Genomic DNA, 144179 nt, shown 5'->3' on the forward strand with positions numbered 1-144179 from the left:
CATGGGAACAGAGAACATGGTCACCAAGTTAAATTGCTCAACTGACAAAGAACTTTCTAACAGCATTTCAACATTCAGTGTTTGAGATTACATGAATTATTTCAGTGCTTCCATGGATACTAAGACAGAAAGTAAAATTGTGTTCACAGACACCAGAATTGACAGCGATAGATGTCCCAGAAAATGTCCAATACTCATATCCTGTTATTGATTAATTTTGAAGAGAATTTTCCTGATATCCAATTGCAATCCTGACTGCACTTTCGTTAGGACAACATTTGAGTATATTTGAAGCATTGTTTGCATCATTAGCAGACGATGAACACAAAGGAACTGCAGAGACCGATACAGCTTGGCACCAGAAGTGTCACAGGAGTTGCCAGACCGCGTTGAATGCAACCTAAGTGCCTTAGGGGCTCCAGCTGTAGTAGAAGTGGTAGAGGCAGGTTCGGTATTCTCATTTAAAGCAAAATTGGATAGGTATATGGACAGGAAAGGTATGGAGGGTTATGGGCTGAGTGCGGGTCAGTGGGACTAGGTGAGAGTAAGCGTTCGGCATGGACTAGAAGGGCCGAGATGGCCTGTTTCCGTGCTGTAATTGTTATATGGTTATACTTTTCCCATTGGGTTTACTCCCAAAGTAACAGCGTGAGATCACTGTTTTCCTTCTTCTGGATGAGCTGCCAGTCACGAACGATGAGCCCCAACTGCCCGAAGCGACTGGTTGTCAGGTGGCAGTAACCCGTATTTGCCCTTTCTCCTATCAGAAAAAATGCCTCTGCCAAGCTTAGTAGCTGAGTCACATGTGAAGGCCAGGAGTTGGACCTGATTGTCAGAGGCTGTTTGAGTCGCACGCCACTGGGAGCATTTGATAGGTCGTGGGAGTGTTTCCCCACTACCACCCCTGCGTATAACAATCTTAAACAACCAAGCAGCTCTGTGATATTGACAACAATAACTTGGCAATGTGGGTTATTATAGTCACATGTACCAAGGTACAATGAAAACTCTTATGCTCGCGATCCAAATAGGTCATTACATCACATTGGTGCAATGAGGTTCCGACAAGGAAAAACGGAACAGAATAGTGCAGGGAAACAGTGTTTCAGTTGCTGAGAAAATACAGTGCAGGCAGACTATAAGGTATAAGGCCAAAGGATCATTGGCAGGTCAGATTTTTTTTTAGTTTTTGAAATATTCTCCTAAACTGTAGAATTCACACTTAAAAGAAATGGTGCAGTACTGCACAAAATTCTGAGGCAGATATATATAACCAGGGAGACCAAGACTTCTGCAAGTACTGTGTAAGGGATGTAGACTCCGTTAGTCACTTTTAAGCACCAGCATAAAACTTTTTTTTTAAGAATTTGAACCTTGCTTGTAATTGAAATTATTTTGTCTTTTATTTTCTAGTTTGAACTTGATCCCATTGTAATGCAGTTTGACCGACATCGTCCCGATGAAAAGTGCTTTATAAATAACTTATTTTTTTTATTTTTTCTAACTTAAACTGGCAAATCCTGAGGTACGGGCAAATCAAAGCACACTCATTTTAAATTGATAGGTAATTTCAGATTACTCTCGTGGCATATACTATTGTGGCTTTCGGAAGATTTACATGAACATTGCTGTGTGGATCTAATTCTTTATTACTATCGTGTAGTGCTTTTTGGATGATACCAGTTGTTGATATTATTTTTATTATCGGGACAATGTGTATCGTGTTCATCTTCCACAATCTTTCAATTTCCTCTTTTAATTCAGCATATTTCTAAAGTTTTTTATTAATTGATATCTGTAATTTATGTGTGTTTGGAATGGCAATATTTATTTAAAAAGTTGTTTTTGCTAGTTTGTCCGGTACAATTATAGCCGGACAGTTATTATGAATTTTCCTATCTGTAATAATGAATCGGTTACGGTCGATTTGTCAGACTCTAACTCTAAATGTGGAGCAGACTTGTATTTATAGTGAGGGATGGTGTTTTTTTGTCAGTTGTAGTTTAAGCAAGATGTTGGTGAAAGTTGTCTACCACTTGATAGTGCAGTGCTCAGATTGAGTAAAACTACTGCAGGATCCTGTAATGTGTTCAATTGTTTCTGGCTTCTCTTGTAATTTTCAGCATTTATCATCTTGAACCTGTTGGCCTTTATTCCTCATTATTGATAACTAGATGTGTTAACCACCTGGTCCTGTATGCTCCCTTCTGTTTCTGGGAAGAGGTCTCCAACTCTGAGCCAGGGGCTCGACGCTTCCTTGTCGACATCTAGTGCGCTCAGATCGTGGGGATGTATTCCATGGGGAGTCACACTCTTCCACTCTTCCAAGGTTAACGTTCTCCTATTATGATTGTTTCTTCATTTTTATGGGTTATGCTTTCATTTACGTTCAGTGATGTGTACCCCTTATCAGAATTGCATATGCTTGGATGGAGTGCTGAATCCTGCTTGCGTTGATAAAAATATATCGTTAGAGATAATTGTGGATTTCAGAAAGGGTAAGATGAGGGAACACAACATACCAATCCTCACAGAGGGATCTGAAGTGGAGAGTGTGGACAATTTCAAATTCTTGGCAGTCAATATCTCCGAGTATCTGACCTGGACCCAATATATGGATGCAGCCACAAAGAAACTACAACAGTGGCTATATTTCATCAGGAGTTTCCAACATCACTGGAATATTTCTACAGGTGTAACTTGGAGAGTATTGTAACTGGCTGCATCACCGTCTGGTTCATGGGGACTACTGTACAGGATCGGAGTAAAGCGCACACTCAACAGTTCAGAAACTTCTCCTCTGTCATCTAGTTTCTGAATGGACAAATAACCCATCGATAGTGACTCACTAATCTCTTTTATATTTCTATTTCTGCACACTTATTTACGGAATCACACAGACATGCATAGCTATACTGTATATGTTTTCTTTGGAAATTAGTTCCATTATTTGAATTAATTGTTTTAACTCCACTGATGCAAGAGCAAATAATTTCCAATTATCCCTGCATAGTTGTCAAGGTATAATTCGTTTGTTTTTTTTCTGATTTGATGCCTAATTTTTGTCTGTTTCAGGAAATTCAAGAGTGGGTTTAACGCCAGATGAAACCATAGTGGGCTTAGTGTGTCACTCTGGAAAATGTCTCCATTTATTGTGGTATCAGTAGTTGTTCCGTTGTTCTTGTTAATAGGGCATTTATTGTACTTCATTAGATGTTGTAGAAATTTCACAAGTATTGGATGCATCTTATATAATATTGAAACCTCTTAACCATGTGAGAGACAGAATCAAATCGTTTTTGATAGACAATATAACACTGAGAGATTTCTACACTCAAGGGATATGGGGACAAGGCAGGAACCGGGTATTGATAGTAGATGATCAGCCATGATCTCAGAATGGCGGTGCAGACTCGAAGGGCCGAATGGTCTACTTCTGCACCTATTGTCTATTGTTATTTGTTTTACATAAGACTGATGTCTAATACCAGAGGGCATTTGGTTAAGGTGAGATGGTGTAAATTTACAGCAATTGTGGTAAGTTTCTTCACAGAGTTGTGGGTGCATGGAAGTTACTGTCCGGGTCATGTCGGTGGCAAATATGTTATAGATGCTGCTAGATATACATGAATGTGCAGGAAGTGCAAGGATATGGTCAATAATATAAGAAAGGATTTCAAAGTATCTAAAGTATTTTTTTTTCTTTCCCAGATGACCGCTGGAAAATGATGTTGTAGTTGCAGTAACGGGCGAAAAGGAAATGCCAGACAAACTCTGTGGAAGTCACTAGCGGAATTACAAAAGGTAAAGAATATCAGCAAACGGAAGTGTGTGTAGTGCTATTACAAAGGAAAAGGGGCTTGGAATATGAAAGGTCTGAAGATAGAAAAGTCACCTGGACTGGGTCATACAGTGTATCAGGAGCCTGTCTGGGGTGTGTGGGAATTCCCAGAGTGTGAGGACCTGGAGTGAAGACTTCAGCAGTACCAACAGCTGGATTAGGACAAAAATACAATGTAGAATATTCAGGCTGCAAAGAGAGATTCTCTGAATTGTAACCTGAATCCAGAGATCGGCGAATGATTAATGGCAAATTTTGATTCTGAGGTTTTGCCAAGTCAGAGATTAACATTTGAGATGAGATTTGAACTGTACATTTCATCACTCACCTATCAGTTGAGTGGGTAACTCAGATAACCCTTGCCTGATGTTCATGTATTCCTGTGGATCAGGACCTGTTTAAATATAAAACAAAATCCATGGAAACAGAGCTAAAATACTCAATGTAACTAAAATGTTTATTTCAATGTTCCTTTGTGTTCCGTGTGTGGTTTTAACATACCGAGTTCCTGTATTTCCCTCAGTATTCTGTCCAACTTCGGTAACTCAGTCCTCCACATCAGAAAGGATTCCCACATCGCCCTCCTGGCCCGGGAGCCTTTGCCCATCACCAAACTGAGGAAGAGTCTGGAACTCTCTGGCCGGTTTCCCTTCTCTGTCAGTTCAGTGACTTTCTATAAAAGGAAAACAATGAATTTATTGTGGAGCAGACAGACAGACATGGAGAATATGCAGGAAAATATCTGTTCATGTTCCCAGTAGCTTCAGAATGGATGCAGTCACTGGGCTGCTGCCTCATCCTCTCTGGGTTCAGTCATTAACAGAGAAACAGTAACTGAAGGAAATTCTAAATCAATAGTGTGTAAGAATAAGGATTTACTGATACCCTAGATTATATTCAATGTGATTAACTTACTTACTTGTCCATCAACCAGCTTTGGAAAATCAGGTCAGTGCTGAATCCCAAGTGAGGGAATTTATAGAATAAACGCCTCATCTGGAAGGACTGTCTGGGGCCCTGAATGGTGGTGAGGGAGGAAGTGTAAGGGTAGGTGTAGCACTTGTTCCGCTTACAAGGATAAGTGCCAGGAGGGTGATCGGTGGGAAAGGATGGGGGGGGGGGGGGACAAGTGGACAAGGGAGTCGCGTAGCGAGTGATCTCTGTGAAAAGCAGAAGGGGGTGGGAAGGAAGGATGTGCTTGGTAGTGGGATCCCATTGGAGGTGGCAGAGGTTACGGAGAATTATACGTTGGACCCGTTGGTGGTGGCGGAAGTTACTTTCCCGCCCCCCCTTGCAAAAACCTACACCCTGTCAGTGGCCACACATTTCAATTCCATGTCCCATTCCCATTCTGATATGTGCATATAACCATATAACATTATAACAACTACAGCACGGAAACAGGCCATTTCGGCCCTTCTAGTCCGTGCCGAACGCTTACTCTTACCTAGTCCCACTGGCCCGCACTCAGTCCGTAACCCTCCATTCCTTTCCTGTCCATATACTGATCCAATTTTACTTTAAATGACAATACCGAACCTGACTCTACCACTTCTACTGGAAGCTCGTTCCACACAGCTACCACTCTCTGAATAAAGAAATTCCCCCTTGTGTTACCCTTAAACTGTTGCCCCCTAACTCTCAACTCATGTCCTCTTGTTTGAATCTCCCCTACTCTCAATGAAAAAAGCCTATCAACTTCAACTCTATCTATCCCCCTCATGATTTTAAATACCTCTATCAAGTCCCCCCTCAACCTTCTACGCTCCAAAGAATAAAGACTTAACTTGTTCAACCTTTCCCTGTAACTTAGGTGCTGAAACCCAGGTAACATTCTAGTAAATCTTCTCGGTACTCTCTCTATTTTGTTGACATCTTTCCTATAATTTGGTGACCAGAACTGTACACAATACTCCAAATTTGGCCTTACCAATGCCTTGTATAATTTTAACATTACATCCCAACACCTATACTCAGTGCTCTGATATATAAAGGCCAGCATACCAAAAGCTTTCTTTACCACCCTATCCATATGAGATCCCACCTTCAGGGAAATATGCACCACTATTCCTAGATCACTCCCTTATACTGCATTCTTCAATGCCCTACCATTTACCATGTATGTCCTATTTGGATTATTCCTACCAAAATGTAGCACCTCACACATCAGCATTAAACTCCATCTGCCATCGTTCAGCCCACTGTTCTAACTGGCCTAAATCTCTCTGCAAGCTTTGAAAACCTACTTCATTATCCACAACGCCACCTACCTTAGTATCATTTGCATACCTATTAATCCAACTTACCAACCCATCATCCAGATCATTAATGTATATGACAAACAACACTGAACCCCGTACAGACCCCTGAGGCACACCACTAGTCACCGGCCTCCAACCTGACAAACAGTTATCCACCACATACAAACAAGCTGGATGAACTCGGCAGGTCGGACAGCATCCGCTGCAATGAACAGTCAACGGTCCGGACCGAAACTGTTGATTTGACCACAGCATCTGCAGCATACTTTGTGTTTAGTTACCCACCACTACTCTCTGGCATCTCCCATCCAGCCACTGTTGAATCCATTTTACTACTTCAATATTAATACCTAACGATTGAACCTTCCTAATTAACCTTCCGTGCGGAACCTTGTCAAAGGCCGTACTGAGGTCCATATAGACAACATCCACTGCTTTACCCTTGTCAACTTTACTCATAACCTCTTCAAGAAATGCAGTAAGATTTGTCAAGCATGATTTTCCATGCACAAATCCATGCTGACTGTTCCTAATCAGACTCTGTCTATCCAGGTAATTATATATACCATCTCTAAGAATACTTTCCATTAATTTACCCACCATTGACGTCAAACTAACAGGCCGATAATTTCTAGGTTTATTCTTAAAACCCTTTTTAAATAATGGAACCACATGAGCAATACGCCAATCCTCCAGCACCATCCCCGTTTCTAATGACATTTGAAATATTTCTGTCATAGCCCCTGCTATTTTTACACTAAGATCCCTCAAGGTCCTAGGGAATATCCTGTCTGGATCTGGAGATTTATCCACTTTTATATTCTTTAAAAGATCCAGTATTTCTTCCTTTTTAATAGTCATAGTTTCCATAACTTCCCTGCTTGATTCCCTTACTTACACAATTCAATATCCTTCTCCTTAGTGAATACCGAAGAAAAGAAGTTGTTCAAAATCTCCCCCAACTCTTCCGGCTTCACACATAGCTGTCCACTCAGATTCTCTAAGGGACCAATTTTATCCCTCACTATCCTTTTGCTATTAATATAACTGTAGAAACCCTTCGGATTTATGTTCACCTTACTTGCCAAAGCAACCTTGTATCTTCTTTTAGCTAATCTAGTTTCTTTCTTAAGATTCTTCTTACATTCTTTATATTCCTCGAGCACCTCACTTACTCCATGCTGCCTATATTTATTGTAGATATCTCTCTTTTTTCTAACCAAGTTTCCAATATCCCTTAAAAACCATGGCTCTCTCAAAGTTTTAACCTTTCCTTGCAACCTAACAGGAACATAAACATTCTGTACCCTCAGAATTTTACCTTTAAATGACTTCCATTTCTCTATGATATCCTTCCCATGAAACAAATTGTCCCAAATCCACTCCTTCTAAATCCTTTTGCATCTCCTCAAATTAGCCTTTCTCCAATCAAAAATCTCTACCCTGGGTCCAGTCCTATCCTTCCCCAAATTATATTGAAGCTAATGGCATTTTGATCACTGAGCCCGAAGTGCTCCCCAACACATACCTCCATCACTTGACCTATTTCGTTCCCTACCGAAACACCTTCACTCAGAGGGTGGTGAGAGTGTAGAACGAGCTAGCAGCACAAGTGGTACAAGCGGTTAAGAGAAGTCTGGATAGATACATGAATGATAAGTGTATAGAGCGCCATGGCCCGGTGCAGGTCAATGGGAATAGGCAGTTTCAGTAGCCCAGCATGGAATAGATGGACCAAAAGGCCTGTTTCTGTGCTGTACTTTGCTATGACTATGACAAGTCAGCCACTTATTGTTTGGGAGCTCAGGTGGAGATCAGACCAGCTGTGGTTAGCAGGTTTCCCTCCCTCAAGTACAGCAGTGAACCCAGATGGCCCAATTTACAATCTCACAGTTTAATATTCATCCTGAATTAACGACCTGAGAGGAATTGACCGACAGCCCTGATAAGATGAAAAAATTAGTTTTGGACTGAATGCCTGTACAACAGTCCAGATATGCAGTCACTGCTCTTATATCGCATTGCTAAATACAGCAGGTGTGAGAGGAAAAGGTGACGCTGAACCTGTAGTTAACAGTGCTCCCCACCTTAACAGCTGAAACCAGATCTGCTGGAGTCAAGTCAGAGATCAAAGTCTCCATTGCCATGTCGAACTCCTAGAACGTGCCGGGATTAATATTGATCACTATTCCCTCTCATAGCACCAGTTCAGTGACAATACACTAGATACACACACTGTGATGGTCCGGTCCTAAATCCACATTCCGGTCCACGGACTCCGGACTCCGGGTCCTCTGACTGTCCCTCGTTTCGGATTGGACTCAAGCATTTGCACCTGATGCTCATCTTGTTGGCTGGGAATAAAAGTGGCTCTGGGATTGAGGGTAGTTGGGGGGTTGTCCTGTCAGTCTCTGCTTGGTGTAACCCACTGGTGGAAGGCGAGTTCTTTCAGTGAGTTATGGATTTGACTGTTCTGTAGCCCGCTGAGTTTACCGGCCACCTCGAGTCTTGAAACCACCTCAGACCAAGCTTCCTTCCTTTCCCTTGCATCCGTCAGGTAAGTCAGGAGTCCCGTGGCCCGCACAGGAGGCTAGCTCCAAGAACACAAGTCTCTGGCCCGTTCTGTACCTTCATGTTCCTTGTCTCCGTCGGGTTGTGTCCCGCGTCCTGCTCAGGAGTCCCGTGGCCCGCACAGGAGGCTAGCTCCAAGAAGCCAAGACTCTGGCCCGTTCTGTACCTTCCTGTTCCTTGTCTCCGTCGGGTTGTGTCCCGTGTCCTGCTCAGGAGTCCCGCGGCCTGCCCAGGAGGCTAGCTCCAAGAACCCAGGACTCTAGCGTTGAGCAACCCAAGCCGCCAAGCACCCCGTCCTCCAGGAAACCCAAGTCTCCAAGAACTCCAGGAGCCCAAGTACGGAAGCCTCCAAGCACTCCAAGTCTCCAGAGAACCCAAGGCTCTAGCCTGGAGCTACCCAAGACTCCAAACACTCCAATTCCTCCAGGACCACAATTTCCATCGGGATCAATAAAGTATGTCTGTCTGTCTGTCTGTCTCCATGAACTCCAGGAACCCAAGTACCCAAGGTCTCCAAGTCTCCATGGACATCAGAAACCCAAGTCTCCAAGATTCCCAAGTACCCAGGACTGTAGCCTCGTTCTACCCAAGCCTCCAAGAACCCCAAGCCTCCGGATCTCCACGAACTCGAAGATCACCACGATGGCAAGCAACCCCACGAGCTCCAGGAACGCCATGTCCAGTCCCTTAGCTTTGTCCCACCCTGTTCCTAGTACTTCAGTGTCAACATTTGGGTCCCGTCTCAACGCCCCCCTTATGACACTCACCTCATTTTCTTCTCTACTGAAATGACCCTCCTTTGTCAACATCCAACCGAGTCTTTCAACCTTTTCTTCAATCGCTTGTTTGAGTCTGTCCTTGTAGAACTTTGTCAGTTGGTACAGTTGATACTCGCCCCCCTCTGCCAGGAGGTCAGAGATTGTAAACTCTGGCTCTGCGAATATAAAAAGAGTATGTAGTCACAGACTCAAATATCGCTTGTCTCCATCGCTCTCACCCAACTCAACAAACCAGTCATGTCTTGAACCTCAGTGTTCACCTGCTTTCAGCTGGAAACACATATTTTGCCCTAATCTCCAACATTGTCCTTAAAACAGACCCATCAATGCGCTGGGCCAGTCATTACCAGAAGAACCACATTCACTAGAAACCTATCTCTCCCACCGTCCCACCCACTCACCAATTTCAGTTTAAGATGAGCAATAAATGTTGGGACTGTCAATGATAGTCACTTCCCAGAGATACTCTCTGCATCTTGGCGAATACATTTCCCATAACTCATATCCTGGAAATACTCTCTTATCTGGATAGCTGCATTTCCTGCGATACACATCCTGGACATCATCAGAGCAGGGAAAACATTTCCTGTAGTGGGGTAACGGGTGCCCACTACAGCACATGCACCACACCCACACATTTCCCCTCTCTGACCAACCCTCCAAGAAAGAAACACATTTACCCGCCTTCCTACCTCATTCTGTGAACACATCACCCTCACATTTCACTCACCTGCTCCTTGTGGGGGAGTTGATAATTCCATGTTCAATGAGCTTCCAAGCTGACAGGCAGTCGCCTCACTTGTGCTGGTTCCAAGGTCCTGATCGGTGTCTCTGACGTCACTGTCTCTGGGCTGACAGGCAGCCGCCTCACTTGTGCTGGTTCCAGGGTCCTGATCGGTGTCTCTGACGTCACTGCCTCTGGGCTGAATTTGCTTCACTTCCGCTGCGGCCGGACCACATTCCATTGGGACATTGCTCTCAATCTGACCCTGCTTTGGCACCCTGCTCCCCGTGTCCCGATCATCTTCCCTTAGTGATTTGCCTGGTAAAAACCGCTTGAGTACTTTCCGTGCCCGATTTAATTTCCCACCTGAAGTAAATGATGAATAGCAGGTTTAGAGTGATTTATACTCGAACAAAGATTCACAATGGGTGTCTGCAATGGAGCTGAGACTCCGGCTGACCAGATTTGGAGTGGGACTGTGCTGCTGAATGTGAACCACACTTCCTGCTAGGAGATCATCCCAATAAGCCACTCTCAGAAAAGAACTGGATAGACACAGTAATACTGATAACCGACTACGCATTAGTTGAACACACTGATAACCAGCGGTTATTAATGGAATGGCATCAGGTGAGAGCGGGAATTATCAATGGGGTTATCTCTCCACAGACATAAATCTCCCTGGATCACAAACTGTCCAGTCACCTGTGTCACTCACAGACAGGCCACCGGATTACTGATGGTCCGATCCTCTAGATCACACGTTCTTTGTTTGCTTTGTCACACACTGTCTTGTCCCCTGGGTCACAGACTGTCCATTGCCTTGATACGAACAATGTCCAGTCCCCTGGGTTACAGACTGACCATAACCTTGAAGCCCATGATGCCTGGTCCCAGGGTCCCATCCCATCTCTTGGATGATGATTGTCAGGTAACAACTGTACAAGTCATTGGCAAGGGGAGAGTCTTGCGTGCATTTCTAGCAGCTAAACTTAAAGTCTCGCTTTTGCAGTTGCTAATCTATAGGATGGATGTGATTCAGATGGAAAAAGTGTCGGGGAGATTGACAAGTACGTTACTGGATGGGGCTGTTTGGTTTTTGTGTTAAATGGTTTCGCAGGGACAGTTTGCCCTGGATCATGGGAGCTTGAATGGTAACCTTACACATTTAATGAACAAATATAAAAATGCATGATTTAAAATGAATGGCAGTGATGTAAATAAATGATACTCGGAACTGAATTTTTGTTAAAAGATTATGACATTTTTGATGTGATGATTGACGCCAAATATGTTTTCTGTATAAGTAAGAGGGGAAGGCATAATAAGCTGTAGCTTCAGCTGACACCCTTTTGGTCAGTTTTAAAGAATATCTACATGTTCTTGTTTTTTTATTATTATTTAATTTTGTCTTATCAAATCATCGTTGAAAATGATGTTTTCTGTTATGTTTGTACTGACCGAAATAAAATTTCATTCATTCTTTCATGCAGTCATTCGTACAAAAGGGACTGAAGAAGCATTTTTTTTCCCCACGGAGCGGGTGATGAGTATAAATTACGTGCAACCAGAGGAGGCTGTAACACAAATAAAATTACAAAGTTGAGAAGATGTGGGCAGGAAAAAGAATAGAAGAAGTCTGCAAGGGAAATTTGGGATAAGCTGCTGGGAAATCGGGCAAGCTCAGAGACAATTAGAACAGTATGAATTAGTTGGGCCGAAAGACCCGTTTCCAGGCTGTAATCTCTCTTTCATTCCACCTGGAATCACAGGGTTGAGCACAATCACAGTGCCTACAGGAGACAGAGACAGTTGGTCATTGGTTATACCGGGTCTCCCATCAGAGATACTGGGTATTTAAATTTCAGGTAGCAGATCATCTCAAGAGGGAAATATTGAGAAATCACGTTCACCATTTGGCCACAGACTGAACATGGATTGGGGGATGAAAAACAGAAACAGGTTTATTATCACCGGCATGTGACGTGAAATTTGTTAACTTAGCAGCAGTTCAATGCAACACATAATCTAGCAGGTAACAAATAATAATGGATAAAATAAAATATAATAAACAAATAAGTAAACTAATTACGTATATTGAATAGATTTTAAAAAAACATGCAAAATCATAAAGAATGTATATTAAAAATAAAGTAAGGTAGTGTCCAAAGATTGGATGTCCATTTAGGAATTGGATGGCAGAGGGGAAGGAGCTGCTCCTGAATCGCTGAGTTGTGTACCTTCAGGCTTTTGTACCTGCTTTCTGGTGATAACAGTCAGAAAAGGGCATGCCCTGGGTGCTGGAGGTCCTTAATAATGGACGCTAACTTTCTGAGACCCCGTTTCCTAAAGATGTCATGGGAAATTTGTAGGCGAGTACCCAAGATGGACCTGACTAGATTTACAACATTCTGCAACTTCTTTCGGTCCTGTGCAGTAGCCCCTCCATACCAGACAGTGATGCACCGAAGCAGACCACAAGTCTATCTAAAATGAAGTGTCTCCTGATCCTCAGCCATTTCCAAGGCTGGCAATGTTCTCGGCTCGGCTACAGAAAACAGAGTTCGGAAAATTCCCCTCATCTACTCTGCGCAGCGAGGGGGGAGTTGATAGCTGCCCTGCCAAAACGTGAAATGTTGTATTATCACACAATTCCTGAAATCCCGGAAATGCTCCAATCACCTGCGTCTGAATTTTATAAATGAAAGTTGGAGATGTCTTTCACCTCTAAACCAGCCCTGATGTGCAACAAACCCTGAACCTGGACTTTTACATAACAAACAACACCGCTGTCACATTCCTGTTAATGTTTCACTCTCAACCTGCTGATTCAGGGTCTCCGGCTCCTTTCACTCAGGTGAAGCTTTGCCTGGTGAGCGGAGTCATTCGACCATTACCGGTGTCAGGTCCCTGAACTAGAACTGTTGGATTGACCGATTACACAAAGCCGCTTTACCAGTGGGATCAGTGACACTGCTTGATGAAACTTTTCTCTGCCCTGTTAGTGCCTGTGTAAATTTCTTAATCAACAGGGCTTAAGTTTAATTATAAAGATCCCAGTGATCATACCTGTAGCCATTCTGATTCTGACTGACGATTGTTGATTGTCGTTGTCTTGTTTACACTTTGGTCGTGATGCAGGACAGCCCCACCTGATGGTGATGCTCTGAATTACACAAAACAAGCAGATAGTGAGTCAGAGAGAATTGGTTTACTTTGCAAATGTGACAGTACTGTCAGCCTCTGTATCAGAGCAGCAGTGTGCTTAGGGAACAAACATCAACTCCCACACCATGTCTGCATGTCGGTCCGGTGATACCTGACGCATCCTACTGATAGAGTCACAGAGCAACAGAGCACAGATACAGACCCTTCAGCCCATCAAGACTATGCTGACCACAGTGTACACTTAGATGGTGCTAATTTCCTGTGTTGAGCCCATTTCCCTCCTGGCCTCTTCATTCCATATTCACATCCCAACTGCTTCTGGAATTATACAATCGTGCCTGCCTCACCCACTTCCTCTGGCTGCTCCCTCCACATCATCACCAAACTCTGCATGAAACCGTTGCTGCTCGTGTTGGTTTTGCAATCTATATACCACTCCTCTGCCCATTTAGATCCGCTATAAGCTACGATAGTCTTCACCGTGAGTACCATCTACTAATTTTGCGTCGCCCATGAACTGACCAGTCAAGCCTTGTGCACCTGCATTCACTTCATTGCTATCAACTAACAAATATCAAATGTTACTTGTAGCTTTGTGGTACACCACTAGTTACCCGCCTTCGCTCTCAGGAGAAACCTTCAACCATCACTCTTTGCTTGCTACCTTTAAGGCAATTTTTGAATTCATCTAACTTTCTCTCTCTGTACCGCATGGCACCGTATCTTCCAGACCAAGCTGTCATGAGGCACCTTGCCAAAGGCTTTACTGGAGTTCAATGTACAACATCCACTCCCCCACCCTCATTGATAATCATCTTGAAAAACCTTAAAAAGTATTGTTGAACACAACTTTCCATGCACCATGCCGTAGTGATTCCTAATCAGTCTCTGTCGATACAAATGTTAGTAGATATTCTGTGTGTGACTGGTCCATACTGTGGAAAATTATGTCCCGCACCTGCCCTTCCATTTTCTCCACTCACCATCAAAAAGCCAAAATGGCAACCCGTAGTAAGATTATGCTTCTCCAGATGCTCAAATTTCTTATCCCTCAGTAACCACTCCAAGGGTTTGCCCACCCCTGATGTAACACTCACTGGTCTATCATCCCCAGGATTTAAACCCATTGGGTTTATTGAATTACATAACAACATTTGACAGCCTCCAATCATGTGTTACTATCCCTGTGGCCAGAGAGGATGCAATGTTCATTGTGAATGCCCTGTAATCACCCCTCACTTTCTGTAGTAACATGGTGTTTATTGGTAGATTGAACAACATCACTTTCTTAGCAGAATGGCAATATTATGCTATCATCACAATCACTGTCCATCTCATTGGTAACTCTGAATCAAAGCATTCATTAAGCAGCTCACCTATCACTGCATCGTCCAGGCATGTTTCCATCTTTGCTCCTGAGTATCATACCCTCAAGCTATTCCTCCTCCACTTCTTCACCCACATGAAGAACGCCTTGGGCTTTCCTTTATCCTACTTCCCAAGAACTTCTCAAGTTCCCTTTGACTTCTAAGTCGCTTCTTAAGTTCCTTCCAGGATACCATATAATTCTCTAGAGCCTCGCTTGAATGTTGCTTACTGTACCTAAATAATGCTTCCTTTTCCCTCTTGCTTAAATGTGCTCATCCCTTGTGAACCACGGTTCGTTTATATAAACATTCTTTCACTGTGTGTGGAACAAATCTACCCTGAACCACATTCAAGTGTTCCTGAAACAAACTTCTCAGTTCCATCTTGCATTTCCCTTTGAGAATGTTTTCCCAATTTACACCCCCAAGATGCTTCGAATACCATTGTAACTATCTATCCACTGATTAAATACTGCCTCGTATCGTCTGCTACTATCCTTGTCCATGACATTGATAAAAGTTGGGGTGTTATGGTCTCTATCTCAAAAAGATCACCCATCGTGACATCTGTCACCTGACCAGCATCATTGCCTCATACTAGATACAGTATGGCAAATCCTCCAGTTAGCCCATCCACATACTACGTCAGAATCCTTCCTGGAAGCACAATGCATTCTGCCCCATTGACACATTTTGGAACAAGGAGGTGGGATCAACATCAGGAAAGTTGAGATTAATAATGATAATAACCTTGTTGTTTTTGCACCTTTCCCAAAACTGCCAAGTTATCTGCTCTCATTATCCTAGTGGCTTTGGGGGAGGCCTATAGAATACTTCCAGAATGATAGCCCCCTTCCCTTTTCTGATTTCCACCCACATTGATGTCCTCTGTTTATGTAACTATCATATGATTCCTAATTAGTAAAGACAATTCTCCGCCTTTCACCCCCCCCCCCCCATATGTATTATGAAACAACTAAAACTTGGAGCATCAAACACTAATCCTGCCCTTGTAACAGTCTGGTCTGTGTAATGGTGATAACATGTACCATCCATGTTCTAAGTTACTCGTATTCTTAATACATATTGTATTGAATTAAAGACATTTCCGACTGACTACATGATATCCTGTCCACAACCGATCCTTCCACAGTCTCTGTAAACTTCGCATCTACCTTTATATCAACTCTTCTATTATCTGACCAAACATTCTGGTTCCCATCCCGCAACGACTGAGTTTAAACTAACCCTGGCAGCTCCAGCAGTCCTGGCTGCAGGGACATCTATTCATCTCAAGTACAGATATAACCCATGCCTTTGGTACAGGGCCAAATGGGAACATAACTTCATTATAAAACCTAAATATGCTTAATCACAGATTCGTAGGTTCTGACAATTTATTAGTAGAAAAGTACTTGATGGCGACAGGGTATACAAATGTAAATTATTGGTTGGCATTTGCTAGTTAAGACTGAAATGTGGTGCTGGGACATTTGGCTTCAAGAGGGTTTGCGGAGACTTGTGCGACAGCATACTCGAGGGCAAGTATATTGTTGCAGATTGCAATAGACAGAGGAGTCAATGATACGTTGCTGTAGTTCACGGTAATTCCACATTTCTGCAATCACTAGAGCAGGAAAAAACTGCGCCCACTTATAAAGGGAGGAAATTCTCAATGCATTTTGAGATTATTGTGACGTAACACAGCCAAGCAAGGAAACAGCAGAACTGATAAGAGTTTGAAATGAGTAAACAATATGAGGGAATGTGCGTGGCTTCCCAGAGTAATTAGCAAATCTGCAGTGAGTGCAAATGGGTCTGACAGACGCATACTGGTATTCCGAGGCTTATTCAGTCCCAGTCCAGCTATTTCCTACCTTCCTTGATACAGAAATGTAATGTCTAAAGGACCAGTGTTTGGGTAAATAAGACTCACCAAACATTCTCCTGACTGAATCAATGGAGATGCCAAGTCAGATGGGTTATCTCGATTTGCTGCTCTCCGTCTTCGGGCTGGTTCATTGTTGCTGTTCACTCATCTTCAGTTGTGATTTTCTTCCTGTCGTGGGCTTTTCTTCCAATAAATCTCACAGGTCAGGTCTTCCTTTAACCAGAGAGATAATGAAGCATGTTACTCATACAAAGCAGAACAAAGAATTAAACGTATTGGAACTTGAACTCATATATAATGATGCGAGTGAAGAAATATGTAACTGCCCCTCACACTTTCCAAAGCCTGACATGGGATACAAAGAAACACACACAAAATCGCTGGAGGAACTCATCAGGCCAGGCCGCATCTGTATGTCGACTCTACTCTCTTCCATAGATGCTGCCTGGCCTGCTGAATTCCTCCAGCATTTTGTGTGTGTTGCTTGGCAGCATCTGAAGACTTTCTCTTGTTTGTGATGTGACACAAAGAAGTCATCACTCAGTCATGGTATAAGATACAAATCATAATGCATTGGAGTAGAATTAGGTGATTCGGTCATTCTAGTCTGTTCCAAAATCAATCATGGAGGATTTTTTTTTCCAACACCGTATTCTTGCTTCCCTGCTATAGCACGCAACCTATTTAGCAATCCAGAACATGAATATACCCAACGACAGCCTCCACCAAATTCCACAGATCAACCAACATTTGGCTAAAGTAATTGCTCTCGTCTCAGTTTTAAAGTGAAACTTCATTATTCTGAGGCAGCACTCTCAGATCCCAGACTCTCCATCTAATCAAGACACCCTCTCCATTTCCACTGCAACCAAACTTCTTGTCATTCAGTCGGTGTAAATAATCACCCCCGTCCTAACCCGCCAACCATTTGAACTCCACTGAACACAGGCCCAGGGCCATCAAATGCTCCGCATGCATAATGCTTATCATTCCTCGGACTATTCTCTGAACCTTGTTATCAACAACTGTACTGAATGCATTTCCGGGGGGAAAAAACAGGACAATTGGTACCAGGATAATGTACTGGAGAAAATTCTCAATGCATTTTGAGATGATCGCAACCTAACACAGCCAAGCAACGAAACAGCAGAAGCGATAAGAGTTTGAAATGAGCAAGTTATGTAAGGGAATGTGTGTGGCTTCACAGAGCTGGGATGCTGACAGCAATTAGCAAATCTGGAGTGATTGCAACTGACGTAACTGGGACTTCTACATTTATTCAGTCCCGCTCCAGCTATTTCCTACCTTCCTTGTTACAGATATGTAATGTCTGAAGGACCAGTGTTAGAGTAAATGAGACTCACCAAACTTTCTCCTGACTGAATCAATGGAAACTCTGAGTCAGAATGGTTCACTTGTTGCTGTTCCCTTGTCCTCAGTCATGGTTTGCTTCCATTTGTGGCCTTTTCTTCCAGTAAATCTCTCACTGTAGGTCTATCTTTAACCAGAGAGATGATGAAGCACGTTAACAACACAAAGGAGAACTAAGCATTAAACTGAAATTTAAATCTTGAACGCATAAATAATGATCCGAGTGAAGAAATCTGGAACTGTCCCTCACACTTTACAAAACCTGACATGGGATACAAAGGAACACACACAAAATGCTGGAGGAACTCATCAGAACAGGCAGCATCTGTATGTCGACTCAACTCTCTTCCATAGATGCTGCCTGGCCTGCTGAATTCCTCCAGCATTTTGTCTGTGTTGTTTCGCAGCATCTGAAGATTCTCTCTTGTTTGTGATGGGATACACATACACATACACATGGGATGCTCAGTCATGGTATAAGATACAAGTCATAATACATAGGAGTAGAATTAGGTGATTCGGTCATTCTAGTCTGCTCCATAATCAATTGTGGAGGATTTTATTTCCAACACCGTATTCTTGCTTCCCTGCTATAACACTCAACCTCACAATCCAGAACATGAATGTACCCAACAATAGCCTCCACCACCATCTGTGGCATCGAATTCCACATATCAACCAACATTTGGCTAAAGTAATTTCTCTCGTCTCTGTTTTAAAGTGAAGCTTCTTTATTCTGAGGCTGCACTCTCAGATCCCAGACACTCCGTCTAATTAAGACACCCTCTCCATTCCCACGTATCCAGGCTTGTTGTAAATAATCACTCCCACCCCCCACCCCCACAACCACCATCCCTTTGAACTCTACCGAACTCAGGCTGAGGGCTATCACATGCTCCACATGCATACTCATCATTCCCCGACTTACTTTGTGAACCTTGTTATCAACAATTGTACTGAACACATGTCCAAGATTAAAAGGACAGACAACTGGTACCAGGATAATTTACAGGGAAAAGCTCTGATTTCTTTACTGTTCTACAATCACAAAACGAGTGTAGCTGCACTGCTCCATTCGCAGAAAATTTAACATGTTCCAGAGTGAATGTAATAAAGAGAAACTGGAATCACTAGAAATGCTCAGCAGGTAAGGAATTTCCGTGGGGAGAGGACCAAGTTAACAATTCGGTTTCCTAACCTTTCGTCAGAATGGATTAAAATATTACCCAATTTTTACTGGAAATCTTGGGTTGTTCTTCTTGGAGCGGTGGAGACTGAGGAGAAATCTGTTAGAGGTTTGTAAGATTATGAAAGACATTGATAGAGTAGACAGGGAGTATCTCTTCGCTGGTTAGTCATGTCCAATACCAGAGGACATGCATTGAAGGTGTGAGGGAATAGATGCAAAGGAAATGTGAGGGTAAATTGTTTTACTCAGGGAGGGAGTGGTGAATGCATGGAATGAGCTGCCTGTTATGGTGGTGGAAGACAATACATCGGAGTCTTTGAAGACACGTTTAGATAGGCACATGGGTGTGAGGAAGATCGAGAGGATATGGATATTGTGTAAGTCGGACGGATTAGTTTTTTTTGGGGGGGACTTGATATTTTTTTTAGCTGGTTTAGCACACCATTGTGGCCGAAGGACTGGTTCCTGTGATGTACTGTTCCATGTTCTGTTCTATCTCCAGCATCTTGAGTTTCACTTTGACTCCCGCTGGCAGATAGACAGGTGAGAGTGAGGGGGAATTTCCAAATGTGAATTGAATTCTGAAACCCTGGTCTATTTCTACTGGTGCAATCACAAAACAACATGTTTAATCACAGGCTCACCCTATGAGGGACAGAATGGAAATTCAATTCCCTGCTTTTCTTCCAAAGGAACTATAGAATCAAATATCTGAGCACAGAACAGAAATACTAACAGATCATTTCATAAACCCGGGAAACTTGATCCCCGAATTAAATTTATCTGGTTAAAAAAATAGTGGCATCTATCCCGGGACCCAACCTCACTGGGTCACAGCCCACACCGAGAGTTTAGCACATCTTTCCCATTTTCCACATTGGGTGGCATCAACACAGATTCAACCTGATAGTTTTCAACCAAATTTCCCAGTTCCACTCAACTGCGCTTCCCAAGAGACTTAACCCCTTCCAAAGCAATGTACTAAAAAGCTAGAAACGAAATGAACATTCAACAGATAAAGATCATCTGTGGAAAAATGATTTTTCAGGTCCAACACCCTGTATCGAAATGGCTTTTAACATTTTTTTGATTTGATTTCAGGTCTCCAGCATCCAGTGTTTTTTTTTTAAATAAACAGCTGCTCACAGACAGGCGATGGTGAGTGTGAATTTCCAAACACGGTGAGGATACTGAACCCGTGGTAGATAACCAACGATGCAAACACTGAACAGCTCACTCCACGTACTCACTGCCTCTGTGTATTTTGTTATGAACCCCGTCACTGGGTGTCTTACCAGCAAAGATAGAAGTGTCCGTTGGTGTCTGGTGGTACTATTTTCAACAGTGTTTAATAGTAAAAATATACAAAACAATATCAATGCAAATATACAGATAATATATGTTAGCAATACTAAACCTAAAAGTGTGGATATAATAGTAATCAATACTAAAACAAGCTCTATCGTTGTCTAGGGGATAATGAATTGTCAGATGGAAATATAAAGTTCAGTTCTGTTCATGCAGACTGCGGTAGTTGTTGGTCGATGTGTTGCACTTGGAGAGAGAGAGAGAGACGAGAGAAAGAGAGCGCTCAAACAGTAACAGCTATGGTCATTGCCAACCTTCCTTTATGATTTCGATCTGTCGATGTGTCATTGTTTTGGCCATTCAAATGTGACCCCTCCGTCCTTTAGCTAGACCGTTCTTCCGTGGTGGACTCGTCACCCAGGCAAGGGTGGACACACACACAAGCCCCCACCGGCCTCGCTGTAAAACACTGTGAGTTAAAATTTACCGACCCTTCGTTCGGTCTTCGATGTCCCACCCTGTCTCGTGGGTTTCTGATGCTCACTAGCGTTTCTCCCGGTGCGTCTGAGGGGTGTTACCCCAGACCTCACTTTTATCCCCACTCACGGGGTCTCAGGTGTCAATCAGGTTTGAATGACGTAACCCATCAAACCAGCCCACTCTGGCTGTTCCCTGAGGAATTTCAATGAATAGAACAGTACCAAGTAAACAATCCTTCTCCAAAAGACAATAGCATTAAATCTCCTCTTTTGTCAGTAGGAGACGTTCCGCCTTAGCTGTGTCTCTTAGCTGTCTCTCTCTCTCTCTCTCTCATTCTCTTTCATGAGCTGTTATCAATAACAACTGCCCTGGCAGATTTCCTTTTGTCTCTCTTACTTCCTTGGTAGCAGCATCGAAATAGTAGTGATTTGCGATTCTCAAAAGGGGGGGGGGGGACAGGGGCCACTCTGCACCCTTCTGCCCATCAGAGTTGTTCATCCTTCGTAACAATTGAGATTAACTCGCAGGTCTATTCGATCTCTCTGCTCTATTGTATCTGTGCCCTTCGGTTCGGACTCACTAAACCTGGGAAACGAACACTGGTGTATGTGGCTGGGCATCAAGGGTTTATAGACTACGTAAGGCTTGACTGTACCAATGATGCCCCCCTCCCTGGCATTCCAAACGCAAGCCAGCCAGGAAAGCCACTACCCTCAGAGATGAACATCCAATGTCGGTAACAGCAAAGGTAATGAGGACTCTGGCCAGAAAGCATCCAGGCTGAGCTCACAGAAAGAGTGTACATATGCACATTGATGTCTTCACAGCTATCGTCAACACTTCACTCATCCAGGCTGCTGTTCCCACGTGCTTTAAATCAACCACCATTATCCCTGTACCAAGGAACCCTACATATTCAGAACAAAGTGACCTACTGCCCAGTGGAGTTGTCGCCAATCAGCATTAAGTGCTTTGAACGGCTGATAGTGGCATATATCAAAAACTCCAATCCTTGTTCACTGGTCACTCACCAGTATGCTTACCGACTGAATCGCTAAGTGGTAGATGGCATTGCATCTCTCATTCTCCTTGGCCTGACATGCCTAAAAAAAGACAATTAGGTCAAAATGTTGTTTCTGGATTTCATTTCGGCATTCAACGCTGTTGTCCCACAAACCTTGGTGAACAAATTCCCACGCCTCCGTCCAAAGACACCACTGTGCAACTGGGTGGTGGACTTTCTAACCAACAGACGACAGACAGTCAGGGTGCACAGCTGGTTCTGTCTTCCCATCGTCGTCAACCTCTGTGACCCTCAGCCTTGTGCTGAGACCATTGCTGTCCACTCTGCTCACACGATTGCAAATCCAAACTCCCAAGCAAGTCCGACCTGCCATCAAGCACATATTCACAGAAAGATGGTGGAAAAGTACCATAATATCATTAAAGGTCCCACACACCCTGGTCAGGGACTGTTTGTCCCACTCACATCAGTCCATCAGGGAAGAGGCTACATAACATCCACGCCAGTACAATCATCCTCGAAACAGTTATTTTTCCCTTTTTGAATAGTAAAGAAAACTATTGAGGCTTGGTCGACCTCATTAAATTGGTTTAGAGTCAGTCTGTAGTCAGAACATTTCTTGTAAACATAGCAGGAGTAAATTGGCCACTACCCCACCGAGCCTTCTTGACCCAAGCAGTGAACTCATGGCTTTCGTTCCGCAATGCCGCCGGCTGCTTTCTGTAACTGGTCACACTCCCCCCCCCCCCCCCCCCACCAACTGTTTGCTGTGTATCGAGCCTTTGAGCAGAATCAGAGTCTTTGCTTCTACAGGACTTTCAGGAGATCAGCTCGAAACACCCACAATAAACACACTCTCAAAGAGAAGACAACCAACATTTATCGGAAACGGCAAGTTCTGATAAAAGGGAACTCATGTTGCCTGAACAGCTCTTCGCGCGCTAGCTTTGCAGTTGTAACACCCGGTTAGAGAACTGTTCCTAATCTCAAACATCTCTTGCAGACTCTCTGGTGTTCACTCCTTTCGTAGCATCATTTCCCTGCTGACATTGATTTACAATCACACCCACTTTGCATCAAATTTATATCAAAATTGAAAACGCTCGGAACCCTCACTTAATGTCGACGTCGCATCTTTGCTTTTGAGCTGCTGTTCCTTCACAGCATTCGTGTGATCTGTAACAATGAGCACCCAGACCCGGGCATCTTACAGCCGTATCTCCCCAATCGCAAACAGGCCCAACTCAAATATGATGATTTAGAAATAGTAAAAAAATTCCATCGAGGCCTCCATATCGATACTCAGAAGATCTCGGATACAGTTTTGCAAAACATACAGCTGACACTAAGAAGAACAAAATAAAAAGTAGGGTTTTTGATTTTGAGAAACACGGAGAGGACGCTAATTGGGAATTGCAGAAAACTGTGTGAATGGAGGGAGGGCGGGGAAAACAGAGCCAGATCATGATAATTCTCCTGGCGAAAGGGGTGCAGTAGTAGGGTGAATACTGTAAACACACTGTAAGGCAGAGGGGTGGGGTCTGAGTGCAACTGTGAGCGAATAATCAAAAATGGTTGTTCATAAATTATCAGACTGGAACAACGTGACACTTCCTGCTCCGGGGAAAAGGAAGAGGTAATTCACCGAATGAAAAATAATTTGAATAATTTTTAAAAAAAACAGGGCATTCGGCAGATTCCCACATCAAAATCTTTGCTGCTACAGGATGTCAGCGTGATCATTTCGAAACAGCCACAACAAACACAGTCTCAAACATCTGAAATGACAAGTATTGGAAATGGAAATCGTGTTGTCCGAATAGGTTTTTCACATGCTTACTTTGAAAACGTAAACCCTGGTTAGAGATCTGTTTTAATCTTGACATAAACTGTGGAAAATCTCAACGACGCTGACAGGAAACTGCAGGATCGCAATACAATCGCCGACAGAAGGGGGTTAAAATGGAGCGAATGAACTATTGATCACTAATCCAAAACACAGAATGATTTGAAATAAAGATCGAAATAAATATCGGAAGCTGAATTATTCTCACCTTAATTCACCAAGAATGTTCAGTCTCCGTGTGGATATATTTTCAAGACGTTTTCTTCCAATTTCATATCAGACAATCAGACGAACTTCAGTTAGTAGCTGCGGGGGGAGGGGCTGGTGTTGCTGTTCTGTGAGACTCACAGCGCGATTTTCTGTGTCAAGCTGCTGCCTGTCCGCAGGGCGGATTCCGACACGCAGACATTCCTCAGAGCGGGAGCGGCTTCACAGCTGAAAACAAGCAAACCAGTTGGACATTCCGCCCTCACATAACAACTGTGAACAAAGCTAATTTATAACAATATTTAAATATTTCTGTTGCAGAAGAAAAAACTATAGAAGCAGGATGATATAGAAAAAAAATTTCCCCCAGTGTCTGCAGTCTGAAGGTTAATTGTTACAATTGCCATTCCGTTCCGCTGAATTCAAATCCAAAGCGGTTCGACAGAACACTGTCATTCAACCGTGAAGAAAGTTTAAACCCTTTCTGCTACAGGGAAGAGCGATAGAACAGAATATGCGATGTAAAATACATTAGCTAGGGTCTCTAAGGTCGACTGTACTCTTTTCATAGACGCTGCCTGGCCTGTAGAGTTCCTCCAGCATTTTGTGTGTCTTGCTCGGATTTCCAGCATTTGCTGATTTATCTTGTTTGAGAGAGATCGGTGACGGGTCACTGCCCCGTGGAATATTTCACATCTCACTACCGGGGTGAAAGATGCTTTCTGCTCGCACTCAGTCGGGGCTGGTGTTATTCTGTGAGACTCACAGCGCGATTTTCCGTGTACAAGCTGCTGCCTGGCCGCAGGGCGGATTCTCTGCTGAAACCAAACAGACCAGTTCGACACTCCACTTAATCTGCACCAAGCTGGCTTAATATTGTACTTAGTTAAGTTACAGAAAATAAAGCAACAAACACCAGATGGTAGAGAAAAAAAGAAGTCCCACAGTGTCTGCAATCTGAATGACTACTTGTTACAATTGCTACCAGACGTTGCGAGATTCCAGCATTTAATTTTTACCCCAAACTCACATCATTTGTAATTTTAATTTCATATTTTGCGAGTTAATTAAATAAATTGCTCTGTGGCATTCTCCACTGCGACGTCCCGGACAGTAAAACAGTAAAATTTCACGGTTCGCTCTGTTATTCTGAGTAGTTAGTTGTGGTGTGTGTGTGTGTGTGTGTGTGTGTGTGTGTGTGTGTGTGTGTGTGTGTGTGTGTGTGTGTGTGTGTGTGTGTGTGTGTGTGTGAGGGGGGGGGGGGGGTGAGCAGAGAGTGAAAGAAATCGGAGAAGGGACCCGGCCCTGCCCTGTGGGACATTTTGCATGTCATTATCCGTGAGTAAGGTTCATCCGCACTGACTCAGTACAACCGCCCTAGAAAATGTGTATGACTGAAGGTGACGACGTCGTTTCTTTTCATGCATTTGGTCAATAACTAGTTCATTGAACTTGTCAGAACTCCCTTGTTTTCCCTCACAGTCCCGACAGTAGCCGAGCCCCGCTGTAAACGCTCACTGATCTGCAAAATCGGAGACAACATTTACCTCTGATGTTGATACCGGACGGAGTTCAGCGCGGTCCTGGATAGCCGATCATGCACCGAGAATTCAGTCGGTGCTGCTGCTCCCGGGGTGATTCGGTTAGAATGCGTTAGTCGCTCGTTACAGATAGGCAGGTCGGATGATCCGGGGTAAATGAAGCCGTCCGCAGTTCTGATCCCTCACCTCCTCACCAGCCTAGTACAGGTCGGTCTGCGGGAGGAGAGGGGACTAGGACAAATGCAGCAAAAACAGACAGAATTACAGACGCTGTGTGAACGTTCCCTCACGGTCGCAAGAAGTTTCTGTCTGGATTTCCGTGTCGATCGCACTTTTCCAACTCGCTGGGCGGAGCTTCTCCGGTTTAGCCAGCCAATCCCAGGCTGTGATTTGATCCAGCCAGGTTCAGGCTCCACCCTCTTTGTCAATGCGGCTGTCGCTGCAGGGCGAATTTCAGGTCAAACACTCCACACCCAGGACAGTTATTTCGAGATCAAATTATTTAAGGCGTTTCAGAGGGGGGAGGATTAATGAAGGAGGGGTGGCGTTACCAGTCAGAGAAAATGTCACGGCAGTGCTCCGTCAGGACAAATTGTCGAACCCGACTAATGAGGCATTCCGTGTGGAAATGAGAAATAAGTAAGCTATGGCCACGGTAATGGGGCAAAATTAAAGACAACCCGACAGTCCTGGGAATTTAGAGGAACACATTTGTGAGATCGTATATTGTTGCAAGAAACTTAAGGTTGATACACTTGGTGATTTTAACTTTCCACATAATGACTGGGAATCTCATACTGTAAATGGACCAGGTGGGATAGAGTTTGTCAAGTGTGTCGAACAACTTTTCCTTCATCAGTACGCAGAAGTCCCAACAGTAAGCGTGCAATACTGAATCTGCTATGGAATGAGGCAGGGCAGAGGACAGAAATTTGTGCAAAGCAACACTTTGCATCCGGTGACCACGATGCCAGTAATATGCACCTAAATATACAAAAGGTTCGGCCTGACCCGTGGGTTGGGATTCTGAATTGGAGAAAGCACAATTTTGATGGTGTCAGAATGGATCTGGCAAGTGTGGATTGAGACAGGCTGCTGCTTTGTGGCGAAAGTGTACTTGGAAGGTGTGATGCCTTCAAAACGAAATTTTGCGACTACCAGCTTGCAAGTGCCTGGCAGAATGAAAGGTAAGGATAACAAGCGTAGGAACCTTGATATGCAAGAATTATTGAGGCGCCGGTTAAAAGAAGAAAGGAGGTGCATGGCAGAGAATGGCAAGTTGGATCAAATGAGATTCTTATGGAGTATAGTAAGTGTAAGAGAAAGAAATCCGGGCGGCTAAAAGAAGGCATGAAGTTCCTCTGATAGACAAGGTGAAGAGAGTTATTGAGAATTCCACAAACATGATCCGAGCAAAAGGATTGCAAGGGATAAAGCTGGATCACTGGAAGATCAGAATGATAATCTGACGTAGTCTGATGTAACGTATTTCAACGGAGTAAGGGATATTTCAGTGTTATGAGAAAGGAGCTGTCCAATGTAAATTTGAAAGAGCTGCTGGCAGGGATGTCAGCAGAGTAGCAATGGTGTGAGTTTCTGGAAGAAACGACGAAGCTGCAGGACACGTGTATTCCAAAAATGAAGAAATACACATATGGCAAAATAGTACAACCCGGGCTGACAAGGGAAGTCAAAGCTATTGTAAAAGCAAAAGAAAGGGCATACAACAAAGCAAAAAATACCAGCAAGATAGAGGATTGTGTGGTTTTTAAAATCTTACAGAGAGCAACGAATAAAATCTGTAGAAGTGAAAAAATATGACAGGAAAGTTACTGACACAGTTAGAGCATTGACTGATTGGTAGGAGGCAGAGAGTGGGAATAAAAGGGTCCTTTTCTGGTTGGCTGCCAGTTACCAGTGGTGTTCCGCAGGCGTTGGTGTTGGGAGCACTTCTTTCTCTGCTGTGCATGAATGATTTAGATGGTAGAATAAATGATTTGTCGCCAAGTTTGCAGATGATACGAAGACTGGTGGAGAGGCAGGTAGATTTCAGTAAACAGGTTAGATGCAGAAGGACTTAGGCAGATTAGGAGAATGGGCAAGAAAGTGACAAATGTTCGAAAATGCATGGTCATTCACTTTAGTAGCAGAAATAAAAGTGCATACTATTTTTGTATAATGAGGAGAAAATCCAGGAATCTGAAATGCGGGTGGACTTGGGAGTCCTTGTGCAGATCACCTGGAAGGTTAACTTGCAGGTTGAGTCGTTGGTGATGAAGACAAATGCCATATTTGCATTCATTTCAAGAGGTCTAGAATACAAGAGCAACGATGTGATGCTGAAGCTTGACAAAGCACTGATGAGGCCTCACCTTGAGAATGGTGAACAGTTGGGTCCCTCAGCTTAAAAAAGATGTGTTGGTATTGGAGTGGAGCCAGAGGAAGTTCACATGGACTATTCCAGGAATGAAAGGGTTATCACACGAGGAAGGTTTGCTGACTCTGGGTCAGCACTCGCTGGAATTCAGAAGGATGTGGTGGGGGGGGGGGGTCTCATTGAATCCTTTCGAATGTTGAAAGGCCTAGACGGAGTAGATGTGGAAAGATGGGAAAGTCCAGGACAAGAGGATGCTCCCTTAGGATAGAGGGTCAGCCTTTCAACACAGATACGCGGAGACATTTCTTTTGCCAAACGTGGTGAATATGTAGCTGCTACATGCAGCTGTGGAGGTCAATTCGTTGGGTGTATTTAAGCCAGAGACTGATAGGTTCTTGATTGGACATGGCATCAAATGTTACCGGGTGACGGCCGTGAAATGGGGTTGAGTAGGAAAAATAAAAGGATAGTCAGTAGGCCTTCTTATAGACTTTTTTGAGGAAGTTACCAGGAAAGTGGATGACGGTGATATACTGGATGTTGCCTACAAGGCCCCACATGGGAGACTGGTCAAGAAGGTTCAGTTGCTCGGCATTTGGGATGCATTCAGGATTCGGCTTTAGAGTGGCATGCCACAGGGATTGGTGTTTTGGCGTTTATTGTTTGTCATCTATATCGACGATTTGGAGGCTAATGTGGTTTACTGATGAGCAGGTTCGCGGATAGCGCCAAGTTTGATGCTGTAGTGGACAGTGAGGACGGCATCATGGCTTGCAGAGGATCTGCATCAATTGTAAAGATGGGCTGAAAATGGCCGATGGAAATCAATGCAGAAAAGTGCAAGGTTTTGTACTTCTGTCAGACCAACCGGGATATATCTTACAAAGTCAATGGTAGGGCACTGAGGACTGTGATTAAACAAAGAGACCTGGGGACACAGGTCCATAATCCCTTAAAAGTTGTGCGACAGGTAGATAGGGTCGTAAAGAAAGCTTCTGCCACGTCGCCATTCATACATCCACGTACTGAGCACAGGAGATGGGATGCTGAAGTTGTATAATACACTGTTGAAGTCTAATTTGAGAACTGTGTGCAGTTCTACCTACAAGAAAGGTGTAAACAAGGTTGTAGGAGTACAGAAAAATACAAGGATGTTGCTGGGTCTGGGGGACCTCAGCTCTAAGGAAAGATTGAGCAGGGTAAAACTGGATTCCTTAGAAAGTGGAAGATTGAAAGGGGATTTGATAGAGGTATACACAATTACAAGGGGCATAGATGGGGTAAATGCAAGCAGGCTTTTTCTATTTAGGTTGGGTAGGGCTACAATCAGGGTGAAATGTGAGAAGTTTATGCGGAACATGGAGGGAAATATAGAAACATAGATAACCTACAGCACAATACAGGCCCTTCAGCCCACAATGCTCTGCTGAACATGTACTTAGTTTAGAAATTACTTAAGTTTACTTCTAGCTAATTGGACTTCACTCAGAGGGCTGTGACAGTATGGAATGAGCCTGCAGCACAAGTGGTGTGGGCAAGCTGGATTACAACGTTCAGTCGAAGTTTGTATCGATACATGGATAGTAGGGATACGGAGGGTTATGATCCCGGTGTAGGCCAGTGGGGTTAGGCAGTTCAACTGCTTTCGGTATTGACTAGACGGGCTGAAGGGCCTGTTTCTGTGCTGTCGTTTTATATGACTCTATGATCCGGGGCACGCAATTTAATCCTTTCTTCTGGGAACAAACAAAAACCGGTTCACCCATGCTGCAGGGATGTTTATGACTATTCATTTATTGACTCCAGTGTTAACTGTTTATTGTATATCCATCCGGGCAATTCTTGCCACAAGAAACACCTTCGGCCTCGGTTAACCAGCGGGTTGTTGAGTCTCACTGCGCCTGGAAGATTTGTGAAGTTTATCTTTCTTAACAGACGCCCATTCTAAATGGCCAGAAATTGTGCCCAGGCAGGGCGTGAGTGGTTGCTTGGAAATGGGTGCTATTGAGCGAGTGACACACAAATTTGAGATGGGCGTCCTCGCTGTTTTTAGAATGGCCGTCGATCAGGGAGAGACGGAGAAGCTGACTATCTTCACCGCAGTTAACCCAGCGGTCAGGGAGGGGATGTCGTATTGATTGAAAATTAGAACCAGCAAATGAGTTATGTGGTGGGGAAAATGGGAGCCAGGAAGGGAATGATTTCCAATTTTAAAATATTTAAAGGAGTGCAGAACAAAGCGCTGATGACATTTCCAAACTGACAGGCTATGGACTACGGCAGAGAGAGTGAGTGGAGAAGACAGAGACGGTGGTGAATGGACAGAGTGGGGGGAGGGAGAGAGAAAGGGAGGAGAGAGAAAGAGAGAGAGGAGAGAGATTTGGAAAGGAGAGAGGAAACAGAGAAATAGGTAGTGAGATTGGTGAGTGGAAGACGGTGAGGTTGGCGGGAAGGAGGAGATAGACGGTGAGAGAGTGAGAGGGAAAGAGCTGAAGGGGAAAAGGGTGAGTGAAAGTGAGAGAGGGTGTTTACAGGTGGAGGCAGAGAGGAAGAGAGATAGGAGGAGAGAGAGAGTGAGGCAGATGGAGACAGTGGAAAAGAGGGGAAAGAGTGAAAGAGAGAGAGTAAAAGAGGAATGGTAGAGAGAGAGAGAGAGAGAGAGAGAGAGAGAGAGAGAGAGAGAGAGAGAGAGAGAGAGAGAGAGAGAGAGAGAGAGAGACTGAGATATAGATATATAGATGGAGAGTGAGAAACACCCGGAATAGGTGACAGAAAGTGAGAGATGAAGTAGGTGAAATAGAAAGGGAGAGGGCGAGAGGACGGGAACTCGAGGGAGAGAGAGCGAGAGATTGCATACAGTTAGCTTCAAGGAAAGAGTTCGCAGCATGGGATACGGAGACCTGTACAGGGCATCGGAAACCCCCGTTGTGGTGCAGGGAACAGTGCAGAGGGACATACAGTTCTGAGGGGTATAGATAGGGTTAATGCAAGCAGGCTTTTTCCACTTAGATTGGGTGTGACTGGACCTAGAGGTCATGGGTTAAGTGTGATGTAGAAGGTGAAATATTTAATATGAGCATAATGGGAAACTCCTTCGCTCAGAGGGCGGACAGAGTGGGAACTAATGGAAGTTGGATGTGGGTTTGATTTCCAATAACAAGACACAGATTCACAGAGTCATAGAAAAGTACAACACAGAAACAGTCTGTTCGGTCCAACTATTCTGTGAAAAAAACTGCCTATTCGCATCGAGTTGCCCCGGACCACAGCTGTCCATGCACCTGCCATCCAGGTACCTATCCAACCTTCTCTGAAACGTTGAAAACGGGCTCGCATGCAACAACTGCGGTAGCAGCTCGTTCCACACTCTCACCATCCAGTGAGTGAAGAAGTTTCCCCTCACTTTCCTCTTCAGCTTTTCAACTTCCATCCGTCACCCATGACCACTGACTGTAGTCTCGCCCAACCTCAGTGGAAAAAGAAACACGAGAAAATCTGCAGATGCTGGAAGTCAAAGCAACACGCACACAATGCCGCTGGGACTCAACAGGCCAGGCCGCATCTATCGAAATGAGTAAACATTTCAGGCTCAGTTCTGATGAAGGGTCTCGGGCTGAAATGTTGACAGTTTACACTTGTGTATAGATGCTGCCTGGCCTGCGGAGTTCCTCCGGCATTGTATGTGTGTGTGTTGTTCAGTGGAAAACTCCTGCTTGCATTTACACTATATATACCCCTTACTATTTATTAAGCCTCTGTCAAATACCCCACTATCTTCTACGCTCCAAGAATTAATGTGCGAACCTATCCAGTAGTTCCTTAAAACTCAGGTCCTCCAGATCCGACAAGATCCTTCAAACTCATTTATAGCTTTCCTGTTAGTAGATGACCAAACCTGCACACAATGCTCCCAGTCAGGCCTCAATGGCGTCTTATATAACTTCAACATTACATCCTGTCTCCTGTAATCAGCGCTTTAATTTATGAAAGCGAGCGCGACAAAGGCTTTCATTTCGACCCCTATATACCTCTGCCGCCACTTAAGTGAATTAAGGACCGGTATTGCCAGATCCCTTTGTTCCACCGCACACCCCAGTGTACCGTTCACTGTGGAAATCATACCCTGGGTGATCCGACTGAAATGAAGCATCTCGCACTTGTCTGCATTAAAATCCATCCATCAGTTGTACACCTGGTCCAAATCCCACTGGAATCCAACAGTCTACCTTGTTGTCCACTGCACCCCTAATATTGGAATCATCCACAAATGTGCGGATCCAGTTAGCCACATTATCATCCAGATGTCAAACAGCAGCAGAGCCGGCACCGATCCCTTTGGCACTCCGCTAGTCATAGGTCTCCAGTCAGAGGCAATCACTCTCTCGCTTCTTTCAAAAAGCTAATATTTAATACAATTTACTACCTCTCGTTGAATGCCAAGACACTGAATTTTATTTACCAGCATCCCATGCGGGACCTTGTCAAATACTCTGATAAAGTCCATGCAGAAAACATCCACATCCTTGCCTTCATCAACGTTCCTAGTAATTTTCCATTAAAAACTATCATATTCATTAGACAAGACCGACAGGACACAAAACTGTGCTGGCTATCCCTAATCAGCCCCTGTCCATCCAAATACTCATAAATATGACCCCTTAGAATACTATCCAATATGTTTCCCACAACTGATGTCAAGCTCACATCAGGAAAGAGCCCTTCTTAAACAGCGGAACAACATTATACATTACCCATCGACGCGATGGGGCAAGTGACCTAATTCTGAACATTTATAGTATCGTCGTGTTCTTGAGTCAGAGAGGGTAATTAGATCAGCCAGGATGAAATGGCGGTGCTGACTCTATGGGCCAAATTCCCCAAATCTGCCCTTATATCTTATCGCCTTATTCGCTATTCTCCAATTTCCCGTTGTCTCACCGGTCGCGAATGGTGATTTAAACATTTCTGCTGGAGCCCGAGCAGTTTCTGCAGTTGCCTCCACAGGTTCGGAAGGAACGCCTTGGCAGGACCTGGGAGTTTGTCAAACGAATTTCCCTCAAGACAGCAACATGTCCGCCTCTGTAATAAGTATATGGTCAATGAGCTGCTGCGCCTCTCTTCTATATATTCTGTGCAGATTCTGCCTCCGTCTCCCGAGTAAAACTGAAAGCACCCGCAGCCCCTATAACTATTGGCAACAACCAACCCACAGCCCCTATAACTATCGGCTCCATGCACTGATGACCATTCTGGATTCTAATTCTGTCCCTTGCAATTCTTCTGCTCTTTCCTTTTCTGTAGAATCCTCTTCGGATTCCAGTTCACATTGTCTCCTTCGGCAACCTCCTGTCTTCTTTAACCTTCCTGTGCTCTCTTGCATCCCCATACCCCAGAAGTACCTCACTTGTCCCCACCTGCCGATACCTGCTAAGCAGCTCCATTTATTTCTTCAATGTCTGCCTCAATATCTCCTGAAAACCAAAGTTCACTAAACCTGTTATATTTACCTTTTATTCTGACAGGCACGTACAAGCTTGCTACTCTCAAAATGTCACATTTGAGGGCCTCCCGTTTGCCAAGTCACCATTGCCTGATGACAGCATGTCCCAAAGCACAATTCTCAAAGCCTTCTTAGATACCATCAAGTTTGGCATTTCTCCAATTTATGATCTCAACCCGCAGGCCGGACCGTTCCTTATCTATATTTACTTTTAAAATAATGGCATTGTGATCGCTAGATGTAAATATTTCACCTACACAGTCTTCTGTCACTAGCCGTGTCTCAGTATCTAATCAGAAATCAAATCTCGCACACTCTCTCGTTGGGACTTTTCTGAACACATTTTAAAAACACGATCCAATTCAGGCATTTTGAGTATGGGATTCCCAGTCAATGTGTGGAAAGTTAAAATCACCTACTTTCAGAAACTTATGTTTGTTGAAACAATCTGGGATCTCTCTACAAATGTGTTCCTCGAAATGCCTCGGACTGCTGGGTGGTCTGTGATATAGCCCCAGTAACGTGGTCCTATCTTTTCTTATTATTCAGGTTCACCCATAACTCCTCACTAGAGGAAATCTCCAGTCTGTTCTGATGGAGTACTGTCACGATATTTTCCCTGACTGGTAATGCGACCACTTCTCCTTTAACCCCTGTTGCTCCGTGGCATCTAAAACAACGGAACCCCGGAATATAGATTTGTCATTCCTGCCCCTGTCATAGCCAAGTCCTACTAATGACTACAATATTGTAAATCATGTCGATTCATGTCCTGATCTCATATGCCTTTTCTTCAATACTTCTTGCATTGAAATATATGCAGAGCAGGACATTAGTCTCAACATGCTTTACCTTTTGATTCCTGACTTTGCCTGAGGGCTTAGCATCTGTTTAAGAAACTTGAATAAGTACGTGGATGGGAGGGCTATGGAGAGCAGGTCAGTGGGAATCAGCAGAATAATAATTTGGCACGGAGACAGGGTGGAATACGGAGACTGAGAATCGTGTGAGGTAAAACTCCCCACTGTTAGATATGGCGACCAGAACCGTACGCGGTAAAACTCCTGGCGTGGAACCGCAATCCCACGGTGGATTTGTTCGATGACTTGTGAACATACATGATTATTCTAACAATTCTAATCATACACACCATCTCCTCACATTTCTCCCTCACCCCTGGCTACTTACCCCGTATCCCTCAACAATCCCTCCTCACAGTCCATCTTCATTATCCGGCCCTCTAGCCCAGCCTTCCCTTCTTGCTCCCTGTCTCCCTCGCCGTCTTGCCTCTCCCTCACCACTTCCTTATCATCGCCCCTCTCAGTCATCCTTGCTTACTCACCACCTCTCTTCCTCCCCTTCCCTCTTCTCTATCCCTCTCAGTTACACTGCTACGATCAGTCTCCCACTCTCTTGCACCCCCTTTCCTCATGCTGTCCTTCTTTTTCACCACCCTCTCTACTCCTCGATTAACAAATCATACTCTTGCCTCTTGTGTCTCTTCATCTCCTCATTTTCTCATCCCTCTCTTCATTTCTCTCACACCCTCTCCCCTCTATACATCTGTTTCTCTTACTCTTCCATTCTCTCTCCTATCCCACAATCCCTGTCCCTACCCCTATCACCCATCTCACTCTCAATCTCAGTCACCGTCTGCCATCCCCTCTCCACCTCCTTCTCTCTCGCACACCCTCTCTTCTCCCTCTAACTCTTGACTCTCACTCAGTCACCCCTGTCTCTCTGTAACCTCCTCCATCTCCAGCTCTCTTTCTCTCTATCTCTCTCCCTATGTCCCACCATCTCGCCCTCGCTGTCCCAAAAACTCTCCCCACTGGCTCCTGTATCCCACACTGACTTCCCCACTCTCTCTCACCCTCTAAATGCACCGCTCACCCCACCCGTTCTCCCTCCTTCTTTTCTCTAATACTCTCTCAACCCCTCTCCCTCTCTCAATCTACCTCGCTCACTCGCTCTCCCTTCTCTCTCATTCACTCTCTCTATCTGTCTCCTCTATCTCTCTCCCTCCCTCCCTGTTGTCACACCCTTCGCTCTTCACCTCAACCCTTACATACATCAACAATATTTAAATGCCGTGGAATTTATAACAAGGATATTTGTAGGTCCCAGATCCTCAGTAATGGTCTTTATATATGAAGATCAGAGGGATCTTGGGGTCCGAGTCCATTGGACACTCAAAGCTGCTACACAGGTTGACTCTGTGGTTAAGTTAAGAAGGCGTACCGTGCAATGGACTTGGACAATGTACAATGAAAGGGTGCAGAGGAGATTTACAAGGATGTTGCCTGGATTGGGGAGCATGCCTTATGAGAATAGGTTGAGTGAACTCTTGGAACGGCAGAGGATGAGAGGTGGCCTGATAAAGCTGTACAAGATAATGAGAGGCATTGATCATGTGGTTAGTCAGAGGCTTTTCCCCAGGGTTGAAACGTCAAGCAGGAGAGGGCATCGTTTTAAGGAGTTTGGAAGTAGGTACAGAGGAGATGTCAGGAGTAAGTATTTTTATATGCAGAGAATGGTGAGCGTGGAGTGGGCTGCCGGCAGCGGTGGTGGAGGTGAAAACCATAAGGTCTTTAAGGGACTCCTGTATCGCTACATGGAGCTCAGAAAAATAGAGCGCTATGGGTAAAGCCATGTTCGGGACAGCTCTGTGGGCCGAAGAGCCTGTATCGTGCTGTGGGTTTTCTATGTTTTTATATTAAGGAACACCGCAGTTGGGAATAACGTTGACTTATTTATTTAAATGAATCGCGAAAAATATTTTTAAACAACTGTAGAAAACTGTAATCTGAGTTATAAATGAAAAAGAAGGTTCAGATAGATGTAGATTCTATCGCTCTTCCCTGCTGCGGAAAGGGTTAAATACAATATTAAAGCGACACCCTAATGAGGGTGATTTGCAGAACCGGTTCGATCTGATTTTAGCCCAAAGGCGTCTCCCTGTTCTCAGGAATGTGACCGGACAGGCAGCTGTTTACACACAGACCCTGGCCTCAGAGTTTCACAGAACAACAAACACGTACCTTCCAAATCAATGATCAGGCCTCTTCACCTTCCATTCCAGTCCTGCTGAAGGGTCCTGGATCGAAGCGTCGAACCATTATTCCCATCTATAGATGCTGCCTGGCCTGCAGCGTTTCTCCGGTATTTTGAGTGTTGCCCTGGTTACGAATGATCCGCGAAAGGGAGCGTGTGGGGGCAATGGGCGGGGCTAGCTGAAAGGAACAACTTCAAAACACCCATTCTCTCAGAATATTCCTGGTGAATTAAGATGAGAATAATTCATTTTCTGATCATGTATTTTGTATCTTCATTTACAAACAACCCATTGTCTGTGTTTGGATCAATAATCAATATGTCATCACCTCTCTTCTAAATCTCGCCCGGTGGTGATTGTGTTTGCGTTCCTGTTGTCTCCTGTTTGCACGGTTGAGATTTTCCAGAGCGTATGTCAAGATTAATATCAGTTCTAAAACGTGGGGTAACGGTTTAAAAGCAAGAGCTGTATTAACAACAGCTGATCAGTTTTGAAACTGTTGTACTACAGATAAATACATTTTTAATTTCTTTTTTTTTTGTTTTTTTTGGGTGATGTTTGAAAATCCTCTCAATGGCCTAAATAACCAAAGTTGTTGATTGTAATCAAGACCCAGACGCTTAATATAAAGTTTGGGGCAGTATGAGTGTGCGGGCGGAAATGCGGAATGAAAGTTCAGGTGTGTTCAGATATGTTTTAAGATCATAAGACAGAGGAGCAGAATTAAGCCATTTGGCCCATCAAGTCTCTTCCAACATTTTCTCATGATTCATCGATTTGGCTTCTCAGTCCCAATCGCTTAACTTCTCCTTGACCAATCAAGAATCTATAAGCCTCTACCTTAAAAAATGCATACAGACTTGGACCGCACAGTTACCACTCACTGGCTAAAGAAATTCCTCCAGGTCTTCGTTCTTAAAAAACGACCCTCTATTCTGAGGCTGTGTCATCTGGTCTTTGACTCTCCCACCGTCGGAAACATCCTCCACACATCCACTCTATCAAGACATTTCACCATGCGATAGGTTTCTATTAGGTCACCCATTACTCTTCTGAATTCCAGTGAACACAGGCCCAGGGCCAGAAAACGCGCTTCAAATGACGCCTTTCAAACCTAGAATAATTTTTGTGAATCTCCTTTGAACCCTCTCCAGTTTCAGCTCATCCTTTCTATGATAAGGGAGATGAAACTGCTCACAGTGCTCCCTGTGAGGCCTCGCTATCACCTGCCAACTCAATCCATCACGTCGGATAGGCAGCAATCTAGAGATTACTACCCCGGACATTGCCTTTCTCAGCTTTTTCACCAGCTCCCTAAAATCTCTCTTCAGGATCTCACCAGCTTGTCCACCGATGTCATTGGTGCCAAGACCGGGCTGCTCACCATCGCCCTTGAGAACAACATGGACCCGATCCGAGACACCTCTGGTCCTGGCACCAGGGAGACAACATACCAGGTGGGTCTTTCTATCGCTCCCACAGGACATCGCTTCTATTCCTCCGACTAAGGAATCTCCTCTCAAAACTGCAATTCTCTTCATCTCTCTGCTCTTCTGAGCCGCAGCACCAGACTCGGTGCCAGAAAGCCCCCCGGGCACGTCGTCACCCTCAATAGTATCTAGAGTTGTGTACTGTTAATGAGGGGAATGGCCACAGTGGCTGGACGTGTCCCTTCCTTCTCCTGACAGACACCCAGTTATATGTCTCCTGCAACCTCAGGGGTCACTGCCCCCCTTTAGCTCCTGGATATCACCGCCTAGTTATCCCGGGTGAGTTGAAGGCCATCGAGCCGCAGCTCCAGTTCCTTAACACCTTCTCTCGGGAGGCGCTACTCAATGTACCTGGCGCAGATGTGTTTATCTGGGGGACTGGAGGTTTCCCAGACTTCCCACAACCCACACAGAGTACAGAACACTGTCCAGTCGCCATTCGCTCTAATCTGCTCTGTCATAACAAATGAGGAATGAACCAGTGAGGGCAGACAGCGAGTAACTTACAAGACAATGTACCTCACCCAAACCAGGGGTTTATCCCAACCATGCAAACAGGAAACAAGAGGAACACAAAAACAGCCACCAGCGGGCGAGATTTAGAAGAGGTGATGACATATTGATCACTGATCCAAACACAGACAGTGTTGTTTGCAAATGAAGATGCAAAATACATTAACAGAAAATGAACTATTCTCATCTTAACTCCCCAGGAATATTCTGAGAAGATGGGTGTTTTGAAGTTGTTTCTTTCAGCTGGCCCTGCCGACTGTCCCCGCACTCTCCCTTTCGAACATCATTTGTAACCAGGGCAACAGCAAAAATGCTGGAGAAACGCTGCAGGCCAGGCAGCATCTATGGATGGAAATAATAGAGCGATGGTTCGATCCAAGACCCTTCAGCAGGCCTGGAATGGAAGGAGAAGAAGCCTGATCATTGATTGATTTGGAAGGTACGTGTTGTTGTTCTGTGAAACTCTGAGGCCAGGGTCTGCGTGTAAGCAGCTGCCTGTCCGGTCACATTCCTGAGAACAGGGAGCCGCCTTTGGGCTGAAATCAGATCGAACCGGTTCCGCAAATCATCCTCATTAGGGTGTGTGCAAAATCGCTTTAATATTGTATTTAACCCTTTTTGCAGCAGGGAAGAACGATAGGATCTGTATTTGTATCAATCTGAACCATCAATCTCCCTCTCTCCCCCTTTCCCCTTTCCCCTTCTCTTTTCCACCCTTTCCATCTGCCTCACTCTCTCTTTCTCCTATCTCTCTGCCCTCTGCCTTGAGAAACTTCACAAATGTTTCAGGTGCAGTGAGACTCAACAACCCGCTGGTTAACCAATGGCAAAGTTATTTCTTGTGGCAAGAATTGCCCGGATAATCAGTTAATGCCATTAGGCTTTACAATTCTACCGCCAGGACTTAAGAACTTTTTAAAAGCTATTATTAATCCTTTTTGAGATAGTGATTTAGATGCATATCATATTTTTTTTACTGAGTTAAGTATTGTATGTAATTAGTTTTGCTACAACAAGTGTATGGGACATTGGAAAAAAGTTGAATTTCCCCATGGGGATGAATAAAGTATCTATCTATCTATCTATCTATCTAATGGTGGCGTCAATAAATGAATAGTCATAAACATCCCTGAATCGTACATGGGCGAACCGGTTTTTGTTTCTTTCCAGAAGAAAGGATGAAATTGCGTGTCCCAGAACATAGAGTCATGTAAAACGACAGCACAGAAACAGGCCCTTCAGCCCATCTAGTCAATACCAAAAACGGTTGAACTGCCTACCCCCACCGACCTACACCGGGATCATAACCTTCCATACCCCTACTACCCATGTATCGGTACAAACTTGGACTGAACATTGAAATCAAGCTCGCCCGCACCACTTGTACCGCAGCCTCATTCCATAGAGTCACGGCCTTCTGACTGAAGATGAATTACATGGAGGTAACCCTAGGTAATTTCTAAAGTAAGTACATGCTCGGCACAGTATTGTGGGCTGAAGTGCATGTATTGTGCTGTAGGTTATCTATGTTTCCCCTCACATTCCCCAGAAAGTTTTTACTTTTCACCCGATTATAGCCTAATCCAAACTTAATAGAAAAAGCCTGCTTGCATTTACCACATCTATGTCCTTTGTAGTTGTGTATACCTCTATCAAATCCCCTCTCAATCTTTCACTTTCTAAGGAATCCAGTTTTACCCTGCTCAATCTTTCCTTATTACTGAGGTCCCCCTGACCCTGCAACATGCTGGTATTTTTCTGTACTCCTTCAACCTTGTTTACACCTTTCCTGTAGGTCAGTGACCAAAACTGCACACAATTCTCCAAGTTAGACTTCGCCACCGTATTATACAACTTCAACATAACATCCCATCTCCTGTGCACAGTACATCGATGTATGAATGGCAACGTGGCAAAAGCTTGCCTTACGACCTTATCTACCTGTGGCACAACTTTTACTGGATTATGTACCTGTGCCTCCTGATCTCCTTGTTTAATCACAGCCCTCGCTGTGCAAGAATTAGCCTGGTTGGTCTGAGAGAGGTGTGAACCCTTGCACTTTTCTGCATTGATTTCCATCAGCCATTTTCAGCCCATCTTTACAATTGATGCAGATCCTCTGTAAGCCATGATACTGTCCTCACTGTCCACTACAGCCCCAAACTTGGTGCTATCCGCGAACCTGCTCATCAGTAAACCACATTAGCCTCCAGATCATCGATATAGATGACAAACAACGAATGCCAAAGCACCGATCCCTGTGGCACGCCACTATAAAGCCGAATCCTGAATGCATCCCAAATGCCGAGCGACTGAACCTTCTTGACCAGTCTCCCATGCGGGGCCTTGCAGGCAACATCCAGTATATCACCGTCATCCACTTTCCTGGTAACTTCCTCGAAAAAGTCTATAAGAAGGCCTACTGACTATCCTTTTCTTTTTCCTACTCAACCCCATTTCAGAGCCATCACCCCGTAACTTTTGATGCCATGTCCAATCAAGAACCTATCAGTCTCTGGCTTAAATACACCCAACGAATTGACATCCACAGCTGCATGTAGCAGCTACATACTCACCACGTTTAGCTAAAGAAATGTCTCCGCATATCTGTGTTGAAAGACTGACCCTGTATCCTGAGCGAGCATCCACTTGTCCTGGACTTTCCCACCTTTCCACATCTACTCCGTCTAGGCCTTTCAACATCTGAAAGGATTCAATAAGAACCCCCCCCCCCCACCACACCCTTCTGAATTCCAGCGATTGCTGACCCAGAATCGTCAAACATTCCTCGTGTGACAACCGTTTCATTCCTGGAATCATCCATGTGAACTTCCTCTGGCTCCACTCCAATACCAACACATCCTTTCTAAGCTGAATGACCCAACTGTTCACAATTCTCAAGGTGAGGCCTCATCAGTGCTTTTTCAAGCCTCAGCATCACATCGTTGTTCTTGTATTCTAGACCTCTTGATATGAATGTGAATATGGCATTTGTCTTTTTCACCACAGACTGAACCTGCAAGTTAAACTTCCGGGTGATCTGCATAAGGACTCCTAAGTCTACTTGCATTTAAGATTCCTGGAATTTCTCCCCGTTATACAAAAATAGTACGCACTTGTATTTCTACTACTAAAGTGCATGACCATGCATTTTCGTATATTTCAGAATCAGAATCAGAATCAGAATCAGACTTTAATCGCCAAGTACATATGCACATACAAGGAATTTACTTCTGGCAGATGTTGTCTCTCTGCTCATAACAATAATAATGATAAATAAAAATGAAAATATAGATTATACATACAGGTAGTGCAATACAAGTAATAGTTAGCCGACAGTTAACCGGCAATTAACTGTTCAGCAAAGTGACCGCAGTAGGGAAAAAACTTCTCCAGTGCCTATTAGTCTTAGTCTGGAGGGATCTGAAGCGACTACCAGACGGAAGCAGATCAAACAGTCCGTGCGCCGGATGGGAGGAGTCCTTTATGATGTTCCCCACCCTCTTCTTCAATCTGGAAGAAGGTGGAAGGCGACTTTCTTGCCCATTCTCCTAATCTGCTTAAGTCCTTCTGCATCTGACCTGTTTCCTGAACTCTACCTTCCTCTCCACCAATCTTCGTATCATCTGCAAACTTGGTGACAAATCATCTATTCTACCATCTAAATCATTAATGCACAGCAGAGAAAGAAGTGCTCCCAACACCAACGCCTGCGGAACACCACTAGTCACTGACAGCCAAACAGAAAAGTACCCTTTTATTCCCACTCTCTGCCTCCTATCAATCAGTCAATGCTCTAACTATGTCAGTAACGTCCCTGTCATATTTTTTCACTTCTACAGATTTTATTCGTTGCTCTCTGTAAGATTTTAAAACTTCCCAATCCTCTATCTTCCTGCGAATTTTTGCTTTGTTGTATGCCCTTTCTTTTGTTTTTACAATAGCTTTGACTTCCCTTCTCAGCCCCGGTTGTACTATTTTGCCATAGGTGCATTTCTTCATTTTTGGAATACACGTGTCCTGCAGCTTCCTGGTTTCTCCCAGAAACTCACACCATTGCTACTCTGCTGACATCCCTGCCAGCAGCTCTTTCAAATTTACATTGGCCAGCTCCTTTCTCATAACACTGAAATATCCCTTACTCCGCTGAAATACTGGTACATCAGACTACATCAGATTATCATTCCGATCTTCCAGTGATACAGTTTTATCCCTTGCAATCCTTTTGCTCGGATCATGTTTGTGGAATTCTCAATAACTCTCTTCACCTTGTCTATCAGACGAACTTCATGCCTTCTTTTAGCCGCCCGGATTTCTTTCTCTTACACTTACTATACTCCACAAGTGCCTCATTTGATCCAACTTGCCATTCTCTGCCATGCACCTCCTTTCTTCTTTTAACCGGCGCCTCGATAATTCTTGCATATCAAGGTTCCTACGCTTGTTATCCTTACCTTTCATTCTGCCAGGCACTTGCATGCTGGTAGTCTCAAAATTCCGTTTTTGAAGGCATCACACCTTCCAAGTACACTTTCGCCACAAAGCAGCAGCCTGTCTCAATCCACACTTGCCAGATCCATTCTGACACCATCAAAATTGTGCATTCTCCAATTCAGAATCCCAACCCACGGGTCAGGCCGAACCTTCTGTATATTTAGGTGCATATTACTGGCATCGTGGTCACAAGATGCAAAGTGTTGCTATGCACAAATGTCTGTCCCCTGCCCTGCCTCATTCCTTCATAGCAGATTCAGTATTGCACGCTTACTGTTGGGACTTCTGCGTACTGATGAAGGAAAAGTTCTTCGACACGCTTGACAAACTCTATCCCACCTGGTCCATTTACAGTATGAGATTCCCAGTCATTATGTGGAAAGTTAAAATCACCAAGTGTAACAACCTTAAGTTTCTTGCAGCAATATACGATCTTACAAATGTGTTCCTCTAAATCCCCGGGACTGTCGTGTTGTCTTTAATATCGCCCCATTACCGTGGCCATAACGTACTTCTTTCTCATTTCCACACAGAATGCCTCATTAGTCGGGTTCTGACGGAGCACTGCCGTGACATTTTCTCTGACTGGTAACGCCACCCCTCCTTCATTAATCCTCCCCGCTCTGAAACGCCTTAAATAATTTGATCTCGAAATAGCTGTGCTGGGTGTGGAGTGTTTGAGCTGAAATTCGCCCTGCAGCGGACAGCCGCGTTGACAAAGAGGGTGGAGCCTGAACCTGGCTGAATCAAATTCACAGCCTGGGATTGGCTGAATAAACCGGAGAAGCTCCGTCCAGCGAATTGGAAAAGTGCGATCGACACGGAAATCCAGACAGAAACTTCTTGCGACCGTGAGGGAAGGTTCACACAACCTCTGTAATTCTGTCTGTTTTTGCTGCATTTGTCCTAGTCCCCTCTCCTCCCGCTGACCGACCTGTACTAGGCTGGTGAGGAGGTGTGGGATCAGAACTGTGGACGGCTTCATTTACCCCGGATCATCCGGACCTGCCTATCTGTAACGAGCGACTAACGCATTCTAACCGAATCGCCCCGGGAGCAGCAGCACCGACTGAATTCTCGGTGCATGATCGGCTGTCCAGGACCGCGCTGAACTCCGTCCGGTATCAACATCAAAGGTAAATGTTGTCTCCGATTCTGCAGATCAGTGAGCGTTTACAGCGGGGCTCGGCTATTGTTCGGACTGTGAGGGAAATCAAGGGGAGAAGGGAGTTCTGACAAGTTCAATGAACTAGTTATTGACCAAATGCATTAAAAGAAACGACGTCGTCACCTTCAGTCATACACATTTTCTATTGTACTGAGTCAGTGCAGATGAACCTTGCTCACGGATAATAATATCCAAAATGTCCCACAGGGCAGGGCCGGGTCCATTCTCCGATTTCTTTCTCTCTCTCTCCTCCCCCCCCACCCTCCTCACACACACACACACACACACAAACAACTAACTACTCAGAATAACAGAGCGACCGTGAAATTTTACTGTTTTACTGTCCGGGACGTCGCAGTGGAGAATGCCACAGAGCAATTTATTTAATTAACTCACAAAATATGATATTAAAATTACAAATGATGGGAGTTTGGGGTAAAATTAAATGCTGGAATCTCGCAACGTCTGGTAGCAAATGCAACAAGTAGCCATTCAGATTGCAGACACTGTGGGACTTCTTTTTTTCTCTACCATCTGGAGTTTGTTGCTTTATTTTCTGTAACAGAATTAAATACAATATTAAGGCAACTTGGTGCAGATTAAGTGGAGTGTCGAACTGGTCTGTGTGGTTTCAGCAGAGAATCCGCCCTGCGGACAGGCAGCAGCTTGCACACAGAAACCCGCGCTGTGAGTCTCACAGAACAGCAACCCGGCCCCTCCCCCGCACCTAGTAACTGAAGTCCGTCTGATTGTCTGATATGAAATTGGAAGAAAACGACTTGAAAATATATCCACACGGAGACCGAACATTATTGGTGAATTAGGTGAGAATAATTCAGCTTCCGATATTTATTTCGATCTTTATTTCAAATCATTGTGTTTTGGATTAGTGATCAATAGCTCATTCGCTCCATTTTAACCCCCTTCTGTCAGTGATTGTATTTGTGATCCTGCAGTTTCCTGTCAGCGTCATTGAGATTTTCCACAGTTTATGTCAAGATTAAAAACAGATCTCTAACCAGGGTTTACGTTTTCAATGTAAGCGTTTGAAAAACCTGTTCGGACAACACGATTTCCATTTCCAATACTTGTCATTTCAGATGTTTGAGACTGTGTTTGTTGTGGCTGTTTCGAAATGATCACGCTGACATCCTGTAGCAGCAAAGATTTTGATTCCTTTCAAGGCCACGGCAGACAGTAAACAGCGGGTGCGGGCCGGTGGTGGGAAAAGGTCGTGTGACCGGTTACAGAAAGAGGCAGGCGGCAGGCGGGATTGCGGAGCGAAAACCATGATTTTATTGCACGGGGCAGAAGGCTGGATGGGATGAGTGGCCGATTTATGCGTGCTATATTTACAGTAAAGGTCTGACTCCAGAGTTTATTGTAAAACAATTTAAAAAGTACGGAGTATCATTCATGCAAATTACCTGTCTCTGAACCAAAAACAAACATTGCAGTAATTAAATCAACCAGAGTGCTAACAGAGCTTATAAGCAACAATGGACCCAGCACCGATCCCCGAGGAACCCCACTAGTCACTGGTCTCCAGTCAGAGGACCAAAACATTTTCTACCGCTTACTGGCTTCTCCCAGGAAGCCGATGCCGAAGCTATGTTACCATCGCTTCCTTAACGTTAAGCCACTGAACCTTCTTGACTAATGTTACGTACCCTTGTCACGTGACTGGGGTTGAAGTTATACTGGACTTGAGGTAATGGTCTTGTGATGGTGGAGTGACGTCATTTTCCCGCCAGTAGAGGTCATGTGACAGGTTTTTTTTACAGGTTATAAAAGGAAGACCCACCCTGTGGGGAGGGGCAGTTCGTGGCTGGATTTGCCAAGCTGACTTCATGCCACTGCGTGATTTAATGTGATGACGCAGTTTAGTTGGAAAATGAAGTTTTATCTAATGCCTAAAGTTTAAAAGGTCATTGCCAGCAGTTTCTTTACAATACTGCTGTGGAGAGTGAAGATAAAAGTTTGGGAATTAAAGATCAAGGAGAATCGAATTTCGACGGTGGAAAGTTCGACCTTTATTTGATCCTTATTCGAAGGATATCGTTGACTACTCTCATGTTAATCCCTGGGAAATACCAGAAAGGATTGAGAATAGTGTGGAAGAAAAGGTCAGTGCCTTTAAGCCGTTACGTTTCATAAAATTCTTCGTGGGAAAAGTTCGACACCGGGGATGGAAGAAAAGCGACGTGAAAGAGAATTTAAATTGTCTTAAAAAGTCTCTCCTTTTAAATGGACTAAGCATTTTGAACTTTTGGCAATACCGCTTTAAGAACTGTTTTTGCTGCATCGCTTTAAGAACTGTGAAGCTGCCGCACAGCAGCTGTTTTCCGGTTACCTTAGTGTTTGTTTACTTTTGGGGGGTTTGTTTTCAGTGTTTAATAAACGTGTTATTTGTTATAAAAACCCTTGCCTAACTCACATATATTTATTGTTGCCTGAATACGTAACACTAACCTCCGATGTGGGAATCTGCCGAATCACCTGGTATTTTTTTCTAAATTATACTAATTATTTTTCATTCGGTGAATTACCTCTTCCTTTTCCCTGGAGCAGGAAGTGTCACGTTGTTCCATTCTGATAATTTATGAACAACATTTTTGATTATTCGCTCACAGTTGCACTCAGACCCCATTCTCTGGCTTACAGTGTGTTTGCAGAATTCACGTTTATATACCCTACTACTGCAGCCCTTTCGCCACGAGAATTTTGATATAAAGGTAGAAATGATGCAAAGTGAGTGTGATTGTAAATCAATGTTAGCAGGGAAATGATGCTACGAAAGGAGTGAACACCAGAGAGTCTGCAAGAGATGTTTGAGATTAGGAACAGTTCTCTAACCGGGTGTTACAACTGCAAAGCTAGCGTGCGAAGAGCTGTTCAGGCAACATGAGTTCCCTTTTATCAGAACTTGCCGTTTCCGATAAATATTCGTTGTTCTCTCTTTGAGAGTGTGTTTATTCTGGGTGTTTCAGAGCTGATCTCCTGAAAGTCCTGTAGAAGCAAAGACTTTGTTTCTGTTCAAAGGCTCGATACACAGCAAACAGTGGGGGGGGGGGGGGGGGGAGTGTGACCACTTACAGAAAGCAGCCGGCGGCATTGCGGAACGAAAGCCATGAGTTCACTGCTTGGGGCAGAAGGCTCGGTGGGGTAGTGGCCAATTTACTCCTGCTATGTTTACAAGAAATGTTATGACTACAGACTGATTGTAAACCAATTTAATGAGGTCGACCAAGCCTCAATAATTTTCTTTACTATTCAAAAAGGGAAAAATAACTGTTTCGAGGATGATTGTACTGGCGTGGATGTTATGTAGCCTCTTCCCTGATGGACTGATGTGAGTGGGACAAACAGTCCCTGACCAGGGTGTGTGGGACGTTTAATGATATTATGGTACTTTTCCACCATCTTTCTGTGAATATGTGCTTGATGGCAGGTCGGTCTTGCTCGGGAGTCTGGATTTGCAATCGTGTGAGCAGAGTGGACAGCAATGGTCTCAGCACAAGGCTGAGGGTCACAGAGGTTGACGATGATGGGAAGGGAGGACCATTTGTGCACTGTGACTGTCTGTCGTCTGTTGGTTAGGCAGTCCACCGCCCAGTTGCACAGTGGCGTCTTTAGACGGAGGCGTGAGAATTTGTTCACCAAGGTTTGTGGGACAAAAGCGTTGAATGCTGAAATGAAATCCAGAAACAACATTTTGACCTAATTGTCTTTTTTTAAGGCATATCAGGCCAAGGAGAATGAGAGATGCAATGCCATCTGCCACTTAGCGATTCAGTCGGTAAGCATACTGGTGAGTGACCAGTGAACAAGGATTGGAGTTTTTGATGTGTGCCATTATCAGCCGATCAAAGCACTTAATGCTGATTGGCGACAGCTTCACTGGGCAGTAGGTCACTTTGTTCCGAATATGTCGGGTTCCTTGGTACAGGGATAATGGTGGTTGATTTGAAGCACGTGGGAACAGCAGCCTGGATAAGTGAAATGTTGACGATAGCTGTGAAGACATCAATGTGCATATGTACACTCTTTCTGCGAGCTCAGCCTGGATGCTTTCTGGCCAGAGTCCTCATTATCTTTGCTGTTACAGACAATGGATGTTCAGCTCTGAGGAAAGTAGCTTTCCTGGCTGGCTAGCGTTCGAAGCATTGCTTGGAGCGGCAGGGAGTGGGGGGAGGCCTCATTGGTACAGTCAAGCCTTACGTAGTCTATAAACCCGTGATGCCCAGCCACATACACCACTGTTCGTTTCTCAGGGTTAGCGAGTCCGAACCGAAGGGCACAGATACAATAGAGCAGACAGATCGAATAGACCTGCGAGATAATCTCAATACACAGAGGCAGTGAGTACCTGGAGTGAGCTGTTCAGTGTTTGCATCGTTGGTTATCTACCGCGGGTTCAGTATCCTCACCGTGTTTGGAAATTAACACTCACTGTCTCCTGTCTGTGAGCAGCTGTATATTAAAAAAAAACACACTCAAGATGCTGGAGACCTGAAATCAAATCAAAAAATGTTCAAAGCCATTTCGATACAGGGTGTTGGACCTGAAAAATCATCTTTCCACATCTTTATCTGTTGAATGTTCATTTCGTTTTCAGGTTTTTAGTAAATTGCTTTGGATGGGGTTAAGTCTCTTGGGAAGCACAGTTGTGTGGAACTGGGAAATTTGGTTGAAAACTATCAGGTCGAATCTGTGTTGATGCCACCCAATATGGAAAATGGGAAAGATGTCCTAAACTCTCGGTGTGGGCTGTGACCCAGTGAGGTTGGGTCCCAGGATAGATGCCACTAATTTTTTAACCAGATAAAATTAATTCGGGGATCAAGTTTCCCGGGTTTATGAAATGATCAGTTAGTATTTCTGTTCTGTGCTCAGATATTTGATTCTATAGTTCCTTTGGAAGAAAAACAGGGAATTGAATTTCCAATTCTGTCCCTCACAGGGTGAGCCTGTGATTAAACATGTTGTTTTGTGTTTGCACTATTAGAAATAGACCTGGGTTCCATAATTCAATTCACATTTGGAAATTCCCCCTCACTCTCACCTGTCTATCTGCCAGTGTGATTCAAAGAGAAATGGAAGATGCTGGAGATAGAACAGAACATGGAACAGTACATCACAGGAACAGGCACTTCAGCCATAATGGTGTGCTAAACCAGCTAAAAAACAAAATCAAGCCCCCCCCAAAAAAAACTAATCCGTCCGATTTACACAATATCCATATCCTCTTCACACCCACGTGCCTATCTAAACGTGTCTTCAAAGACTCCGATGTATTGTCTTCCACCACCACTACAGGCAGCTCATTCCATGTATTCACTACTCCCTGAGTAAAACACCCTCACATTTCCTTTGCATCTACGCCCTCACACCTTCATTACGTGTCCTCTGCTATTAGGCATTTCTAACCAGCGAAGAGATACTCCCTGACTACTCTGTCAATGTATTTCATAATCTTATAAACCTCTAAGAGATTTCTCCTCAGTCTCCGCCGCTCCAAGGAGAACAACACAAGATTTCCAGTAAAAACTGGGTAATATTTGAATCCATTCTGATGAAAGGTTAGGAAACCGAATTATTAACTTGGTCCTCTCCCCACGGCAGTTCCTTACTTGCTGAGCATTTGTAGTGATTCCAGTTTCTCTTTATTACATTCACTCCGGAACATGTTAAATTTCCTGCGAATGGAGCAGTGAAGCTGCACTCATTTTATGATTGTAGAACAGTAAAGAAATCGGAGCTTTTCCCTGTGAATTATCCTGGTACCAGTTGTCCTTTTAATCCTGGACATGTGTTCAGTACAATTGTTGATAACAAAGTTCACAAAATAAGCTGAGGAATGATGAGCTTTATGCATGTGGAGCATGTGATAGCCCTGGGCCTGAGTTCAGTGGAGTTCAGAGGGATGGTGGTTGTGGGGGAGGGGGGGGGGAGTGGGAGTGATTATTTACACCAGCTAAATAACAACAAGCCTGGATACAGTGGGAATGGAGAGGGTGTATTGATTAGACGGAGAGTCTGGGATCTGAGAGTGCTGCCTCAGAATAAAGAAGCTTCAATTTAGATCTGAGATGAGAGCAATTACTTTAGCCAAATGTCAGTTGATCTGTGGAATTTTATGCCACAGAGGGTGCTGGAGGCGATCGTTGGGTACATTCATGTTCTGAATTGCTAAATAGGTTGAGTATTATAGCAGGGAAGCAAGAATACGGGGTTGGAAAAATAATCCTACATGACTGATTATGGAACAGACTAGAATGACTGAATGACTAGAATGACTCTAATTCTACTCCTATGTATTATGACTTGTATCTTATACCTTGACTGAGTCCCGGTATGTGTATCCCATCACAAACAAGAGAAAATCTTCAGATGCTGCGAAGCAACACACACAAAATGCTGGAGGAACTCAGCAGGCCAGGCAGCATCTGTATATGGAAGAGAGTCGAGTCGACGTACAGTTGCTGCCTGGTCTGATGAGTTCCTCCAGCATTTTGTGTGTGTTCCTTTGTATCCCATGTCAGGTTTTGTAAAGTGTGAGGGACAGTTACAGATTTCTTCACTCGGATCATTACTTATGCGTTCAAGATTTAAATTTCAGTTTAATGCTTGGTTCTCCTTTGTCTTGTTAACGTGCTTCATCGTCTCTCTGGTTAAAGTTAGATCTGCAGTGAGAGATTTACTGGAAGAAAAGCCCACAACTGGAAGCAAACCACAACTGAAGATGAGGGAACATCAACAAGTGAACCAGCCCGAGTGCTGAGAGCATCAACTTGAGAGAACCCTTAGTTTCCATTGATTCAGTCAGGAGAAAGTTTGGTGAGTCTCATTTACTCTAACACTGGTCCTTCAGACATTACATTTCTGTACCAAGGAAGGTAGGAAATAGCTGGAGTGGGACTGAATAAATGTAGAAGTGCCAGTTATGTCAGTTGCAATCACTCCAGATTTGCTATTTGCTGTCAGCATCCCAGCTATGTGAAGTCACACACATTCCCTCACATTGCTTGCTCATTTCAAACTCTTATCGGTTCTGCTGTTTCCTTGCTTGGCTGTGTTAGGTGGTAATCATCTCAAAATGCGTTGAGAATTTTCTCCCTTTATGAGACACCACAGCGCTTCCTCCTGTAGTGATTGCAGAAATGTGGAATCACCATGAACTACAGCAACATGTCATTGACTCCTCTGTCTATTGCAAGCTGCAATGATATACTTGCCCTCGAGTATATCGTCATGCAAGCCTCTGCTAAGAGCAAACCCTCTTGAAGCCAAATGTCCCGGCACCACATTTCATTCAGTCCGAACTAGAAAATGCCAAACAATAATTTACATTTCCATACCTGGCGTCATCAAGTAGTCTTCTTCCAATAACTTGTCAGAACCCATGAACCTGTGATTAAACAGAACTAGGTTTTGCAATGTTCCCATTTGACCCGGTACCAAAGTCATGGGTAATACCTGTACTCGACATGAATGAATGCCCTTGCAGCCGGAATCGGTTTAAACTCAGTCATTTTTGGATGGGAAGCAGCGTGTTGGGTCAGATGATGAAGGAGATGATATTAAGGTAGATGCAATGTTCAGAAAGACTGTGGAAGGATTAGCTGTGGAAAGGGCACCGTGCAGTGAAAAGCAGCAACAGTTTCCCCTCTCCACTCCCTCTCTCACCCTCCCATTTTTTTTTTGCTGGAGTTAATCGGGGGAGTTCGGAACTCGTTCTACTCACTGACCAGTGAAAGTAAAGCCTTTCTTGCCATTCAAAGCCCAGTTTCTTCATAAAGAGTGGGTTTGAAGTGTTATCGAGATGAACATGGGGCAATGCGTAACGAAAGTTTAAATCAGATCAGCAGCAGTTTCGAAGGACCGAGTGGTCCACTTATGCATTTTGTGTGTTGATTAGAAAAGTTCTGACAGTTTAATTAGTGTAACACAATATAACATCAGCAAATTAATTATATTGTGGAACTGACAAACATTACATTGATTAAGTATATACATGGGGATTGGTGTATTAATGTTGTACCCCAGCGGGTTGCGGATCGACCATGACTCATTCGGTGATCTGGCCAGCGCAGTACGGGACCGAGGGACGCGCTCCCCGTTCCCTGTTACTGACTCTACAGTTTCCCCATCTACTGCGTGCACCAGCTCACTGTACATGCGTCTCGCGGAGCGCCGTCACGCTTGCGCTCCCGGGCTGACATTTAGACGATTTAAGCATGCTGCGCGTGCCCGGTATCTCGCGTGAAGTGATGTGAGATTTACTTATCCCTCACTGGTGACAGCAAATGCCAATTTAGCATACCAACCAACGGGAATATGGGTTTCGGCATTAAGGAGTTTCCTCCCTAGACCCCACCACGTGTTTCCTAACCTGACTCCCGGGAAAGATCCAACAAGCTCGTTTTTTTAATGCTGCTCTTCCTCTCCAAGGAGTTGGCGGAGCTGCAATGGCGACAGTGGGAGTACAGGGGGTTTATCTCCTCTGAAGTGGCGAGGATGAAGAAGGCTTCAGTATATTTGTAGCGGACACCGGTAAAGTGTTAACCTGCAAGTGCGGTGTTGAGAGATTTTGAGAACAAGTCACGATCTTACTATCTGACACGGTGGGCTGGAGGGACCCAGCGGCTGCCTTTTGTTTGAGGTGTCTGGGTTTAAACAACGGAGTAAACAGACCCACCTTGGGCCAGCAGGCTGTCCCACTGGGTGTTGTGGGGGCAGAGGCTTGGAGCATGGTTGCTCCCTGTCTGCATTAGCGATTTATCTGAGGGACAAAATGCAACACTTACAAGTCTGTTATTGACTGAAAACATTTATATTTATTGTTGCATTTTGTTTATGATACAATCATTGTCCAATTTATGTTCAAACTCAATAGTCAGTCATCCATACATGAAAGCCGATGAATACAGTGAAATAAAAGAGCGTTACTGCACAACAAGGTGCCTTTTTGCAAACTGCCTATCCAAGATTCCACAAGGTCAGGTTCATTGTCTGAGTAGTATTATCTAGCCATCGTCATCTCTGTTGTCCTCTCCTTCCTTAACCTTCTGTTTTACCGAACATGGAATACTGTCTTCTCTTTATGTGGCCAATTCATCTGAGTTTCTCATAAGGCACAGCAGATGTCCAGGTATCCCCATTTCCTTAAGGATTTGCTGTAGTTTATTATGGTCCACACTGTTGAAGGCTTTAGAGTAGTCAATAAAACACAGATAAATACTTTTCTGGAAGTCTCTCGATTTCTCCATTATCCAGCATGGGTTAGCAATTTGCTCACTGGTGCCTCTGCCTCGTCTAAAACCAGCTTGTACATCTGACAGTTCGGGTTCCATATATTGCTGGAGTATTGCTTGCACGATCTTTAGAATTACCTTTCTAGCTTGTGAAAATGTTCGGTAATTTGAACAATCCTTTACATTTCCCTTCTTGGGTATGGGGATAAAAACGGATCTTAATCCAGTTTAAAGGTCATTGTTGTTTCTATTTTTTCCCCAGATCTGCTGGAAAATTGCATGCAACACGTTGACAGCATCACCTTTTAGAGTTTTAAACAATTCAGCTGGACTCCTGTCACATCCTGCAGCCTTATTATTGGCTTCACTTTCCAGAATGTCTGGCTCTGTATCGATGAGGGAGTCATTGCAGGTGTCTTCGCTGTTGGATCTTTCTGCAATTCCTCTGTGTGTTCCTGGCAACTCCCTTTGATGTCCTTTGCTTCTGTAAGGTCCTTCCCTTCTTTGTCTTTTCCTACGCTCATTTTACATGAAATGTTCCTTTGATTTCCCTAACATTCAGCAAAAGATCTCTTGTGTTTCTTTTTCCAATTCTGTTGGCTTCTTCAGCTTCAGTGCATCGCTCCTTTAAGAAAGTTTCCTTATATTTCCTTGCTATCTTCTTGAACTTTGTGTTCAGTTGGAGGTCTTTGTTCCAATCTCCATTTACTCCCTGGAATGTAGGAGAGTGAGCAGTGACCTTACAAACATGGTTTAAATTATGAAGGGCAGAGTAACTGACTCACTCCTTTATTTGTGTAATTCAGGTCATTGCCAGCAGGTGGTGCTTTCTGCCATCCAGACGGCAGACAAGAAGACGACAATCAACCAACCTCAGTCAGACTCAGAATGGACACAGGTATGTTCACTGAGCTCTTTCTCATTAAAACTCTGTCCTTATGGTGCACGTGTAGTCAAATTATCAATAGTTCAGAGGGACAAACATGGGCGATAACGGGGCAGAGAGAAAGTACCATCAAACGGGGTCATTGTTCCAACTGGTAAAGTGAATTTGAGCACTGGAACAATTCACCAGCTCCAGTGCAGGGACCTAACAACGGGAATGGTCGAATCACTCCGCTCACCAGGCAAATCTTCACCTGAGTGAAAAGAGAAGCAGCTTCTGAATAAGGTGGGTGTGGGTGAAACTCAGAGGAATAAAACAGCAGGCAATGTAACAGTCCAGGGAACAGATAGAATTTCTGTGCACAATGAATGCTGGGACCGTTAATAAGACTGATGTACAGATGGGTTTTGCGATGGATGTGCATAGCTCCCTGAAAGTGGCAACACAATTGGTAGTGTGCTAACGGCGAGTTGAGGTGTGAGTATGTATTTTTTTTAAGTTGTGCTGTAACTGGATGAACGGTGCTTAAGAGACAATTTTAGTATTGTGCACAGATCTGGTAACCACATCACGAGAATGATGTGGAGGGTCTGGAGAGGGTGCAGACGAGTTTCAACACAAATACCAGAGGGAATAGGTTTAAGGTCAGAGGGTAAAGTTTTTAAAGGGGATTTAGGATGCATGTTTTCCACAGAGAGTGATTGGTGTCTGGAATGTGCTGCCGAGGGAGGGACTGGAAACAGATACTCAGCAGCGTCTGAGAGGCGTTTGAACTCATGAGTCAGCCGGGAATGGAGGGATATTCACCAGGTTCCTGAAGATGGGATTAGTTTAAATTGGCATCCTGTCCGCATACGCATGGTACACTCTACTATTTTATGTTCAATGACCAACTACAGATCTGAACTCCGCAATCGCCGCCTTCCTGGCAAAATGTGAGGATCACCAGCTGTTCCAGTTGACGAGATTCTACATGGAGCGACTGGAGCAGGCGATTGAGGAGGGTGTGGAGGGAGTCAGCTTCATGTTAATGGGCGAGGATCACTTCACCGGGCGAGAGTATCACGTAAGTGGAAGGGACATACACTGAGTGTAGATTCTACAGAATCAATCACAGACCGACAGAACCGGTGTAACGGCACCTCTGGGCTGTGAAAATCCTGCAATGCTTGCGGTCAACATCAAGAAAAGAGATTTCACCTGAGGAAACCCTGAACCTTCATTCACTAATACCAGCCTCTCTCCAGTTTTCTGACCACGTTCATTTTTAGACAGGTTAGGATACAGACAATGACTGAGAGGTGAATTTAGTGATATGACACTTGACGGACATTGCAAGTGGACAGGGAACCTCTTTACACCACTCCGTTTGATAACACATCATGTTCCCAATGCTCGACCTTAATTGCTATTCACCAGTCTGTGTTCTTCTGATGACCCATGGGATTCCCACAAATCAAATATATAGTGACATATTTCTCAGCTCATTTCTCGAGTCTACCTTCAACCCCACCGTCAGTTGAACAGGCAGTACTGAATATTGTCTCTCTTTTCAATTGCTGGCCCTCTTGCAATTGATCAATATCCCAGCATGCCTCAGGGTTCTGTTACCATCTGTTCCTTGTGACTGTTCCATTTGGAGTTTGTAATTACCACAACATATACTGTTAACACTGGGAAATGCAACATTTGTATAACTGAAAATATTCCAAGAATCTACAGCTAACAGAGAATTACAAATAAACTGCTTTCCAATGGTCCTTGTGCTCCGGGAGTGCATTCACCTAACGCCACCTAGATTGAATTTTAATGAAGAGCCAGACACTATACCGAACACTACATTCCACATGAGGGAGCTGACAATTTCAGTCCAAACTTCTTACTCAACATTCCCACCAGCTGCTTTTGGTCTGTCACACATGCACAATAGTCCTGAATTTGCTGTCTGCTACTCACTGCCAGTTTCCAACTGTCGGCTGACACTGGACCCCACATGAAGCCTGGCAGTGAAGTGTGAACCTGTTGTGGTTTACCAGGGATTACCCCAGGGAAAATCAACAGTAACCCTGTCATAGCTTGATCTACCCATAGTCATCAAACTCTACAGTACAGCAACAAACTCTTCTGCCCATCTAGTCCACACCGACCTATTATCTGCTTAGTCCCATTGATCTGCACCCGGACTGGAGACGTCCATAACTCCCCCATTGAATGAACTTATCCAAATTGATCTTGAATGTTCAAAACGAATGTACATTGACTGATTCCGATGGCAGCATGTTCCACGCTCTCAGCAACCTCTGCGTGAACAAGTTCACCCTCATATTGCCTTTCACCTGTCATCGTTACCCCAAGATCTCTAATTCCAGTCCCACCCAACCTCAGTAGTAAATGCCTTTTCACACTTACTCTATCTATACCTTTCATAAGCCTGTATACCTCTGTCACATCTCTATTGGTCCTCCTACACTCTATTGAAATAACATCCTAGCCTATTCACACTCTCTCTATATCTCAGGTTCTCAAGTCCTGGCAACAATCTGTATTTTTTTGTGCACTCATTCAATCTTATTGATATCCTTCCGAGAGGTAGGTGCACACATTGCTTCAAATTAGTCTCTGCCACATCAGTTTCGACATAATATTCCAACTTCTGTATTCAATATTTTGATTTATGAAGGCCCATGTCCGAAAAGCTTTACAACGCCATCTACCTTTGACAACACTTTCAAGAAATTTTGGATCTGTATCACTTTGCAGGATCTCATCACACTTCCTGCTCTTGTCATTGGTACCAGCATGGACGACGACCTCTGACAGCTCATCCTATCCTTAAGAAAGTTTCAGAGTCGATACGAGATATAAATGACGTTGGCAAGACACCATCCAAAATTCCTGTTCTTGTAAATAGAATCTCCAGTCTGTTCTCCTAACCATTGAATTCCCCATCAGTGCAGCTCAGCACTTCTCATCCCTTCTGAGTCACAAAGCCAAACTCAGAGCCAGAGGCATAATCACCGTGGCTTTCCTCTGCTAGGCCATACCCCAAAACAGAAATCCGTACACCTGTTACAGAGGAGTTTCCCGCAGTGGCTGCCTGTTCCCTTCCTTCTCCTGACAGTCACCCAGTTCCCTGTGTCCTGCCCCTTGTGTATAGCTCCCTCCCTGTATAGCCTGTCAGTCAATCTCTCAGCCTAAAAAATGATCCTGAGTTCACCCAGCTCCAGCTCCAATTCCTTAGCACAGTCTGTATTAAGCTGCAGCTGGATGAAATTCCTGAAGGTGTAGTTATCTGAATTTCTCCTGTCTTGCCGCATCCTGTAGGAACAGCATCCCACTATCCTGCCTGGCTTTCCCACTGCTCTAACAGTGAAAAAGAGAAGGGAAATGTTACCCAAGATCTACCTAAAGCCTCCGCCTCTCCTCACTGAACCCTCTCTGACACAAAGCATCAATAACCTACTCTATCTCTGGCTCACTCACACTACGTCTGCTCTGTTTAAACCTTGCCAAGTGGATAAGTACCCCACAATCTGTGGCGTTCAGAAAGTCATCACTGGCCACGCTAACTTCTTTTAAATTCTTTTTCCTGCTACGAACAATTGCTGTCAGTGATCTGTGACGAGCAGAATGTGCTGGGTCAGTCCATGTTCAGGGTAGATTTGAACCCATCCCTCCACTCCTCAATATATTTCCCATTGTTCATTACAGAGCATGACTGACCTCGCGGAGAAGGGAAAGCGAGCGGGCGCTTCCAAACTCCTCTTGGATCTGGTGATGGAGAAGGGCTCCGGGGCCCGGAGGGTGATGTGGGAATCCTTTGTGAAACTACATCACCATTTACCGAAGTTGAGCAGAATATTGGAGGAAATACGGGAACGTGGTACGGTGAACAATACACTGTGCATTACAGATGTAAATGCTGATGAATTTACAGTATTACACAGAACAGACTTCATGCAGGTTAATTTTTTTGAACAGGTGACGGCCAGTTCGCCTACATGGACACTGAGCGGGGATTATCTGAAGTGCCCGCGCATCTGAAAGGTAAGTGATGGAATGGAAATCTCAAAGTCTGTATTTCACACTGAGAGTCTGAATACGTCTCTTTAGAGGCCTGTTTAGAGACTGTCAGAGTCTGGGAGACAGGTTTTTGTTGTTATTTCACACTGAGAGTCTGAATACCTGTCTTTAGAGGCCTGTGTAGAGACTGTCAGAGTCTGGGAGACAAGTTTTGTTGCTGTTGCTGGAGGACAGGAAGCAATCTGCATTTGTCACAACACCTTTTCTGTAGGGCCGAATATCTGGAGATTTGACAAAACTGAAGCCAAACTATTCCAATTGGAACATCCAACTCCAGCAAGGGAAATCTCACACCTCCGATCCAAAGTGGAGCCGAGATTTGTTGTTATTCCTCCATAAGAACATGACATGGAAGCAGAATTAGGCCATTCAGCCCATCAGTCTGCTCCGCCATTCCATCATGGCTGATTCCCCGATTCCACTCAACACCTTTTCGCCATATCCTTTGATGCCCTGACCGATCAGGAACTTCTGCCTTCATTACACCCATGGACTCGGCCTCCACTGTAGTCTGAGGCAGAGCCTTACAGACAGTCATTACTCTCTGGCTCAAAGAATCCTCCTTACCTGTTGTAAAGGATCGCCCCTCAATTTTGAGGCTCTGGCCCCTAGTTCTGGATGCACCTACCAGAGGAAACATCCTTTCCACATCCACCCTATCTGGTCCTTTCAACATTCTGCAGGTTTAAAAGAGATTCCCTTGCATTCCTTAAAATTCCAGTGAGTACAGGCCCAAAGTTGACAAATCACACCTCATATGTTACCCCCTTCATTCCCGGAATCATCATCTGGAATCTCCTTGGGACTCTCTCTAATGACCACACATCTTTTCAGAGGCAAAGCTGTTGACAACACTCCTGTAGTGCAGCCTGACTACAGTCTTGTAAAGGCTCAGCATTTATATTCGATTCTCTTTTTTGCTGCCTTTACCACAGACTCGACCTTTAAATTAATCTTCTGTGAGTTTTGCTCGAGGCTCCAAGGTCCCTCTGAAGTCGCTCTGCAGCTCTGATTCTTGGACCTTCTGCCCATTTAGATAATAGTCGGCTCCTTTCACCAAAATGCATTATCATACATTTCCAACACTGTATCCAATCTGCCACCTTTTTGCCCATTTTTCCAATTTGTCTCAGTCCTGTTGCAATCGCACTACCGACCCCTCCACCTATCTTCGTATCATCCGCAAACTTTGCCACAGATACATTCCTTCCATCATCTAAATCACTGACAAGAAATCTGAAAGTCAGCGGTCCCAATACTGATCCCTGCGGAACACCACCAGTCACTGGCAGCCAACCAGAAAAGGCTCTTTTTATTCCCACTCGCTGCCAGTATCTTTCCTGTGACACCATAGATTTCTATCTGGTTAATCAGGTTCGTGTGCGGCAGCTTATCAAATGCCTTCTGAAAATCCAAGTAAATGGCATCCAATGACTCTCCTTTGTCCACCCTGCTTCTTACTTCCACCGTGAAATCTAACAGAACCATTGCTAACTTATATTGTCATTAGTCTCCAAGTACCTCGAAACCTCAACCTTAATAAGAGACTCCAACTCTATCCCAGTCGCTGAGGTTTGGCTAACTGGCCTATAATTTTCCTTCTTTTGCCTTCCTCCCTTCTTAAAGACTAGAGTGACAATTGCAATCTTCCAGTCCTCCGGGACCATGCCAGAATAAAGTGATTCTTCAAAGATCATGATCAATCCATCCGTCATCCCTTCAGCAACCTCTCTCAGATCTCTGGGATGCAGTCCATCTCGCCCAGGTGACTTTGCACCTTAAGAGCTTTCAGTATGCCAAGATGTTTTTCTTTTGTAATAGCAATGGCACTCACTCCTACTGCCTGTCACTCGCAGACTGCTAGTGTCTGGAACAGTGAAGATATATGCAGAGTGCACATTATCCAGTGTTCCAGCATGGACTCTCACCTCCCTTTTAATCTTTATATAACTGAAAGAAAAGTGTTTATTATCCTGCTTTATATTATTGGCTTTTCTGCCCTCATATTTCATCTTTTCCCTTCTTATCGCTTTTTTAGTTGACTATTGTTGTATGCCCTTTCCTCAGCTTTTATGCAATCCTTAACTTCCTTTGCCAACCATGGTTGCCTACACGTGTCACTTGAGAACTTCTTCCTCCGTGGGCCGTATCCATCCTGCAACTTGAGACCTATTCCCAGAAGCTTCAGCCATCTCCGCTAGTATCCTTCTCCAATCTACCTGGGAAAGCTTCTCTCTCGTGCCTCTGTAATTCGCTTTATTCCATTGCGATACTGATACTGTAAATTATGCTTCTCCTTCTCAAACTGTATTATAAATTCACTCATATTATGATCACTACCTCTTTATCGCTCTTTTACATTAAGCTCCCTCGTAAGATCAGGGCTATTACACAACACCCATTCAAAGATAGCCTTTCACTGAGTCCTCTCAAGCACAAGCTGCTCTAAAACGCTATCTCGTGGGAATTCAATAAATTCCCTCTCTTGCGATCTGATTCCAGACATTTGTTTGATTTTCTTATTCCCCGTGCACATTGAAGTCCTTTATTACAACTGTGTCATTGGCTTTAACACACGCCTTTTCCAACTCCCTTTGCAATCTCAACCCCACACATTCGCTATTTTCAGGCCAATATAGGATTCCTATGAAGTTTTTTTTTTAACTCTTACAGTTTCCTATCTCCACCCACAAAGCTTCAACATTCTCTAACCCTATGTCATCTCTTTATACAGATGTGATTCCACCTCGAACCAGCACAGCCACATCACCAATGCCTATGCCTTCCTGCCTGTCCTTTCCATAAGACGTAAATCTTTTAACGTTAAGCTCCCAGCTATGGTCTTCGTTCAGCCACGACTCAGCGATGCCGACAACATCATACTGACCAATCTCTAATTGCGCCAAAAGTTCGTCCACCTTATTCTGAATGTTGCGTGCATTTAAATACAATGCGTTTAGTCCTGCATCTGCCCCCTTTTGAATGTTGTGGATGTGGTACAATTGAACAGTTTGCTCTGTCTGTATTTGAACCCAGTCATTGGCTTGTCCTTCCTTACATTCATGTTAAACCCATCATCTACTTGTAAAACTGCTGGTTCATCCACAGCTCTATCGTCCTAGTTCCAGTCCCCCGGCCAAAACACTCCCAACAGCTCCAGTAAATCTGCCCGCAAGAATATTGGTCCTCATCGTCCTAGTTCCAGTCCCCCGGCCAAAACACTCCCAACAGCTCCACTAAATCTGCCCGCAAGAATATTGGTCCTCATCGTCCTAGTTCCAGTCCCCCGGCCAAAACACTCCCAACAGCTCCAGTAAATCTGCCCGCAAGAATATTGGTCCTCATCGTCCTAGTTCCAGTCCCCCGGCCAAAACACTCCCACCAGCTCCAGTAAATCTGCCCGCAAGAATATTGGTCCTCATCGTCCTAGTTCCAGTCCCCCGGCCAAAACACTCCCAACAGCTCCAGTAAATCTGCCCGGAAGAATATTGGTCCTCATCGTCCTAGTTCCAGTCCCCCGGCCAAAACACTCCCAACAGCTCCAGTAAATCTGCCCGGAAGAATATTGGTCCTCATCGTCCTAGTTCCAGTCCCCCGGCCAAAACACTCCCAACAGCTCCAGTAAATCTGCCCGCAAGAATATTGGTCCTCATCGTCCTAGTTCCAGTCCCCCGGCCAAAACACTCCCAACAGCTCCAGTAAATCTGCCCGCAAGAATATTGGTCCTCATCGTCCTAGTTCCAGTCCCCCGGCCAAAACACTCCCAACAGCTCCAGTAAATCTGCCCGCAAGAATATTGGTCCTCATCGTCCTAGTTCCAGTCCCCCGGCCAAAACACTCCCAACAGCTCCAGTAAATCTGCCCGCAAGAATATTGGTCCTCATCGTCCTAGTTCCAGTCCCCCGGCCAAAACACTCCCAACAGCTCCAGTAAATCTGCCCGCAAGAATATTGGTCCTCATCGTCCTAGTTCCAGTCCCCCGGCCAAAACACTCCCAACAGCTCCAGTAAATCTGCCCGGAAGAATATTGGTCCTCATCGTCCTAGTTCCAGTCCCCCGGCCAAAACACTCCCAACAGCTCCAGTAAATCTGCCCGCAAGAATATTGGTCCTCATCGTCCTAGTTCCAGTCCCCCGGCCAAAACACTCCCAACAGCTCCAGTAAATCTGCCCGTAAGAATATTGGTCCTCATCGTCCTAGTTCCAGTCCCCCGGCCAAAACACTCCCAACAGCTCCAGTAAATCTGCCCGGAAGAATATTGGTCCTCATCGTCCTAGTTCCAGTCCCCCGGTCAAAACACTCCCAACAGCTCCAGTAAATCTGCCCGGAAGAATATTGGTCCTCATCGGATTCACGTGCAACCCGTGCCTTTTGTACAGCTCCTACCTGCCCCGGAAGTGGTCCCAATTATCCAGAAATCTGAATCACTGCCCCCTGCTCCAAATGCTCTGCCACACATTTCTCTGCCACCTCATTCTATTCCTATTGCCACTGTCGGGTGGCACAGGCAGCAATCCTGAGATCACTACTTTTGAGCTCCTGTTCCTCAGCTTTTTTCCTAATCCCTGTGTTCGGTTTTCCAGACCTCCTCCCTTTGCTTTTCCTATGTCGTTGTTACCAATGTTTGTCACGACTTCTGGCTGCTCAACCGCCCTTCTCAGGATATTGTGAACGCGTCCAGAAACATTTCGGACAATGGCACCTGAGAGGCAAAGTACCATCGGTGTGCACAGAATCGCCTACCTGCCCTCCTGACTTTAGAGTTCCCTATTACCACTGCCATTCTCTTCAGCTTCCTGCTCTTCCGCACATCATCGGGGAATTGCCTGAGTTCATGGACCAGCTCCTCGGAGAAAAAGAGACTGTAGACCAGGGTGTGTTACATCGTGACTGGCTCAGCCTGGAAAAGGAGACTGAAATTATGTTCCTTTTCTGCGGCTCAGTACTGACAGCTTCATCGTAAAGGAGTGTCAAGAACATGGGGTCCATTGTGAGAGAAGTAAAAGTCAGTAGAGCAAGTAAATGCCCCCCTCACCCTCCACTGTTACCCTCTGCAGGGTTGCACACTTCAGCAGAAGCTGAGCAGTGAAAGCAGTGAAACCACCCGCTCCACACAACACTCTCCTCTCCAGAATCACGTGTGCACTTGGTGCTCGCTGGAACACCGGGGAATCTGCAAACTACCAACAGAGGGGAGAGTGGAGCCTTTAACAGCGGATCTGAATCAGATCAGAAATGTTTCTGGGCCGTCTTTCACTTTCAGACACTCTAATCTCCGATCACCCGATTTCACACAAACAGTGTCTTTCACAGGTATTTTTTTATTAAAGAAAATATGTTGTGAGCTCCATGTTCATCAGATCAGGCATTGACAACCTATTTCTGTCCGTCATAAGATGTTCGAAGGAAACACATGGAGACTCTGCGGGCACAAACTGAAAAACTGAGAGTGAACACGATCCTGATGAGCGAGAAGGTGAAGGTTTTCCAGCTGGTTGATCGATACGCTGAGCTCACGGTCATTTCTACTGTTCGAGATCGGAGACTGGTGGAACATGAGCTGCTGGCAAGAGGCAGAGACCACGAGGAGTGGAGAGAAAAAGATCTCCGTGGTAACCTGGAAAAAATCCGGACTGATCAGTTATTCAAGAAGAGCTTTGTTCAAAAATTGAAAAGATCTGTCTTTAGAAACAAATCCGGGATGTCTGCAGCAGTGGCCGGAGTCCCAGGGATTGGGAAAACAACAATGGTACAAAAGATTGTTTATGACTGGGCCACGGGGAAGATATACCAACAATTCCAGTTTGTCTTCAGTTTCAAATTCCGGGATTTAAACTCCATTAACTGCAGAATAAACCTGAAAGAACTGATTCTGCATCAGTATCCTTACTTTGGGAATATTCTGGGAAAAGTCTGGAAACACACAGAGGGACTGCTGTTCATATTTGACGGATTGGATGAATTCAAGGACAAAATTAACTTTGTTGATGGTCGGAGAGACACAGAATCACAGTACACAGATCCTGAATTCAAGTGCAACGTGTCTGACATTGTGTACAGTTTAATCCAGGGCAAGCTGCTCCCAGGGTGTTCAGTGCTGGTGACAACCCGTCCCACTGCGTTACATTTATTGGAAAAGGCAGACATCAGTGTCTGGGCTGAAATCCTGGGATTTGTTGGTGAAGAACGGAAGGAATATTTCATCAGGTATTTTGAAGATCGGACGGTGGCAGAAGCTGTTTTCAAACACGTGAAGGAGAACGAGATCCTGTACACCATGAGCTACAACCCCTCCTACTGCTGGATCCTCGCACTGGCACTGGGCCCCTTTTTCACACAAAGAGTCAGGGACCCACAGCGAGTTCCCAAAACCATCACCCAACTGTACTCCTACTATATTTACAACATCCTGAAAAATCACGGCCGTGAGATTGAGAGCCCCCGTGATGTGTTACTCAGGGTTGGTCAGATGGCCTACAGAGGAGTGTCTGAGAAGAAGATTGTGTTTACACATGGAGATTTGATCAACTACAATCTGCAACCTTCCCAGTTCCTGTCCGGATTCCTGATGGAGCTTTTGGAGAGAGAGGATTCTGCCCAGAGTGTGGTGTACACATTCCCACACCTCACCATCCAAGAGTTTGTAGCTGCAGTCGCACAATTCCTGAATCCACATCCCGGGGATATCCTGAAGTTCCTCACTAAAGCCCACAACACGACAGATGGGCGATTTGAGGTATTTCTCCGTTTTGTTGCTGGTCTCTCCTCCCCAATGACAGCTCGGGGCCTGGAGGAGTTTCTGGGTCCATTTCCTCATCAAACAACCTGCCGGGTGATTGACTGGGTGAAGGAGGAGGTTAAACGCCAGAGTGGAAACACGAGGAATGAAGCTGGTAAAAGGAGCCTGCTGAACACATTGCACTACCTGTTTGAGTCTCAGAATCGTGGCCTGGCTCAGGCCACACTGGGATCTGTGGAAACACTTTCATTCAGTGGAATGACACTGACCCCGATTGACTGCGCGGTCCTGTCTCATGTCATCGGACTCTGTGATACAATAAAACACCTCGACCTGCAGGGCTGTCACATTCAGTGTGAAGGAATCCAACGGCTGGGACCCGGGCTGCACAAGTGCCAGGAGTTGAGGTAACTTGATTTATCTCTCACTCTGAACTGTGAAACTGTTCCATTGTGTTGTTTCAATGGAAAGGAATTTCGGTAAATTTGTAGTAAATCAGATTGTGAAGAATTATGACAAATGCCCAGGGGAATGGTCAGTAATTCCCCAAGGACAGGAGGGTTCTTTGGTTCCTTGTGAAGGGATGTTGGAGACTTCATCAGATCAGTGAACAATGACCATTGGTTTAATGGTAGTAAATCACAGGAATGGCCGTGTTTCTCGCTGCCTGTGACCCGTCCATTGACAATGTTCCTTCTCACTGTTACTGACACCCAGACCGACACTGACTGCAGCAGGTGGGTCAGAGATTCACACCCTCCTCCCGGTGAGGGACAAGAGACCGTCAGCAGACTGTCCCAGTGAGAAGGAAAGAAATACCATTGTGAGATTGTCCTCCCCTGCCCTTCCCCGTGTGTGACTTTGCTCACTTCCAGATACGCAAAGAGCGAGGGCGCATCTCCTCTGGGCCTCTGTTCAGACCCAACACACACATACAAAAAATTTCTGCATCCTCTTGTCTTGTAGGATTATAGTTTACCTTTGGAATCCTCCCGTGGGACCTCTCATCCCAATCCCCCTTCCATTCTTTGGAATCTTGCACACACCCCCATTCCTCCTGTAGGCTCTCTATTACTCTTTCCTCATCCTCCTGTGGGATGTCTTTTCCACACAACCCACACACCCCCCCGCCTTCCTGTAAGATCTCTTCTCCCCATCCCCCTTTCATCCTGTGGAATCTCTCTTCCCCATTCCCCTTCCCCGTGTGGGATCTCTCTTCCCCATCCCCTTCCTCCTGTGTGATCCCTTCCTCCTTTGGATTCTCTCTTCCCCATCCCTCTTCCTCCTGTGGGATCTCACTTCCCCATCCCCTTCCTCCTTTGTGATCTCTCTTTCCCATCCCCATTTCACCTGTGGGAACTCTCCTCCCCATAGAATCATAAAATCATAGACCACTACAGCACAGAAAACAAGCCATTCAGTCCTTCTAGTCTGTACCAAAACCTTATTCCGCTAGTCCCATTGACCTGCACCCAGTCCATAACCCTCCAGTCCTCTCCCATCCATGTATCTATCCAATGTATTCTTAAAGCTTAAGAGTGAGTCCATATTTTCCAAATCAGATGGCAGCTCGTTCCACACTCTCACCACCCTCTGAGTGAAGAAGTTCCTCCTAATGCTCCCCCTAAACCTTTCCCCTTTCACACTGAAGCCATGTCTTCTCATTTGTATCTCTCCTAATCTATGCCTATTCGCATTTACCCTGTCTATACCCTCATAATTTTGTAAACCTCTATCAAATCTCCCCTCATTCTTCTACGCTCCAAGGAATAAAGTCCTAACCTGTTCAATCTTTCCTTGTAACTCAACTCCTGCACACCCAGCAACATCCTAGTAAGTCTTCTCTGCACTTTTTCAAACTTACTGATATCCTTCCTACAGTTCGGTGATCAGAGCTGCACACAATACTCCAAATTTGGCCTCACCAATGCCTTATACAACCACACCATAATATTCCAACTCCTATACTCAGTACTTTGATTTATGAATGCCAGGATGCCAAAAGCCTTTTTTACAACCCTGTCCACCTGTGACGCCACTTTCAGGGGCTTATGTATCTGAACCCCCAGATCCCTCTGTTCCTCCGCACTCTTCAGTGCCCTACCGTTATTGTGTATGTCGTACCTTGATTTGTCCTTCCAAAATGGAACACCTCACACTTGTCTGCATTAAATTCCATCTGCCATTTTCTGGCCAATTTTTCCAGTTGGTCCAGATCCCTCTGCAAGCTTTGAAAGCCTTCCTCGCTGTCCACAATGCATCCATCTTAGTGTCATCCACAAACCTGCTGATCCAATTTATCAAATTATCATCTACATCATTGATATAGACAACAAACAACAATGGTCCCAGCACAGATCCCTGAGGCATACCACTAGTCACAGGTCTCCAGTCTGAGAAGCAATCATCCACTACCACTCTCTGTCTTCTCCCACACAGCCAATTCGAATCCAGTTTACAACCTCTCCATGGATACCTAGTGTCTGAACTTTCTGAACTAACCTCTTACGTGGGACCTTGTCAAAGGCCTTACTAAAGTTCATGCAGACAACATCCACAGCCTTTCCTTCATATGCATTCTTGGTAACCTCCTCGAAAAACACTACAAGATTCATTAAACATGATCTACCACACACAAAGCCATGTTGACTATCTTTAATCAGCCCTTGGTTGTCCAAATCCTTGTATATCCGATCTCTCAGAACACCTTCTGATAATTTACCTACTACTGATGTCAGGCTCACTGGCCTGTAATTACATGGTGTACTTTTGGAGCCTTTTTCAAACAACGGAACTACATGAACTACCCTCCAATCCTCCGGCACCGCACCCGTGGCTGAGGACATTTTAAATATTTCTGCCAGGGCCCCTGCAATTTCTACACTAGTCTCTCTCAAGGTCCGAGAAAAAATCATGTCAGGCCCGGGGGATTTATCTACCTGTATTCACTGTAAGGCAGCAAGCAACACCTCCTCTTTAATCTCTATATGTTCCATGACACTACTGTTTGTTTGCCTTAATTCCATATCCGCTATGCCAGTTTCCTGAGTAAACACTGATGCAAAAAACCTGTTTAAGATCTCCCCCATCTCGTGAGGCTCCACACATAGACGACCACTCTGATCTTCTAGGGAACCAATTTTGTCCTTTACTATCCTTTTACTCTCAATATACTTGTAGAAACCCTTTCGGTTTACCTTCACATTATCTGCCAAAGCAACCTCATGTCTCCTTTTTGCCTTCCTGATTTCCTTCTTTAGTATTCGCTTACATTTTCTATACTCTTCAAGTGCCTCATTTCTTCCTTGTTGCCTATACCTGCTAAACACCTACTTAACCAGATCACCAATATCACTTGTAAACCAACGTTCCCTATGCCTGTTAACTTTGCCTTTAATCCTGGCAGGAACATGCAAACTCTGCACTCTCAAAATTTCACCCTTGAAGGCGTTCCACTTACTAAACACATCCTTGCCAGAAAACAACTTAACCCAATCCATACTTCCCATATCCTCCCTCTTTTCCACAAAATTGGTCCTTCTCCAATTCAGAACCTTAACTGGTGGATGAGTCCTATCCTTATCCATAATTATCTTGAAACTAATGACATTATGGTCACTGGACCCAAAATGTTTGCTTACATATACTTCTGTCACCTGACCTGTCTGGTTCCCTAATAGGGGATCAGGTACTGCACCCTCTCTCGTTGGTACCTCAATATATTGATTTAGAAAACTTTCCTGAACACATTTGACAAACTCCACGCCATCTAACCCTTTCTTAGAGTGGGTGTCCCCGTCAATATGTGGAAAGTTAATATCCCCTACGATTACAACTTTCTGTTTCTTACATTGGTCTGCTAACTCTCTACAGATTTGCTCCTCCGATTCTCTGTGACTATTGGGCGGTCTATAATACAACCCTATTCGTGTGGTCACACCTTTCCCGTTCCTCAGCTCCACCCATACGGCCTCTGTAGACGAGTCCTCCGGGCTGTCCCATCCACGCACAGCTGTGATATTCTCCCTGACTGGTAATGCCACTTCTCCCCCTTTCATCCCTCCGCCCTATCACCTCTGAAACAACGGAAACCCGGAACATGAAGCTGCCAGCCCTGCCCCTCCTGCAAACCAAGTCTTACTAATAGCAATAATGTCGATATCATTATCGTGCCAATCCACGCACTAAACTCATCTGCCTTACCTACAATACTCCTTGCATCAAAATAGATGTACCTGAGAACATTTCTATCACGTACAAACCTTTGATATCTGTCTAGACAAGCAGTCCTCACATGACCCTTATCCTCCTCCACCTCATTATCTGCTCTAACACTCTGCCCCCTCCCCCTGCAAACTAGTTTAAAACCCCCGGAGCAGAACTTGCTAACCTACTGGCTAGGATGTTAGTCCCCTCCAGTTCAGGTGCAAACTGCCCAATTCAAACTGGTCCCACCTCCCCTGGAAGAAAGCCCAATTGTCCAGAAACATGAACCCCACCCTCATGCACCATCCCCTCAGCCACGTATTTAGCTGCATTATCTTCCTATTTCTAGCCTCACTAGCACGTGGCACGGGTAGCAATCCACCTGTGGGATCTCACTTTTCCATCCCCCTTTCATCCTCTGGGCTCTCTGTTCCCACTCCACCTTCCTGCTGTTGGATCTCTCCTCAGCATCCCCCTTCCTCGTGTGGGATCTCTCTCCCCCATCCCCCTTCCTTCTGTTGGATCTCTATTCCCCATCCCCCTTCTTCCTGTTGGATCTCTCTTCCCCATACCGCTTCCTTCTGTGGGATCTCTCATCCCCATCCCCCTTCCTGCCGTGGGATCCCTCTTCCCCATCCCCCTTCCTTCTGTGGGATCTCCCTTCCCCATTCCGTCCTGCTGTGGGATCTCTCATCCCCATCCCCCTTCCTGCTGTGGGATGTCTCTTCTCCATACACCTTCCCCCTGTGGGATCTCTCTCCCCCATCGACTTCTTCCTGTCAGATCTCTCTTTGGCATGCCCCATTGTCCTGTGGAATTTCACTTCCCCAACCCCCTTCCTCCTGTGAGATTTCTCTTCCCAATCCCACATCCTCCTGTGGGAACTCTCTTCCACATCCCTCCTCCTCCTAGCCAATCTCTCAACCCCTTCCCACGTCATCCTGTTTAATCTCTCTCTATATCCCCTTTCTCCTGTGGGATCTCTCTTCCCCATCCCCCTTCCTCCTGTGGGATCTGTCTTCCCCATCCCCCTTCCTCCTGTGGGATCTCTCTTCCCCATGCCTCATCCTGCTTGTGGGATCTCTCTTCCACACTCCCATGCCGCCTGTGGGATCTCCCTTCCCCATCCCTCTTCCTGCTGTGAGATCTCCCTACCCATCTCCCTTCCTCCTGTGGGCTCTCTGTTCCCTATACACCTTCCTCCTGTGGGATCTCTCATCACCAGCTCCCTTCCTCCTGATGAATCTCTCTTCCCCATCCCCATTCCTACAGTGGAATCTCTCTTCTCCACCCCTCATGCTCCTGTGGGATCTCTCTTCCGCATCCCCTTTCACCCTCTGGGGCCTCTGTTCCCATCCCACTTCCATCTGTTGGATCTGTCTTCCCCAACTCCCTTCCTCCTGTGGGATTTAAACTCCCCACCCCTTTCTTCCTGTGGGATCTCTCTTCAATATCCCATTTCATACAGTGGGATCTCTCTTCCCCATACACCTGACCCCCGTGGGGGCTCTGTTTCCATCCCTCCACTTCTTACGGGATCTTGCTTCGCCATTTCCCTTCCTCCTATACATCTCTCTTCCCCATTCCCCATCCTCTTGTGGGATCTCTCTTCCCCATCCCCCTTCCTCCTCTGGGATCTCTCTTCTCCATCCCCCTTCCTCCTGTGGGATCTCTCTTCGCCATCCCCTTCCTCCTGTGTGATCTCTCTTCCCCATCCCTCTTCCTCCTGTGGGATCTCTCTTCCCCATCCCCCTTCCTCCTGTGGTTTCCCTAATCCCCATCCCCCTTCATCCTGTGGGATCTCTCTTTCACACCACCCTCCTCCTGCGGGACATCTCTTCCACATCCCTCCTCCTGGCCGATCTCTCAACCCCTTCCCCCTTCATCCTGTTTAATCCCTCTCTCTTCTCTCCCCTTCCTCCCATGGGACCTCCCTTCACCATCCCCTTCTTCCTGTGGGATCTCTCTTCCCCATCCCCCTTCCTCCTGTGGGATCTCTCTTCCCCTTCCCACATCCTCCTGTGGGACATCCCTTCCCCATCTCCCTCCTGTGAGATCTCTCTTCCCCATCCCCCTTACTCCTGTGGGGACTCTCTTCCCCATCCCCTTCCTCCTGTGTGATGCCTTCCTCCTTTGGGTTCTCTCTTCCCCATCCCTCTTCCTCCTGTGGGATCTCACTTCCCCATCCCCTTCCTCCTTTGTGATCTCTCTTTCCCATCCCCATTTCGCCTGTGGGAACTCTCCTCCCCATAGAATCATAAAATCATAGACCACTACAGCACAGAAAACAAGCCATTCAGTCCTTCTAGTCTGTACCAAAACCTTATTCCGCTAGTCCCATTGACCTGCACCCAGTCCATAACCCTCCAGTCCTCTCCCATCCATGTATCTATCCAATTTATTCTTAAAGCTTAAGAGTGAGTCCATATTTTCCAAATCAGATGGCAGCTCGTTCCACACTCTCACCACCCTCTGAGTGAAGAAGTTCCTCCTAATGCTCCCCCTAAACCTTTCCCCTTTCACACTGAAGCCATGTCTTCTCATTTGTATCTCTCCTAATCTATGCCTATTCGCATTTACCCTGTCTATACCCTCATAATTTTGTAAACCTCTATCAAATCTCCCCTCATTCTTCTACGCTCCAAGGAATAAAGTCCTAACCTGTTCAATCTTTCCTTGTAACTCAACTCCTGCACACCCAGCAACATCCTAGTAAGTCTTCTCTGCACTTTTTCAAACTTACTGATATCCTTCCTACAGTTCGGTGATCAGAGCTGCACACAATACTCCAAATTTGGCCTCACCAATGCCTTATACAACCACACCATAATATTCCAACTCCTATACTCAGTACTTTGATTTATGAATGCCAGGATGCCAAAAGCCTTTTTTACAACCCTGTCCACCTGTGACGCCACTTTCAGGGGCTTATGTATCTGAACCCCCAGATCCCTCTGTTCCTCCGCACTCTTCAGTGCCCTACCGTTATTGTGTATGTCGTACCTTGATTTGTCCTTCCAAAATGGAACACCTCACACTTGTCTGCATTAAATTCCATCGCCATTTTCTGGCCCATTTTTCCAGTTGGTCCAGATCCCTCTGCAAGCTTTGAAAGCCTTCCTCGCTGTCCACAACGCATCCATCTTAGTGTCATCCACAAACCTGCTGATCCAATTTATCAAATTATCATCTACATCATTGATATAGACAACAAACAACAATGGTGCCAGCACAGATCCCTGAGGCATACCACTAGTCACAGGTCTCCAGTCTGAGAAGCAATCATCCACTACCACTCTCTGTCTTCTCCCACACAGCCAATTCGAATCCAGTTTACAACCTCTCCATGGATACCTAGTGTCTGAACTTTCTGAACTAACCTCTTACGTGGGACCTTGTCAAAGGCCTTACTAAAGTTCATGCAGACAACATCCACAGCCTTTCCTTCATATGCATTCTTGGTAACCTCCTCGAAAAACACTACAAGATTCATTAAACATGATCTACCAGATACAAAGCCATGTTGACTATCTTTAATCAGCCCTTGGTTGTCCAAATCCTTGTATATCCGATCTCTCAGAACACCTTCTGATAATTTACCTACTACTGATGTCAGGCTCACTGGCCTGTAATTACATGGTGTACTTTTGGAGCCTTTTTCAAACAACGGAACTACATGAACTACCCTCCAATCCTCCGGCACCGCACCCGTGGCTGAGGACATTTTAAATATTTCTGCCAGGGCCCCTGCAATTTCTACACTAGTCTCTCTCAAGGTCCGAGAAAAAATCATGTCAGGCCCGGGGGATTTATCTACCTGTATTCACTGTAAGGCAGCAAGCAACACCTCCTCTTTAATCTCTATATGTTCCATGACACTACTGTTTGTTTGCCTTAATTCCATATCCGCTATGCCAGTTTCCTGAGTAAACACTGATGCAAAAAACCTGTTTGATCTCCCCCATCTCGTGAGGCTCCACACATAGACGACCACTCTGATCTTCTAGGCGACCAATTTTGTCCTTTACTATCCTTTTACTCTCAATATACTTGTAAAAACCCTTCGGGTTTACCTTCACATGATCTGCCAAAGCAACCTCATGTCTTCTTTTTGCCTTCCTGATTTCCTTCTTTAGTATTCGCTTACATTTTCTGTACTCTTCAAGTACCTCATTTGTCCCTTGTTGCCTATTCCTGCTAAACACCTACTTAACCAGATCACCAATATCCCTTGTAAACCAAGGTTCCCCATGCCTGTTAACTTTGCCTTTAATGCTGGCAGGAACATGCAAACTCTGCACTCTCAAAATTTCACCCTTGAAGATGTTCCACTTACTAAACACATCCCTGCCAGAAAACAACTTAACCCAATCCACACTTCCCATATCCTCCCTCTTTTCCACAAAATTGGTCCTTCTCCAATTCAGAACCTTAACTGGTGGATGAGTCCTATCCTTATCCATAACTATCTTGAAATTAATGACATTATGGTCACTGGACCCAAAATGTTTGCTTACACATACTTCTGTCACCTGACCTGTCTGGTTCCGTAATAGGAGATCAGGTACTGCACACCCTCTCTCGTTGGTACCTCAATATATTGATTTAGAAAACTTTCCTGAACACATTTGACAAACTCCACGCCATCTAACCCTTTCTCAGAGTGGGCATCCCCGTCAATATGTGGAAAGTTAAAATCCCCTACGATTACAACTTTCTTTTTCTTACATTGGTCTGCTATCTCTCTACAGATTTGCTCCTCCAATTCTCTCTGACTATTGGGTGGTCTATAATACAACCCTATTAGTGTGGTCGCACCGTTCCCGTTCCTCAGCTCCACCCATACAGCCTCTGTAGACGAGTCCTCCGGGCTGTCCCATCTACGCACAGCTGTGATATTCTCCCTGACTGGTAATGCCACTTCTCCCCCTTTCATCCCTCCGCCCCATCACCTCTGAAACAACGGAAACCCAGAACATGAAGCTGCCAGTCCTGCCCCTCCTGCAAACCAAGTCTTACTAATAGCAATAATGTCGATATCATTATCATGCCAATCCATGCCCTAAACTCATCTGCCTTACCTACAATACTCCTTGCATCAAAATAGATGTACCTGAGAACATTTCTATCACGTACAAACCTTTGATATCTGTCTATACAAGCAGTCCTCGCATGACCCTTATCCTCCTCCACCTCACTATCTGCTCTAACACTCTGGTTCCCCTGCCCCTGCGAACTAGTTTAAAACCCCCGGAGCAGAACTTACTAACCTACCGGCAAGGATGTTAGTCCCCTCCAGTTCAGGTGCAAACTGCCCAATTCGAACTGGCCCCACCTCCCCTGGAAGAAAGCCCAATTGTCCAGAAACATGAACCCCACCCTCATGCACCACCCCCTCAGCCACGTATTTAGCTGCATTATCTTCCTATTTCTAGCCTCACTAGCACGTGGCACGGGTAGCAATCCACCTGGGGGATCTCACTTTTCCATCCCCCTTTCATCCTCTGTGCTCTCTGTTCCCACTCCACCTTCCTTCCAACTGTTGGATCTCTCCTCAGCATCCAACTTCCTCCTGTGGGATCTCTCATCCCCATCCCCCTTCCTTCTGTGGGATCTCTCATCCCCATCCCCCTTCCTGCCGTGGGATCCCTCATCCCCATCCCCCTTCCTTCAGTGGGATCTCCCTTCCCCATCCACCTTCCTCCTGTGGGATCCCTCTTCCCCATCCCCCTTCCTTCTGTGGGATCTCCCTTCCCATTCCGTCCTGCTGTGGGATCTCTCATCCCCATCCCCCTTCCTGCCGTGGGATCTCTCTCCCCCATCGACTCCTTCCTGTCGGATCTCTCTTTGGCATGCCCCATTGTCCTGTGGAATTTCTCTTCCCCAACCCCCTTCCTCCTGTGAGATTTCTCATCCCAATCCCACATCCTCCTGTGGGAACTCTCTTCCACATCCCTCCTCCTCCTGGCCAATCTCTCAACCCCTTCCTGCTTCATCCTGTTTAATCTCTCTCTATATCCCCTTCCTCCTGTGGGATCTCTCTTCCCAATCCACTACATCGGATGGGATCTCTCTTCCCCGTCCCCCTTCCTCCCGTGGCATTTATTTTCCCCATCACTCTTCCTCCTATGGGATCTCTCCTACTCATCCCCCAACCTCCTGTATGATCTTGCTTCCCCACCCACTTCCTCCTGTCCCATCTCTCGTCCCCATGCCTGATCATCCTATGGGATCTGTATTCCCCATTCCCATTCCTTCTGTGGGATCTATTGTCACCACCCCCTTCCTTCCGAGGGATTGCTCTTCCCCATTCCACTTCCTCCTGTGGGTCATCATAATGCCCCCTCTTCCTGTGGGATCTGTCTTGTCCCTCCACATGTATCTCTCTTCCCCATCCCACATCCTCCTGTCAGATCTCTCTTCCCCATTCTCCTTCCAACTGTGGGATATCTCCTCCCCACCATCTTACTTCCTAGGGATATATCTTCCCCAATCCCCTTACTTCTGTGGGATCTCTATTCCCCATCCCCTTCCACCTGTGGGATCTCTCTTCCCCATCCCCCTTCCTCCTGTGGGATCTCTCTTCCCCATCCCCCTTCCTCCTGTGGGATCTCTCTTCCCCATCCCCCTTCCTCCTGTGGGATCTCTCTTCCCCATCCCCCTTCCTCCTGTGGGATCTCCCTTCCCCATCCCTCTTCCTGCTGTGAGATCTCCCTACCCATCTCCCTTCCTCCTGTGGGCTCTCTGTTCCCTATACACCTTCCTCCTGTGGGATCTCTCATCACCAGCTCCCTTCCTCCTGATGAATCTCTCTTCCCCATCCCCATTCCTACAGTGGAATCTCTCTTCTCCACCTCCCATGCTCCTGTGGGATCTCTCTTCCGCATCCCCTTTCACCCTCTGGGGCCTCTGTTCCCATCCCACTTCCATCTGTTGGATCTGTCTTCCCCAACTCCCTTCCTCCTGTGGGATTTAAACTCCCCACCCCTTTCTTCCTGTGGGATCTCTCTTCAATATCCCATTTCCTACAGTGGGATCTCTCTTCCCCATCCACCTGACCCCCGTGGGGGCTCTGTTTCCATCCCTCCACTTCTTACGGGATCTTGCTTCGCCATTTCCCTTCCTCCTGTACATCTCTCTTCCCCATTCCCCATTCTCTTGTGGGATCTCTCTTCCCCATCCCCCTTCGTTCTGTGGGATCTCTCTTCCCAATACCCTACATCGGATGGGATCTCTCTTCCCCGTCCCCCTTCCTCCCGTGGCATTTACTTTCCCCGTCACTCTTCCTCCTATGGGATCTCTCCTACTCATCCCCCAACCTCCTGTATGATCTTGCTTCCCCACCCACTTCCTCCTGTCTCATCTCTCGTCCCCATGCCTGATCATCCTATGGGATCTGTATTCCCCATTCCCATTCCTTCTGTGGGATCTATTGTCACCACCCCCTTCCTTCCGAGGGATTGCTCTTCCCCATTCCACTTCCTCCTGTGGGTCATCATAATGCCCCCTCTTCCTGTGGGATCTGTCTTGTCCCTCCACATGTATCTCTCTTCCCCATCCCACATCCTCCTGTCAGATCTCTCTTCCCCATTCTCCTTCCAACTGTGGGATATCTCCTCCCCACCATCCTACATCCTAGGGATATATCTTCCCCAATCCCCTTACTTATGTGGGATCTCTATTCCCCATCCCCTTCCACCTGTGCACTCTCTGCTCCCCATCAACATCCTGCTGTGGGATCTCTCATCCCCATCCCCCATTCACCTGTGGGATCTTCCTTCCTCATCCCCCTTCCTCCTGTGGGATCTCTTTTCCCCATCCCCCTTCCTCCTCTGGGATCTCTTTTCCCCATCCCCCTTCCTCCTGTGGGATCTCTCTTCCCCATCCCCCTTCCTCCTGAGGGATCTCTCTTCCCCATCCCGCTTCCTCCTGTGGGATCCCTCTTCCCCAACCCCCTTCCTCCTCTGGGAACTCTCTTCCCCATCCTCCTTCCTCCTGTGGGATCTCTCTGCCCCATCCCCCTTCCGCCTGTGGGATCTCTCTCCCCCATCCCCTTACTCCTGTAGGGCCTTGTTTCGAATACCTGCCACTTCCTGCCGGATCTCTCTTTGGCATGCCCCATTGTCCTGTGAGATTTCTCTTCCCAATCCCACATCCTCCTGTGGGAACTCTCTTCCCCGTCCCCCTTCCTCCTGTGGGATCTCTCTACACCATCCCCCTTCCCCCTGCGAGTTCTCTCTTCCCCTTCCCACATCCTCCTGTGGGATCTCTCTACCCCCTTCCTCCTGTTGGGTCTCTCTTCCTCATCCCCCTTCCACCGGTGGGGTCTCTCTTCCCCATCCCCCTTCCTCCGGTGGGATCCCACTTCCCCATCCCCCTTCCTCCTGTGGGATCTCTCTTCCCCATCCCCCTTCCTCCTGTGGGATCTCTCTCCCCCATCCCCCTTCCTCTTGTGGGATCTCTCTTCCCCATCCCCCTTCCTCCTGTGGGATCTCTCTCCCCCATCCCCCTTCCTCCTGTGGGATCTCTCTCCCCCATCCCCCTTCCTCCTGTCTGGTCTCTCTTCCCCATCCCCCTTCCTCCTGTGGGATCTCTCTTCCCCATCCCACTTCCTCCTGTGGGGTCTCTCTTCCTCATCCCCCTTCCTCTGGTGAGATCTCTCTTCCCCATCCCCCTTCCTCCTGTGAGATCTCTCTTCCCCATCCCCCTTACTCCTGTGGGGTCTCTCTTCCTAATCCCCCTTCCTCCGGTGGGGTCTCTCTTCCCCATCCCCCTTCCTCCTGTGGGATCTCTCTTCCCCATCCCCCTTCCTCCGGTGGGATCGCTTTTCCCCATCCCCCTTCCTCCTGTGGGGTCTCTCTTCCCCATCCTTCTGTGGGATCTCTCTTCCCCATCCCCCTTCCTCCGGTGGGATCGCTTTTCCCCATCCCCCTTCCTCCTGTGAGATCTCTCTTCCCCATCCCCCTTCCTCCTGTGAGATCTCTCTTCCCCATCCCACTTCCTCTGGTGGGATCGCTCTTCCCCACCCCCCTGCCTCCTCTGGGATCTCTATTCCCCATCCCCCTTCTCCTAGTGGGATCTCTCTTCCCCACTCCTCTTCCTCCTGTGGTTCCTCTGTTCCATGTCCCCACTTCCTGAGGTATCTCTCCTACTCATCCGCCTTCCTCCTGTATGATCTCTCTTCCACGTCCCCTCCCCCTTCCTATCAGATCTCTCTTCCCCATGCTCCTTCCTCCTGTGGGATTTATCTACCCCACTCCCTTTCTTCCTGTGGGATCTCTTTTCCCCATCCCACTTCCTGCTATGTAATGTCTCTTCCCTGTCAGATTTATCTTCCCCACCAGCTTTCTTCCTCTGGGAACTCTCTTTCCCATCCTCTTCCTTCTGTTGGACATCTCTTCCACATTCCACTTCCTCCTCTGGGCTTTCTTCCGCAACAACTTCCTGCTGTTGGATCTCCCTTCCCCATCACCTTCCTCCTGTGGGATCTCTATTCCCCTTCCCCTATCCTCCAATGGGATCTCTCTTCCCCATCCACCTTCCTCCTATGGGATCTCTCTACCCCATCCCCCTTCCCCCTGCGAGTTCTCTCTTCCCCATCCACCTTCCTCCTATGGGATCTCTCTACCCCATCCCCCTTCCCCCTGCGAGTTCTCTCTTCCCCTTCCCACATCCTCCTGTGGGATATCCCTTCCCCATCTCCCTCCTGCGAGTTCTCTCTTCCCCATCCCCCTTCCTCCGGTGGGATCGCTTTTCCCCTTCCTCTTTCCTCCTGTGGGATCGCTTTTCCCCTTCCCACATCCTCCTGTGGGATCTCTCTTCCCCATCCCCCTTCCTCCTGTGAGATCTCTCTTCCCCATCCCACTTCCTCTGGTGGGATCGCTCTTCCCCACCCCCCTGCCTCCTCTGGGATCTCTACTCCCCATCCCCCTTCTCCTAGTGGGATCTCTCTTCCCCACTCCTCTTCCTCCTGTGGTTCCTCTGTTCCATGTCCCCACTTCCTGAGGTATCTCTCCTACTCATCCGCCTTCCTCCTGTATGATCTCTCTTCCACGTCCCCTCCCCCTTCCTATCAGATCTCTCTTCCCCATGCTCCTTCCTCCTGTGGGATTTATCTACCCCACTCCCTTTCTTCCTGTGGGATCTCTTTTCCCCATCCCACTTCCTGCTATGTAATGTCTCTTCCCTGTCAGATTTATCTTCCCCACCAGCTTTCTTCCTCTGGGAACTCTCTTTCCCATCCTCTTCCTTCTGTTGGACATCTCTTCCACATTCCACTTCCTCCTCTGGGCTTTCTTCCGCAACAACTTCCTGCTGTTGGATCTCCCTTCCCCATCACCTTCCTCCTGTGGGATCTCTATTCCCCTTCCCCTATCCTCCAGTGGGATCTCTCTTCCCCATCCAACTTTCTCCTGTGGGATCTCTCTCCCCCATCCCCCTTCCCCCTGCGAGTTCTCTCTTCCCCATCCACCTTCCTCCTATGGGATCTCTCTACCCCATCCCCCTTCCCCCTGCGAGTTCTCTCTTCCCCTTCCCACATCCTCCTGTGGGATATCCCTTCCCCATCTCCCTCCTGCGAGTTCTCTCTTCCCCATCCCCCTTCCTCCGGTGGGATCGCTTTTCCCCTTCCTCTTTCCTCCTGTGGGATCGCTTTTCCCCTTCCCACATCCTCCTGTGGGATCTCTCTTCCCCATCCCCCTTCCTCCTGTGGGGTCTCTCTTCCCCATCTCCCTTCCTCCTGTGGGATCTCTCTTCCCATTCGTCCTTCCGCCTGAGTGAACTCTCCTCCCCACAGCCCTTCATAGAATCATAAAACACCAGCGCACAGTAAACAAGCCATCTGGCCCTTCTGCTCTGTGCCGAAACTTTATTCCACTTGTCCCAGTGACCTGTACCCAGTCCATAACCCTCCAGACCCCACCCCCATCTATGTATGTATCCAATTTATTCTTAAAGCTTAAGAGTGAGTCCACATTTTCCACAACGGATGGCAGCTCGTTCCACACTCTCACCACTCTCTCAGTGAAGAATTTCCCCCAAAACCTTTCCCCTTTCACCCTGAAGCCAAGTCCTCCTGTAATTTATCTCTCCTAATGTATGTGGAAAGAGCCTATTCTCATTTACCCTGTCTATACCCCTCAGAGTTTTGTCAACCTCTTTGAAATCCCCCCGCATTCTTCTGCGCTCCAAGGAATAAAGTCATAATCTGTTCAATCGTTCCCTGTAACTCAACTCCTGAAGACTCGGCAACATCCTAGTAAATCATCTCTGCACTCTTTCAACCTTACTGATATCCTTCCTATAGTTCAGTGACCAGAACTGCACACAATATTCAAAACTTGGCCTCACCAATGTCCTTTACAACCTCACCATAATATTCCAACTCCTATACTCAGTACTTTGATTTATGAATGCCAGGATGCCAAAAGCCTTCTTTACAACCCTGTCCACCTGTGACGCCACTTTCAGGGAATTATGTATCTGAACTCCCAGATCCCTTTGTTCCTCCACACTCCTCAGTGCCCTACCATTTACTGTGTATGTCCTACCTTGATCTGTCCTTCCAAAATGCAACACCTCACACTTGTCTGCATTAAAGTGGTGACTAGTGGTGTGCCTCAGGGATCTGTACTGGGTCCAATGTTGTTTGTCATATACATTAATGATCTGGATGATGGAATGGTAAATTGGATTAGTAAGTATGCAGATAATACTAAGATAGGTGACGTTGTGGATAATGAAGGTTTTCAAAGCTTGTTGTTCAAATATTTAGGCCAGTTAGAAGAGTGGGCTGAAAGATGGCAGATGGAGTTTAATGTTGATATGTGTGAGGTGATACATTTTGGTAGGAATAATCCAAAAAGGACATACATGGTAAATGGTAGGGCATTGAGGAATGCAGCAGAACAGAGTGATCTAAGAATAATGGTGCATAGTTCCCTGAAGGTGGAATCTCATGTGGATAGGGTGGTGAAGAAAGCTTTTGGTATACTGGCCTTTATAAATCAGAGCATTGAGTATAGGAGTTGGGATGTAATGTTAAAATTGTACAAGGGATTGTTAAGGCCAAATTTGGAGTATTGTGTACAGTTCTAGTCACCAGATTATAGGAAAGATGTCAACAAAATAGAGAGAGTACTAAGTAAATTTACTAGAAAATTACCTGGGTTTCAGCACCTAATAAACAAGTTAGGTATTTATTCTTTGGAGCGTAGAAGGTTGAGGGGGGACTTGATAGAGGTATTTAAAATGATGAGGGGGGTAGATAGAGTTGACATGGGTAGTCTTTTTTCCATTCAGAGTAGGGGAGATTCGAACAAGAGGGAATGAGTTGAGAGTGAAAGGACAAAAGTTTAGGGGTATCACAAGGGAGATCTTCTTTACTCAGAGAGTGGTCGCTGTGTGGAACGAGCTTCCAGTAGAAGTGGTAGAGGCGGGTTCAATTTTGTCATTTAAAAAAAAATTGGATAGTAATATGGACAGGAAAGGAATGGAATGGGGGGTTATGGGCTGAGTGCCGATCAGTGGGACTAGGTGAGAGTAAGCGTTCGGCACAGACTAGAAGGGCCGAGATGGCCTGTTTCCATGCTGTAATTGTTATATGGTTATATGTCATATGTTCTAAATTCCATCTGTCATTTTCTGGCCCATTTTTCCAGTTGGTCCAGATCCCTCTGCAAGCTTTCAAAGCCTTCCTCACTGTCCACAACGCCTCCATCTTAGTGTCATCAGCAAACCTGCTGATCCAATTTATCACATTATCATCTAGATCATTGATATAGACAACAAACAACAATGGTCCCAGCACAGATCCCTGAGACCCACCACTAGTCACAGGTGAGAAGCAATCATCCACTACCACTCTCTGTCGTCTCCCACACAGCCAATTCGAATCCAGTGTACAACCTCTCCATGGATACCTAGTGTCTGAACCTTCTGAACTAACCTTTTATGTGGGACCTTGACAAAGGCCTTACTAAAGTTCATGCAGACAACATCCACAGCCTTTCCTTCATATGCATTCTTGGTAACCTCCTCGAAAAACACTACAAGATTCATTAAACTTGATCTACCACATACAAAGCCATGTTGACTATCTTTTATCAGCCCTTGGCTGTCCAAATCCTTGTATATCTGATCTCTCAGAACACCTCCTGATAATTTACCTACTACTGATGTCAGGCTTACTGGCCTGTAATTACCTGGTGTACTTTTGGAGCCTTTTTCAAACAACGGAACAACATGAGCTACCCTCCAATCCTCCGGCACCAAACCGGTGGCTGAGGACATTTTAAATATTTCTGCCACGGCCCCTGCAATTTCTACACTAGTCTCTCTCAAGGTCCGAGAAAATATCATGTCAGGCCCGGGGGATTTATCTACCTTTATTCACTGTAAGGCAGCAAGCAGCTCCTCCTCTTTAATCTCTATATGTTCCATGACACTACTGTTTGTTTGCCTTAATTCCATATCCGCTGTGCCAGTTTCCTGTGTAAACACTGATGCAAAAAACCTGTTTAAGATCTCCCCCATCTCATGAGGCTCCACACATAGACGTCCACTCTGATCTTCTAGGCGACCAATTTTGTCCTTTACTATCCTTTTACTCTCAATATACTTGTAGGAACCCTTCTGGTTTACCTTCACATGATCTGCCAAAGCAACCTCATGTCTTCTTTTTGCCTTCCTGATTTCCTTCTTTAGTATTCGCTTACATTTTCTATACTCTTCAAGTACCTCAATTGTTCCTTGTTGCCTATTCCTGCTAAACACCTACTTAACCAGATCGCCAATATCCCTTGAAAACCAAGGTTCCCTATGCCTGTTAACTTTGACTTTAATCCTGGTAGGAACATGCAAACTCTGCACTCTCAAAATTTCACCCTTGAAGGCCTTCCACTTACTGAACACATCCTTGCCAGAAAACAACTTATCCCAATCCACTTTTCCCAGATCCTCTCTCATTTCCACAAAATTGGCCCTTCTCCAATTCAGAACCTTAACTGGTGGACCAGTCCTATCCTTATCCATAATTATCTTGAAACTAATGACATTATGGTCACTGGACCCAAAATGTTTGCTTACACATACTTCTGTCACCTGACCTGTCTGGTTCCCTAATAGGGGATCAGGTACTGCACCCTCTCTCGTTGGTACCTCAATATATTGATTTAGAAAACTTTCCTGAACACATTTGACAAACTCCACGCCATCTAACGCTTTCTCAGAGTGGGCGTCCCCGTCAATATGTGGAAATTTAAAATCCTCTACGATTACAACTTTCTGTTTCTTACATTGGTCTGCTAACTCTCTACAGATTTGCTCCTCCAATTCTCTCTGACTATTGGACAGTCTATAATACAACCCTATTCGTGTGGTCACACCTTTCCCGTTCCTCACTCTCCACCCATATGGCCTCTGTAGACGAGCCCTCCGGGCTGTCCCGTCTACGCACAGCTGTGAGATTCTCCCTGACTGGTAATGCCACTCCTTCCCCTTTCATCCTTCACCCCTATCACGTCTGAAACAACAGAAACCCAGAACATGAAGCTGGCGCTTTTAAGGAATATAAAAGTGGATAAATCTCCGGATCCTGACAGGATATTCCCTAGGACCATGACGGACGTTAGTGTAGAAATAGCAGGGGCTCTGACAGAAATATTTCAAATGTTATTAGAAACGGAGATGGTGCCGAAGGATTGGCGTATTGCTCATGTGGTTCCATTGTTTAAAAAGGGTTCCCAGAGTAAACCTAGCAATTATAGGCCTGTCAGTTTGACGTCAGTGCTGGGTAAATTAATGGAAGGTATTCTTAGAGATGGTATATATAATTATCTGGATAGACAGGGTCTGATTAGGAACAGTCATCATGGATTTGTGCGTGAAAGGTCATGTTTGACATACCTTATTGAATTTTTTGAAGAGGTTACAAGTAAAGTTGACGAGGGTAAAGCAGTGGATGTTGTCTATATGGACTTCATTAAGGCCCTTGACAAGGTTCCGCACAGAAGGTTAATTAGGAAGATTTGATCGTTAGGTATTAATACTGAAGCAGTAAAATGGATTCAACAGTGTCTGGATAGGAGATGCCAGAGAGTAGTGGTGGATAACTGTCAGGTTGGAGGCCGGTGACTAGTGGTGGGCCTCAGGGATCTGTACTGGGTCTAATGTTGTTTGTCATATACATTAATGATCTGGATGATGGGGTGGTAAATTGGATTGGTAAGTATGCAGATGATACTAAGGTAGGTGGCGTTGTGGATAATGAAGTAGGTTTTAAAAGTTTGCAGAGAGATTTAGAACAGTTAGAGGAGTGGGCTGAACAATGGCAGATGGAGTTTAATGCTGATAAGTGTGAGGTACTGCATTTTAGTAGGAATAATCCAAATAGGACATACATGGTAAATTGTAGGGCATTGAAGAATGCAGTAGAACAGAGTGATCTAGGAATAATGGTGCATATTTCCCTGAAGGTGGAATCTCATGTGGATAGGGTGGTGAAGAAAGCTTTTGGTATGTTGGCCTTTATAAATCAGAGCATTGAGTATAGGAGTTGGGATGTAATTTTAAAATTGTACAAGGCATTGGTAAGGCCAAATTTGGAGGATTGTGTACAGTTCTGGTCACCGAATTATAGGAAAGATGTCAATAAAATAGAGAGAGTACAGAGAAGATTTACTAGAATGTTACCTGGGTTTCAGCACCTAAGTTACACAGAAAGATTGAACAAGTTAGGTCTTTATTCTTTGGAGCATAGAAGGTTCAGGGGGGACGATAGAGGTATTTAAACTTATGAGGGGGATAGATAGAGTTGACGTGGATAGGGTTTTTCCATTGAGAATAGGGGAGATTCAAACAAGAGGACATGATCTGAGAGTTAGTGGGCAAACATTTAAGGGTAATATGAGGGGTAATTTCTTTACAGATAGTGGTAGCTGTGTGGAATGAGCTTCCAGTAGAAGTGGTAGAGGCAGGTTCGGTATTGTCATTTAAAGTAAAATTGGATAGGTATATGGACAGGAAAGGAATGGAGGGTTATGGGCTGAGTACGGGTCAGTGGGACTAGGTGAGTGTAAGCATTCGGCACGGTCTAGAAGGGCCGAAATGGCCTGTTTCCGTGCTGTAATTGTTAAATGTTTATATAGTTATTAGTCCTGCCCCTCCTGCAACCAAGTCTTACTAATAGCAATGATGTCGATATCATCATGTGCCAATCCACGACCTAAACTCATCTGCCTTACCTACAATACTCCTCGTATGGAAATAGATGTACCTGAGAACATCTCTATCATGTACAAACCTTTGATATCTGTCTATACAAGCAGTCCTCACATGACCCGTATCCTCCTCCACATCACTATCAGCTCTAACACACTGCACCCTCTGCTTACAATCTGGTTTAAAACCCCCTGAGCAGAACTTGCCTAACCTACCGGCAAGGATGTTAGTCCCCTCCAGTTCAGGTGCAAACTGTCCAATTCAAACTGGTCACACCTCTCCTGGAAGAAAGCCCAATTGTCCAGAAACATGAACCCCACCCTCATGCACCATCCCCTCAGCCACATATTTAGCTGCATTATCTTCTTATTTCTAGCCCCACTAGCACATAGCACGGGGAGCAATCCACCTGTGGGATCTCCCTTCCCCTTCCCCCTTCCTCCTGTGCGTTGTCCCTTCCTCGTCCCCCTTCCTCTTGTGGGATGTCCCTTCCCTGTCCCCCTTCCACCTGTGGGATCTCCCTTCCCCTTCCCCCTTCCTCCTGTGGGATCTCTCTTCCCCGTCCCCCTTCCTCCTGTGGGATCTCTCTTCCCCGTCCCCCTTCCTCCTGTGGGATCTCTCTTCCCCATCCCCCTTCCTCCTGTAGGATCTCACTTCCCCATCCCCCTTCCTCCTGTGGGATCTCTATTCCCCATCCACCTTTCTTCTGTGGGGCTTCTGTTGTCATACCCCACCCTTCTTGTGGGTCTCCCTTCCACATCTTCCTTCCTCTTCAGGGATCTATCACTTCCCCTTCCTCCCGTGGTATCTCTCTTCCCCATCCCCCTTCCTACTTTCAGATCTCTCGTCCATCCGAACTCCTGTGGGATCTCTCTTCCCCCTCCCCCTTCCTCCTGTGGGATCTCTCTTCCCCATTACCCTTCCTCCTGTGGGATCTCTCTTCCCCATTACCCTTCCTCCTGTGGGATCTCCCTTCCCCATCCCTTTAGCTTGGGTGGGTCTATTTCACTGTGTCCCATTGACATTCCTGCATTTCTGTGTGGAACATTTTGTTTAGCCATCTGGAAATGAGAGAGAATATGTGGAGTTTACAGGGTCACACCGACAGACTAAATTACCGACATTTGGTGAATACACTGGAGCTGGTCAGTGAGGGACATTGACTGTGATGGGAACTCCGATCAGTGATTTACTGAAGGGTTTAATGTTTCCTGAAATATCCAAGTGAGAGAAATTCCCCCAGACCCACGGTTTGAATCACTTTATTCATCAATGTCTGTTTGTGTTTAGACTTGGGGGCAATGACCTGGGAGATTCAGGAGTGAAACTGGTGTCTGCAGCTCTGAGGAACCCGGAGTGTAAAATACAGAAACTGGAGTAAGTACCAGACTGAGGGAGATTGTGTTTACAGTCACTGGGTGTCTGACACTGAAAATTAATGTGATCAGTAGAAACAAACATAGAAAACCTACAGCACAATACAGGCCCTTCGGCCCACAACGCTGTGCCGAACATGTTTCTACTTTAGAATTACCTCGGTTTTACCCATATCCCTCCATGTTTCTAAGCTCCATGTAGCCTTCCTGGAGCTTAAAGATCCGATCGTTTCCGCCTCCACCACCGCCGCCAGCAGCCCGTTCCACGCACTCACCACTCTCTGTGTAAAAAAACTTACCCCTGACATTTCCTCTGTACCTACTTCCAAGCACCTTAAAACTATGCCCTCTCGTGCTAACCATTTCAGCCCTGGGGAAAAGCCTCTGACTATCTGCATGATCAATGCTTCTCATTATCATGTACATCTCTACCAAATCACCTCTCATCCTCCGTCACTCCAAGAGAAAAGGCCGAGTTCACTCAACCTATTCTCATAAGGCATGCACCACAATCCAGGCAACATCCTTGTAAATCTCCTCTGCACCCTTTCTATGATTTCCACATCCTTCCTATAGTGAGGCGACCAGAATTGAGCACAGTATTCCAAGTAGGGTCTGACCAGGGTCCTGTATAGCTGCAACATATAACCATATAACAATTACAGCACGGAAACAGGCCATCTCGGCCCTTCTAGTCTGTGCCGAACGCTTACTCTCACCTAGTCCCACTGACCGGCACTCAGCCCATAATCCTCCTTTCCTTTCCTGTCCATATACCCATCCAATTTTACTTTAAATGACAATACCGAACCTGCCTCTACCACTTCTACTGGAAGCTCGCTCCACACAGCTACCACTCTCTGAGTAAAGAAATTCCCCCTCGTGTTACCCTTAAACTTTTGCCCCCTAACTCTCAAATCATGTCCTTTTGTTTGAATCTCCCCTACTCTCAATGGAAAAAGTCTATCCACGTCAACTCGATCTATCCCCCCTCATAATCTCTCAACTGTTAAACATTACCTCTCGATTCTTAAACTCAATCCCACGACTGATGAAGGCCAATACACTGAACACCCTTTTAACTACAGAGTCAACCTGCATAGCATCTTTGAGTGTCCTATGTACTCGGACCCCAAGATCCCTCTGATCCTCCACACTGCTAAGAGTCTTACCATTAATACTATATTCTGCCATTATATTTGACCTACCAAAGTAAACCACTTCACACTTATTTGGGTTGAACTCCATCTGCCACTTCTCAGCCCAGTTTTGCATCCTATCAATGTCCCATTGTAAACTCTGACAGCCCTCCACACTATCCACAACAAACCCAAGCTTTGTGTCATCATCATATTTACTAACCCTACCCTCCACTTCCTCATCCAGGTCATTTATAAAAATCACAAAGACTTGGGGTCCCGGACCAGATCCCTGAGGCACTCCACTGGTCACCGGCCTCCATGCAGAATATGACCCGTATACAACCACTCTTTGCCTTCGGTGGGCGAGCCAGTTCTGGATCCACAAAGCAATGTCCCCTTGGATCCCATGCCTCCTTACTTTCTCAATAAGTCTTGCATGGTGTACCTTATCAAATGCCTTGCTGAAATCAATATACACTGCATCTTCTTCCTTCCTTCATCAATGTGTTTAGTCACATCCTCAACAAAATCATTCAGACTCGTAAGGCACAACCTGCCTTTGACAAAGTCATGCTGACTATTCCTAATCATATTTTGCCTCTCCAGATGTTCATAAATCCTACCTCTCAGGATCTTCTCCATCAACTTACCAACCACTGAAGTAAGACTCACTGGTCTATAATTTCCTGGGCTAACCCTACTCCCTTTCTTGAATAAGTGAACGAGATTCGCAACCCTCCAATCCTCCGGAAACTCTCATGTCCTCATTGATGATGCAAAGATCATCGCCAGAGGCTCAGCAATCTCTTCCCTCGCTTCCAACAGTCGCCTGGTGTACACCTTTTCCGGTCGCGGTGACTTATCCAACTTGATGCTTTCCAAAAGCTCCACCACATATTTCTTAATATCTACATTCTCAAGCTTTTCAGTCCACTGCAAGTCATCCCTACAATTGCCAAGATCCTTTTCCGTCATGAATACTGAAGCAAATGGTTCATTAAATATCTCCGCTATTTCATCCGGTTCAATACGCTCTTTTCCATTGTCACACTTGATTGGTCCTATTCTGTCACGTCTTATCCTCTTGCTCTTCACATACTTGCAGAATGCTTTAGGGTTTTCCTTAATCCTGTCCGCCAAGGCCTTCTCATGGCCCCTTCTAGCTCTCCTGATTTCTTTCTTAAGCTCCTTCCTGCTAGCCTTATAATTTTCCAGATTCATATCACTACCTCGTTTTTGAACCTTTTGTAAGCTCTTCTTTTCTTCTTGACTAGATTTACAACAGCCTTTGTACATCACAGATCTTGTCCCCTACCATCCTTTCCATATCTCATTGGAACGCACCTTCTCAGAACCCCATGTAAATATCCCTTGAACATTTTCTACATTGCTTCGGAACTATTCTCTGACAACATCTGTTTCCAATTCATGCTTACAAGTTCCAACCTGATAGCCCCATAGTTCCCCTTACTCCAATTAAATGTTTCCCTAACTTAACTGACCCATACCTCTCTAAAGGTGTGGTAAAAGAGACAAAATTGTGATCACTATCTCCAAAATGCTCTCCCACTGAGAGACCTGACACCTGGCCAGGTTCATTTCCCAATAGCAGATCAAGTACAACCTCTCCTGTTGTAGGCTTATCTACATATTGTGTCAGAAAACCTTCCTGAACACACCTAACAAACTCCACTCCATCTAAACCCCTCACTCTAGGGAGATACCAATCAATATTTGGGAAATTAAAATCTCACGCCTCAACAACCCCGTTATTAAAACTCCTTTCCAGAATCTGTCTCCCTATCTGCTCCTCGATGTCCCTGTTACTGTTGGGTGGTCTCTGCAAAACACCCAGTAGTGTTATTGACCCCTTCCTGTTCCTAACTTCCACCCAGAGATGCCGTAGTGTCCTCCTTTTCTGTAGCCATGACACTATCTCTGATCAACAGTGCCAGGTCCCCACCTCTTTTGCCTCCCTCCCTGTCCTTTCTGAAACAATTAAATCCTGGCACTCGAAGTAACCATTCCTGCCCCTGCACCATCCTAGTCTCTGTAATGGCCACCACATCATATCTCCGAGAGCTGATCCACGCTCTAAGCTCATCCGCTTTATTCATCATACTCCTTGCATTAAAATAGACACATCTCAAACCATCGGACTGAGTGCCTCTTTCTCTATCACCCGCGTATCCTCCCTTTCACACTGTCTCCAAATTCTCTCTATTTGTGAGCCAACCTCCCTCTCCTCCATCACATCAATTTGGTTCCCTCCCCCCAGCAATTCTTGTTTAAACTCTCCCCAGTAGCCTTAGCAAACCTTGCTGTCAGGATATTGGCCCCCCAGGAATTCAAGTGCAACCCATCCTTTTTGTGCAGGTCACTCCTGCCCCAAAAGAGATCCCAATGATCCAGAAATCTGAATCCCTGCCTCCTGCTCCAATCCCTCAGTCAATGCGTTTATCCTCCACCTCATCCTAATCTTATTCTCACTGTCACCTGGCACAGGCAGTAATTCCAAGATCACTACCTCTGAGGTCCTGTTTCTCAACTTCCTTCCTAACTCCCTATAGTCTACTTTCAGGACCTCTTCCCTTTTCCTACCTATGTCACTGGTACCAATATGTCCCACGACCTCTGGCTGTTCTCCCTCCCACTGCAGGATATCTTGGACGTGATCAGAAACATCCCAGACCCTGGCACCTGGGAGACAAACTACCATCCGAATTTCCTTCCTGCCACCACAGAATCATCTGTCTGACCCCCTGACTATAGTCCCCTATCTCTGCTGCCTTCCTCTTCCTTTTCCTGCCCTCCTGAGCCACAGGGCCAGACTCTGTGCCAGAGACACTGACACTGATGCTCCCCAACCCCGTAGGCCACCCCCCTCCGGCAGTACTCGAACAGGAGAACTTATTGTCAAGGGGAACAACCACTGGGGTATTCACTAGTACCTGCTTCTTGCCCTTCCCTCTCCTGACTGTGACCCACTTCTTCAGTCTCCCGTGGCCCCGGTGTGACCACCTGCCTGTAACTCCTCTCTATCACCTCCTCGCTCTCCCTGACCAGACGAAGGTCATCGAGCTGCATCTCCAGTTCCCTAACTCGGTCCCTAAGGAGCTGCAGCTCGACACACCGGGTGCAGATGTTGCCGTCCGGGAGGCTGGGAGTCTCCAGGATCTCCCACATCTGACACCGAGCACAGAAAACCAGCCTCACACACATACTCTCTGTCTGTATTGTAAACAGATAACCTACCTCGCCTCGACCCTTTATCACCGAAGCCCCGTTGAGCCAAAGCCTTCCTACTCTGTCTCCCACTCCTCTGACGCTCGCTCTGTAAATCTGTCTTCCTTTTAAACTCATCTCGCTCTTCTCACTGGCCGACTTGCGCAGTCGTGCTGAAGAAAAAAAATCAGTAATTGTGTTACTGATAAACGCTGGGGATTTGTACCGTCTCCTGTCTCTCTGTGTCCTTCACCCTCACTCTCTCTCATCTCCAGGCTGGTCTATGTCGGTCTCACAGATTCTGGTGCCGAGGATCTCGCCTCCGCTCTCAGTACAAACCCATCACTGACGGAGCTGGACCTGAGTTTGGGAGATTCAGGAGTGAAACTGGTGTCTGCGGCTCTGAGGAACCCGGAGTGTAAAATACAGAAACTGGGGTAAGTACCAGACTGTGGGAGATTGTGTTTACAGTCACTGGGTTTACAGTCACTGAACATTAATGTGATCAGTAATGGTGTTACTGATAAACACTGGGGATTTGTACCGTCTCCTGTCTCTCTGTGTCCTTCACCCTCACTCTCTCTCATCTCCAGGCTGAACAATGTCGGTCTCACAGATTCTGATGCCGAGGATCGCGTCTCCGCTCTCAGTACAAACCCATCACTGACGGTGCTGAACCTGGAATTAAACTCGCTCACAGACCGATCCGTTCCCGCTCTCTGCCACCTCATACGGACCCTCCCGAGTCTGGAGCGGATCTGGTGAGTGTTTGTGTTAATGTTCAATGTGATAAAATATCAGCGGATCCGCGGGTTTTCTGGTGATATTTGTCTGTGAGTGTTGTTGAAACATTAACCCCGGTCCCCTGTTACTGACACTGTTGTGTAATCTGTTTATTTCATCTGTATTCTCCCATCTGTTACAGGCTGGGGGGGAATCTGTTCAGTGAGACCGGGATGAAGGAACTGGGATCTCTGCAGGAACTCAGACCCGGACTGACAGTGAAGATCTGAATGTGTGAACATCCCCGCCCGCGGGATGGGGACATTTGGCCGACTCCCCGCCCTCCCCTTTAACTCCCGCCCTTACCTTTAACGGCCGCGCGCCGGGGCTGATTCCCAACGGTTTTAACGGAACCGGCTCGGGCCCCGCGCTGTGTGCGTCGCTCGCAGCGGTCCCGCAGTGACGTGTTTCCGCCTGTTGTCCGGCGGGGCAGCTTCCGCCGGATGTGCGTGTTGGAGACTCCCCACGTGACACCCCGGAGAATTACCCGGACAGGAAAAGCCCGGGGGTCCGGGGCTCAGTCTGGGACACCGGTGTCCCGGGGTGGGGGGGATTATCCCAGGAGAGAATCCTTTTGCTCCCTTTGCTGAGGACGGTGCATTCGGCAGCCTGGCCGATATAATGATGTTAAATTGACAGAGAGAGAGAGAGAGGCAGGGGAGGAGACAGAGGGGTGGAGGGAGAGTGGGAAGAAGAGAGAGAGAGAAGCCTGAAGGGGAGAGAGAGAAGGGCGAAGGAGAGAAAGAGAGGCTGGGACGGGGGTGGGGGGGGGGGTGTGGGGAGGGATACGGAGGCAGGGAACTGCAAACTCACCGTGGATTTGTTTGGAGACTTGTGAACAGCCTTGATTAACATCCCGGCCACAGTGGACTGAAGTGTGATTTTATAATCATAGGTTCCCCGATGCAGAGTGACGGTGAGAAACCGGACTGATGATTCAAACTGTCACTCGTTGTCGGTCAGTTAATTGTGTGTGACTGTGAGTGAGTCGGGAGCAGCTTATTTATTCCCGCACGTCAGCAGCTCACACATTGTTTAATTTACATTTGTAAATTTACTCACACCCAGGACCTGACACAGAGTGAATTTCCCTCCACACCGTCCCATCACACACTTGCAATGTCAAACACACAGTGAAGCTCCCTCTGCACCATTCCATCACTCAATTAATCCCACCCTGCAAAATCTCATTTCAGGGAAGCAGGCACCATCAATATGCGGGAGACTCCCGGAACTCCCGGGAGAGGTGAGATATCCGACGCTTCACTTGAAATGGCCGCTGGGGAGGGAGTGACGGCTTTGGTAGAAGTGAGCACAAGAGAGGGAGGGACGCGCTGATTTAAAATGGGCGAATCCTTGGTTAATGTGTCCGCCAGGGATGGAGTGAGATACTGACTTACAATGGCCACTGTCGCACTCAGAATCTATGGTGAAGGAACATGCGGTGCCCATGGATACAATCCCGGGATCGAGTGTGTTATTGATTGTAATAACAGCATTTTAATTTGTGTTTTATATAGTCTTGGGTATTGTATATATGTTTTAATTCTAATAATGTTGTCATTTATTAAACTAATGTATATATCTCAGATATTCGCACACACACATATACATGTGGGTTTTGGGGAGGAGGGGTGAGGGGTTTGGGAGGAAGAGGAGTGATGGGACGAGGAGTGGACTGATGAGACGGTGAGCGTGGCGAAGTCACTGACTCAACGGGAAGACACAGAGTGAATCTCCCTCCACACCGTCCCATCACACACTCCCGGGGTCAGACACAGAGTGAATCTCCCTCCACACTGTCCCATCACACACTCCTGGGGTCAGACACAGAGTGAATCTGCCTCCACACCGTCCCATCACACACTCCCGGGGTCAGACACAGAGTGAATCTCCCTCCACACCGTCCCATCACACACTCCCGGGGTCAGACACAGAGTGAATCTCCCTCCACACCGTCCCATCACACACTCCCGGGGTCAGACACAGTGAATCTCCCTCCACACCGTCCCATCACACACTCCCTGGGTCAGACACAGTGAATCTCCCTCCACACCGTCTCATCACACACTCCCAGGGTCAGACACAGAGTGAATTTCCCTCCACATCGTCCCATCACACACTCCCGGGGTCAGACACAGAGTGAATCTCCCTCCACACCGTCCCATCACACACTCCCTGGGTCAGACACAGTGAATCTCCCTCCACACCGTCCCATCACACACTCCCTGGGTCAGACACAGTGAATCTCCCTCCGCACCGTCCCATCACACACTCCCGGGGTCAGACACAGATTGAATCTCCCTCCACACCGTCCCATCACACACTCCCGGGGTCAGACACAGAGTGAATTTCCCTCCACACCGTCCCATCACACACTCCCGGGGTCAGACACAGTGAATCTCCCTCCACACCGTCCCATCACACACTCCCGGGGTCAGACACACAGTGAATCTCCCTCCACACTGTCCCATCCCACACTCCCGGGGTCAGACACAGAGTGAATCTCCCTCCACACCGTCCCATCACACACTCCCGGGGTCAGACACAGAGTGAATCTCCCTCCACACCGTCCCATCACACACTCCCGGGGTCAGACACAGAGTGAATCTCCCTCCACACTGTCCCATCACACACTCCCGGGGTCAGACACAGAGTGAATCTCCCTCCACACCGTCCCATCACACACTCCCGGGGTCAGACACAGAGTGAATCTCCCTCCGCACCCTCCCATCACACATTTGCAATACCAAACACTCAGTGAAGCTCCGTCTGCACCATTCCATCACTCAATTAATTCCACCCTGCAAAATCTCATTTCAGGGAAGCAGACACCATCAATTTGTGGGAGACTCCCGGAACTCCCGGGAGATGTGGGATGTCTGCAATAGAGTAGCTCCTTAGCGGCCAGCCAGCTAGTTTAAATAGCGTTAGCTATGCTAATGAACGAATGACACCCGTTAAACTCACCTCAACAGTGATTTAACCCACCAGGGGCAATAGAAAACCCAATGTTGCAGACAGTGCAGCGAGCAACACTGTCATTATTCCTGACCCCTATTAGGCAGGGGAACACTTTAGTGTAGTCTGGGGTGAAGTACGTTTTATATTTTTTTACTCTGCCATGGCAGAGTATTCAATTCTCTCTCTCTCTCGTTCTCAAAAAAAAAACAATTTGCGGGATATTGTATATAATTCGCGGGCGTCAGGGAGCCGCTATCAATATCCGGGAGAGGTGGGATGTCCGACGCTTCACTGGAAATGGCCGCTGGGGAGGGAGTGACGGCTTTGGTAGAAGTGAGCACAAGAGATGGAGGGACGCGCTGATTTAAAATGGGCGAATCCTTGGTTAATGTGGCCGCCAGGGATGGAGTGAGACACTGACTTACAATAGCCACTGTCACACACAGAATCGATGGCGAAGGAACATGCGGTGCCCATGGATACAATCCGGGATCGAGTTTGTTATTGATTGTTATAACAGTATTTTAATTTGTGTTTTATATCGTCTTCCATATTGTATATATGTTCTAATTCTAATAATGTTGTCATTGAATAAACTAATGTATATATCTCAGATATTCGCACATACACATATACATGTGGGTTTTGGGGAGGAGGGGTGAGGGGTTTGGGAGGAAGAGGAGTGACGGGACGAGGAGTGGACTGAGGAGACGGTGAACGTGGCGAAGTCACTGACTCAATAGGGGACGGAGAGGGGAGGGGCGAAAGTCCCTGTCACAAACTGGTGGCCGACGTGGAGAAGACAACGACGGGGTGAGGAGGAGTGAAACGACTGGAAGGGAGCGGGAGTGATGGGACTGGAGGGAGTGGTCTGATTGGACAGGATGTGGGGTGTGGGGGAGTGACGTTTTCAATAGTGGGGGATGAATGGGTGGTGACATTCCCTTCACAAATAAGACGAGCAGCAAAAAAGTGGGGCGTCGGAAGGAGAAAGGGGGAGCGGGGGTCGGGGACGCGGTCAGGGCTGATGGGTCGGGGAGTTCATTGTCTCAACGAGGGAGAGGGGAGTGACTCACTCAACGGACGGGGGAGAAGGGATTGGATGGGGGAGCGAAATTTCCCTTCAGAAAATGTTCACCAAAATGTGGTGGATGGCGGGAGAAAGGGCAAGGGGCCAGAGAGGGGAAAGGGTGTCAGGAGTGACGGGGTGAGTACGGGAGTGACTCACTGGGTACCAGAGAGAGAGAAAGAGGGCGATGAGGAGAGGTGAAGATTGGCATCGCAACATGGCAGCCCCAACCAGCATACGATGCAGAGCGTCGAGATGGCGGGGAGAGGAGAGCGAGGGGAGGTAGGGAAGGGGTTTGCGAGTGATGGGATGGGAAGGAGGGTGACAAGATGGTGAGTGTGAGGGAGTGGGAAGGAGGGTCTGTCTGTCACACAATGGCAGTCGGCAGAAGGTTAAATGGAGAGATGTGAGAGCGGGCACCGAGGGGAAGGAGAGGAGGGATGAGGAGTTGAGATTGAATAAACAGGGAGGGAAGTGAGTGGAAGGTGAGGAAAAGGGTTTGCCCCATTCTATGATGCGGGGAGAGCGGTTGTCAATGGTAACCATCACAAAATGGCCGCCAGCCAGGGTGAAATGGGCGGTGATAGAGGGGAGAGCGAGGGGACAGAGAGCGGAGTGTTTCAGGAGTGACGGGAGCCGAGGGTGGGAGAGGGCGGCTCGTAACAAGGGAGATGGAACTGCGGGGTTCCCACGGGGGAGGAATATGACTACGGGAAGAGGCTAGCATCGTTACCCTCCCCTCCCCTCCTCAGTCTCGAAAGTCCTGCTTTGACTTTTCTTTCGGGCTGAGCCTCAGATCGTTCGGCCCGAATCCTTCAGGCTGTCCCGTAGAGTAGGGGGACGTGTCGTCACTGGGGCCCGTCAAAGGCAGGAGTGGGCGCCGGCTTGCCGGAGAAGACGGAGGCGAGGTCTGGCGGTGCGGGCTGGTTGGCGTGGATCACCACCATTTTCTGCAGGGTGGGGGAGAGGGAGGGGTCAGATCGATGAGGGAAGAAAGATAAAGTGAGGAGAGGAGATGAGACCCTCTCAGTCCCCTCTGTCCCCTCTTCTCTCTCCATCTCTTCCCCCACCTCTCTCTCCTCACCCTATCCTCCTCGCCCCACCCTATCCTCTCTCCACCCCTCTTCACCCTATCCTCCTCCCCTCTTCCCACCCTATCCTCCTCTCTCCACCCCTTCCACCCTATCCTCCTCTCTCCACCCCTCTTCCCACCCTATCCTCCTCTCCCCACCCCATCATCCTCTCTCCACCCCTCTCCACCCTATCCTCCTCTCCCCACCCCATCATCCTCTCTCCACCCCTCTCCACCCTATCCTCCTCTCTCCACCCCTCTCCACCCTATCCTCCTTTCTCCACCCCTCTTCCCACCCTATCCTCCTCTCTCCACCCCTCTCCACCCTATCCTCCTCTCTCCACCCTTCCCACCCTATCCTCTCTCCACCCCTCCACCCTATCCTCCTCACCCCACCCCATCATCCTCTCTCCACCCTATCCTCCTCCTCCCCTCTCCCCACCCTATCCTCCTGTCTCCACCCCCTCCACCCATCCTCCTCTTTCCACCCCTCTCCCCACCCTTTTATTCCTTTTCTGCCCCCATCTCTCTCTACCCCTCCACTCTCTTGTTCCCTCCCCACGCTGTTCACCTCCCCCATCTCTTGTCACCATGCCCCATCCCTCGCCGCCCACACACACACACACACACACACACCCCGTGCACAGGAAGATCCCACTCACCACCGGAGGCTGTGCGGCGCAGCACTCGAGGTCCCTGCAGTTGGCGATGGCCGTGAGGACGGACATCACCAGCGAGACCAGGCAGTTGACCAGCAAGATCACCGTGATCCCGCTGACAAACCTCTGCGAGATTCGGTGTTTGGCGGAGGGACAGAGCGGAGGGAGCATGGGAGGGGGGAGAGAGCCAGACGGAAAGAGAGGAGTGGAGGGTGGGGGGGGGGGGGAGACAAAGAGAAATGGGGTGAGAGACAGAGAGGAGAGAGAGAGAGGGAGGGAGGGGCATAGGTGGAGATGGCCGGGGAAGAGAGAGGGGTGAGGGAGAGTGGGTATTGGGGTAGGCGGAGGTGGAGAGACCCAGACGGGGAGGAAGAGAAGGGGGGCAATGGGTGAGGAAGAGAGGGGGTGAGTGGGAGAGAGATGGGGGTAGGGAAGGGGGAGAATGAAGAGAGGTGGCAGAGGACAGTTGATCGAGGGAGAGACATGAGAGTCAGATGGGGGAGAGAGAGGTGAGAGGCAGGAGATGAGAGAGGTCGGACAGGGAAGGCAGAGAAGGGTGGAAAACAGAGAGGGGCAGAGACAGAGAGAGTGAGACATGGACAGGGTGAGAGGCGGAGAGGGGTGAAAGAGGGAGAGGGGTGAGAGACGGAGAACTTTAGCCTTCGATTCACGGAACACACCAAGTTTTGGTTTATAACCATATAACAATTAATGCATGGAAACAGGCCATCTCGGCCCTTCTAGTCCGTGCCGAACGCTTACTCTCACCTAGTCCCACCGACCTACACTCAATCCATAACCCTCTATTCCTTTCCTGTCCATTTTTTTTAATGACAAAATCGAAGCTGCCTCTACCACTTTTACTGGAAGCTGCTACCACTCTCTGAGTAAAGAAATTCCATCTCGTGTTGCCCCTAAACTTTTGCCCCCTAACTCTCAACTCATGTCCTCTTGTCTGAATCTCCCCTACTCTCAATGGAAAAAGCCAATCCACGTCAACTCTACCCCCCTATAATTTTAAATATCTCTATCAAGTCCCCCCTCAACCTTCTACGCTCCAAAGAATAAAGACCGAACTTGTTCAGCCTTTCCCTGTAACTTAGGTGATGAAACCCAGGTGACATTCTAGTAAATCTCCTCTGTACTCTCTCTATTTTGTTGACATCTTTCCAATAATTCGGTGACCGGAACTGTACACAATACTCCAAATACCGCCTCACCAATGCCTTGTACAATTTTAACATTACATCCCAACTCCTGTACTCAATGCTCTGATTTATAAAGGCCAGCATCCTAAAAGCTATCATCACCACCCTATCCACATGAGATTCCACCTTCAGGGAACTATGCACCATTATTCCTAGATTCCTAGATTTTCCTAGATTTATGGTTCCCTGGAAGTCGGGTCACAGGCAGACGGGGCGGTGAAGGCGGCGTTTAACATGACCACCATCGTCGGACAGGGCACCGTGTACCGGAGGCGGGAGCTCACAGGGATTTACGAGGGTGTCGCCGGGTCTCGAGGGGCTGAGTTACGGAGAGAGGTCGGGGAGGTAGGGTTACTTCATTCCCTGGAGCGTAGGGGGGAATCTTGAATCATAGGGCACAGGTTTTAGAGATTTAATAGGGGACTCGATGGGAAAATTTTCACACAGAGACGGATACGGGTGGTCGGTCTGTGGAAGGAGCTGCCGTAGGAAGTGGTCGAGGCAGGTACATTAACGACACTCGGACAGGGACACGGATAGGAAAGGTTTAGACGGATACGGGTGGTCCGTCTGTGGAAGGAGCTGCCGGATGAAATGGTCGAGGCAGGTACATTAACGACACTCGGACAGGGACACGGATAGGAAAGGTTTAGAGGGATACGGGAGGTCCGTCTATGGAAGGAGCTGCCGGAGGAAGTGGTCGAGGTGGGCACATTAACGACACTCGGACAGGGACACGGATAGGAAAGGTTTAGAGGGATACGGGTGGTCCGACTGTGGAAGGAGCTGCCGGAGGAAGCGGTCGGGGCAGGTACATTAACGACACTCGGACAGGGACACGGATAGGAAAGGTTTAGAGGGATACGGGTGGTCCGTCTGTGGAAGGAGCTGCCGGAGGAAGTGGTCGAGGCAGGTACATTAACGTCACTCGGACAGGGACACGGATAGGAAAGGTTTAGAGGGATACGGGTGGTCCGTCTGATGAAGGAGCTGCCGGAGGGAGTGGTCGGGGCAGGTACATTAACGACACTCGGACAGGGACACGGATAGGAAAGGTTTAGAGGGATACGGGTGGTCCGTCTGTGGAAGGAGCTGCCGGAGGAAGTGGTCGAGGCAGGTACATTAACGTCACTCGGACAGGGACACGGATAGGAAAGGTTTAGAGGGATACCGGTGGTCCGTCTGATGAAGGAGCTGCCGGAGGGAGTGGTCGGGGCAGGTACATTAACGACACTCGGACAGGGACACGGATAGGAAAGGTTTAGAGGGATACGGGTGGTCCGTCTGTGGAAGGAGCTGCCGGAGGAAGTGGTCGAGGCAGGTACATTAACGACACTCGGACAGGGACACGGATAGGAAAGGTTTAGGGGGATACGGGTGGTCCGTCTGTGGAAGGAGCTGCCGGAGGAAGTGGTCGAGGCAGGTACATTAACGACACTCGGACAGGGACACGGGTAAGAAAGGTTTAGACGGATACGGGTGGTCCGCCTGTGGAAGGAGCTGCCGGAGGAAGTGGTCGAGGCAGGTACATTAACGACACTCGGACAGGGACACGGATAGGAAAGGTTTAGAGAGATACGGGTGCTCTGTCTGTGGAAGGAGCTGCCAGAGGAAGTGGTCGGGGCAGGTACATTAACGACACTCGGACAGGGACACGGAGAGGAAAGGTTTAGAGGGGTACGGGTGGTCCGTCTGTGGAAGGAGCTGCCGGAGAAAGTGGTCGAGGCAGGTACGTTAACGACACTCGGACAGGGACACGGATAGGAAAGGTTTAGAGGGATACGGGTGGTCCGTCTGTGGAAGGAGCTGCCGGAGGGAGTGGTCGGGGCAGGTACATTAACGACACTCGGACAGGGACACGGATAGGAAAGGTTTAGAGGGATACGGGTGGTCCGTCTGTGGAAGGAGCTGCCGGAGGAAGTGGTCGAGGCAGGTACATTAACGACACTCGGACAGGGACACGGATAGGAAAGGTTTAGAGGGATACCGGTGGTCCGTCTGATGAAGGAGCTGCTGGAGGGAGTGGTCGGGGCAGGTACATTAACGACACTCGGACAGGGACACGGATAGGAAAGGTTTAGAGGGATACGGGTGGTCCGTCTGTGGAAGGAGCTGCCGGAGGAAGTGGTCGAGGCAGGTACTTTAACGACACTCGGACAGGGACACGGGTAGGAAAGGTTTAGACGGATACGGGTGGTCCGTCTGTGGAAGGAGCTGCCGGAGGAAGTGGTCGAGGCAGGTACATTAACGACACTCGGACAGGGACACGGGTAGGAAAGGTTTAGACGGATACGGGTGGTCCGTCTGTGGAAGGAGCTGCCGGAGGAAGTGGTCGAGGCAGGTACATTAACGACACTCGGACAGGGACACGGATAGGAAAGGTTTAGAGGGATACGGGTGGTCCGTCTGTGGAAGGAGCTGCCGGAGAAAGTGGTCGAGGCAGGTACGTTAACGACACTCGGACAGGGACACGGATAGGAAAGGTTTAGAGGGATACGGGTGGTCCGTCTGTGGAAGGAGCTGCCGGAGGAAGTGGTCGAGGCAGGTACATTAACGACACTCGGACAGGGACACGGATAGGAAAGGTTTAGAGGGATACGGGTGGGTCCGTCTGTTGAAGGAGCTGCAGGGGGAAGCGGTCGGGGCAGGTACATTAACGACACTCGGACAGGGACACGGAGAGGAAAGGTTTAGAGGGATACGGGTGGTCCGTCTGTGGAAGGAGCTGCCGGAGGGAGTGGTCGAGGCAGGTACATTAACGACACTCGGACAGGGACACGGATAGGAAAGGTTTAGAGGGATACGGGTGGGTCCGTCTGTTGAAGGAGCTGCCGGAGGAAGTGGTCGGGGCAGGTACATTAACGACACTCGGACAGGGACACGGATAGGAAAGGTTTAGGGGGATACGGGTGGTCCGTCTGTGGAAGGAGCTGCCGGAGGAAGCGGTCGGGGCAGGTACATTAACGACACTCGGACAGGGACACGGATAGGAAAGGTTTAGAGGGATACGGGTGGTCCGTCTGTGGAAGGAGCTGCCGGAGGAAGCGGTCGGGGCAGGTACATTAACGAGACTCGGACAGGGACACGGATAGGAAAGGTTTAGAGGGATACGGGTGGTCCGTCTGTGGAAGGAGCTGCCGGAGGAAGTGGTCGAGGCAGGTACATTAACGACACTCGGACAGGGACATTGATAGGAAAGGTTTAGAGGGATACGGGTGGTCCGTCTGTGGAAGGAGCTGCCGGAGGAAGTGGTCGGGGCAGGTACATTAACGACACTCGGACAGGGACACGGATAGGAAAGGTTTAGACGGATACGGGTGGTCCGTCTGTGGAAGGAGCTGCCGGAGGAAGTGGTCCAGGCAGGTACATTAACGACACTCGGACAGGGACACAGATAGGAAAGGTTTAGACGGATACGGGTGGTCCGTCTGTGGAAGGAGCTGCCGGAGGAAGTGGTCGAGGCAGGTACATTAACGACACTCGGACAGGGACACGGATAGGAAAGGTTTAGAGGGATACGGGTGGTCCGTCTGTGGAAGGAGCTGCCGGAGGAAGTGGTCGAGGCAGGTACATTAACGACACTCGGACAGGGACACGGATAGGAAAGGTTTAGAGGGATACCGGTGGTCCGTCTGATGAAGGAGCTGCCGGAGGGAGTGGTCGCGGCAGGTACATTAACGACACTCGGACAGGGACACGGATAGGAAAGGTTTAGAGGGATACGGGTGGTCCGTCTGTGGAAGGAGCTGCCGGAGGAAGTGGTCGAGGCAGGTACATTAACGACACTCGGACAGGGACACAGATAGGAAAGGTTTAGACGGATACGGGTGGTCCGTCTGTGGAAGGAGCTGCCGGAGGAAGTGGTCGAGGCAGGTACATTAACGACACTCGGAGAGGGATACGGATAGGAAAGGTTTAGAGGGATACGGGTGGTCCGTCTGTGGAAGGAGCTGCCGGTGGAAGTGGTCGAGGCAGGTACATTTTTCGACACTCCGACAGGGACACGGAGAGGAAAGGTTTAGAGGGATACGGGTGGTCCGTCTGTGGAAGGAGCTGCCGGAGGAAGTGGTCGAGGCAGGTACATTAACGACACTCGGACAGGGACACGGATAGGAAAGGTTTAGAGGGATACGGGTGGTCTGTCTGTGGAAGGAGCTGCCAGAGGAAGTGGTCGGGGCAGGTACATTAACGACACTCGGACAGGGACACGGAGAGGAAAGGTTTAGAGGGATACGGGTGGTCCGTTTGTGGAAGGATCTGCCGGAGAAAGTGGTCGAGGCAGGTACGTTAACGACACTCGGACAGTGTCACGGATAGGAAAGGTTTAGAGGGATACGGGTGGTCCGTCTGTGGAAGGAGCTGCCGGAGGAAGTGGTCGAGGCAGGTACATTAACGACACTCGGACAGTGTCACGGATAGGAAAGGTTTAGAGGGATACGGGTGGTCCGTCTGTGGAAGGAGCTGCCGGAGGAAGTGGTCGAGGCAGGTACATTAACGACTCTCGGACAGGGACACGGATAGGAAAGGTTTAGAGGGATACGGGTGGTCCGTCTGTGGAAGGATCTGCCGGAGTAAGTGGTCGAGGCAGGTACATTAACGACACTCGGACAGGGACACGGAGAGGAAAGGTTTAGAGGGATACGGGTGGTCCGTCTGTTGAAGAATCTGCCAGAGGAAGTGGTCGGGGCAGGTACATTAACGACACTGGGACAGGGACACGGATAGGAAAGGTTTAGAGGGATACGGGTGGGTCCGTCTGTTGAAGGAGCTGCCGGAGGAAGTGGTCGGGGCAGGTACATTAACGACACTCGGACAGGGACACGGATAGGAAAGGTTTAGAGGGATACGGGTGGTCCGTCTGTGGAAGGAGCTGCCAGAGGAAGTGGTCGAGTCAGGTACATTAACGACACTCGGACAGGGACACGGATAGGAAAGGTTTAGAGGGATACGGGTGGTCCGTCTGTGGAAGGAGCTGCCGGAGGAAGTGGTCGAGGGAGGGAGGGTGGAGTATAGGAGAGAGGGGGCCGCTACAACAGAGGGGAGGGAGGGTTCGGAGGAGGCTTTTGCGTGGAGTGAGGAAGCTCTACAGCGAGCGGAGCAAGGTGGCGCCGCGGGAGAGGGGGAAGGCCGTGGATGCGGGGTGGTGTGTGTGGATGAGGGCTGGATCGCTAGTGTGTGTGTGTGTGTGTGTGTGTGTGTGTGTGTGTGTGTGTGTGTGTGTGTGTGTGTGTGTGTGTGTGTCTGTGTGTGTGTGTGTGTGTGTGTCTGTGTGTGTGTGTGTGTGTCTGTGTGTGTGTGTGTGTGTGTGTGTGTGTGTGTGTCTGTGTGTTGGAGGTTAGGTGGAACACTCACCATCCGGCATCCGGTGTAGCAGTACCCGATGCAGGGGAAGATGCGGACGTTCAGCGAGTACAGGATGACGGCGGGAGTGCAGGCGAGGGCGCAGATCACATTCGCAACCAGGCAGGCGATGGTCTGCCGTAGAGAGAGAAAGAGAGATAGTGAGTGTGGGAGGAAAGAGCAAAGGATAAATTGAGAAGAGGCAGAGGAGGGGGGAGGAGGAGAGAGAGAGAGAGAAAGGGAGAGAGAGAGGGAGTGTGGGAGGAAAGAGCAAAGGTTAAATTGAGAAGAGGCAGAGGAGGGGAGAGGAGGAGAGAGAGAGAGAAAGGGAGAGAGAGGGAACGGGAGAGACAAGGATCGAGAGAGATAAGTTTGAAAGGGACAGTGGAAGTGACGGGAGGGGGAGACCAACTGAACAGGGAAAGCAGCGAGAGGGGGGAGAGAGAGAGTGTGTGTGTGGAAACGGTGCGGGAGGAGGGACAGAGAGAGAGAGTGGGAGAGGAATTGAAAAGGGAGGAGAGAGGGTGGATCGAGAGCGGGTGAGAGGGATGCAGAAAGAGAGTGGGGGAGAGAGATAAGATACGGGGGGAATGAGAGAGAGAGGGAAGGAGGGGGGGAGAGAGAGAGAGCCAGAAAGTAGAAAGGAAGAGGAGATAGGAACAGGGAGAGAGAGAGAAATTGGAAGGGAGGTGGGGGGTGAGAAAGACTTGTTTACTATGGTGTGGGAGGTGGAGTTATCTGATGGACAATGAATGATTTTCCCTGCGGCTTGTTTTGAATAGAACACTACAGCACAGTATAGGCCCTTCAGCCCTCCATGTTGTGCCGACCCAAATAAACCTTAAAAAATAGTACTAAACCCACACTACCCCGTTACCCTACATTTTGGACTGTGACTCCTGCCAACTGAGCTTGAATGAGTTTGAGAACTTTATTTTTACCTCTATATAGGCATAATATTGCTAACTCTTGGTTTACTTTCTTACTATATTTGGTAGTTCCGATTAAAATAGTGATTTGTTAACAGCAACACCGGGCTTCGGCTGTATTCTGTTCCATTCACAGGGTCGTGTGTACGTGACAGAATGTAGAGGGGCGAGTGAGAGTGAGAGAGAGAGAGAGAGAGAGAGAGAGAGAGAGAGAGAGAGAGAGAGAGAGAGAGAGAGAGAGAGAGAGAGAGAGAGAGAGAGAGAGAGAGAGAGAGAGAGAGCGAGGAGATGGACAGAGGGACAGTGGTAAGGGAGAAAGGGGAACGGGTTGGTAGTCCCAGAGATGGAAGGAAAGTGGAAAAGAGATGGGGGAGTGACACGGAGAGTGAAAATGGAGGAGAGGCGGGAAGGATCAGAGGGAGAGGGAGAGAAGGGGAGCGTGAGAGGGCGAAGAGAGAAGAGTGGACAGAGGGAGATGGTGTAGAGAAGAGATGAAGAAATCGGGAGAGGGAGCGCAGGGAAAAGGGAGGGGGAAAGAGAGAGAGAGAGAGTGAGAGAGAGAGGAAGAGGAGGAAGAGAAATGTGAGACACCGCGATGGGGGATAAAGAAAGGGAGAAGAAAGAGGGGAAGTGAGAGAGAGGGTGGGGGAAGGAGAGAAAGAGGTGGAAGGAGAGAGAAGAGGGAAGGAGAGAGAGGGGAGAGAGGGAGAAGGGGAGAGAGGGGAGGGAGAGGGGGAGGAGACAGAGAGAAGGGGAGGAGAGAGAGAGCGAAGGGGAGGGGAGAGAGACTGGAGGAGGAGAGAGGGGGGAAGGAGAGAGAGGAGAGAGGGGAGGAGAGAGGGAGAAGGAGAAGAGAGAGAGCAGAGGGGAAAGAGACAAGGAGGAGAAGGGAGAAGGAGAGAGAGGGGGGAGAGAGGGGGAGGAGAGAGGGAAAAGAGAGAGGGGAGGAGAGAGTGAGGGGAGGAGAGAGAGACTGGAAGAGGAGAGAGGGGGGAAGGAGAGAGAAGAGGAGGGGAGGAGAGAGGGAAAAGAGAGAGGGGAGGAGAGAGTGAGGGGGAGGAGAGAGAGCGAAGGGGAGGGGGAGCGAGACTGGAGGAGGAGAGAGGGGGGAAGGAGAGAGGGAGAAAGAGAGAGGCAGGGGAGGAGAGAGAGGGGTGGAGGGAGAGTGGGAAGAAGAGAGAGAGAGAAGGCTGAAGGGGAGAGAGAGAAGGGCGAAGGAGAGAAAGATAGAGGCGGGGAAGGGGAGAGAGGGAGAGGGGAAGGATACGGAGGCAGGGAACTGCAAACTCACCGTGGATTTGTTTGGAGACTTGTGAACAGCCTTGATTAACATCCCGGCCACTGTGGACTGAATAAACCGTGTCAGGCGATCAATTCTGAGCAGGTGCAACACCCTCCTCACCGCCCCCTCTCCCCCTAGTTTCCCTCAGCCCTCCCTCTCCATCGCCGGTCGCCTCCCCCTCCACTCCTCTCCCTCGTGGCCGCCTCCCTCCTCGCTGACCCGGCCCTGCCCGCGGGGGGGGGGGGCCGCACTCACAATGACGCCCGTCCACCAGGGAGTGCCGACCAAAATGGCGTAACCCAGCTGCCAGCGGGCGATGAACAGGATCAGCAGACCCAGCAGAGCGCTGGAGATCCCCGAGGCCATTTGCCCGAACTGCGGGGGAAACATTGAAACAGAGAAACATAGAAAATAGGTGCAGGAGTAGGCCACTCGGCCCTTCGAGCCTGCACCGCCATTCAGTATGATCATGGCTGATCATCCAACTCAGAACCCTGTACCTGCTTTCTCTCCATACCCCCTGATCCCTTTAGCCACAAGGGCCATATCTAACTCCCTCTTAAATATAGCCAAAGAACTGGCCTCAACTGTTTCCTGTAGCAGAGAATTCCACAGATTCTCCACTCTCAGTGTGAAGAAGTTTCTCCTCATCTCGGTCCTAAAAGGCTTCCCCTTTATCCTTAAACTGTGACCCCTCGTTCTGGCCTTCCCCAACATCGGGAACAAGCTCCCTGCATCTAGCCTGTTCAATCCCTTTAGAATTTTATACGTTTCAATAAGATCCCCCCAATCTTCTAAATTCCAGCGAGTATAAGCCTAGTCGATCCAGTCTTTCTTCATATGAAAGTCCTGCCATCCCAGGAATCAATCTGGTGAACCTTCTCTGTACTCCCTCTATGGCAAGAATGTCTTTCCTCAGATTAGGGGACCAAAACTGCACACAATATTCTAGGTGTGGTCTCACCAGGGCCCTGTACAACAGCAGTAGAACCTCCCTTCTCCTGTACTGAAAGAGAGGGGGAAGGGGTGAGAGGAAGGGGAGGGAGGGAGGAGAGAGGAGTGGCGGGAATTTGAAGGGGAGGGGGTGAGAGAGGAGGAGGGAGCTTGAGGGGGAAGGGAGTGGCGGAAGGAGAAGCGGGTGGAGATGGGGGAGGGGAAGAGGAGTGTGAGGGACGGGGGCGGACAGTAGGGAGGTGTGGAGAGACAGAGATGAAGCGGGAAAGAGGGGGTGTGGGTGAGAGGGAGAAGGTGGAAGAGAGGGCAGGGAGGTGCAGGGATGGGGAATGTGTGGGGACAGAGAGAGACAGGGAGTTAGAGGGGGCAAGGTGCGGGTGTGAGGGGGTGAGAGCTGGGGACAGAGAGCAACAAAGAGTACAGGCAGTAAACAGGACGTTCAGCTACAAAGTAGTGCCGAATAAGCTAAAATAGTTTTCAAATGGAGAACACAACTTATGTCCACAAATTGCCCACATTCATCCATTTTCCATGTATTCAGTACAGGGGGACCTCGGCGTACGAGGGTGGGACACGCACCGTGAACGGTGGGGAGTGTCGAGGGACGGGGGGGACCTCGCGTACGAGGGTGGGACACGCACCGTGAACGGTGGGGAGTGTCGAGGGACGGGGGGACCTCGGCGTACGAGGGTGGGACACGCACCGTGAACGGTGGGGAGTGTCGAGGGATAGGGGGACCTCGGCGTACGAGGGTGGGACACGCAACGTGAACGGTGGGGAGTGTCGAGGGACGGGGGGACCTCGCGTACGAGGGTGGGACACGCACCGTGAACGGTGGGGAGTGTCGAGGGACGGGGGGACCTCGGCGTACGAGGGTGGGACACGCACCGTGAACGGTGGGGAGTGTCGAGGGATAGGGGGACCTCGGCGTATGAGGGTGGGACACGCAACGTGAACGGTGGGGAGTGTCGAGGGACGGGAGGACCTCGGCGTACGAGGGTAGGACATGCACCGTGAACGGGTGGGGAGTGTCGAGGGACAGGGGGACCTCGGCGTACGAGGGTAGGACACGCACCGTGAACGGTGGGGAGTGTCGAGGGACGGGGGTACCTCCGCGTACGAGGGTGGGACACGCACCGTGAACGGTGGGGAGTGTCGAGGGACGGGGGGACCTCGGTGTACGAGGGTGGGACATGCACCGTGAACGGTGGGGAGTGTCGAGGGACGGGGTACCTCCGCGTACGAGGGTAGGACACACACTGAAAACGGTGGGGAGTGTCGAGGGACAGGGGGTCCTCGGGGTACGAGGGTGGGACACGGACCGTGAACGGTGGGGAGTGTCGAGGGACGGGGGGACCTCGGTGTACGAGGGTAGGACACGCACCGTGAACGGTGGGGAGTGTCGAGGGACGGGGAGACCTCGGCGTACGAGGGTAGGACACGCACCGTGAACGGTGGGAGGTGTCGAGGGACGGGGGGGACCTCGGTGTACGAGGGTAGGACACGCACCGTGAACGGCGGGGAGTGTCGAGGGACGGGGGGACCTCGGGGTACGAGGATGGGACACGGACTGTGAACGGTGGGGAGTGTCGAGGGACGGGGGGACCTCGGGATACGAGGGTGGGACACGGACGGTGAACGGTGGGGAGCGTCGAGGGACGGGGGGACCTCGGGGTACGAGGGTGGGACACAGACTGTGAACGGTGGGGAGTGTCGAGGGACGGGGGTACCTCGGCGTACGAGGGTGGGACACGCACCGTGAACGGTGGGGAGTGTCGAGGGACGGGGGGACCTCGGGGTACGAGGGTAGGACACGGACCGTGATCGGTGGGGAGTGTCGAGGGACGGGGGGACCTCGGCGTACGAGGGTCGGACACGGACTGTGAACGGTGGGGAGTGTCGAGGGACGGGGGGACCTCGGCGTACGAGGGTGGGACACGCACCGTGAACGGTGGGGAGTGTCGAGGGACGGGGGGACCTCGGCGTACGAGCGTGGGACACGGACCGTGAACGGTGGGGAGTGTCGAGGGACGGGGGGACCTCGCGTACGAGGGTGGGACACGCACCGTGAACGGTGGGGAGTGTCGAGGGACGGGGGGACCTCGGTGTACGAGGGTCGGACACGCACCGTGAACGGTGGGGAGTGTCGAGGGACGGGGGGACCTCGGGGTACGAGGGTAGGACACACACCGTGAACGGTGAGGAGTGTCGAGGGTCGGGGGGACCTCGGGGTACGAGGGTGGGACACGGACTGTGAACGGTGGGGAGTGTCGAGGGACGGGGGGACCTCGGGGTACGAGGGTAGGACACACACCGTGAACGGTGAGGAGTTTCGAGGGACGGGGGGACCTCGGGGTACGAGGGTAGGACACGGACGGTGAACGGTGAGGAGTGTCGAGGGACGGGGGGACCTCGGGGTACGAGGGTGGGACACGGACTGTGAGCGGTGTGGAGTGTGGAGGGACGGGGGGACCTCGGCGTACGAGGGTGGGACACGGACTGTGAGCGGTGGGGAGTGTGGAGGGACGGGGGGACCTCGGGGTACGAGGGTGGGACACGGACTGTGAACGGTGGGGAGTGTCGAGGGACGGGGGGACCTCGGCGTACGAGGGTGGGACACGGACTGTGAACGGTGGGGAGTGTGGAGGGACGGGGGGACCTCGGCGTACGAGAGTGGGACACGGACTGTGAACGGTGAGGAGTGTCGAGGGACGGGGTGACCTCGGCGTACGAGGGTGGGATACGCACCGTGAACGGTGGGGAGTGTCGAGGGACAGGGGGACCTCGGCGTACGAGGGTGGGACACGGACTGTGAACGGTGGGGAGTGTCGAGGGACGGGGGGACCTCGGCGTACGAGGGTAGGACACACACCGTGAACGGAGGGGAATGTCGAGGGACGGGGGGACCTCGGGGTACGAGGGTGGGACACGGACTGTGAACGGTGGGGAGTGTCCCTTCCCTAGCCGCCCCCCCCCCCGATATCGGCTCGGCCCCGCTGCGGATCCCTCGGCCACCCACCGCTAGGTTTCTCAGTCTCCTCCTGGTCGCCTCCCTTTCGGCCTCGGCCGCTTCCTCCTCTCGGCCGGGGATCATGTAGGTCCCCGGCGGGAGCTGCGCGTTGGCGTAGGACGGCGGGAATCCCGGGATGTGGCACAGCGGCTCCGTCACCAGGAACGTTGTGTCCGCCTTCGCCGGGATCGGCATCATGGAGAGAGGCTGCGGGGGGTGGGGGTGGAGGATGGAAGGGAGAAGAGGGTCTTTGACCGGTGTACTGTCCGTTAAACCCTCCCTCAGTCCATCTTGTACTCCCCTCCCCGTGTCATAGATCATAGAACGTAGATCAAGAACAGGCCATTGGGCCCACAATGTCGTACCGTTCAAGCTGAACCTCAAATCAAAAACGACACCGATCCCTCCACCTTCCTCATCTCCACGTGCCTCTCCAAATGTCTCTTAAAAGCCCCTAATGTATTTGCCTCTACCGGCAGATCAGGCATCCACCACTCTCCGAGTAAAAAAAAACTTACCCCTCACATCCCCCCCCCCCCCCCGTCACTTTCAGTGCCTGCCCTCCGGTATGAGACATGTCAACCCTGGGAAACAGATACCCCCTGTCCACTCTATCTATGCCTCTCATAATCCGGTAAACTGCTCTCAGATCTCCCCTCAGCCTCCAGCGAAAACAACCCATGTTTGTCAAGCCTCTCGTGACAGCACATGCCCTGTAAACCAGGCAGCGTCCTGGTGAATCTCTTCTGCCCCCTCTCCAAAGCCTCGACATCCTTCCCGTACTGGGACGGCCAGAACTGTCCACAATTCTCCAGGTGTAGCCTGACCAGAGTTTAATTAAGTTGCAACATCAACTGCTGACTCTTGAACTCAAAGTCTCGACTAACAAAACCGAGCGTCCTTAGCCGCCTCTTCGACCTGCGTGGCCGCTTTCAAGGAGCTGTGAACCTGGATCGCAAGATCTCTCTGCTCAGCGACTCTGTTAAAGATCTTGCCATGAACACAGTACTTTCCACTGTAGGAAACATCCTCTCCACATCCACTCTATCTGTGTCCTCTGGTCCTAGACTCCCCCACTACAGGAAACATACTCTCCACATCCACTCTATCTGTGTCCTCTGGTCCTAGACTCCCCCACTATAGGAAACATCCTCTCCACATCCACTCTATCTGTGACCTCTGGTCCTAGACTCCCCCACTGTAGAAAACATCCTCTCCACATTCACTCTATCTGTGACCTCTGGTCCTAGACTCCCCCACTATAGGAAACATCCTCTCCACATCAACTCTATCTCTGTCTTCTGGCCCTGGACTCCTCCACTATAGGAAACATCCTCTCCACATCCACTCTATCTGTGTCCCCTGGTCCTAGACTCCCCCACTATAGGAAACATCCTCTCCACATCCACTCTATCTGTGACCTCTGGTCCTAGACTCCCCCACTATAGGAAACATCCTCTCCACATCCACTCTGTCGGTGTCCTCTGGTCCTAGACTCCCCCACTATAGGAAACATCCTCTCCACATCCACTCTATCTGTGTCTTCTGGTCCTAGACTCCCCCACTGTAGAAAACATCCTCTCCACATTCACTCTATCTGTGACCTCTGGTCCTAGACTCCCCCACTATAGGAAACATCCTCTCCACATCAACTCTATCTCTGTCTTCTGGTCCTGGACTCCTCCACTATAGGAAACATCCTCTCCACATCCACTCTATCTGTGTCCCCTGGTCCTAGACTCCCCCACTATAGGAAACATCCTCTCCACATCCACTCTATCTGTGACCTCTGGTCCTAGACTCCCCCACTATAGGAAACATCCTCTCCACATCCACTCTGTCGGTGTCCTCTGGTCCTAGACTCCCCCACTATAGGAAACATCCTCTCCACATCCACTCTATCTGTGTCTTCTGGTCCTAGACTCCCCCATTATAGGAATCATCCTCTCTACATCTACTCTATCCGTGTCCTCTGGTCCTAGACTCCCCCATTATAGGAATCATCCTCTCTACATCCACTCTATCTGTGTCCTCTGGTCCTAGACTCCCCTATTATAGGAATCATCCTCTCTACATCTACTCTATCTGTGTCCTCTGGTCCTAGACTCCCCTATTATAGGAATCATCCTCTCTACATCTACTCTATCTGTGTCCCCCCCCCCCCACCCGACCCCCACCACCACCTCATTCTTCTAACCTGCAGGTTCAGACCCGGAGCCGCCAGTCGCTCCTCACACGTTAACCCTTTCAGTCCCTGCATCATTCTCGTGAACCGCCTCTGGACCCCTCTCCATTCTGGTGGCATAAGCATCGATTCCCCCTGCCGGTTAATTGCCTACTTCCTCTCCTTCACCACTGCTCTTTCCAGTCTCCCCCACCTGCCCCCCCACCGCATCATCTTGTCTTCTTACCTGCCCGTTACCTCTCTCTGGTGCTCCTCCCACTTTCTGTTCGTCCTTGCTCTTCTGTCCTCTCCAATCGGATCCCCCCCCCCCCTTCTTCTCCAGCCTTTTATTTCTTTCACCAATCAGATCCCCCCCTTCTCCAGCCTTTTATTTCTTTCACCAATCAGGTCACCCCTTCTCCAGCCCTTGTACCTCTTTCACAAGATTAGACGATAGACAGTAGGTGCAGGAGTAGGCCATTCGGCCCTTCTAGGCAGCATCGCCATTCACTGTGATCATGGCTGATCATCCACAATCAGTACCCCGTTCCTGCCCTCTCCCCATATCCCTTGACCCCGCTATCTATAAGAGCTCTATCTTACTCTCTCTTGAATGCATCCAGAGATTTGGACTGCACAGCCTTCTGGGGCAGAGCATTCCACATATCCGCCACTCTCTGGGTGAAAAAGTTTTTCCGCATCTCTGTTCTAAATGGCCTAACCCTTATTCTTAAACTGTGGCCTCTGGATCTGCACTCACCCATCAGCGGGAACATGATTCCTGCCTCCAGCGTGTCCGATCGGTTAATAATCTTAACCCCCTTAACCATCTCCTTCATCTCTTTCACCAATCAGATTCCCCCTAACCATCTCCTTAATCTCTTTCACCAATCAGATCCCCCCTTCTCCAGCCCTTTATCTCTTTCGCCAAACAGATTCCCCCTTCTCCAGCCCTTTATCTCTTTCACCAATCATATTCCCCCTTAACAATCTCTTTCACCAATCAGATCCCCCCTTCACCAGCCCTTTATCTCTTTCACCAATCAGATTCCCCCTAACCATCTCCTTAATCTCTTTCACCAATCAGATCCCCCCTTCTCCAGACCTTTATCTCTTTCGCCAAACAGATTCCCCCTTCTCCAGCCCTTTATCTCTTTCACCAATCATATTCCCCCTTAACAATCTCTTTCACCAATCAGATCCCCCTTCACCAGCCCTTTATCTCTTTCACCAATCAGATCCCCCTTCTCCAGCCCTTTATCTCTTTCACCAATCAGATCAACCCCTTCTCCAGTCCTGTATTTCTTTCACAAATCAGATCCCCCCCCTTCTCCAGCCCTTTATCTCTTTCACCAATCAGATTCCCCCTTAACCATCTCCTTAATCTCTTTCACCAATCAGATCCCTCCTTCTCCTGCCCTTTATCTCTTTCACCAATCAGATCCCCCCTTCTCCAGCCCTTTATCTCTTTCACCAATCAGATTCCCCCTTAACCATCTCCTTAATCTCTTTCAACAATCAGATCCCCCCTTCTCCAGCCCTTTATCGCTTTCACCAATCAGATTCCCCCTTCTCCAGCCCATAATCAATTTCGCCAATCAGACCCCATTTCTCCAGCCCTTTATCTCTTTCACCCATCAGATTCCCCCTTAACCATCTCCTTAATCTCTTTCACCAATCAGATCACCCACTTCTCCAGCTCTTTATCTCTTTCACCAATCAGATCCCCCTTCTCCTGCCCTTTATCTCTTTCACCAATCAGATCCCCCCTTCTCCAGCCCTTTATCTCTTTCGCCAATCAGATTCCCCCTTCTCCAGCCCTTTATCTCTTTCACCAATCAGATCCCCCTTCTCCAGCCCTTTATCTCTTTCACCAATCAGATCACAACCCTTCTCCAGTCCTGTATTTCTTTCACCAATCAGATCCCCCCTTCTCCAGCCCTTTATCTCTTTCACCAATCAGATTCCCCCTTAACCATCTCCTTAATCTCTTTCACCAATCAGATCCCCCCTTCTCCTGCCCTTTATCTCTTTCACCAATCAGATACCCCCTTCTCCTGCCCTTTATCTCTTTCACCAATCAGATCCCCATTCTCCAGCCCTTTATCTCTTTCACCAATCAGATCCCCACTTCTCCTGCCCTTTATCTCTTTCACCAATCAGATTTCCCCTTAAACATCTCCTTAATCTCTTTCACCAATCCGATCACCCCCTTCTCCAGTCCTGTATTTCTTTCGCCAATCAGATCCCCCCTTCTCCAGTCCTGTATTTCTTTCACCAATCAGATCCCCCCTTCTCCAGCCCTTTATCTATTTCACCAATCAGATCCCCCCTTCTCCAGTCCTTTATCTCTTTCACCAATCAGATCCCCCCTTCTCCAACCCTTTATCTCTTTCACCAATCTGATTTCCCCTTAACCATCTCATTAATCTCTTTCAGCAATCAGATCACCCCCTTCTCCAGTCCTGTATTTCTTTCGCCAATCAGATCCCCCCTTCTCCAGCCCTTTATCTATTTCGCAAATCAGATCCCCCCTTCTCCAGCCCTTTATCTATTTCACCAATCAGATCCCCACTTCTCCTGCCCTTTATCTCTTTCACCAATTAGATCCCCCCTTCTCCTGCCCTTTATCTCTTTCACCAATCAGATCCCCCATTCTCCAGCCCTTTATCTCTTTCACCAATCAGATCCCCCCTTCTCCAGCCCTTTATCTCTTTCTCCAATCAGATTTCCCCTTACCCATCTCCTTCATCTCTTTCACCAATCCGATCACCCCCTTCTCCAGCCCTTTATCTATTTCGCCAATCAGATTCCCCCTTCTCCAGCCCTTTATCTCTTTCACCAATCAGATCCCCCTTCTCCAGCCCTTTATCTCTTTCACCAATCAGATCAACCCCTTCTCCAGTCCTGTATTTCTTTCACAAATCAGATCCCCCCTTCTCCAGCCCTTTATCTCTTTCACCAATCAGATTCCCCCTTAACCATCTCCTTAATCTCTTTCACCAATCAGATCCCTCCTTCTCCTGCCCTTTATCTCTTTCACCAATCAGATCCCCCCTTCTCCAGCCCTTTATCTCTTTCACCAATCAGATTCCCCCTTAACCATCTCCTTAATCTCTTTCATCAATCAGATCCCCCCTTCTCCAGCCCTTTATTGCTTTCACCAATCAGATTCCCCCTTCTCCAGCCCATAATCAATTTCGCCAATCAGACCCCATTTCTCCAGCCCTTTATCTCTTTCACCCATCAGATTCCCCCTTAACCATCTCCTTAATCTCTTTCACCAATCAGATCACCCCCTTCTCCAGCTCTTTATCTCTTTCACCAATCAGATCCCCCTTCTCCTGCCCTTTATCTCTTTCACCAATCAGATCCCCCCTTCTCCAGCCCTTTATCTCTTTCGCCAATCAGATTCCCCCTTCTCCAGCCCTTTATCTCTTTCACCAATCAGATCCCCCTTCTCCAGCCCTTTATCTCTTTCACCAATCAGATCACAACCCTTCTCCAGTCCTGTATTTCTTTCACCAATCAGATCCCCCCTTCTCCAGCCCTTTATCTCTTTCACCAATCAGATTCCCCCTTAACCATCTCCTTAATCTCTTTCACCAGTCAGATCCCCCCTTCTCCTGCCCTTTATCTCTTTCACCAATCAGATACCCCCTTCTCCTGCCCTTTATCTCTTTCACCAATCAGATCCCCATTCTCCAGCCCTTTATCTCTTTCACCAATCAGATCCCCACTTCTCCTGCCCTTTATCTCTTTCACCAATCAGATTTCCCCTTAACCATCTCCTTAATCTCTTTCACCAATCCGATCACCCCCTTCTCCAGTCCTGTATTTCTTTCGCCAATCAGATCCCCCCTTCTCCAGTCCTGTATTTCTTTCACCAATCAGATCCCCCCTTCTCCAGCCCTTTATCTATTTCACCAATCAGATCCCCCCTTCTCCAGTCCTTTATCTCTTTCACCAATCAGATCCCCCCTTCTCCAACCCTTTATCTCTTTCACCAATCTGATTTCCCCTTAACCATCTCATTAATCTCTTTCAGCAATCAGATCACCCCCTTCTCCAGTCCTGTATTTCTTTCGCCAATCAGATCCCCCCTTCTCCAGCCCTTTATCTATTTCGCAAAACAGATCCCCCCTTCTCCAGCCCTTTATCTATTTCACCAATCAGATCCCCACTTCTCCTGCCCTTTATCTCTTTCACCAATCAGATCCCCCCTTCTCCTGCCCTTTATCTCTTTCACCAATCAGATCCCCCATTCTCCAGCCCTTTATCTCTTTCACCAATCAGATCCCCCCTTCTCCAGCCCTTTATCTCTTTCTCCAAACAGATTTCCCCTTAACCATCTCCTTCATCTCTTTCAGCAATCAGATCACCCCCTTCTCCAGTCCTGTATTTCTTTCGCCAATCAGATTCCCCCTTCTCCAGCCCTTCATCTCTTTCACCAATCAGATCCCCCCTTCTCCAACCCTTTATCTCTTTCAAAAATATGATTTCCCCTTAACCGTCTCCTTTATCTCTTTCAGCAATCAGTTCACCCCCTTCTCCAGTCCTGTATTTCTTTCGCCAATCAGATCCCCCCTTCTCCAGCCCTTTATCTATTTTGCCAATCAGATCCCCCCTTCTCCAGCCCTTTATCTATTTCACCAATCAGATCCCCACTTCTCCTGCCCTTTATCTCTTTCACCAATCAGATCCCCCCTTCTCCTGCCCTTTATCTCTTTCACCAATCAGATCCCCCATTCTCCAGCCCTTTATCTCTTTCACCAATCAGATCCCCCCTTCTCCAGCCCTTTATCTCTTTCACCAATCAGATTTCCCCTTAACCATCTCCTTAATGTCTTTCACCAATCAGATCACCCCCTTCTCCAGCCCTTTATCTCTTTCACCAATCAGATCCCCCTTCTCCAGCCCTTTATCTCTTTCTCCAATCAGATTTCCCCTTAACCATCTCCTTCATCTCTTTCACCAATCCGTTCACCCCCTTCTCCAGCCCTTTATCTATTTCGCCAATCAGATCCCCCCTTTTCCAACCCTTTATCTCTTTCACCAATCTGATTTCCCCTTAACCATCTCCTTAATCTCTTTCAGCAATCAGATCACCCCCTTCTCCAGTCCTGTATTTCTTTCGCCAATCAGATCCCCCCTTCTCCAGCCCTTTATCTATTTCACCAATCAGATCCCCCCTTCTCCAGTCCTTTATCTCTTTCACCAATCAGATCCCCCCTTCTCCAGCCCTTTATCTATTTCACCAATCAGATCCCCCCTTCTTCTGCCCTTTATCTCTTTCACCAATCAGATCCCCCCTTCTCCTGCCCTTTATCTCTTTCACCAATCAGATCCCCCATTCTCCAGCCCTTTATCTCTTTCACCAATCAGATAACCCCTTCTCCAGCCCTTTATCTCTTTCACCAATCAGATTTCCCCTTAACCATCTCCTTAATCTCTTTCACCAATCAGATCACCCCCTTCTCCAGCCCTTTATCTCTTTCACCAATCAGATCCCCCCTTCTCCTGCCCTTTAACTCTTTCACCAATCAGATCCCCCCTTCACCAGCCCTTTATCTCTTTCACCAATCAGATCCCCTTTCTCCAGTCCTTTATCTCTTTCACCAATCAGATCACCCCCTTCTCCAGTCCTGTATTTCTTTCACCAATCAGATCCCCCCTTCTCCAGCCCTTTATCTCTTTCACCAATCAGATTTCCCCTTAACCATCTCCTTAATCTCTTTCACCAATCCGATCACTCCCTTCTCCAGCCCTTTATCTATTTCACCAATCAGATCCCCCCTTCTCCTGCCCTTTATCTCTTTCTCCAATCAGATTTCCCCTTAACCATCTCCTTCATCTCTTTCACCAATCCGATCACCCCCTTCTCCAGCCCTTTATCTATTTCGCCAATCAGATTCCCCCTTCTCCAGCCCTTTATCTCTTTCACCAATCAGATCAACCCCTTCTCCAGCCCTTTATCTCTTTCGCCAATCAGATTCCCCCTTCTCCAGCCCTTTATCTCTTTCACCAATCAGATCCCCCTTCTCCAGCCCTTTATCTCTTTCACCAATCAGATCACAACCCTTCTCCAGTCCTGTATTTCTTTCACCAATCAGATCCCCCCTTCTCCAGCCCTTTATCTCTTTCACCAATCAGATTCCCCCTTAACCATCTCCTTAATCTCTTTCACCAATCAGATCCCCCCTTCTCCTGCCATTTATCTCTTTCACCAATCAGATACCCCCTTCTCCTGCCCTTTATCTCTTTCACCAATCAGATCCCCATTCTCCAGCCCTTTATCTCTTTCACCAATCAGATCCCCACTTCTCCTGCCCTTTATCTCTTTCACCAATCAGATTTCCCCTTAACCATCTCCTTAATCTCTTTCACCAATCCGATCACCCCCTTCTCCAGTCCTGTATTTCTTTCGCCAATCAGATCCCCCCTTCTCCAGTCCTGTATTTCTTTCACCAATCAGATCCCCCCTTCTCCAGCCCTTTATCTATTTCACCAATCAGATCCCCCCTTCTCCAGTCCTTTATCTCTTTCACCAATCAGATCCCCCCTTCTCCAACCCTTTATCTCTTTCACCAATCTGATTTCCCCTTAACCATCTCATTAATCTCTTTCAGCAATCAGATCACCCCCTTCTCCAGTCCTGTATTTCTTTCGCCAATCAGATCCCCCCTTCTCCAGCCCTTTATCTATTTCGCAAATCAGATCCCCCCTTCTCCAGCCCTTTATCTATTTCACCAATCAGATCCCCACTTCTCCTGCCCTTTATCTCTTTCACCAATCAAATCCCCCCTTCTCCTGCCCTTTATCTCTTTCACCAATCAGATCCCCCATTCTCCAGCCCTTTATCTCTTTCACCAATCAGATCCCCCCTTTTCCAGCCCTTTATCTCTTTCTCCAAACAGATTTCCCCTTAACCATCTCCTTCATCTCTTTCAGCAATCAGATCACCCCCTTCTCCAGTCCTGTATTTCTTTCGCCAATCAGATTCCCCCTTCTCCAGCCCTTCATCTCTTTCACCAATCAGATCCCCCCTTCTCCAACCCTTTATCTCTTTCAAAAATATGATTTCCCCTTAACCATCTCCTTTATCTCTTTCAGCAATCAGTTCACCCCCTTCTCCAGTCCTGTATTTCTTTCGCCAATCAGATCCCCCCTTCTCCAGCCCTTTATCTATTTTGCCAATCAGATCCCCCCTTCTCCAGTCCTTTATCTCTTTCACCAATCAGATCCCCCCTTCTCCAGCCCTTTATCTATTTCACCAATCAGATCCCCCCTTCTTCTGCCCTTTATCTCTTTCACCAATCAGATCCCCCCTTCTCCTGCCCTTAATCTCTTTCACCAATCAGATAACCCCTTCTCCAGCCCTTTATCTCTTTCACCAATCAGATTTCCCCTTAACCATCTCCTTAATCTCTTTCACCAATCAGATCACCCCCTTCTCCAGCCCTTTATCTCTTTCACCAATCAGATCCCCCCTTCTCCTGCCCTTTAACTCTTTCACCAATCAGATCCCCCCTTCACCAGCCCTTTATCTCTTTCGCCAATCTGATTCCCCCTTCTCCAGCACTTTATCTCTTTCACCAATCAGATACCCTTTCTCCAGTCCTTTATCTCTTTCACCAATCAGATCACCCCCTTCTCCAGTCCTGTATTTCTTTCACCAATCAGATCCCCCCTTCTCCAGCCCTTTATCTCTTTCACCAATCAGATTTCCCCTTAACCATCTCCTTAATCTCTTTCACCAATCCGATCACTCCCTTCTCCAGCCCTTTATCTATTTCACCAATCAGATCCCCCCTTCTCCAGCCCTTTATCTCTTTCTCCAATCAGATTTCCCCTTAACCATCTCCTTCATCTCTTTCACCAATCCGATCACCCCCTTCTCCAGCCCTTTATCTATTTCAGCAATCAGTTCACCCCCTTCTCCAGTCCTGTATTTCTTTCGCCAATCAGATCCCCCCTTCTCCAGCCCTTTATCTATTTCGCCAATCAGATCCCCCCTTCTCCAGCCCTTTATCTATTTCACCAATCAGATCCCCACTTCTCTTGCCCTTTATCTCTTTCACCAATCAGATCCCCCCTTCTCCTGCCCTTTATCTCTTTCACCAATCAGATCCCCCATTCTCCAGCCCTTTATCTCTTTCACCAATCAGATCCCCCCTTCTCCAGCCCTTTATCTCTTTCACCAATCAGATTTCCCCTTAACCATCTCCTTAATCTCTTTCACCAATCAGATCACCCCCTTCTCCAGCCCTTTATCTCTTTCACCAATCAGATCCCCCTTCTCCAGCCCTTTATCTCTTTCTCCAATCAGATTTCCCCTTAACCATCTCCTTCATCTCTTTCACCAATCCGATCACCCCCTTCACCAGCCCTTTATCTATTTCGCCAATCAGATCCCCCCTTTTCCAACCCTTTATCTCTTTCACCAATCTGATTTCCCCTTAACCATCTCCTTAATCTCTTTCAGCAATCAGATCACCCCCTTCTCCAGTCCTGTATTTCTTTCGCCAATCAGATCCCCCCTTCTCCAGCCCTTTATCTATTTCACCAATCAGATCACCCCTTCTCCAGTCCTTTATCTCTTTCACCAATCAGATCCCCCCTTCTCCAGCCCTTTATCTATTTCACCAATCAGATCCCCCCTTCTCCTGCCTTTATCTCTTTCACCAATCAGATCCCCCCTTCTCCTGCCCTTTATCTCTTTCACCAATCAGATCCCCATTCTCCAGCCCTTTATCTCTTTCACCAATCAGATCCCCCCTTCTCCAGCCCTTTATCTCTTTCACCAATCAGATTTCCCCTTAACCATCTCCTTAATCTCTTTCACCAATCAGATCACCCCCTTCTCCTGCCCTTTATCTCTTTCACCAATCAGATCCCCCCTTCACCAGCCCTTTATCTCTTTCGCCAATATGATTCCCCCTTCGCCAGCACTTTATCTCTTTCACCAATCAGATCCCCTTTCTCCAGCCCTTTATCTCTTTCACCAATCAGATCACTCCCTTCTCCAGTCCTGTATTTCTTTCACCAATCAGATCCCCCCTTCTCCAGCCCTTTATCTCTTTCACCAATCAGATCCCCCCTTCTCCAGCCCTTTATCTATTTCACCAATCAGATCCCCCCTTCTCCAGCCATTTATCTCTTTCACCAATCAGATCCCCCCTTCTCCAACCCTTTATCTCTTTCAGCAATCTGATTTCCCCTTAACCATCTCCTTAATCTCTTTCAGCAATCAGATCCCCCTTCTCCAGCCCTTTATCTATTTCACCAATCAGATCCCCCCTTCTCCAGTCCTTTATCTCTTTCACCAATCAGATACCCCCTTCTCCAACCCTTAATCTCTTTCAGCAATCAGATCACCCCCTTCTCCAGTCCTGTATTTCTTTCGCCAATCAGATTCCCCCTTCTCCAGCCCTTTATCTCTTTCACCAATCAGATCCCCCCTTCTCCAACCCTTTATCTCTTTCAAAAATATGATTTCCCCTTAACCATCTCCTTTATCTCTTTCAGCAATCAGTTCACCCCCTTCTCCAGTCCTGTATTTCTTTCGCCAATCAGATCCCCCCTTCTCCAGTCCTTTACCTCTTTCACCAATCAGATCCCCCCTTCTCCAGCCCTTTATCTCTTTCACCAATCAGATCCCCCCTTCTCCAACCCTTTATCTCTTTCACCAATCTGATTTCCCCTTAACCATCTCCTTTATCTCTTTCACCAATCAGATCCCCTCTTCTCCTGCCCTTTATCTCTTTCACCAATCAGATCCCCCATTCTCCAGCCCTTTATCTCTTTCACCAATCAGATCCCCCCTTCTCCAGCCCTTTATCTCTTTCACCAATCAGATTTCCCCTTAACCATCTCCTTAATGTCTTTCACCAATCAGATCACCCCCTTCTCCAGCCCTTTATCTCTTTCACCAATCAGATCCCCCTTCTCCAGCCCTTTATCTCTTTCTCCAATCAGATTTCCCCTTAACCATCTCCTTCATCTCTTTCACCAATCCGATCACCCCCTTCTCCAGCCCTTTATCTATTTCGCCAATCAGATCCCCCCTTTTCCAACCCTTTATCTCTTTCACCAATCTGATTTCCCCTTAACCATCTCCTTAATCTCTTTCAGCAATCAGATCACCCCCTTCTCCAGTCCTGTATTTCTTTCGCCAATCAGATCCCCCCTTCTCCAGCCCTTTATCTATTTCACCAATCAGATCCCCCCTTCTCCAGTCCTTTATCTCTTTCACCAATCAGATCCCCCCTTCTCCAGCCCTTTATCTATTTCACCAATCAGATCCCCCCTTCTTCTGCCCTTTATCTCTTTCACCAATCAGATCCCCCCTTCTCCTGCCCTTTATCTCTTTCACCAATCAGATCCCCCATTCTCCAGCCCTTTATCTCTTTCACCAATCAGATAACCCCTTCTCCAGCCCTTTATCTCTTTCACCAATCAGATTTCCCCTTAACCATCTCCTTAATCTCTTTCACCAATCAGATCACCCCCTTCTCCAGCCCTTTATCTCTTTCACCAATCAGATCCCCCCTTCTCCTGCCCTTTAACTCTTTCACCAATCAGATCCCCCCTTCACCAGCCCTTTATCTCTTTCGCCAATCTGATTCCCCCTTCTCCAGCACTTTATCTCTTTCACCAATCAGATCCCCTTTCTCCAGTCCTTTATCTCTTTCACCAATCAGATCACCCCCTTCTCCAGTCCTGTATTTCTTTCACCAATCAGATCCCCCCTTCTCCAGCCCTTTATCTCTTTCACCAATCAGATTTCCCCTTAACCATCTCCTTAATCTCTTTCACCAATCCGATCACTCCCTTCTCCAGCCCTTTATCTATTTCACCAATCAGATCCCCCCTTCTCCAGTCCTTTATCTCTTTCTCCAATCAGATCCCCCCTTCTCCAACCCTTTATCTCTTTCTCCAATCAGATTTCCCCTTAACCATCTCCTTCATCTCTTTCACCAATCCGATCACCCCCTTCTCCAGCCCTTTATCTATTTCGCCAATCAGATTCCCCCTTCTCCAGCCCTTTATCTCTTTCACCAATCAGATCCCCCCTTCTCCAACCCTTTATCTCTTTCACCAATCTGATTTCCCCTTAACCATCTCCTTAATCTCTTTCAGCAATCAGATCACCCCCTTCTCCAGTCCTGTATTTCTTTCGCCAATCAGATTCCCCCTTCTCCAGCCCTTCATCTCTTTCACCAATCAGATCCCCCCTTCTCCAACCCTTTATCTCTTTCAAAAATATGATTTCCCCTTAACCATCTCCTTTATCTCTTTCAGCAATCAGTTCACCCCCTTCTCCAGTCCTGTATTTCTTTCGCCAATCAGATCCCCCCTTCTCCAGCCCTTTATCTATTTCGCCAATCAGATCCCCCCTTCTCCAGCCCTTTATCTATTTCACCAATCAGATCCCCACTTCTCTTGCCCTTTATCTCTTTCACCAATCAGATCCCCCCTTCTCCTGCCCTTTATCTCTTTCACCAATCAGATCCCCCATTCTCCAGCCCTTTATCTCTTTCACCAATCAGATCCCCCCTTCTCCAGCCCTTTATCTCTTTCACCAATCAGATTTCCCCTTAACCATCTCCTTAATCTCTTTCACCAATCAGATCACCCCCTTCTCCAGCCCTTTATCTCTTTCACCAATCAGATCCCCCTTCTCCAGCCCTTTATCTCTTTCTCCAATCAGATTTCCCCTTAACCATCTCCTTCATCTCTTTCACCAATCCGATCACCCCCTTCACCAGCCCTTTATCTATTTCGCCAAACAGATCCCTCCTTTTCCAACCCTTTATCTCTTTCACCAATCTGATTTCCCCTTAACCATCTCCTTAATCTCTTTCAGCAATCAGATCACCCCCTTCTCCAGTCCTGTATTTCTTTCGCCAATCAGATCCCCCCTTCTCCAGCCCTTTATCTATTTCACCAATCAGATCCCCCCTTCTCCAGTCCTTTATCTCTTTCACCAATCAGATCCCCCCTTCTCCAGCCCTTTATCTATTTCACCAATCAGATCCCCCCTTCTCCTGCCCTTTATCTCTTTCACCAATCAGATCCCCCCTTCTCCTGCCCTTTATCTCTTTCACCAATCAGATCCCCATTCTCCAGCCCTTTATCTCTTTCACCAATCAGATCCCCCCTTCTCCAGCCCTTTATCTCTTTCACCAATCAGATTTCCCCTTAACCATCTCCTTAATCTCTTTCACCAATCAGATCACCCCCTTCTCCTGCCCTTTATCTCTTTCACCAATCAGATCCCCCCTTCACCAGCCCTTTATCTCTTTCGCCAATATGATTCCCCCTTCGCCAGCACTTTATCTCTTTCACCAATCAGATCCCCTTTCTCCAGCCCTTTATCTCTTTCACCAGTCAGATCACTCCCTTCTCCAGTCCTGTATTTCTTTCACCAATCAGATCCCCCCTTCTCCAGCCCTTTATCTCTTTCACCAATCAGATTTCCCCTTAACCATCTCCTTAATCGCTTTCACCAATCCGATCACTCCCTTCTCCAGCCCTTTATCTATTTCGCCAATCAGATTCCCCCTTCTCCAGCCCTTTATCTCTTTCACCAATCCGATCACACCCTTCTCCAGCCCTTTATCTATTTCGCCAATCAGATCCCCCCTTCTCCAGCCCTTTATCTCTTTCACCAATCAGATCCCCCCTTCTCCAGTCCTTTATCTCTTTCACCAATCAGATCCCCCCTTCTCCAGCCCTTTATCTATTTCACCAATCAGATCCCCCCTTCTCCAGCCATTTATCTCTTTCACCAATCAGATCCCCCCTTCTCCAACCCTTTATCTCTTTCAGCAATCTGATTTCCCCTTAACCATCTCCTTAATCTCTTTCAGCAATCAGATCCCCCTTCTCCAGCCCTTTATCTATTTCACCAATCAGATCCCCCCTTCTCCAGTCCTTTATCTCTTTCACCAATCAGATACCCCCTTCTCCAACCCTTTATCTCTTTCACCAATCTGATTTCCCCTTAACCATCTCCTTAATCTCTTTCAGCAATCAGATCACCCCCTTCTCCAGTCCTGTATTTCTTTCGCCAATCAGATTCCCCCTCCTCCAGCCCTTTATCTCTTTCACCAATCAGATCCCCCCTTCTCCAACCCTTTATCTCTTTCAAAAATATGATTTCCCCTTAACCATCTCCTTTATCTCTTTCAGCAATCAGTTCACCCCCTTCTCCAGTCCTGTATTTCTTTCGCCAATCAGATCCCCCCTTCTCCAGTCCTTTACCTCTTTCACCAATCAGATCCCCCCTTCTCCAGCCCTTTATCTCTTTCACCAATCAGATCCCCCCTTCTCCAACCCTTTATCTCTTTCACCAATCTGATTTCCCCTTAACCATCTCCTTAATCTCTTTCAGCAATTAGATCACCCCCTTCTCCAGTCCTGTATTTCTTTCGCCAATCAGATCCCCCCTTCTCCAGCCCTTTATCTATTTCACCAATCAGATCCCCCCTTCTCCAGTCCTTTATCTCTTTCACCAATCAGATCCCCCCTTCTCCAGCCCTTTATCTATTTCACCAATCAGATCCCCCCTTCTCCTGCCCTTTATCTCTTTCACCAATCAGATCCCCCCTTTTCCTGCCCTTTATCTCTTTCACCAATCAGATCCCCCATTCTCCAGCCCATTATCTCTTTCACCAATCAGATCCCCCCTTCTCCAGCCCTTTATCTCTTTCACCAATCAGATTTCCCCTTAACCATCTCCTTAATCTCTTTCACCAATCAGATCACCCCCTTCTCCAGCCCTTTATCTCTTTCACCAATCAGATCCCCCCTTCTCCAGTCCTTTATCTCTTTCACCAATCAGATCCCCCCTTCTCCAGTCCTTTACCTCTTTCACCAATCAGATCCCCCCTTCTCCAGCCCTTTATCTCTTTCACCAATCAGATCCCCCCTTCTCCAAACCTTTATCTCTTTCACCAATCAGATCCCCCCTTCTCCAGTCCTTTATCTCTTTCACCAATCAGATCCCCCCTTCTCCAGTCCTTTACCTCTTTCACCAATCAGATCACCCCCTTCTCCAGCCCTTTATCTATTTCACCAATCAGATCCCCCCTTCTCCAGTCCTTTACCTCTTTCACAAATCAGATCCCCCCTTCTCCAGCCCTTTATCTCTTTCACCAATCAGATCCCTTCTTCACCAGCCCTTAATCTCTTTCACCAATCAGATCACCCCAACTCCAGCCCTGTATTTCTTTCACCAATCAGATCACCCCAACTCCAGCCCTGTATTTCTTTCACCAATCGGATCAGCCCCTTCTCCAGCCCCTGTATCTCTTTCACCGTTCTGATTTCCCCTTAACCATCTCCTTAATCTCTTTCAGCAATCAGATCCCCCCTTCTCCAGCCCTTTATCTCTTTCACCAATCAGATCCCCCTTCTCCAGCCCTTTATCTCTTTCACCGTTCTGATTTCCCCTTAACCATCGCCTTAATCTCTTTCAGCAATCAGATTCCCCCTTCTCCTGCCCTTTATCTCTTTCACCAATCAGATCCCCCCTTCTCCAGCCCTTTATCTATTTCGCCAATCAGATCCCCCCTTCTCCAGCCCTTTATCTATTTCGCCAATCAGATTCCCCCTTCTCCTGCCCTTTATCTCTTTCACCAATCAGATCCCCCCTTCTCCAGCCCTTTATCTATTTCGCCAATCAGATCCCCCCTTCTCCAGCCCTTTATCTATTTCGCCAATCAGATTCCCCCTTCTCCTGCCCTTTATCTCTTTCACCAATCAGATCCCCCCTTCTCCAGCCCTTTATCTATTTCGCCAATCAGATCCCCCCTTCTCCAGCCCTTTATCTCTTTCACCAAGCAGATTTCCCCTTAACCAGCCCCTTAATCTCTTTCACCAATCAGATCACCCCAACTCCAGCCCTGTATTTCTTTCACCAATCGGATCAGCCCCTTCTCCAGCCCCTGTATCTCTTTCACCAATCAACTTCCCAGCTCTTTACTTCACCCTCTCCCGGGTTCACCAGTCACCTGCAAATTCTTCCTCACCTCACCCCACACCTTCTAACTCTGAAAGCTCCCTCCCCACGCAGTCCCGATGCAAGGTCTCGGCCCCCAAAACATCGACTGTCTCCTCTTTCCCAGGGATGCTGCCTGGCCTGCTGTGTCCCTCCGGCATTTTGACTGCGTGTTTCTTTGGATTTCCAACATGTCTGTGTCTGGGTTTCCCGTGTCTGTGATCACACCCTTGCCTTATATTCCAGTGCTCTGGAAATGAACGTTCATATTCCATTTGCCTTCACCGCCAACGACTCAACCCTGCGAGTTAACCTTTAGGGGATCCGGCACGAGGCCCTCCGCACCTCCGATTTCTGTATTTCCCCTCCACTGGGAGAGGAACGTGGGACAATTTTTAACCCATTCCAACAGCAACAGGGCCGGTTCGTCGTCTACAGCTCAGCGTTCAACACCATCCTGATGGAGACGTTGCAGAACCTGGGCCTCTGTACCTCCCTCTGCAATTGGATCCTCGACTTCCTAACCGGAAGACCACAATCTGTGTGGATCGGTGATAACATCTCCTCCTCGCTGACGATCAACACTGGCGCACCTCAGGGGTGTGTGCTTAGCCCACTGCTCTACTCTCTCTATACCCTTGACTGTGCGGCTAGGCAGAGCTCAAATACCATCTACAGATTTGCTGATGATATTGTTGGTAGAATCTCAGGTGGTGACGAGAGGGTGTAGAGTAGTGAGATATGCCAACTAGTGGAGTGGTGCCGCAGCAACAACCCGGCACTCAACGTCAGGAAGACGAAAGAGCTGATTGTGGACTTCAGGAAGGGTAAGATGAAGGAACACATACCAATCCTCATAGAGGGATCAGAAGTGGAGAGCGTGAGCAGCTTCGAGTTCCTGGGTGTCAAGATCTCGGAGGATCTAACCTGGTCCCAACGTATCGATGCAGTTTTAAAGAAGGCAAGACAGTGGCTATACTTTATAAAGAGTTTGAAGAAATTTGGCATGTCAACAAATGCACAAAACTTCTTTAGATCAACTGTGGAGAGCATTCTGACGGTCTGCATCACTGTCTGGGGTGGATGGGCTACTGCACAGGAAAAAAAAGCTGCAGAGGGTTGTAAATCTATTCAGCTCCATCTCGGGTACTAGCCTACAAAGTACCCAGGACATCTTCAGGGAGTGGTGTCTCAGAAAGGCAGCGTCTATTATTAAGGACCCTCCAGCACCCAGGGTATGCCCTTTTCTCACTGTTACCATCAGGTAGGAGGTACAGAAACCTGAAGGCACACACTCAGTGATTCAGGAACAGCCTCTTCCCCTCTGCCATCCGATTCCTAAATGGACTTTGAGCCCTTGGACACTACATCACTTTTTAAAATATATAGTGTTTCCGGTTGTTTTGCACGATATTAATCTATTCAATATACGTATACTGCAATTGAATTGATTATTTATCATTATTTATTTCTTCTATATTGAACTGCTGCTGCTAAGTTAACATGCCGGTGATAATAAACCTGATTCTGATTCTGACAGAGGGAGCGTGTGAACACGGGCAGCAGTCCCAGCCTTGGCCAGCAGAGGTCGCTGGCGCGCCGTGTATTTCACCGGACGGGGCGGGGCGCTTGGAAATCAGTCTGGGTTTTAATCCGTCTACCGAGGTACAAGACCAGACAATTCCTCACGCTGTCGTGCATCTGCCCTAATTCCTCATCTGCCCATCTCGCTTCAGGAAGGGGAAAACCGGCAAGGTGGAGAGCATCCCGGACAGAAATGGAGGGGGGCTCCACTGCACAGGATCGGGAAAAGCCGCAGGAAGCTGCAACCCAGCCCGCTCCACCAGGGGGCGGTACTCTCTCCAGCGCCCGGGACACCGTTAAAAGCAGGCGCCCTTCATTAAGGACCCCCATCTCACAGGACATGCCCTCTTATCATTGCTACCATCAGGGAGGAGGTACAGAAGCCTGAAGGCACACACTCGGCGATTCAGGAACAGCCTCTTCCCCTCCGCCGTCCGATTTCTGAACCCGTGAACAGATCCACGCTTTTTTTTTTGTACTGCTAATTTAACTTAATTCTGAACTTCCGTAAGTTATAGTTCAACGGAGTGACGGAGATGGGGACGCTGAGGGGTTTCAGGGGGAGGGAAGCGGAGAGTGCGAAGTGAGTAAGGAGTTGGGGGAAGGATGAGGAGAGCGGGATTTGAGGGAGATGAGGTGAGGGAGATAGAGAGGAAGGGGTGACAGGAAGAGAAAGGGAAGGGTCGGAAATGAGTAAACAGTGGGGGAAGACGGAGGAGGTGAGATTTGAGAGAGATGGGCTGAGAGGGATTGGGAGGAAGAGGGGGATGGAGAGGGAAGGGAGAGTCAGAAATGAGTGAGTACAGTGGAGGGAGGAGGAGATTTGGGGAAGATGGGGTAAGGTGGATAGAGAGGAATAGGGGGTTTTCGAGGGATGGGAGAGTCGGAAATGTGAGTGGAGTGGAGGGACGAGGTGCGATTTGAGGGAGATGAGGTGAGGGGGTAGAGAGGGGGGGGCCAGGGAGAGGGAGGGAGGGTCGGAAAAAAGTGAGTGATGACGGAGGAAGTGGGATTTAAGGGACATGGGGTGAAACGATAGAGAGGAGGAGGCGGGCAGAGATGGAGCGGAGAGTCGTAAATCAGTGAGTGGAGTGAAGAGCTCCATCTTGGACACTAGCCTACAAAGTACCCAGGACATCTTCAAGGAGCGGTGTCTCAGAAAGGCAGCGTCCATTATTAAGGACCCTCCAGCACCCAGGGCATGCTCTTTTCTCAGTGTTACTATCAGGGAGGAGGTACAGAAGCCTGAAAGCACACACTCAGTGATTCAGGAACAGCTTCTTCCCCTCTGCCATCAGATTCCCAAATGGACATTGAGCCCTTGGACACTGCCTCACTTTTTAAAAATATATGGTATTTCTGTTTTTTTTTTTGCAGGATTTTAATCTATTCGATATATGTATACTGTAATTGAACTACTTATTTATTATTATTATTTTCTTCTATATTGAACTGCTGCTGCTAAGTTAACATGTCGGTGATAATAAACCTGATTCTGATTCTTTCAGAGGGAGCGTGTGAACACGGGCGGCAGTCCCAGCCTTGGCCAACAGAGGGCACCGCTGCGCCGTGTATAGACCAGACAATTCCTCACGCTGTCGTGCATCTGCCCTAATCCCTCAGCTGCCCATTTCACTTCAGGAAGGGGAACAGAGGCAAGGAGGAGAGTAGTAAACCTGCGAAATGCTCTGCCGCAGACTGCGGTGCAGGCCAAATCCGTGGGTGCATTTAAAGCGGGGGTTTGACCGCCTCCCGATCGGTCAGGGCATCAAAGGATGTGTTGAGAAGGCAGGTGTGTGTGGCTGAGTGCGATCCGGGACTCGATGAGCTGAATGGTGATCGATGCAGATCGGTCGATGGATCACCAGTGAGCAGTTTGCAGGTTCCGAAGATCTATCCCGGGCCCGGCACGCCGATGCAGTGACAGAGAAGCCTTTTAAGAGACTCCAGGATAGGTACATGGAGCTTAGAAAAACAGAGGGCGATGGGTAACCCCAGACAATCTATAAAGTAAGGACATATTCGGCACAGCATTGTGGGCCGAATGGCCTGTATCGTGCCGCAGGCTATCTGTGTTTCTGAGGCCCGGCAGGGGCGAGGCTGGGATTCTGGGTTACCCAGGGGGTCACCACCAAAGAACATCGGACAGCACAGCACAGGAACAGGCCATGCGGCCCCCCAATATTGTGCCGTATCCACAGGTCAGCTCCCTCCACACCGTACCATCATTCTCCGGATCAGTTACAGAGTGAAGCTCCCTCCACACTGTCCCATCACACACTCTCATGATCCTTTCGGTTAGTCCTGATGAAGGGTCTCGGCCCGAAACGTCGACAGCGCTTCTCCCTGTAGATGCTGCCTGGCCTGCTGTGTTCCACCAGCATTTTGTGTGTGTTGTTGCCCACATAGATGAAGATTTGTTCTTCATTTCTAAGCGGTTCCGCTTGAAAGGAAGTGCAGCATCCATGTCGTTCATGATGTGGGGTTCTAATAGCTGCGAACCCCGCCGGTGTTGATGTGCATCCGATATTGCCTCTACACTCCCTCGAAACTGATTCTCAGCTCTTGAAAGAGACCTCCCAGGTCATACCAGGTTTTCCTGTACAGACCTGGGTCACCAGACTTCAATGCCGCAGATCCGGCCCTCAGAAGTCCATCAACCTCCCGGTGCATCCACGGATTTTGATTGGGGAGTGCACAGGGAGACTTCACAGGCAAACACTCATCCACGCAGGTGACAAGTCGGTGACAACTGATTGTCAGCGAGTGGGGATGTCATTTCCAATCAGCACAGACAGCGGAGTCCAGACTCGAAGGTGAATCGCTGAATGCCGTCCAATTAACAACAGTCCCGTAAGCACTACTGTGCCTCCCTTGTCCGTATCTTCTTGGTCCTCACTACTGGACTGGGAATGGAAAACAAACAGATAGTAATAATAGGACATTCATTGGTTTTAGGAATAGACAGAAGTTTCTGTGGACGAGAACGAGATTGGAAGATAGTAGGTAGCAGGATGGGTGAAATGTCGGATAAAGGTCACAGCATTATTAATGCTGAGGGTTGGGAAAAGGAGGGGGACAAGCAGCCAAGATTGTGACCTTCGGGCTTATCAATTATATGGACAGGGCGAGTAATGATGTCCTGCAAAATGAGTTCCGGTATTTAGGTGATAAATTAAAGGACCTGAACATAACGGTCGCCGATAGCATGGAATTACAGGGAAGTTACTAGAGTATGAGGAGCATTGGCTAGCCAGCAGAAAATAGAGAGCGGGAATAAAGGGATTCTTTTCTGTCTGGCTCCCGATTACCAGTGGAGTTCCACAGGAGTCGGTGCGTGGACCGCTGCTTTTTACGATGTACGTCAATGATTTGGACTGCGGTATTTATGGATCTGTGGTTACATTTGCCGACGATAGGTGGAGGAGCGGGTAGTGTTGAGCAAGGAGAGCCTATAGAGAGACTTAGATAGTTTAAGGGAATGGCAAAGAAGTGGCAAATGAAGTACAGTGTTGGAAAAGTGTATGGCCATGCACTTTGGTGGAAGAAATAAACGGGCAGACTATTATTTAGATGGGGAAATAATTCAAAATGCAGAGATGCAAAGGGACTTGGGAGTCCTTGAGCAAGATGCCCTAAAGTTTAACCTCAAGGTTGAGTCGATCGTGAAGAAGGCGAATGCAATGTTGGCATTTATTTCTGGAGGGATAGAACATAACAGCAGGGATGTGATTTTCAGGCTCTACAAGGCCACACGGAGTATCGTCTGCACTTTGGGACTCCTTATTTCAGAGAGGACTCACTGACATTGGAGAGGCTTCAGAGAAGATTCACAAGGATCAGTCCAGGAATGAAAGGGTTACCGTATGAGCAATGTCCGGCAGCTCTTGGGCTGCATTCCCTGGAGTTCAGGAGAATGAGGGCGGATCTGATAGTAACACTCCAAATCTTAAAAGGCCCGAACAGATTAGATATGGCAAAGTTATTTCCCATGGTAGGGGATTCTAGGACAAGAGGGCGCGACTTTAAGATTGAACGACGTCCTTTTAGAACTCAGATGCGGAGAAAATTACTTTAGTCAGAGGGTGGTAAATCTGTGGAATTCGTTATCACGAGCATCTGTGGAGGCCAAGTCATTGGGTGCATTTAAGGCAGAGATAGACAGGTTCTTTATTTGCCAGAGCATCTAAGGGTAAGGGGCGAAAGCAGGGGAGTGGGAATGACAGGAAGAATTCGATCAGCCCATGATTGACTGGCGGAGCAGGTTCGATGGGCCGAACGGCCTGCTTCTGCTTCTATATCTTATGGTCGTATAGTCTTATATCACAATTGCTACTCGCCCTACGTACTACTGACGCTTGAAATATGAACATGACACAGTTCAGCAGGTGGCGAAGGAGATGGTGCAGGAGAGAGGACTTCAGAATTTGGATCATTGGACTCTCTGCCACGGATGGTCGGACGTTTATAATAGGGAAGGATTGCACATCAACTGTATGGGCACCAAAATCGTTGTGTTTTGTGTTTCTGCTCCGAGACGCTTAAAATAAAGTTGTGGTGAAATGGTAATTGGTGTGACATGTCAGCTAGTGTTGTGGGGAAAGCAGATATTAAGCCTACATTGAAAGGCATGGCCGAAAAGTTGGGCAGGAATGGACTAATAACCTGAATCGGTTATTTCAATGCAGTGCGTATTTTAGGTAAGGCACAATGTCTTAGAAAATGGATCAGCACGTGGAGTTGTGATATTGTAGTCACTGTTAACAATTGCATGCGGGCTGGTACGGCGCTGGCAGCCCGATGTTCCCGGTTTCAATTGTTTTGAAAATGGTAAAAAGGAGAGGTGGTTATTAAATGTGAAAAGGTGGCATTACCAGGCATGGAATTCGTCACAATAGAGCTCAGACAGGACGGACTGGAGGGCTCCTCTAATGAGTCTGCATGAGGAGAACAGGATAAAAGTAATGATCACCTTACTGACGTTACATTGAAGAGGTGCGAAACTGAGAGGAGGAAATATGCAGAAATGTCAAGTTATTACAAAAATATTAAGATTGCGTTCCTGGTTGATTTCAACTTTCTACTTCTTGACTAGGATTCCGATACTGTAAAGGACTGGATAGGATTGAAATTGCCAAATCAGTTCAGACATGGCATTGAGAGTACAGTTCTCCTGTGTTCCTATTAGAACAAAATGCAGGTTCACAGTCTTATAGAACTTTTGCTTCCGATGGGTATGGAGACGTTTGTTCAGCAGATGCGGCTGGATAGCAGGAATAAGGATCAGACTCGAGGAGCAGGCCAAGTTCAATCGATCACAGGAGGGAAATCAGCAGGTTTAAAAGCTGTCATGATGTTGCTCTGGCAGAAAACGTGAAGGAAGATGAGGTAGACAGACAGAGAGATAGATAGATCAATAGATGAATAAATAGAAAGACAGACAGATTGATAGATAGATTTATAGATAAATATACAGATTGATTGACATTTATATAGACAGAGATATAGAGAGCTAGATAGATAGACAGATTAATAGTTAGACTGATAGATAGATAGATAAATTTGTCTTTAATCAAATTAGGGTGTTAATTTCCAGATCCTTGAAAAGGTGTCCACACGGACCTTGTGGGAGGCGTCTAATTTCTGGGGTCTCGGCTGAGATATTTAAAAGAACCTTAATCACGATTAAGATACCAGGTGACTGGAGAATAGGTACTGTCAAATTTTCTGTTCAGGAAAAGCTCAAATTATAGCCCAGTGAGTGTGTCGGCAGCAGTGGCTAAATTATGTCTAGTTACTGGAAGGGACAGAGTATATCTGGTCTGTATTTTGATAGATATGCTATTACTGTTGAAAGTCAACGTGGTTTTGCGAGTGGTAAGTTGTATCTAAGCAATCTTAGAGACTTCTTTTCCTGGGAGTTACCAGGAAAGCTGATGAATTGTCACTGGATCTTGTTGACTTGGACATTAACAAGGATTTTGACAAAAACAATCGGGACTTCAGTCCGGAAGGTTCAGTCGCTTTTATTCAGTTGCAAGTAGCAAACCGGAGTCAACATGACTTTGCGGTAGAGGGCAGAGAGTGGAATTGAATGGTTGTCACACGGAATGGAGACCTGACGCTAATAGTGTGCCGCAGTGATCACCGCCAGCTTAGCTGTCATTTCAGACGTGTGGGATGTTGCGCACTGGAAGGACAAGCCAGGGTAGGACGCACACATCGAATAGTACGGCACTGATCAGTGCAGTGGAACAAAGGGGTCTTTGAATACAGATCCATTATTCATTGACAGTGGCGTCGTAAAACTATTTGCGACAGTTGGGTCGTAAAGCGGGTTTTGCCACATTAGCATTGATCAATCAGACTATTCCGTTCAGGATTGGGATGTTATTTTGAAGTTGCATTATATCGTTGATGGGCCTCACTTTGGAGTATTGTGTGGAATTCTGATCAACTATCTGCACAAAGATATCACTGAGAGTGAGAATGTTTACAAGGTTTTTGTTGAGACTTGAAGACCTGATTTACAGAGAATGTTTGAATAGGTTAGGATATCGCCTTCCCCCACCCCCTTGTTTTGAATGTGGGGAGGTTTCATAGAGGCATACGGATTGATGCTGTAAATGGGATCAGGCTTTTGCCACTCCTCGGGTGAGTCTGGGACAATCCTTCATAGGTTAAGGATGAAAACTGAAATATTTAAGGGAAAACTAATGGGGGGTGTTCTATTCAATGAGTGGGGAGAGTGTGCAACTAGCTGCCAACGGAAGAGGTGGACGTGGGCTTGATGTAACATTTAAGACAAATTTGGGGAAGTACGTGAATGTAACGGTACGGAAGTCGAGGCAGAATTTGACACGGACTGGATGGGTCCAGTTTCTTGTGCTATTTCACTGGCTCCTCTGAAATACATTGAATAAACATCAAACCCATTGTTTGTCATGCACCGCCAAGAGTTCAGTGTGTTACCCAATGTCACGATGAGTAAAAAGAGACCGAAGCAAACACTGGTTGTTCGTTCACTGTCCTGCAGCTAATGTAGCTAAGGGCGCATTAATTGGCTTAAGGGACATTCCTCCTGCTGTATAAGGGCTCACTGAACCACCGCATCTGCGCAAGTTGGCACTTTCCACACAATTGATCGACGCTTCTGGCAGAAAATGGGATACCCAGCGATTTATTATATCGTCTCAATTTACTATCCCGTACTGGCAGCCGTTGGTATTCCAGGTAAGGTCACGGAAATGCCGAGATCTGCGACATACTGTAGTGTTTAAATTATGCGCTGCAATTTAGAGCGGACGCGTTTTGCTATTCAAGTCTTTTCATGTAAAATCACTCAGAAAATAATGAAAAAAGAAACAGTTTTCCAGCGATTTGTTGAAAATATGAGTTCCGTGACTTCGACGACTTTACTGTTTTTTTTTTTGTTTGTTTTAATGTACTGTATCATAACCTTACACATTTATGTTTTGGATGTAATGAATTTGCCGCTGATATTAAACCTGAGTCTGGTTCAGATTCTAATACACAGTGATTGTGTTTGATTCATGATGTCCTATATCTGGAATAGTTATGGTGACTGTCCTGTGTATTCAGCCAAAGGGTATGTGCTGTCCGGGCTGTCAGTCCATTGGAAACTGATATCTGAAGGGTTAACGGAAGTTCATAAGGGATACAGGAGAAAAGTGAAATTAATCCAGAGGGAAAAGTGTTCTATGGAAATATCTCGAATTTAGGATTAACGAGAACCCAGTTTATTCCAGAGGGGTAGAGCTATGCAGCACTAAAAAGAGTTATTTCATCCAAAGATTCCATGTCAAATAAGATGCGGCGCGATGTTTCAGCGTTCGACTCACAACCTATCAAACGCTTCATAACCATTCACCCGTCCAACTGCCTTTTATTATTGGATCTCCTGCAGCCACGTCATCGCGCAGCATGTTTCACCGAATTGCCACATTTGTATAAACGTTGCCCCTCAAATACCTATTGAACCTTCCCCACTCAATTTATACCCGCGCCGTCAGGATCAGGATTCCGCAACCCTGTAAAAATAGACTGGGTGAATTTACACTGTCTCTGTCCCTTGTGGTTTTCTGTGCTTCTGTGTGATTAACTCCCATCTACCTGCGCTGCAGCGAATAATGTCCGGCTCTGATCAATCTCTCTCTGAAAAGCAGTTTCTACAATCCTGGAAACATTCTGGTAAATTGTTTCTGGACTAATTCAGTGTGAGCCTTTCCAACTATAAGGTAAACACAATGTTCACAGTTCTTTGGCGTAACACAGACGTGCGCTTTTCCGTTCCCGTACAAACTTTTCTACTGAATTCCTTCACTGATGAAGCCTATCGATCCGAGCTTCATAACCACCGTGTCCACCTTATGTTCCACTTTCAGTGAATCATGTTCTTGAAATACAGACACCTCTATTCGCAAGACTCCACGGAGCCCTAATGTTCGCTGAGAAGCTCCAACCTTTCTTATCTTTTCAAAAATAAAACGCTCCATGTGTCCCAAATAAGCTCCACCATTCCATTCTTTGACAAACTTACTGAACTGATGAAGATAACAGCCTAATCTTTGAGAGCTGACCTCGCTCTCCACTGGACAATCTATTTTATTGTCGTCTGTAAATTTATTCCCCGGGTCTTGCACATTGTTATCCAAATCTTCGATATAGATGACACATGACAATTAGCCCGGCAACGATCGCTGAACAAATCACTATTCGCTGACTTGCGATCCGAGAAACAAATTTCCACCATGGATTTCTTCTCCCTACCACCAAGGATTACCATGATGGGACTGACGGCTTTGTGGCAAAGTGTGCGGATGATACGAATGATGGGTGGATAGGTAGGTATTGCTGAGGAAGCAATGCGATTGCAGCAGTGCTTATACATATTGGAAGAATGGGCACAAAAGTGACAGATGGAATACAGTTTTGGGAAATGTACGGTAATGCATTTTGGTAAAACGAACAATAGTGTGGACTGTTACCTAAACGGCGCGATATGGACTACCAGCCTTACCATGCAAGCAAAGTCACACTGAGCAATCGAGACACATTGAGAAATTACTGTCTCTTTCTATCTCTCTTTTCTCAGTTAATTTAGCGGCGATTGTGATCCTGTCTCGCAGAAATTGTGGGCTCTCCAAATGTATCACTCGCTACCTCGTGGCCATGGCGGCAGCAGATCTGATGGTCGTTCTCCTTAGTGTTGTATTGTATAAAATCAATGCTCTCTATCCGTATGCTGATTTTTTGGTGAAACCCCCGCTGTGTGCTGTGGGACTTATTCTGGGGAATGCAGCCAGGGATTGTTCCGTTTGGCTGACTGTCGCTTTCACTTTCGATCGCTACGTCGCGATCTGCCTTCAGAAGCTGCGGACCCGATATTGTACGGAGAGAACAGCGACCGTGGTGATCGTGGCAGTGACCGTAGGTGGCTGTGTTCAGTCATTTCCATTTTACTTTGCCGGAGACCCAGGGAAGTGCATTCCCAAACCCGAGTACTTTACATCATCCCTGTGGAGAGGTTACGAGTTATTTGACACCATCATGACCCCATTATTACCAATTGGTTTAATTCTGCTGTTCAATGTTTTAACCACCAGATCTATTATAGCAGCGAATATAGTTCGCCGTGGACTTCGGAGCAATACTGACAACAAAAGTGATCCAGAGGTTAAGAACCGGAGAAAGTCAATGGTTTTGTTGTTTGCTGTATCTGCCAATTTCATATTATTGTGGATAACAAATATTGTTCACTCCATGACCTGGGCAACGGTAAACGTTTATTTCACTGACAAATATTATAACACTCCTACATTTATCCTACAAGTGTTCGGGGATATGCTGATGCTGCTCAGTTCCTGCACCAACACGTGTATCTATGGACTGACACAGAGGAAATTCAGGGAGGAGCTGAAGAATGGGGCGAAGTATCTGTTTACACTGAATGGGAAGCTCTCTAAATAAAATGTACATGTAATTATTACAAATTGTGTTTTGTAATAAATATGTAGAGGATTTTACTTTTGTATCGCGGCTCAGTGGCTGTTTCAGCTCTCACTCTATCACTCATTGTGTTTTGCATGGAAACGTGAGCAGCAGATTAAGCAGCAACAATGTGATTATTATCTTTGCGCACCACGTGACTATTCATACGTATAACATTAGATTAAATTCCTCTGTGGTAGATGAAGAACTGAAACTCAGAACTAAGAATGACGAAGTTCAATATCAAAGTAGTTTTATAAAATAATTACGACGATGACACCAGATGCGACAATGAACAGGCAAAAGCAGACAAAATGTACAAGCCACTGTGAGTCTGTAGAAGTTTGTAAAAGTTTAAATACCGAATCTGGGGATTCTTTTACGAATATACCTGCAATACATTTGCAGTATGTGGTCTCCAATCCAACCACATTACTCCGAGCTCTGCTAACTTCTTTTCCATTGCGAAAGAGGTCGGAAGTCACAACTGCAAATTTCTCTCCATAGATGCTGCCTGAATTGCTTAGCTTTTTGCTGCGTGTATAAAAACTCGGCTGAATCTAAATGCGTGCTGTACGTCAGTGACCCTTATGCATGTGCAGATATCAATCATGTCAGTGTCACGTGCTAATATTCAGTATTACGAAATCAACAGCTATGCATGTTGGGGGAGTGGGGTGTGATTGGGGACATCCTATTCCCTTCACAAACACGTAATCAGGATTGCAGGAATTCATGACCATGTAAGGGTTTCAGGCACCTGAAGGATCACCAGTGCCTTTCGTTATTACGTCCTCTTCCCGCGTTTATACAAACTCATTGGAATTATAGTACTGTGTCATTTAGTTACCTTCCATTAAATCAGATCTAGCTATGTTGTAGTCCAAGAGTTTCCGAAACTATTTATGCCATGTACTTTTACCATTAGCAGAGGGGTTCGTGGACACCAGAATGGAAACTCTATTGCAACGGAAAATATTACTGTTGAATCTTGCATTATATTTAATAGATTTCAAAGCAGAGCATGTTCTTTTTGTACATTTTGTGAGCAAGGGACGGAAGCATTCCTTCATTGCCTGTGTGACCACTGTAGCTTTGCCACAGATGGTTATTTAACTGAGGAGCAGGAGAGAACATTACGCGTATTTTCCCGATTTCTTTTATAATTGAAACGTTAGCAAGTATTGTGTTGCAACTGTTATGAGTGATGAACAGTTCTGATGGACAGTGGGGTGCAGAGTTACCCATCACCCCCGCCCCGAGAACCACGAACCATTACTGTTGCTATGCTGCTCATGAGAGAGAGAGATGGAAAACATGCAAGAGCATCTGCTACAGATAAGAGAGGGGAGAGAGACTGTTGATTTACTGTATTATGACTTCTGCAAGGGTTATTTATCTTCTACTATTTTGCTCATTAACATTCCTCAGTGGAATGCAGGAGTGCGCTGGTTTGATGGACACAGTCATTCAAAATTGATTGATATCTGAGTAGGGATAAAAGACAGGTCTGGAGAGACACCCTTCAGACACACCAGGAGACACACCAGTGGACACTGATTGAGTGTTGGAACCCACAAGGAAAGGTGGGGGCATCGGAGACCGAACCAGGAGATCGGTCAGTTAAACTCACAGTGTTACAGCAGGGCCGGTGGAGACTTGAGTGTGTGTCCACTCATGCCAGAGTGGCGAGTCCACCACAGAAGAACGGTCTAGCTGAATGACAGAGGGGTCATAACTGAATGGCCACAACGACCCGACGGATTTAGAAAGGAGTAAAAGGTTTGCCTGCCGCAGCAGTTGCTGTTACATCTCTCTCTCTCTCTCTCTCTCTCTCTCTCTCTCTCTCTCTCTCTCTCTCTCTCTCTCTCTCTCCAACGATTACAACACAACAACCATAACTACATCAGCACTCATGAACTGAACTGAACTTTATACTTTTCTATAACAATTCATTTGCCCCTAGACATCGATAGAGCTTGTTTATTATTGCTTATTATTATTCCTACACTTTTAGGTTTATTATTGCTAACGTGTATTATCGATATATTTGCATTATTGATATTGATTTGCTTATTTTACTAATAAACACTTTTGAATATAGTACCACCAGACTCCAACGGATTCTTCATTCTCTGCTGGTCTGACACCCAGTTACGGGGTATGTAACACAACACCCGAGTGCAAAATGTCCTTCCATATCCGGACAAAGTTCTCCGGCGATAAAGACCCCAGACAAATCCTAAAGAAGGGGCTCGATCAGAAACATCGACTGTTTATTCAGCTCCAACATTTTGAGTGAATTTCACTAGATCTCCGTCATCTGTGTTATCTCTTAAATTTGAGATATAATCGGCATGATAATTGTTTGATGTAGTAGGCATTCTGTATGAATCATTTATCACTGAGAGCGGCCATTTCAAGCGCATGGCTTTGCGTCTTTCTCTGTCCGGGTGTTATTCTCTGCCTCCGGGATGAACTAAATGCCGATCAGTCTGTACGTAATTAGCAGTGTTCTCCTCTTACCGAGGAAAAAGGCCTGGCAGCACAGAAGCCTTTGGAAAACATAACCACCCTCCTAATTTCCAGAATTAAGTTGACAGCCCAGGCTGTCTTTTCTCCCTACAAAGGACAAACCGTTTACTTCTGCATTTTGTACGAGTTTTGAAGAATCACGGCGAATTTGAAATTGAGACAGAAAAGATGTTAAAGAACTCTCAATTGCCCGCCACTGCTGAACAAGACAGATTCTTGATCAAAATCTGATTTCAATTGAAATGCATTGATACAACGTTCCCTGAAATGCAGATCAATAGAAATAGCTCCTGCGAATTGAATCGAGTTAAAGCAATGATGCTGCTCTCTGGGACAGTGATTATAAATTTCTGCAAATTTGCTGATATTTTGTTCCACTCCTGAAGCTGAAGTGACCTGAATTGATAAAGTGTGACTGCGTTACACTTTATTTAATATTGAAGTTATTTAACAAACTGTGTTAGTTTGAGATGCACCACCGTTCTGAGGTGTTGTGTCGTTCGTATAAAATCCATCACTATTAGGAGCAGATAATCAGGCGTGATTAAATGTTGTTTATTTTAGTTCTTAGTTTTATTCCTGTCGAATTTGTGAAGAGAGATGATTTTCTTCCTTTTGCATTTTCTCCAACAACGGAATGTTTGAAAACAAGTAGGGCGTGAATTCTTTCCGAATGATTCACTCGTCCGTGCGTCTCCATCTATTTCAAAATTTAAAAACATAACTAATTCAACAGATGCTGGAAATCCAAGACAACACACACACACACACACACACACACACACACACACACACACACACTCTCTCTCTCTCTCTCTCTCTCACACACACACACACACACACACACACACACACACACACGCAACGTTGGGGGAATTCAACAGGGCGAGCAGCAGTTATGGAAATGTATAAGCGGTTGAGGTATCGGGCCGGGATCTTTCTTCATGTCTGGAAAGTAAGGGGCAAATTGGCGCCAGAATAACATAGCGTGAGGAGGAGAAAGGTGATAGATGAATCCAGGTGAAAGGCGAAGAGCTGCAGCGGAAGAAATCTGATAAGAGAGCACAGTGGAGTGCAGGAAAGCTGGAAGTAGTTAGGAACGCCGTGTGAGGTGATAAGCGGGTGAGAATAGCCCAGAGTGGGGAATAGAAGGAAAGGGAGAGGGGGGGGGGAGGGATCTCTTTTTATCGACATTCATGACACCAGGTTGGAGGCCACCTAGACGGAAAATAAGTTGTCTCTCCTCCCTCTTGAGGTCAGCCTCACTGGGGCACAAGAGGAAGCAATGGACCGAACATGTCGGATCGGGAAAGGGAATCAGAATTAAAATGTTTGGACGCCGGGAAGCTCCGCTTTTCACGGATGGAGCGGTGGTGTTAGAGGAAATCAGCCCCAGTTTATCCCGGGTCTCTCCAATGTAGAGAAGGCCGCACCTGGAGCACCAGACACAATGGACGATCACAGCAGATTCGCAGGTGAAGTGTTGCCTTACCAGGCAGACTGTTTGGGCCCGGTCTGATGGTGAGGGAGGAGATGAATGTGCGGGTGTAGCGCTTTGGGTGCTTGCAGGGATATGCACCGCGAGGGAGATAGGTGCGGAGGGCTGAATGAAACAGGGCGTCATGGAGGGAGAGATCCCTGTGGAAAGCAAGAGATGGGAACGGGAGCTAGTGATATCTTTGTTGGTAGCATCACTTTAAAAATGGGATCATCCCATTCACGCTCACCAAGTTTTCCGCCACTTTACCGGCGATGGAGTTCCTACCATCCCATGACGTTGCGCACCCAAAAAAATCATAATTTTCAACTTCCGCCATCTCCAAAGAGATCGTAGAAACAAACTTATTTTTACCTCTACCCCCAACCACACTCCGCTTTTCACAGGGATCGCTTCCTCCGTTATTCAATTGCCATTCCGTCCCTCACCATTCATCTCCCTCCCGGCGCTTATCCCTGCAAGCGGCCACAGCGCTACACCTGCCAATCCACCTCCTACCCCACCACGGTCTTTGTCTCCAAGCAGCCCTTCCAGGCGAGGCAACCCTTCCAGGCTACGAATCCACTGGGATAGTGTGTGTCCAATGTTCCCGAAGCGGCTTTCTCTACATTGGCGAGATTTAGCGTTAATCGGGGGACATTTCGTCGAGCAGCTCAGCTCCATCCGCCAAAAACAGATCTTCCCGCAGGCCAAACATTTTAATTTCGCTTCCTACTCCTGTTTGGAGCAGCTTCCTCCCTTTTTCTGTGATGAGACCATCCTCAGGGTGGAGGAGCAACAGCCTATATGTTGTCTGGGTAGCCTCCACCCCGA

At 47.3% G+C, this 144179-nt stretch overlaps 2 protein-coding genes and 1 long non-coding RNA gene across 3 annotated transcripts; 1 reads left to right on the forward strand and 2 right to left on the reverse strand.

The window, feature by feature from the left end:
• Window positions 1-629: 629 nt before the first annotated feature.
• On the reverse strand, window positions 630-17995 carry LOC140720888 (uncharacterized). Its single transcript, XM_073035735.1, has 7 exons — window positions 17967-17995; window positions 16648-16811; window positions 13246-13342; window positions 10183-10542; window positions 9441-9607; window positions 4343-4514; window positions 630-760 (listed from the first exon to the last, which is right to left on the reverse strand). Exons 3-7 carry the CDS (start codon window positions 13253-13255, stop codon window positions 630-632), a joined length of 840 nt encoding a protein of 279 aa, XP_072891836.1. The 5' UTR covers window positions 13256-13342; window positions 16648-16811; window positions 17967-17995.
• A 16-nt stretch (window positions 17996-18011) lies between these two features.
• LOC140720910 (uncharacterized) lies at window positions 18012-25957 on the reverse strand. Its single transcript, XR_012097270.1, has 3 exons — window positions 25575-25957; window positions 24029-24255; window positions 18012-18100 (listed from the first exon to the last, which is right to left on the reverse strand). It is a non-coding gene; the product is annotated as an uncharacterized lncRNA (long non-coding RNA).
• Window positions 25958-50861: 24904 nt separating this feature from the next.
• LOC140720889 (NACHT, LRR and PYD domains-containing protein 3-like) lies at window positions 50862-92062 on the forward strand. The gene is made up of 9 exons (XM_073035736.1): window positions 50862-51005; window positions 54229-54320; window positions 55208-55374; window positions 58020-58191; window positions 58290-58355; window positions 63788-65537; window positions 86845-86931; window positions 91573-91734; window positions 91891-92062. Exons 2-9 carry the CDS (start codon window positions 54311-54313, stop codon window positions 92060-92062), a joined length of 2586 nt encoding a protein of 861 aa, XP_072891837.1. The 5' UTR covers window positions 50862-51005; window positions 54229-54310.
• The last annotated feature ends 52117 nt before the right edge of the window (window positions 92063-144179 follow it).

The sequence above is a fragment of the Hemitrygon akajei genome, unplaced genomic scaffold (assembly GCF_048418815.1).
Source record: "Hemitrygon akajei unplaced genomic scaffold, sHemAka1.3 Scf000048, whole genome shotgun sequence".
Taxonomy (NCBI): Eukaryota; Metazoa; Chordata; class Chondrichthyes; order Myliobatiformes; family Dasyatidae; genus Hemitrygon; species Hemitrygon akajei.

What these genes read in the sequence shown, in the direction of transcription:
- LOC140720888 (XM_073035735.1), bottom strand. An exon ending in AACTCCCCCACAAGGAGCAG is followed by an intron (nt 9,608 to 10,182) that starts GTGAGTGAAATG and finishes TTATATTCGCAG; the next exon opens with AGCCAGAGTTTACAATCTCT. An exon ending in TCAGTAGAGAAGAAAATGAG is followed by an intron (nt 4,515 to 9,440) that starts GTGAGTGTCATA and finishes TTCCTTTTATAG; the next exon opens with AAAGTCACTGAACTGACAGA.
- LOC140720889 (XM_073035736.1), top strand. An exon ending in GGAGGAAATACGGGAACGTG is followed by an intron (nt 58,192 to 58,289) that starts GTACGGTGAACA and finishes TTTTTTGAACAG; the next exon opens with GTGACGGCCAGTTCGCCTAC. An exon ending in TGTAAAATACAGAAACTGGA is followed by an intron (nt 86,932 to 91,572) that starts GTAAGTACCAGA and finishes TCTCATCTCCAG; the next exon opens with GCTGGTCTATGTCGGTCTCA.